The sequence below is a fragment of the Numida meleagris genome, chromosome 11, assembly GCF_002078875.1.
Source record: "Numida meleagris isolate 19003 breed g44 Domestic line chromosome 11, NumMel1.0, whole genome shotgun sequence".
Taxonomy (NCBI): domain Eukaryota; kingdom Metazoa; phylum Chordata; class Aves; order Galliformes; family Numididae; genus Numida; species Numida meleagris.
The window spans coordinates 8318093-8462271 of NC_034419.1; the positions used below are offsets into that span (position 1 = coordinate 8318093).

The 144179-nt window shown below is 38.2% G+C and overlaps 2 protein-coding genes across 9 annotated transcripts in view; both read right to left on the reverse strand.

Moving 5' to 3' along the window:
- On the reverse strand, positions 906–119174 carry ARHGEF3 (Rho guanine nucleotide exchange factor 3). 6 transcript variants are annotated; one of them, XM_021409459.1, is made up of 13 exons: positions 119052–119174; positions 107905–108000; positions 80472–80538; positions 63002–63064; positions 18685–18792; positions 12148–12318; positions 10323–10385; positions 9878–9974; positions 9700–9776; positions 7665–7922; positions 5992–6162; positions 4194–4380; positions 906–3229 (listed from the first exon to the last, which is right to left on the reverse strand). In XM_021409459.1, the coding sequence occupies exons 1-13, from the start codon at positions 119084–119086 to the stop codon at positions 2883–2885; spliced, it is 1740 nt and encodes a 579-aa protein (XP_021265134.1). In that variant the 5' UTR covers positions 119087–119174; the 3' UTR covers positions 906–2882. The 6 variants fall into 6 exon arrangements, with proteins under 6 accessions (XP_021265134.1, XP_021265140.1, XP_021265135.1 ...); XM_021409465.1 differs by lacking the exon at positions 119052–119174 and adding an exon at positions 117940–118116; XM_021409460.1 differs by lacking the exon at positions 107905–108000 and having other exon boundaries at positions 119052–119131.
- Positions 124859–144179, reverse strand: part of IL17RD (interleukin 17 receptor D) — a 65447-nt gene continuing 46126 nt past the window's right edge. For all 3 annotated transcript variants that reach the window (XM_021409140.1, XM_021409139.1, XM_021409138.1), the window contains 12 exons: positions 144103–144160; positions 141082–141207; positions 138695–138813; positions 138124–138244; positions 137197–137241; positions 136955–137106; positions 136150–136215; positions 135557–135611; positions 134608–134718; positions 132840–133024; positions 130481–131420; positions 124859–128265 (listed from right to left, as the gene is read on the reverse strand). In XM_021409140.1, the coding sequence (XP_021264815.1) occupies positions 128150–128265; positions 130481–131420; positions 132840–133024; positions 134608–134718; positions 135557–135611; positions 136150–136215; positions 136955–137106; positions 137197–137241; positions 138124–138244; positions 138695–138742 (1839 nt within the window). In that variant the 5' untranslated portion in view covers positions 138743–138813; positions 141082–141207; positions 144103–144160 and the 3' untranslated portion in view covers positions 124859–128149. The remainder of the gene's footprint in view (positions 128266–130480; positions 131421–132839; positions 133025–134607; positions 134719–135556; positions 135612–136149; positions 136216–136954; positions 137107–137196; positions 137242–138123; positions 138245–138694; positions 138814–141081; positions 141208–144102; positions 144161–144179) is intronic.

Here is a 144179-nt window from a genome sequence, read left to right on the forward strand (position 1 = left end):
AAAATGATGTGGTTTAGAAATATCTCATTAGTGAAAGCAACATACATACAACAGTGAGTGTCCTGGGAAATGAGACACAATTCTTCTCCTAAGAAACAAGCACAGGTTTACGCTTACTGAATGGCTACAGCATGAATGCTGGTTTATTTACTACTGCAACTTCTTAGACTCCGTTTTCTAACACCAGGATTGCTAACAGTAATGGTTACTGACCTTAATGCATTTACTGAAACTTTTTTCCCATACTTGTTGGAACTTTTATTGCGTGTCCATTTCCCAGTGCAGTCAAAAGTCACTCCTTCAAATACAGAGGCATTTCAAAAGTGTTTGAACCAAAACAAAAAAACCCTAACCAAATCCAGAATGATACCAGTATTCTTGAACTACAAGTTTACTCTCTTCTTTTAAAAAAACATTTACTAAGCTTTGTTAGATCAAATCAGTAAATCAAAACTGAAACACCTGTACTACAGTGTGTTGTATATGGTTGGGTTGCTAAGCAATAACAAGTACAAAAATGCACATTCATCTTAGAAGAATCATCGCCTGGTTGTTAGATTTGTGTGTCCCAACATTTATCATCTCAGTGTTTTGAAAGAACGTATATTTAGTAGAGACGTGATGCAAAATGAGTCAGGAGACATAAGACATATGGTGGGCTCTTAATTTTTTGCCCCACCTACTCACTAAATTGATGAAACAACACAAAACTTTGGGGAATGTGCTGGATTATTCAGTGCAGAGACTTGTTTAGCAGTCATTACTATTCTTTCTAGCAAATTAGATCCAAATATGTGACACTTCCCCCAGAACCAAAACACAAGTCTTGGTCATACATGTTAAGACTTACCGTGCTCACTGTTGAAATCTTTTTGTAGTTTTCTTGCACAAACAACCAAACCAAATAAAAAAATCAAAATGCTTTAATGTAATTTATTTGAAATGCTTCCAGAAAAGTTTAAGGCTATTATAAAACAAAAATATATAGAAAAGAAAAAGTCGATACACACATTCAATCTTTCCTCCTGTATTTGAACACTTTACTTGATTTTCTCTCTTTTCAAACATGTCACAGAACAATTTTTATGAAAATAGGTTACCATCTAATAAGCTTTCCTACTGCTTTTCTTCTGTAAATTTTTCCTTTCCCTTGCCTTCACTGTCAGACTCATTCAGCTCTAAAAAATGAAGCAGTTGAAATAAATTACAAAGCCTGAAACAGAAAAAAAATTAAATTTTTTTGAAAAAACTATAAATACAGAAATATGTTCTATTGGGTAAAACAGACTTTTTTGGAAAAATAAAAATACCTTGTTTTATATTGCTTATAATCTTGTCACACTGATTTCTGTAATGCACATCAGTATATATATGCAAGATAATTGACATTTACAATTTTCTGTAAACCTGTAGGACAAGAAATAAGCATTTTTGGCAATAACTTAGTTTTTCTACTTTTGATGGTATGAGTACTTTGCACGGGTTATCTTGACTAATATTAAGGATCATTTAAATTTATTGTAAGTTTCATAGCATGCCATACTATCATTCAGCACTGGCATTATGCTAAGAAGTAAAATATTACCCAGGGATTCCTGAAGAATAACAGGACATTCAACTGAATGTTTTAGACTGCATTTTTCAGTGACTCATCTGTTTCTCATCATAATGAGTAGATTAAATCTGCCACCAAAAAACACAGTGTCATTTCCAATTACAACATGAGAGTACATGCAACAAAAAAATTAAAAATTAATTTGACAAAAATATAAAGGATGGAATATATCCTAAAGGAAAATCAATTCCCTTTATGTTTGAACTTTCTCTACGTAATCCCATAGGACATTTGTAGAGCACCATTTATATAAAATTGTCACTTAGTTTAAGAAAAATATATAAAAACCAGCAATAACTACATGTAATCGTAAACAGACATTTACAGAAACTTAAATGTTTTTAACATTAGTTTAGTGGTGTTTAAAACCAACAGTGGAGGTCAGTGGAGTGCAAAATGCTGAAGAGGGCTTATTCACAAGCAAAAGCTCTTTTTCATTCTTACCCTATTTGAGATAATAGGTACAGATACATATACATATATATGGCACTGAAAGGAAACTACCAACTTATTTACAAATATCCAGTATTCTCAGCATTTCATTTAATTCAGTGCTGGCTGTGGAGGTTTGGTTTTGTTGTTTAGGTAATTATTTTTCACATGGTGTGCTTTGATATGTAAACCATAGCACAACGCTGACCGCTTCAACTTACCAGATTTTAATGTTTATCCCATCAATCAACTGATGGATCTTTGTACAGTGCTTCATTTTGAAAAATTAGTCCTCAAAAAGTCACTGATTACATGGCCCACTACAGTTCTTGTTGATTTTAAACCACAAGAGTTCAGATAGGTTACTGCAAGATGTTTCTTTTTTCCCACTGAACTGTTTTTAACTTCCAAGTCTTCGTGAAAACTAATGATCTCAATAGCCATTCCTGAAACTCAATATTAAGTCCACATCTTCAGCTGCCCTATTAAAGGGCAAATAAAGTACTTAAAAATTATGGAAGATTCTTTATGTTATGCACATATAAGCAGTAGTTTAGAGATTCTGTTTACAGCAGGACATTGAGAATAACTGGTCAAGTACCTCTTTCATCCATCTTAGATGTTTATGAAGTATAAACATGGGGCATGAGTTGCATGAGATTCCAGCTTACACAAACTGGCAGTTACAGTACTACACGCAAACAAGTACTATACAAGGACTGCATTGACATTGTCACATAAAATATTTTAAAAGTGCTTCTCCAAATGGTTCCATGTGTGGAATGCAAATACTGTACAGGTAAGACACAGGTTTTGTTCCACAAATAAGTTTGTGTCAAACATTGGTTTCTATTTGTTTTTCATTTTCACAAGGGTTTGTCTGTTCCATACGTTCACAGTCGACGCTGATCTCGCTGGTGTCCATACTACAGTCTGACTCACTGTCAGATTGGTCCATTTGCTCATGCATGGTTTCTCCCTGGGATACCCTGCTTCCATTTGGTGACAAAATAAAACACGCTTCTGAGCTCAGCACTCCAGCTTTTCCTGCACATGTAACTTTTTCTTTGGCCTGCCGGATACAATTAAGCCACTGCTGTTTGTTGAAGGAGTCATTAGCTTGCAGTGAGTGCGACTGGCTTTGGGATCCATTTTTGAAGCTGACTCTAAAGAAGTTTTTGACTGAAAGAAACAATACATATCAAAATGATGAATGCTTTGGTTGAACCGATTTTGTAACAAATGAGTATACTAAAATAAAGAATCAGCAAATCTTTGTCTCATGGTCAAAGGTTGGTGTCCTTGCCAATACCATATCAGACCAGAGAAGAGACCATGTATCTCCATGTTCTGTGGAGGCAAGAACACAGAACAATGCTAAACACTCCTAGTAATTTCTTATTGCTGGATTGAACAGTGTTGGTTCTGCCATGCATGAGCTGATTGCACAGCTTTAAGTGAATCAGCAGAATTCCTCCTGCACTTCATAGCCTCTCCTCCTACTCCCTCTGCACAGCAGATATTCAGAACCTTCATTGAATACTGTGTCATCTGGAGATTGCCTCCTCTCTTCCATTCACTTCACCAATAAAGCGAATACACAAAAAAAACTCAAAAGTTTTCACAGGATTAGTGAGATTCAAAAGGACTCTTGCAATGAAACAAGTATCTTTACAAAAGGATTACTTAGAAGGACATTAACTCTTACCTGTTGCCATTAAAAAGAGTAGCTGCAATTTTTACACTCAGCATTGTATTAATTATCTGCCAGTTGAAAGACTTAGTTATGGAGTAGCCATAAATGTTTCCATAATTATAACAGAGAGCTCATAAAGACTAAGGCTTAAGATTTCAAATTGACTTGCTTAAAATTCTCAGTCTTGCCTCTTCATTCCATTTACTTCTCTCCTTCCCAGTTCAGAACAGAAGCAGATGTAGGGAGGAATCCCACTATCTGTACAGTGGGCTTTGAGAAACAATCTAAAAGAACCAAGCTACAGCATAATAAAGCAGTTTGAAATGAGAAGCAAGATATTAGATGTAGATAATGTGAATTTTAGAGGTAACATCCTGATGTCTCATTGGCAGATGTCTTAAGGTTATAATGATTCAATATGTGCAAATAAAAATAAAGATGTTTTCATACTTCTCTCATTGTTGCTAAATGCACCGCGTATGGATCCTCCTAATCGAACCTCGCCATCTTGCAAGTCTTCTAGCACAAGATCCATCACTGGAATTGGCTGCCGGTACAGCTGGTAGCAGAGCTGCTCATTGTGGGTGATAGCTCGAGTAATCACCAAGACTTCTTGAAAGAGGAAGACATGCAGTTTCTGGTAAAAATGTATAAACAACAAATCATTATTATTATTATTAGGAACATCATTAAGCCAGATTAATTTAAACTCTACTATGTTAGAACCATGTGTTATATGTGGTTATATGTGTTTTCTAAAGTTAAAATTTATAAGGATTCCTCTTTTCCCACTTATTGGCTCAGCAACAAATAAATATATAAATCTAACAATTTTAAAACTTCTAGGATTATTTTTTTGTCCTCATTTTTCATGTCATGGTCCTAATTCATCTTTTAGTACTGAGGTCTTGAAATCTTATGAATGAAGTTTCAGAGCTTTTCCTACTATAGTACCTTCTGTTTTATGAAAACTGCAGGAGCATGTTTATGTGCGCTCTATTTTCTAACCCCCAGATTATCTTTTCTTTGCCGCCTGTGTCAATAAGAAACAGGCAACCTATTTCATCCATATACTGAAACTGAGACATATATTTTCAGTGAAAAATTATGAGCAGTCTTATTGCAGTTCACATACTGCTTACAAACTTCAGTTTGACCACATCTCTTTGAAGCTCAGAAAATCACTTTTGCTCCTAAGTGGCACAAGTCACCTGTTATTACTTTTAAATGATGTTCCTCCTCACATTTAATGATCTCTGGTGTCTTCCAGTAATAAACAAATTGCAATTTTAATGTCATTTGATATCATGCACTGAAATTAATCTTTTGTTCTCCCCTCTACTGACAAGATTTTTTCTCCACAATCATGATCAATTATTTGTTTCTAAATTTGACCACACTCTAATTATAAGCAGACATATTATTTGCAATTTTAAGAACACAACAGATCCTCAGATCTACTTCGCTTAGCGTTCTATCTTCCAGAAGCTAATGCTTTCAGAAAACTATAATAGAACAGGTAGTTATAGCATAAACCTTTCTCAATATGCCTTGAAATCTTATATTCACAAAATCCATCTTCATTCTATCTTGCTACAACATTCACATGTGTACCTCAATGTATGTACACTAACAGTTCAGTTTTCCTCTGCTTGTGCCTATCTAATTCTTTGCAGGACACAAACCTAAACTTACTGTTTGTTGTGTTTGGTTTTTGTTTTGTTTTTTACCTTTTTCCATAGTGCTGTCACCTTTTGTATACAAAGTAACTTTCTGCAGTCTGGTAAAAAAATCTATTCACTTAGTAATTCAGTTTTGCAGCTACAATAGTTACACAGGTCATGATGAAACTTTGAATACATTTGTTAAGTGACTACATTTTCACTGGAATTAAATACCACAAAAAGCAAAAGTGCGTGTGAGTAACACGTCAGATATATGAAAATACATAATCCTTCTATTTTGAATGTATAAACACGGTACCTGGGGCACTCTGAATGATGAGAAATCCGTTCACGCTTGTGCTTATTTGTTTGTTTTATAAAACTGTCATGAGCTCAATTTATGAGAAAGAATTTTTTCATTTTTTTGTTCATTCAAAATTTCATGTTGTTTCTATTTAAAATATAAAAAATACAGGAATTGCTGGTTTCTGCTTCTATTAATATTTTTACTACACTGCTCATCATGCAACATGAAGACATCTTTAAAAGCTAAAGCTATTTGTAACAAAGTACTTTTTCCTTACCACTCCTCTGTTGTTCTTCAGTTCGCCATGACAACACAGAGCACGTGAATTATCAATCAGTGAATCCCTTTGTCCTTCTTCAAGATAAATGAGTCTTTCTTTGTAGTATTGGCATTCAGACTCACCAGTCTTTATGTTGATTTCAGCCACTATACCCTGAATTATGTTAATCTACAAAAAATGAACACATGAACTTTAATTCGATAGTCTGATATGCAGAGCTAACTTGACATAACTTGAACTCGAGTGCAATTATACCATTTTAGAGCATGTTTTTTCATTAATTTTATGCATATCAGTCTGTAAAAGAACTGATATTAGCCACAGATTTAAGCAGACAATAGTGTAAAAATAGTCATTTTTGTTACTTAATTTGACAAATATACAATTTATGAAATACATCACTTCAAAGGCTAATAGTGTTCTGTTGAAACAGTATACCACAAATCTATATACGGCTATTGAAACATCCAGAAAAATGTCCTGATTATTTTTTATTAAGTAACACAAGAAAGCATTTTAAATATTATTTAAAAGATCTTATCAGACATTATGTAGAAAAATAAATCTTAGAAATAGGCTGAAAAATTCTTTAAGAAAAATTTTTATGTTTGGACTTAAAAGAACATTCATGGGGAAAAATACACTTTATAAATTGCATGTAAATGTGAATATCAAAGTTTGAATTCACACCACAGCTGTCTAGTTTTACAACAGAAGAGCTGTGCTGGGCAAGAGATTTGGGGAAAGAAGAACAACCCAGCAGCAGTCAGGTACATGTGTTTTGAAATGTGTTTTCCCAAAACAAGTAAGGATGTCATTTTGCAGCAGAAATACCACTACCTACAAATTATGCAAGCCCAGACAAATGTTATTTTTCTCCCCTCGACATATTCATAGAATATCCCAAGCTGGAAGGGACGCATAAGATCACTGAGTCCAACACAGAACCACCCAAAAAATATTAATTGCATTTAGTTGTATTTAAACACTATTCTAAAGGCTATTGGTAATATTTATTTATTCATTAATTTATAAATTCATTTCAAAGAAATCAGCAACAGTAAACTCATTTACTCCCAGATACATGTGTACACACGTTTATGTGCTACAGCATTACATCTATGTATACGTGCAAGAACAAAAATCTCAGAAACCCTTCAGAATATCTAAATCAGGTCCCACTCTATTATGAAGTTTTAAAGCCTTGGATTTCTTCTTCTGTTTTTGCTACAGACAGTGCAACACTATTCAGAATTCAAAATAAATGAAGGACAATTTCAGTAACATCCATGCAGATAGTAAGTAATGTGGATTCAGAGATTATGTAAGGACTCAGGCTAGGGAGTAAAACTCATCTCAATCACCTAAAACCTACAAAGAAATCTCTGCATTAACCAATTTAGATTAGATGGAAAATGACACTGACAGGTAAATACAAAACAGACAAGGATCAGATGAGCTGTGGACACACCACAGGACCACTACTCCCTTGTTTTCTTGATATTACTTTGCTACTGAAAAAAGATTAAATTAGGTGAAGGGAGCTAGAAGTAGCAGTTCCAGCTATTCATGTCAGCATTTCCATAATTGATATAGTTTTCATTAAATATTTAATAAGCACAAAGTGCTGTAAATCTTTTTAAAAGAAAAAAAAGTATCTAATAACTCACAGCTTCTTCAAGGTGCTGTTGATCTGGATGATCATTTGGTGTGTGTCTCAAAATCTCTCTGAGCAGTAACGGATATTTAACCAAACGGCTTCTTGGGATGTCAAGGAAATTCCAAAGGTCCAGTTTGCGACTAAAAGGCGACTCTAAGCAGCGCTGCAGGAAATCTTGCACTCTGTGATCTTGTTTCTTGTGATCCAATAAGGCCTTGGCTGCTACCTGATTGCTGCAGTAGCTATCATAGGAGTTCAAGCATGGAAGCTGAGGAAAAGAAGTAATAAATTATTCTGAACTGAACCGAAGCAGTTTGCTATGAAGAAATTTTCAAGTGATTCAAAATTTGGGAACTGATGCTGAGAGTGTCTTTCCTGGAGATTTATCCACAGTTTATTTATGATAATGTTTCCAACATGTATAGGGTCTCCAGTGGTGGTCGTCTGATCACCTTGTTCATCATTTAAATTACTCAGGAGGATTAGCTCATCCCCCTCAGTTCCTAGAGATCCCCTGCATTATTCCCAAGCATTAAGAATATCTGACTTAACAGTTGTGCACTACTTAACGCAGACAGTATTTGAACACAGAAGTCCGATTTTAATTACGAATGGAAACAAAAGCCTAGAAACGAGTACCATCAAAGCTGGCCTGTTTCAGATGAACAATACAGCAATCTGACATAGATGCTCCTTGATTAGAACTGGAAAATACGAAAATATGAAAGCATCTCTGTGCAATTAGGTTTACTCTTGAAGAGAACATAAGTTTCTTCCAGCTCCCTGCAGGACGTTTTGTGACCAAAATATAATTAACATGGGGTTGTAAACATAATGATGATTTGTACAACTCCTACAAAAACAGCAGTTACGTAGGGCAAGGAGCATTTTCCTACTAAATTACACAAGCTTAATTTGTTAAAGGAATAGAAAATTGAATATCTGATAGCTGATTGAGCTGACCTTGAAATCTTTCCTATAGTGCCCTCAAGAATCTTGACAAAATTAAGATGACAGAACTGTGTTTTTAATGTGAAAAAAAGCTAGCTTAATAATGGTTACAACAATATATCTTTCTGTGAATACTGGTGTATTTACATGCAATTATACATAAAACTTTCTCCAAAGGAAAAGTCATCTTGTGTATTTGGCTCAAAAGAAGTTCACCGGTGTTCAAAGACACCAGAAAATACATACAGCTAAAATTAATTTATGCAATGAAAACCAGAGATCATTTTTGACACTTAACAGCTTATCATTAACTATAGCAGTGATCACGTTTCTCATGTTTATAATAAAGCAGCATTTCCACATAGAGCAGCTAAATATCTATTATCACTTAATCCCTTAAAAATGTCAAGTCCCTTTTCTGTCTAAATGTAAGTACTTACATATACTTACGAATAAACCTTTCACACATCTAAATCCTTAAATAAGAGCTCCTTTTTTCATATAATGAGCAATTGTATCAACAAAACCAACAAAACCTGTTTTTCAGAGTTTATGGTACTGTATGGCAGTGAACTTTTTCTTCTGCGGGCCAGCATAAGCATCTCTCTTATAACCCTGTCTGCCTTTCAACAAACAAGCCAAGGAAATGAATCTCTCTGACACACCAACAACTATCTATCACCTTGACTGCAACAGAAAGCCATTCAGAAATGGCTTTAGGGGGCCTTCCAGCCTCATTTCTCTCAAAAATCAGAGTACAAACAGAGGCAGATCCTTAAGTGACGTACATCAGATGAACAGACTCTGACTCTTGATTTATATTTGAAGTATATTAAGAACTGCTAATTTCCTGAATAGCAAGAGTTTTTGAAATCACAACCTAATCTAAATCTTTCACAGAGAATCCCTCAAAAGGGAAAAAGTTACATCTCTAAACAGTTGTCTTTACCTTTCAAAAATACTTTGAGAATGTATTTTTGAAATGTTATGTTAGACATGGAAATTGTAAATACTTCCGTAAACTGCAAGTAAGTGTTAATAATATGCTGCAGCTCCAAACTAAGTCCCAACATTGATTTTAAAATGCGCCTTACCCAGCCCACAAGGATATGGCCAACGTGTTCTGTTGATCCATCAGATTTCCTGACTTCTTGAAGTCGCCTAAGAAGATCTAATCATGATTAAAAAAAAAAAAAAGAGGCATCACTTAATGAACCAGATGACTATAAAACTGTGCAATGATATAGCAGAAAAAGACTATTTGAGTTTTACCTTCATGTAAAGGAATTAGAGAGTCCAGCGTTCCAAAAATTTGGTTCAACTCTTGCTCTGTCATTATGGAAAGTTTAAGCATTGGGTCATGATAAGCCTGAAGATAAAAAAGGAGAGCTCTAATTAGTATATCACTGGTAGCTGAAAAAGTAATGATAGCATTTAAAGCTCACATAAGTAAAAATAAACCAACTGTGAGAACATTTAAAGTTTCATAAGCATATCTAATTTTTTTTTTTTAAATGAATGCATCATGTTTTTCAGAAAGAATAGGAAAACAAATATATTTTGAGGTTGGCTTTTTATTTACCTCTTACGGTTCTAGCAATTGTAAAAAGCAAGGATTATTTTAAAAGAGATAAACCACTGAGAAATGTTGTTCTTTTTAACTTGTCCCCTATCCACCTCCACGTACATACTCTTATTTATTTTTTTTTAAACAGACCTTCTTCGCTAACTTCAGATCTTCTATTAAGTCTTCTTCGCCCTTGGAAAGTTCAAATATAGCCTAAAAAAAGACACAAATATGAATATATTTTTAACTTAAAATAGTTTAAGAAAAAGTTGAGTCACAATATCGTACTGAATAAAGCTCCCCCATCTGGAAGCACATCTGTTGGACCAGATAGTTACAATAGGAGTAATTTATCTTAACTACTTTCGTTCAAAAAATACCATTTATACAATAACTGGTGTAAGACTGCCTTGTGTTCTGTATAATACATGCAGTAATAAAAGTTCCAGGCAGTCTAGTAGGTCAGAAGACGGATCTTAGAAAACGCTGCTTTGGTTGTGAGCACTTTCATTTTGGTATCGGTTCATGTTTTGCTGTTTTTTTTTTTGGTTGTTTTTTTTTGGTTATGAATATCAAGCTATACATAACAGCCTGCTGACGTTAGTTACCTCTCTTGAAGACTTCTGACTTTAAATCTGGCAGATTAAAAATAATCTCTATGCTTATACACTGGTTTACCAGAATAGCTTTATATTTACTTATTACATAATTTCATTCTAAACTGGAGTACGATAAAGTTAACAACACTTTGCTCAGTTAAAATTATTAATATTACAGTCAAGGCTTTAAACTCTCATAAATCATAGAATAACGTCTTCAGCTACTGCAGATTCCCTTAGCTTGATAACATGCATACATGGAAGGCTTGCCATAGTGTGAGTTAACTGACTCCTGGAAGTGGTTCAGATACTGTATTGTGGCATGCAGTGCAAGAACCAACATAAAGCAGAACCCTCATGGAAAGCTCCCATGGAAAACTCATTTATCTAAGTTCTTTGAAAGGTCCAGGCTTCTGCTTCAAGCCAGTAATGAATGTTACGCTATGCAAACAGTTTCTACAGTTTATTTTTCAATAAACTGCCTTTGAAGTTTTCAATTCTGGAAGTTATTTCTGAGAATGATTTAGCGTTAAAATCTGCAAAAGAAATGTCCGATGTTGTTGTTGTTTGATTTATGACTTCTAGTCCCTGAAATACTCTGGGAGAGATTGTTACAAACTTTGCTGATACTGCTATAAAATTTAGTTGAACTTATACAGCAACCAGACCTTGAAGTATGCCTGTGCAAACAGACCTATAGAAGCTTATGGTTCCCATTTCTTGGCTACCTCACTTGGCCACAGGGTTTCTGTCAAGACAAAGCAACTTAACCCAGTCAGTACAACATACTTCTCCTTTATTGATTTCAGTGGGAGCTTTGCCATTGGCTGTAACATGAACTATGTAGACTTTGCCTTGTGCAACACATTAAGAGCACCAATGTACTCATTTTTTTTTCTTTGCAAGATACATTTTTGATTAACATGTTATCTTTCTGATGCTGAAGATTTCCTCAAAAACAGTATTTTCCTACAGAGCAAATCATTACACTTTTCTGTGCATACATAACACCTGTATTTGAACTAGCATGCTCACACATCAGTATCAGAATAAAATAAAACACCAGACTATCAACCATCCCTACAGAAACTGTCATACAGAGCACGTACATACATGCAGCCAGAGTAACTTCATATTTATTACAGAAATATGATGAGATGGTTTTAAGAAAGACTATACCAGTTTAACAGAGGTTAAATTATAATGCTTGCGGATGGAATTCTGCTTCTTGCAGAAATGGTGGTCTTCTACTTAATTTCAAGAAAGCTTCAAGTACTATCCTAATGTCTACTAGCATTTGTCACTCCATGATTTAAAGATGACTTCTGAACATAAGACTTACAGTCAAAAAATAGTAATAATTAAAAAAATTGTACCTCTTGACGCTTGATTTCTTTAGATGTAAGCATATGATTGACACAAACATCAAAGGTCTCACTCCATAGTTTGCTGTCTCTTCGCTTCGTGTTAGCAGCGGGCGTATTTCGAGACCATGGCCGTGGACTGAACAGATCTGGGCGATTGTCACTGCGGAAACTGATAGAACGCTAGAAATACACAGACGTATAATTCCTGTTATATCAAATTCACACTGTGTGGTTTTTTTTTCAGATTGATTTACATATATAATTCAAACACTTCTGAATAGTTTTTAAAGAAACTTAATAGCAATTTTTTTTACTGGGAATGTTATTAATGTTAAAGGTTATTTTAGTAATTCCATTCCTATGTCCATCTCCTATTCTCAACATGTTTAAAACCATACAAAACTGCACAATACATTTATATACCATGTAACAAGAATGAACTACAGGGATAATGCCAGAATGATATGACACATCAATATGGCTGAATAAAATTTCAATTCAGTAAACAGACAAGAATTATTCATGCACAACACAGATCCGAGTAGACCCCTAATTCTGAAAATTATAGAATCTAATACAAATTTTAGAGACAAAAACCAGTATGAATACTTTTTGCTCATTTTGGAAGAAAGCTTCATTTGTTACCTAGAAACTCCCAAAACCTATGACAGTAAAATTTGGTATTGTTGTGTTGGCTGGTTTGTTTTCTGGAGGATGCAACTGCTCAGATGGCTGTACTGAGATCGCTGAATCACAGAACTACTCAGGTTGGAGAAGACCTTCAAGATCATCAAGTCCAATCACAACCCAACCACATTACCCTAACTCTAACAACACAACGCTAAATCATGTCCCTGAGCACCACATCCAAACGGTTTTTAAACATATTCAGGGATGATGACTCCACCACCTCCCTGGGGAGCCTGTTCCAGTGCTTAACAACCCTTTCTATACAGAAGGTTTTCCTGATCTCCAACCGAAACCTCCCCTGGCGCAACTTGAGGCCATTTCCCCTTGTCCTGTCACCAGTGAGAAGAGTCCAACCCTGCTCCCACTGCAATCACATCTAAGCTATGGGTCTTGAGGATATCAGGTAGAAATGTGCATTACATTGCACAGTAACTAATGGTTTCAGTAACTAATGGTCTCACCTGGGCAGAAGAAAGGTTCAAAGTGAGGCTGCCTTTCAAAACCTTACTATCTTGTTAATCAATTGTATTTATTTATTTATTATCAGGCTATCAGAATCATGAAAGATTCAACTGGTATTGCCATTCCAGATACATAAATACAAGCAGGATTTAAATGTCTTTGTTTTAATGCTCTATCTGACCAAAGTGGTTTTCATACATGAAGTAAGCCTTTCTACCGGTAACTTCCGGCTTTTTCAGATCATAGGAGCAAGAAACTAATTCACGTAGAAAGTTTGAAATGGTATCTGACTGAAAAGAACAAGCATTGTCTTCAAGGAAAAAGTATGCTAATAGTCAGATTTTACTGTTTATGATCAGCAACAAGTTAGATTCTTTCACATCACCTTCTTATTTCTTAGAATTTAAAGAAAACGTATTAAAAAAAATCAGCGCTCGCAAATGGAAAATTATGTATTTCTGGAGCCTTTAAACTGAGATGAAGTGTTCTAGCATCTCTGTTATGTAGTTTAGCCTTAAAGTGCAATAAAAACAAAGTCTAATTTTAAGTGAGACTTTTGAGTATTGAGGCATATTTTTCTATAGACTCCTAGAAAGAGTTCAGGCTACGGATGAGTACTTTCCACTCTCGTGGTGTTATTTTCAAATTTTTCCTTTCTTGTTTCATTAAAATTAGAGGCTTCGCTCTGAGGTCTCACCTCTAAAGTATCTCAAGTATTCCAAATTGTTCAAATACACTACATTTTTGTTGTTATTTAAAACCTGCCTTACGTAACACAGTCATCTTTCAATTGCTGTGGGTAAGAATATTCAAAACAAAATAAATTCTCTTCATTTCCAGGTTGAAAGCAGTATATACAAAGCACAATATTTGAAATTCTCCTCTGAAGACAAAAGCCCATGAAATGCTAACAATGCCTATGAACACAATGTTTTTAAACTAGAATACACCATATAAATAAAAACTACGTCTTTTTTTTTTTTTTTAAATAACAGAAGTCATTCTGAGCCCTACTTATACTTATTATAATGATGAATCACAGAGCCCGTTATTTTCACAGGCAGATGGAAAGATTAGGGAAAAAGAGCCAGACGTGTTGCATCCACAAATCACCAACCATGAGAACGTAGCCAAGCAGAACAGTTGTCATTCCATGACCCACGGTGGAATGCCCCTTTCTATGAATTCCCATATACATCCTCAAGCATACAGCTCCTTTCTTTGTAGTAGTAGTAATGTTCTTTTTAAAGGAATGTTTCGTGTTGAATGAAGAAAATACTTATGAAGAAAAGAAGCAGACAAACTGATCTTTAAAGTAAATGCCTTGATCTTGAAAGCTTTTAACAAAAGGTCATAGAACGTGTTATAAAACAACATACACCCCATAATAGCAAACAAACTCCATACAATGTGTTGAGAAAAGTAAGTTCTCACATCCACTGACAGTCACGTTTCTCTGCATTGCAGAGTGCTTGATATTATTCTCTAAAATTCCATATTGTCTTCCATTGGACAGAAGGGGCACAAAAAGGCTGACACACATTAGGAAACTGCAAATCTTTCACTTCTTCAGATAAGTTGTGGAAATTGACTTGTAAAGGCATAAATAGAAACTAATGCATCACCAGGGAAATACTATTTAATGCTAAAATTAATATTTTGTCACTTGAAAGTCACTCAGACTTGAATTTCCAATGCTGTAACAGACAAGAATAGAAATGAGAAGTAAACCCAGTATATAAGCCTAATTTTTTTTTTTAGAAGGCAAATAAAGAAATGATTTCCATAAAACACTGATAGTCTAAGACAGATGTACATCATTCTAATCATCTCAATTCTATTATTTTACCTTTTTTTTCTGAAATAAACAAAGACATACTACTTTAGTGGACTGGAGAGCTACATTTAGAAGTTTAGCCAGCAAATTTTAAAAACAAGTTAAGGTTCTGTGATGGTGCCTTGGCAGTTACCACTAGGGGAAGAAAATTAGTAGAACACTACAAGGGAACTGTAGAAATGTCAAAATATTATTTCTACATCTTCAGTCTTTTAAAAATGCTCTCTTAGTTTCTGGCCTCCTTAAAACAAAAACAAAAAACCTGCCCAAGCATGCCAGTTAAAATCCATGCCTATTAAACTCTGAAACTACTTAAATCTTCTTATAAAATCCAAAAATTAGACGAGTTGGGGAAGAACAAGACCCCAGCTCCTGGTTGTACTCACTGTATTTGTCTGACTGTGATAACATTCACTGACTGTTAACACACGGTTACCGTGAAGGGTCAATGTGTTACTGATGTTAATTCTGGCAATTAACAAACATTAATTACAGGTGCAATAAAGAAAACAGCTGTATGTATTGAGAAAAGGGGACTATAGATAGAAGTTCCAGCATTCAGACTGATGTCAGAAAGAGCTTTCTTCTTAAGAATTTTTAGAAATTTGTGATGTATCTAAGGAAGATAAAAACAATTTGGACTTCCTATTTAAATTCAAGACACACTGATGAAAACTGAAGTTGCAGAGGAAGCTAGCCAGACTTTAATTTTTCTCATCAGCATCAACTGGAGTTCTTTTTCTGGTCCTTATTTGCAGCTTTTAAGTCTAACAGCACAGCTGTGAATAACACCAAACAGAAACAAGAAGATCATCACAATCATTAGTCGTGCATGATGCAGACTGAAAATATAGCTATGAAATAAAGTATTTTTCCAGGTGGATAATCAGATAAGAATACCTGCTTAGCATTTGGTATCCTGTAGAAATACAGACAGAAAGATGCTCTGTCAGTGATGAAGTTAACAGAATTATTCAGTCAATCTACAGTGTTCTACGTGACAGAAACACAGTGACCCAGAAAGATTTCATGTATTTTGTTACTCTATATCCCAGTGGGAAGTACTGACAATAATGTGCAAAAATGATAATAAAGTTGAGAAATAAGACACAAAAACTAATCTATCCTATAACTCTATAATCAAAAAATATCCGAAACAGCAGAAGTTTTTAAGAATGCATCTTAAAAAACACTGCACAGCTCTCAGGTACAAAGGTAATTCTCTTCAACCAGCATGCAGAAAATCCACTAATACAGAATTTACATGTACAGAGGTAAGGAAAATTACACACAACTTTTTTTTTTTTAATCAAACATACTTTTCATTCAAAAAGAATTATATAAGATTTGTTTGAATTTCCATGAAATAAATGCAGAATTTTCTGATTACTTTTGCTGATACTATCAGTGTTTGTTTTTTGATCGAAATAACTTAACAATGAAGACACATGAAAATTCATCCAATGAGAAAAATTAACTTTCTTTTTGAAGTATTATTAAAAAAAAACAGAACCCTTCAGCACTTTAGGGTTCCACAAGACAGACTGGTAACTCTGTAAATACACAGTAAAATAAGAAATTAAAGCAATACATCAGCGTAGGAGGGCTATACATGCTTCCCAGAATGTTTCCAAGTAATTTCCAACTAGGCACCCAAACAAAAAGTCAACCACATTTTTCGCCCCTCTTCTACTGCTGCTGACAAAATCAGATAAGAAGTCAATTTACAGCCAGATATGAAGGTTCACTTTGAGAGCCACTACCAGCATTCACCACCTGGAAAGATTCGGATCTAGGACTTGGAGAACACAGAAGTCAGTTTCTCATTGCAGCTCTTCCAAGCTCAGTTACTTAGAAGGGGAAGTATGAACAACATCACTGCTTAATCTGCTTAGAAGCAGAAGAGTTACTTAAAATACATTATTTAAACCAAGAGGAACAGAGTAAGACAGAAATGCTCACAACAGCAGGACTTACTACTTACAAACTCACAAGAGCAGAGTTTACAAACCCACCATTTCCACGCCTACTTCTGTAAAAATTTGTCCTGAAACACATTTATGTAGCTCTCACTAGGATCTATGGAGACTGCTAGTACATGCATGAAAGCACAGTTTGTTTCAATAGCTGAAATCAGACTTGATTAAATCCCATACTGTACTGGACAAACCAATCACTATAAAATGACAGCACAGGTACTTAAATGAGGACAACAGCTGTGGAAGGCTGTGAAAAGGGAAGTGCCGTGCTCAGAAGCAGTTTAGCCAAAAATTAATTCACTTTCCACACGCCTCACAACTGGAACTAATGTAGGCCTTTCAGAGTCAGGCCAATTTTTTCCTTCAGGCAGACTGTGGAGGAGATTTATACACTCTGGGGAATACAGGCATCTCTGCTCTAGTCACGCTATAATATACCTTCTGGATCCAACCCAGACTGAAGGCAATTCAGCCATTTTGCCTCTTCTCCACCCCCTACAAATACAGTTTTTGTATGCAAATGTCTGTGCTTTCAAAATAGCAGGAATCAATCACAGGAAAATCAATGTTAAATAAATGCTCTAATATCTGTTTATGAGACAACTACCATTACAGAAGTGTTTTGCTGTTTTGTTTTTTTCTTTCCCATGACCTTCTATTTAATAGATAATATCACTTACTCTAAGCTACTTTTGATAAAGTAACATTTTAATACAACTGGATATAATTATATTTCCTCTCTTCATTGAAATTAGCATTTTTAAATAATTCTCTTTGGATTGCACATATACTTCACCACATAAACTATTTTAAAGAGGAAACAGTGCTATTTACAAAGTTTTCTAGACCAGATCCCCAGCAGTATTTCAGCTCTCAAATGCTCCTCACTCATCATAATCATTAGGAGTTGAGCACCCAAACGTTTTCAAATCACTAGGTCTGAAGGCATTAATACTTCATAAATTCAAGTTCTATTCAGGGCTATGTTAAATATTATGCATCTAACGTATAATATGGAAATTTCATCTACAAAATGATTCAATTTCTTAGTTTCATTTAAAATTTGCTGCCTTTGATTAATTTTTAGCAGCAGCTTTGGAAGATTACCTTTTTTCAATTTTTCACTACATCTTTTCTCTAGGGAAGGTCAAAGTTCATTACACAGAAGGAAACATGTCAGTCCTGTCTGACTGGCTATACCAAAAATAACATTTTCAAAGAAATCAGTCAAAGTTAACAGGAAGCACTGTCATGGAAAACCCTGTTCTTCAAAACATTTCAAAAGCAACTGTAATACTTTGCTCCAGGTGTAATAGTTTTCCTGGTAATTAATAAACATTAATTATCTGGATACTGAAGTGTTTCTTAAGGTAAGAGTTTTGAGTTTTTCAACTGAGTGATTTTGTAGTCATAAATTACCTAAGCCTGTCGTCTTACAGTGGTGTGTGCGCTTGCATCCACACATGCACGTGGATTTCACACTCCCATATTAACCTAAAAGTAAGTGTGTGTGTATCTGTGTGTGCTTTCCCCTTTTAGAAATGCAGTTTAATGCAGCAATGCATTTATTGTTATTACCTGAAGTGTCTGGCTGAACCGCTTCAATGGAGTAGCCCGTACAGGAGGAATCAGACTTGCTAGTGATGTAACTCTAGAAAGAGGCTTGACCCGCTTGTTACTGGGCTCCTGTATTAGGAAAAAGGAAAGGGAATAAAAGGGGGGGAATGTGAGCATTATTACATAAACACTGCTGCCAGTTTTGCTGATTTTCCTAAGAAAGTATTCATAAAAAACAAGTTTGCAGATATGGTATATAATTAGAGTGAGTAGTAAATAAATAGCAGTTTCAAATGCTGACAATGACAGATTACTCCTGGCTGGTACATCCCAGTCCCATCCATTTCCACTGGAAACAGTGGAAATATGTAATCGTGGAGAAGTTGGCATGGCTGGTGGCAGGGGAAGAAAGAGGGATAAAGAGACAAATATTTTATTACAAGAACTTATTCTTAAAAATAGACATTTTCAGCAGTGCTTTGCAGCTAATGTGTGCTATGATGACCTTGTCATTGAAATGAATACTTTCAAATAAAACCGAGTCTGTTTCTTTGCTTTCCTGCACAGTCAGTATGTGATTTTGTTCATTTAAATGTATTTCACTCTAGAAAATATGATTCAGATCAAACTCTAAGTGTCTATTGAGTACACGTTCTTACAGAAATACCTATGCATACTGACAAATACATTAATAACATTTTCATAATTTCTTTTTGCAAAAAAAATAAAATAAAATTCTCCCATAAAGCAGTATTTTTCTTTTCACATACACTTTTTAACAGCTCATAATATATAATAAGCACTTCAGTATAATATGTCTGTTGTCCTGCAGATTTTAAAAACAAACAAACAACAAAACTGCAAACAGAAATCAAAACACAATAAAAAAATAGTACAAATACATAAAAATAAAACAGTTACCCTTGGCTTTCTAACCTCCATCTGACATTTAATGGATCTTGAACAGCACATGCAAAAGGCAACTTTGGACAGAAAAAGAGGCAAACCTGCCAAGTGATGTTAAAAAAAAACATCCACCATCTTATTTCAAGGGCATCCTAAAGCAGTTCATCTTTCCTTTTCAGCCATGCTTACAGAGTTTGTGTAGGCTTCCTATGCCTCCTGTTTCCTAGACATATCTTTATAAAAATGAAGCATGCCTATTATGCTTTTGTTCAGAGAGGCAAATCCTGGAAATAATGCAGATTTATCATCCTTCTTGATAGGGGAAAAAAAAAAAAGCAGCAATGATCACCATCTGTACTTGAGGCAAGCAAAATTTTCTTCCATCAGAACTGCAGCAGAGGAACGGTGAGAAGCAGCAGCTATGTATTTAATTTACTTCCCAGCAGGCAGACCTGGAAGTCCACAAATGCCTGCTGAAATGAGGGACAAAGTGTTAAACCCTCTAGCAAAAATACAGTACTCCTCCACATACAAAACTCAGTATTAAAGAATTTTACCAGCCTAAACCAAGCTTCTTTATCTTCACCAATGCACTGCTAGTGATATTCCTTCCTTCCAGCAATCACGTCTTTGACACAGGTTTTTGAAGGAGTATTATTTTTACGTCATTGCAGCGTGGCTAGCATATCTACACAGCTTCCAACTCCTGAAGAAGAAAAATCTTGAGATTCTACTGTAATTCTTCTCTAACTGTTGGCTTAGCCATCAGCTGCTTCTTTCTGATGACCACTCAGAACGCCAGTCCTGCAGCACCAGTGACATCCCATGGCACAGCCCGCTCGCTGTCAGCTGTGCTGCACTGCAGTGCAAGGACACCAAGTCCCAGGCAGGCAGCTGGTGCTACTCTAGCAGCACAGCTTTTGCTAGCAGCAAGGCAGCAAGCGTTACTTCAGAGGAAGTACCACACCCCCAAAGCAGAACCTGAAAATCAAGAGTATACGGACTTCAGAGAAAATAAAACAGGACTAGGATTAAGAAGAAAAGATTTCTCCTTCTTTACTGCTGTATCACTTCTGTAATCCTACAATTCACTGCTAAGTGTATGTTCTTCGGTCCAAAGACAAAATAGATACAAAAAAATAATAGTTACATAGCTACATCATAGCTTGAAAGTTAAACGCTCCCCAAAGTCTAGCAGACCTTTTACACATGTACTGTGAAGTATAATTCCTAATTTTGCACAAATGGTCGTTCAGTTTTAACTTCTAACAAAACTATGCCTAGGAACTCTCAGATACTTTTCTGTTGAATCTACTGACAGCAGAAGAGATAACCAAGAAAGTACAACAGTACTTCACTGCATCTCTGCAACATTATTTGTGTACAATGCAAAGGCTTGAATCAATCTTTCTGAGTAGAGTTTAAAACTAAGTAAGAAATGGAAGTTAGTTAGTTCTTATTTGCCTATTTCTGCATCTGCGAGGACGACAACAGCTAAAGTTCATTAATGACACTGTATGCCCTATGGGGCACACAAACCTCAGTCAGCTGTGAAAATTGAGGCACAGCATCAAATAACCCCAGAGAAAATCAGCCTGAGTAAAAAGAAGGGAAATCATCTTCTTTCTCTTGAAGAGGGAGAGGAAGTGAAAAAAGGAAATATGACTTCCCCTTCTTCATCTCAGACAGTCCAAAGGCTGCCTGAAACCTGCGCTGTCTACTAGCCAGTGATGCCAACAGTCCCAGGGGAAATACGGTACAGCCCCTGCTTTAAAACTCCCCCGTCCGCTTCAAGGAGAAAACTGTCCAGGCAGAGACATATACATACATACATATATATACACACACATATACACACACACACATTCAAATGTATATAAAACTAATGTTATTGATGTTTGTGCTGCAAAACCTTACTGGCTACAGAAAATGATGTTAAAGATAAGAAACACCAGTTTCAATCATTATCAAAAAGCACCATGCTCTTCTGCAGGTCCCTGCTTTAAGCCACCAGATGTCAGCATCTCACCCAGCTGTCAAAGGAGAGTTAGATCATCACTGAGTGAAGTACATCTGCAAAGGGCCTCACGTTTTGTCTTCCTCATGTAGTGCACCATACGCTGATCTCACATGGAGAAATCTGATCAGAATTCAAAACAGCTAAAATTCACAGCACATATTAGGAATTCAGTGTTTCAATTATGAGAGGTCAGCGTTATTACAGGATTCTAATACAATCATTTAAGATAATGAATCAATAGTTTCTGAATTCTAAGACTTCACATTTAACAAGATATACTTTCAGAACTAATTTGTAAAGCAGGAGTTCTTTGTCATGGGGAAAGCTTTCTGTATACTTGAAGGGTGACTTTCACCCTGCATTAGAAACAGTCTGGTAGATTACGACACCCAGCTGGAAGTGAGAACTCATCCAACCTTCAGGTGTCACATCCCTCAGAGACCTCCAGCAGTGACTGCAATCCATACTGAGCCATCTCTTCTGCTGTGGAATAATAATGCTTGTATAGGAAGGTTGTGACAGCACAACGGAAACAGAACTCTACCAGAGCAATTCAAAAACTGTAGGATAATAATACTGAAACTCTTGGTCACTCTTGGCAAGGTCACAGCTTTTCTGTTGCATGGACTACATCTGTTCTGCCCTACCTCCTCCTTTACTATTCTCACGTAATCTGCAAGGTCTGTTCAAACCAGCGACTCGGAGAAGATGAACTACTGAGACCAATGACCTGTACAGGGAAAATTCCAGACAGGTGCATAAAAAAGTGGGTTTTAAACAGATGGTTGTTTTTCTAATCAAAGGCTCTGCTCTTCACAACCAACAGATCACAGGGAAAACAGAGCATGAGAGCTGTTCTGCTCTACTCAGAGATACCGACCAGAGCCTGCACTTGCACATTAGCCCAATAAGACCAGGGGGTTGCACTCCAGATGCTGCTTCCCAAACCACTTCAGCATTGTTTGTTTTGCTGTTTGTTTTTTCCTAAACTGATTGTGGTTAGGAATTCCTATTACATGTGTTCATTATTTCACTACTATATTGTATCTGAAATTATCTGGGTTTCTGGTTAACCAGGGGTCCTGCAATAAAAATATCTGTGCTATGAATCTAAGCAGACACGAACTCAGAATGGTGTGACTGCAGTGTCCATCCAGCAGGAAGCGGCCCCAGTAAGGACACACTGTTCAGGAAGAACAAACATGAGACTCCAGGTCTGGGTCTCTTGAGTGTATGCAAAGGACTTGGAGACCCCCAAAGCCATCACTCCTCCTACCCGCCCCCCCAAGGTCAGGGAACTGAGAAGCAGATGGGATTTAGCGGCTGGATCCACTGGGAACCGGGCCAGGTTAGGACAAAAAAATTCAGGAGTAACAATTCTTGCCTGACCTTTTAAAGTCAATACTGATATTAAAAAAATTCATTTCAGAGCTTTGAAATAAAACTGAACGTTAGACTACACTGTCAGTCACAAAGGCTTGCTGAAACAATATGGCAAGTTAGAAAACAAAAGATCCAGGCTACAGTTTGGCAAAGTTTCCAAAATGTGGAGCTGGTATATGTGATGTTAATCTGACAGTGCTTTAAATTTGATAAAAGGCTAAATAAAGCTGAGGGAAACATGAGTGCAGAAACTTCAAAGGCTGCACAGTCCAAATGAAGCCAAATTAATACCTGACTAGACTAGAACAAAGCGCAGCTGGCTTTCAGAGAGAACTGTATATTTGAACTCAAGATGACTTCAGTAACATCTGAATATTTGAATTCAGAAAGCAAAAAATTAGAACTGGAAATACCACGTGTATATACATCCTCAAAAGGAGCTCTTAAAACTGCACAAACTGAAAAATAAGCAAATCTGTGTCTGGATGGTTCTGGAAACCATAAAGCAGACATTTCAAGTAAATGCTATGTTCTTCTGAGAGAGCGTATTTTTATCTATTCTTTTCATGGGAAGTGACAGGAAGAAAGATTAGAGTAATCACAATGGCATAATCATCATCACAAATTTATGACAAGAAAATATCAGATAAGAAGTTGCAAAATGCCACGCCTACCATTCTTCCAATGAGGCACGAAGGACACTGCTTCATTGTTAATTCATTCTGAAGATGATTCTATCCTATAAATACACACGTTGTATTTGTAGCATCTTTTTAATATTAAACTCTAACCTAATAGACTGCTGAATAAGAAAGGAAACCTCCAGCTTTTAACATACAGCTCTCCAAATATCAGCATTCTGATAAGAGGTGCTGCTTTCTAAAACTGTAATGTGGTAATTTCAAAATGGCATAACTTTAGCAAAGGGAGAATTTCTGTATCGTTGCTTTTGTCTCCATCTAACAGAGATAAATAGCAACTGAGGAGTCCAAATCTTTGCACATAGCACCTGCTCCTGGGCAAGCGAAACATTCAACAGCCACAAAAGCATTTTACAGTACAAAGTTAGAATTAGGCACTCAAACTAACTGCAGTTGCTGACACCTACACTGATGTTATCATTTCTTCATGTGCAAAATCAGCATCTAATAATTGGATATATTGCATCTAGCAACACAGTAAGCAGATCTGAAAAGCTTTTAGAGGGGGGAACTTGAGGGAAGAAGCTAGCCCTTCTCACACTCTTCATCCACAAAGTAAAAATATTCTTTTAGTAGCGTATGTAAAGAATAGAGCTCCTCCAAAGTTCAAAGTAAGCGCCTTCCTGTCAGAGTGAGTTAAATCTATTTGATAATATTGATTAGTTTTCTATCACTGTCATTTAACAAGGCCACCCAGAGCTTAATTATCACACTTGGATGGATAGATGGCTCTAGCAAAGATTGATTTTAATCTTCTAACAAACAGAAGGAAAGGAAACAAAAAGGACTAGGCCAGATTCCCTTTGCATTGTCCTCAGAATAGCAGAGCCAATGGCCTGGATAACACATACTGCAGGGCACAGAACAGTAGTCTAGGTGCCCTATAATAGATCTTCATTTGCTTCGGTATCTCATTTCAAAATTCCTTCACTCCGTATTCCTGACCAGCGAGCAGTAAAAGCAAATGTATGATCACCGCTAGCATGATTGGTTTTCCACCTGACTCTCTTATCAGCAACTTCAACAGCAGCCTACATAGCAGGCAACTGCTGCTGGGTTTGACGAACAAGAGAAAATATTTCGCTAAGGGCTCATTACACTTCATCCTCAGCCCATGTGCAGCACCACTGTGGTTGCACTGTTGATTTTTCTGAATGTATTTGAAAACAAATAAACTCAACCAAAGGAATGTGCAGAGATTTTTTAAGTCAGCCTAGAAAACAAGTGCTACGTGGAAACTTGAACAGGAACGTATCATTTTAAAGTATTAGAACTTACTCCCTTTGCCTTCAAAGGCGAACTAACCTCCTCTCAGCCCACACACAAACCAGCTGATACCAGCAATGCTCACTAAAAGCAGCTTACTAGTGTCAGTGTTACTGGAGTTCAAGGACTTCCCGAACCAACAGGTTCTTAGATAACGACCGGAAGAAGCTGACTTGGGTTTGCTAACTTTCTTGACGTGTTATCAAAGATATGACAGGCACTTTTTTCCTTTTTAATACACTGTTTGTGAACCTAGACATACACGTATCTAAAGTATTAAGTCGGTGTTTGGGAGCACTCATTGGTGCAAAGATTTTAATAGAAATTAGTCTCAAAGGAATTAACAGTGTTTTAAATGGGAGACTCCATAAACTGAAACAGCACAGCACCCTTTGTTTCAAACATAATTCACAAGTGGTGCCAGCAAACTAAAACAGAACCACTCTGTTTCAGACTTCATATTACTGGCTGAATTTCCATACTCCTATACTTTAAAGGTTATTAGTTTTTAGTCAACTTTATAAGGGTAAGTCAACATTTGTCATGGCAGGAAGCCCAACATTATTATTTTTATTAGTCTGCTACTAGTTAAATTGGCCTAAGATTAAACGGTTCTAATAAATGCCCCCAAACCTTGGAGTTCAATTAAAAAAAACACATTCAAGCTCTGTTCCACAGGATGTTATCAATATTTAACCTTCAGCAGAATTAAAAAAATGCAAACAAAGAAGGTCAAAATAGAAAAAGCAGCCTATGTTACAAGAGAGCCTCTTACTACAGCAAACAAGCTGAAAATAAAGCACGCCATGCAACTCACGTTTTTTGTCCCCACAGACACAGGTAAATCTAAAACTAGAACAACATTGTCAGTAGCTACTGAAGCCAATTAGAGACAATACTTCTTAATGCATGAAAGCACAGAAAATTTGCTTTTGCTTCATAGTATCTTAGAAATATTCTTGAACATTCACGCTCCTGGAGTTGCATGTGATGGTCAAGAGTAACAAAGCAGGCAACCCTAAAGCAGCTCCAAGTAGGGTTACCACTGTGCAACACGGAACTAAAATCATCCACACAAACCCATCTTAAAACATGGGAGATGTTTCACGCTAATAGAACACCGGCATCACAAAAGGTTTCTAAGCAAGTAAAGTAAATAGATACATAAAGGCAACTTAACCTGCCAATAAAATCATGTGTAACAGCCCTAAAACTTTCAGTGTTTCCTCACGTTCACGCCACCTGCATTCTGATGGGATCAGGAAAAGGTTTACTCCTCTCCCGCCAGTCTCCACAAAAACAGCCAGCAAATAAAGCAAAATCCAGAGACATTTTGTTTTAATCAGTTCTACAAAGAGCATCTGAACATATAGGTCAGGTACAAGGAAAAGCCATATAAAAAAGTGATGTATTCTCAGTTGTAAGTTACAGTTTGCATCAGGCTATGCCACCACGGGCGTTATCAAGGACCAGCTCATTCCCACAGACAGGCTGCTATCATTTACCACCAGCCTAAGACCTCAGATTGCATTTGCCATACGCAAGGCAGAACCACCGAAGTGTCAGCAGCATAGGGCCAAGTTGTGTCCAGCTATTCTGACTGATAGTTCATCTGTCTGCAAAATCCAGACATCAAATGCCTACCAGCATTTAGGAAGTGAAGGCAAATTAACAGAGAAACTTCACACTGAGGTGAATTAACGTAAGTTACAGAAATCCTGGAAAACCCAGACAACTAACATCGTCTCCATTTAAAGCTGCTTGTACAGACTAAGACCTCGCTTCTGGAACAAGCAGAATACAAAGCCAGACTGGCAGTTAAGAAGCAGACATCTTACAATAAGGTACTGCATGGAACCATAAAAGCAAGCTGTTGTTTCAAACTGATGTTGAGCAGATCAGATCAGCAATTCCACATGTGGTGGTTTGATGTTTCCACGCTTAGCTCACCGCAATTATACTGCACACAAACGCGAAATATATCAAAACTCCAACTTGCTAATGTATCATTAAAAATGAAAATAGCATAGACATTTATGAAGACCAAAGAAAATTCATGCCCTGCAATTTATCTCAAAATCTTTTGGCCACCCTGGCTCCACGCCTGTTTCTGATGTTAGCAAGGTGCCACAGCTTCTTTACCTTCCTGCACTCCCCTGGACAGGTTAAACATGGTAATGAGGCCAAGGCAGCCTAGAGCTTCTACTGCACATCTCTGTACTAAGGATACTTGGGTACAACAAAAAGCAGGCTGCAGACAGCCCTAAGTCCTAGGGCTAGGATATCCACCATGTAGGAGATGGCAGTGGACAATGGATAGATTAGAACATCCTGGAGATGCAAAAGAATTCTGTGCCACCAAACACTGGTGTTTGTACAATTCTTACAACTCAAGCTTGAAGAAAGAAGAACATTTTCTAACAAAGATATGTAGCAGTACTTAGATAGCTAACACATCTGTCTCCATCCCTTGTTTGTGGTTATGAAAAACATTTGTGTTTAGATGAGAAAACTAATCCCAATCATGAACGTCTTTTCTCTGCACACATACAAGCCTCAAGGGATATGAGATTACTGCAAGTTAAGGAATCCATTTTTGAGGGATCTCCTTGTCAAAATACCGAAAGTACATCTTGAACTTCTTGAACAGCTCTTGAACCACTTCTGCTTCTCTCTAACTGTGCTTTTTTTGTCCTTAACCACAAGCAGCATTAACTTTGATGTTGTTCAAGATGCTCAAAAGCTTCCACGGCCCTACTGGGGACATGAAATTTTATCTTAACCAGACTGACCTGTCTGTACATAAACTATGCAATTCCAAGCAAATATGGTATTTCACAACTCTTCCCTGACACCCCCACCCCCCTCACCCCATTTAAATAAGTTTGTTAACTACATTAACTTTCTTTTTTAAGACATTTAGCATGTTTAACTACGGATTAGCTTAAGAATCACTGAGAAGGAATAGCACAGTACTTCCAAGGCTTCTCCCAACTCATACAGCTGGCTCTCTTGTGATCAAGAAAAGATTAAATGGAAAGAGTAAAAAATACTGAAATTGAATAATATTACAGATTTAAAATAAACAGATACATACAAGAGGATTAAGTCATTAGATAGACAAAATTCTACAGCACCCCCAGGAGCAGGCATCTTGCCTGGTTCATTTTGTTTACCTTTGCAAAGTAAAAGCTTTTGTTGTTTACAGAGGCAAATACCTTTTAAGATCAAAAAGGATAGGAAAGGAAATACAACATGCCAAACACCGATGGTCACTGAAGAACAACACAGAATTCTATTGAAAGAGAGACACTCAATAACTTTTTGTTTCTCCTAGCATTTTATAACCAAATTCAGATACATTTATTTTTGTACCTAAGCAGATCCATTAAAACAAAAAGTATTATTTAGAAACTGGACTTTAACCTGTGTAAAAATAGCCTCTGATCTTATGTTCTTAATCAAAATTACCCACAATAGTTCATTCTTTTGGTCAACATCAGCATGTTAACTTTGCCATTGTGTTGTTACATTCCTGAGTCAGAGAGTCAGCTACTAAAAACTAATGATTTTTATACAGACAGTAAAGTTACTGATAAAGCAGTAACTATAAGTAGTAACTAGAAACAAAAAAATCCATTATCCCACTAACTCGGAAACGATGGTTGTTTATGTGTCACACTGCTTACAAGTCTTGACTTCTAACATATTTTTATTTTGTAGAATCATAGAATCATTAAGGTTGGAAAAGATCATGAAGGTCATCAGAGTGCAAGCACTGACCCACCCCCACCATGCCCACTGACCACGTCCCTCAGTGCCACATCTCCATGGTTCCTGAACACCTCCAGGGACGGTGACTCCAGCACTCCCTGGGCAGCCTGTGCCAGCGCATTACCACCCTTTCTGAGAAGAAATTTTTCTTAATATCCAATCTAAGCCTCCCCCAGCAAAACGTAAGGCCATCACCTCTCCAGGAGGGGCATGAATGATAAGAGCATCATGCAGTACTACAGCTGCTACTAAACACCTCATACTATTAAGTATACTACAATTCTGTCAAATTTGGCAGGTGAGAAATAGTTCAGCTGATTCTAGTCAAAGTTTATTCATGTTTGATTAAATCCAACTTTCCACCTGTTTTGCCTTTTTCTAAAGAGATGTAGAAAGAGATGTAGAACAATTGTGAAAAGTTTCCCTTCGTCTCAAGTATTGCGTCTGTATTTGCTCAGGACATGATTTTATCAGTCTTCTCAGAGTACTCAGAATTACCAGCACATCATTCCCTTAAAATTTAATTCAACTGAATTAGACTCACTGAAGATCTAATTTTGTTTCCAGTAGTATTAGAATTCTATCGAGTAGCAGAATGATACTAGCACGTAGGAAGACGCATGATGAAAACTGGGAAATAACGTAACGTTTCTCATGCTATCTGAAGAGCTTTCCATATCGTTTGGGTATGTTACTTCACACAAACTCACAGACTTGGTCGTCCAAGTCATATAAGCCTCTAAATCTCCATTTCAAATCAGTTCCTGACTATTATACAACACATTCATTATATAAACTAGTAGGCTCCAATCTCACCATAACAAATTCTATTGCATCAAGGATACAAGGAAATCAGGTAAGATCATTCATATTAAACTATGCTTTACAGGAACTAAAAACTACAATTAGAAAATTGCACATGCATCTCACCTACAGAACATCAGCTGTACCACCATTACGCTACTGCCATCATCCCAGAAGACTGTGTTCCTATGGGACACCATTTGACTTAAAGGAATTATCTGTACTACTGTATTGGTGGGCTCCATAACATGCCTGATTTTGGTCCAACATCTGCATTGAGGCACAGTCATTCCCAAACGTGATTCCAGACTTCACATTGTGAAGAATGTGCAGATTTAAGTATTTGTTCTATAAGTTCATAGACACTAATTGGGTTGCTTCCAAGCATGACAGGCAAAATAACTGCAGCTCTCTAATTCCATTTAGCTAAAATTAAGGCAGCTCTGCTGTACTTCTCATTGGCTCTGTGCCTCAGCATGCCCGATTTACAAATTTAGTATAGGAAACCGATTAAAAGTTGTCTTTGAACACCACACTCACCATATAACGATCTCATATGACCATTCATAAACCACAGTACATTAGGCACCCAGTGGTACTGGGTATCCAGTTAACCTCACCAACATCCATGAAACTAATAAGCCATGGCACAGTTTGCAATGTCATTGAGTAGATAAGCAACAAAGCCTTGACTTTTGCCAAACTCCTCTACTTCATTAGGTTGAAACTTCTGAGAGCAGTTACTTTTTTTTTCTTCTTCCACCATTTCTTCTGAATGGAATCTATATTCAGCATCTTTTTCATTAGTAGTATGTTGTCAAAGCACATGAGAACAGGCGCACTGGTGCCTTGGAGCATTTTCCTCATGCACCACTTCTCTGATATTAAACAATAAGAAATTATTCAAAAGAAGATATAATGAAAAGCATTAGAAAGGAAATTTTATTCCCAGTTCAATGTTGCTGTTTGCCTCACACACTGAAGTACAGAGGTACACAATCAGAACTTTCAGTCTCACCCTGTAACTGTGCGTGCCACCCCCCTGCTGCCCATCCAGCACTTGGGTTTCGCTGCTGCTGAGAGGGGAGCTTGCTACAGCTGCTGAAACAGCAGACAGTACATCACAGGAAAGGATGTGGGTTTGAATTTTTATTTTTTTTTTTAAATACCTTGAAGCAAGCAAATTTCAGTTTTGTCAATTATTTACTTCTGTCTCACAAGAAAAGATGGAAAGAACTCAACATCTCTGTACCATTTACACTTAGAATTGCACTTCAGTATTTTACGTATATAAAGGCCTTATTCTATTTTCTACATTAACTCATTCCTCAGGCACTGCAGTGTTTTGCTGCACTTAAACTGTATTTAAAAAGAAATGTGATAGCTGTACTTTAATCGCAGGTACCACAGTCTTTTCTCTGATTCCAGATTTTTACTGTTCACATACGTTTCAGGCATTTTGTAAGTCATTATTTTGTGACTGTGGAACTTCTACAGAATTTATGCTGAAGAAGATAAAGTGTGGCTTAAAGAACACTGTAAGCAGGAAACCTCTGTTCTCTCTTCTGCCACTAACTCATTCCTCAGAAACATTGGTGGTTTTCCTCTGCAGCTCTACACCCAAAAGTCTAATAGAAAAGAAAAAAAAAAAAATCAATCCATTGTCAGTAAGCTTCTGCTTGCTACTCAGAGACCTTCAGCTGGAAATGTGACATTTCAATAATACTGATAAATATGCATATTTTTCACCAGTCTTAGTTAAAAATTAATGGAGTCACATTATGTACATGCCCAAGGTTTTTGCTGAATTTCACAAGAAATATTTAAAAATCATGAATTCTGACTTAAAACCAAAATGCAATAGGCACAGCAGAAAATGCATTCTATTCCACATGACAAAATGTATACACGTTAGGTTATTAACTAAATCAACCAACTTCCCACATTAATAACTAAAATGGTTTTCAAAAGGTTTTCATTAGCCAGAAATTCATAACCCACACACAGCAAGTTAGCTTGCTGGTGTAGTAACATAAATCTGTGTTAGAAGGCGCCCAATAGCTTTCTTTTCATTACTAAAGGGTGGAGAAAAAGCTTAACATTTTATTTGGAGAAGAAATGAGAATTTTTCCCAAAGTAGAAAGACTGTAAGAAAAAAAAACAGGTTGCATGCATCTATCCTTATCATTCCTTCCCCAAAGTGCATTTATTTTTGCTTCCCTAAACAAATTTTTGGAGTGGCTGATGGTGACAAACACAAGAATGTTTAAAAGTTCATTTCTCAAAACAGAAAAAGGGGGAAGTCCAACTACTCTCAGAAATCAGCCTGAAAGCACAGGTTGAATTTTCTTAATCATACAAAATACAAAATGAAAGGTTATAAGTCCAAAACAACTGTTTGCAGCCTGTAATTTTGATTGATCACATCTGTCATTAGACAATTCCTCATGCTCTAAGCTTTCACTGAGATTTTTTTATACAAAATTTGACTGCAATTAAGCTGCCCTTCCCAACTGCAAGACTCTTCACATTTGACTATTTTATTCATCCATTAAAAGAAGAAAAAAAAAGCTCATACACTGAAAGACAAAAAACATATTTCTTAAATAGTAGATAGGAAAACCAGTACCTTAAGTGAACTATTCACTGCTTACCAACCCAAGCTTTACATGCAAGCACACACACACATTCAGGGTGCTAAGTTCCAAAAACAAAGTTGACAAAATTTCAGTTTTGTTAACAGCATGAATTAGAATCCTTTATGTAAAAGTACACAGAAAAGCAAGAGTGCAGAGTCTTATTAGTTCCTGGCTTAAACAAGGGCACTTGGCTTATGTTACACTCAACTGCCGGAGGTAATTAAACTTTGATGTAGTTGTATTAAATGCACTGAATGTAGTAAGTTGTCAAGTTACTCAGCAACCAAGACTAATGAAAAAGCTGTATGCTTAAGTGAGAAAAACTTTCAGAAAGAAGTTTGCTTTCCTCCAGCACAGCTATGCAGACTCACTAAGGTCACTTTTCTTTCCACAGCAGAGCACAGAGCAGACTAAACACTAACCTAAAGTATTGAAGTCCTGCACGAACACTGCTCCATGAAAGTTTCCACCATTTATGAGAATTTTGCAAGCAAGTTGAGCTTTGGTTAATGAGTAAGTTATTTCATGTCACGTTAAAGGATTTCATTTTAAGAGAGTATAAAACCTGCTGATACGGCAGGGTTTGGTTAGCCATGCAGATGGATTAATTTCTTGATTTATTTCTGATGGGGAAAAGACAAATGAAGTGCTTTAAGACACCATTTTCCAGATTCCTCTGCTGTCAACAAAGATATAACCGGTACCTGCGTACATTTCAGGACCTGCATAGCACTACAGTAAAACACATACAAACGACTTTAAGCAACATATCTAAAATAGACATTTCACAACTAGCCTCCTAAAATAGTAACTTTATTTCCTTAAAGCGACAGATGAAAAGATCTAGATTCCTTAGTCCTTGCCTTATTCCAACGTTCAGTGCCTAGAGAAAGCAGCAAGGAAGCCAGGACAAGCCGGGACCGTGCACAGCAGCCATTCCCCAAGCACACCCATCTCCCCAAAGCAAGGCAGAGCACACTGCAAGGAAGAACAAAGTTGCAGCCGTGCCCCGGCAAACAAGTACCTCCGTCTCTTTAGCCGGGCTGCTCGCTCCCTCTACATCCAAGGCGCAATTCGCCCTCTTGACCGTCAGGTAAAAGGGGTAATCCTTGGCCACCATCGCGGCGGCGGGAGAAGCGGTTTCGGGTGTCACAGCTGATTCTGACCGAGTCCAAAACGCGAGGACGGGGCCGAGCCGAGCAGGCTGAAGCGTCCCGCCCGAGACTCCAAGCGCGTGGCCCGGGGACGGCGAGGAGCGGCAGGCAGCCGGCACGGAACTGGACGCGGGCAGCAGACGCGCACGGAAGGCAGCAGGCGGCCGCCCCTCAGCACGGCCCGCCCCGCTAGGCGGGAACGGCTCCACCGCCTCAGGGAGAGGCGGAGCTGCGCGAGCTCCCCCGCGGCACGCAGCCGCCCACCGGGGCAGGGGAGGCGGCGGACGAGGCACCCTTGTCTGTCGGCTAAGCTGTGCTCCCTCAAGGACGCAGCAGCACTCTTAACACCTATTATAAGCAGAAAATTCAACCTGGCCTTCCCGCTTGCTTGTCGTGGAGTAAATGCAGTTCAGTTACTGACCTGCTATTGTGCTTTCCTGACAGCTGAGTACCTGACAGGACTTCCTGGCAAATAACAGCTCTCCCAAGTGCCCCTGCACTCACGTCTCACAACAGTTTACATTCCTGTGGATGGCAGTGGCATCTGCATCCTGCTGACCTGAAGAGTGCTGCTCACTCAAGTTCTGCTGTGCATTTTTTCTGTTCGCCCACATTGTTGCTTCTTCCTGTCTGGCAAGCAGTAGTTTGTTCCTTGTGCTTTTAAAGTTACACTGCTATTGTTTAGTCCAAGAGCTCCCATACCCGCACCCCTCATTGTAATGAACTGAGGGAGTGGAAAACACCTCTGCCCAACACAGCACACAGGGCCTTTCTGTGCCAGTGTAGCAGGCACACTGTGTGATGCCTTCCTCAGGACAAAGGTAGTGAATCTTTCCTGAAAAAAAGAGAGGAAGGGCTAAGGGGCCCAGCCTGTAATATGGGACTGATCAAACAAAAAGAGTAAATGGGAGACAAGGAAAAGGAAACTGTGACTAGGAAGCTGGCCGGAGAAGGAGGGAAGGATATTTTCAGCCAAAGGAAGCAGCACAGCTGAGAATAACTTTACAGTCCAACAGAATTAGCCATGTTTTTAAAGGTAGAGATATGATGGATGTTGTTTTACAAGCATTTCTTTTCCCAAATGTTGTCATCAGACAGCAATGCCTTTAGAACAAGCTTATTCAAATGGCAGACTTGGTCCTTACATGGATGCTTCCTTTAACTTCAATATCCCAAGCACACAATGTCTATCATTATTTTCCCAGGCCTTTTCAAGGAGCAACCACAGTAGAGCCTGACATGGTCGCCTGTTAAACAGATCTCTCTCTATTTTGTAGTAATCTGCTCAGAAAAACAAATAAAAACCCCAAACAACCCACAGCACACACCAGTCTCCCAAGCCCCTAGCTCCTGGAAAAACAAGTCAGAAGAAAATCAGCAGAAGTTCAGTTTGTCCAGTCCTTCTACTAGTGAAATTTGAAGTGATGAGCAGTACTGCTCTCCCCATTTCCGAGGAGCCAAGGAAGGACTGGACAAGGCTCATTGGAAGCAACAGTGTTAATGTAAAACAGGGAATGATTTTTCAATACATTGAACCAAAGAAACAAAAGGAGCATCAGATTAAACCACACAGCAGCATATTTGGAGAAAAAATTGAGCCAATTCTTCATATTATGTACAGTTTTCAAGTTATATGCAGTGGACGTATTTGTTGCAAAATACTGCTGCAAAGAATGTCTCTCAGCCACAAGTTACTGGCTACTGTGACAGTATTTTAGGAAACAACCTGTCATGGTATTTTCTTTTTCATACTCCTCCCTAAGAAACTACTGTTGACCACCACTGGAGAATTGATACTAGGCTAGACTGATCATTGCTGTAGACCCATTACTCTCTATTTTTATAAGATATGAAAAGAATTTTATTTTGGTGAAGATTACTTGTCTTAGCTATGCATTTCTGAAAGCACAAACAGCTTTCATCCATATGAATGAAACTCATCTTCAGTGTGATATCCAGGGGATATTCCTCCTGTGAGCACAATCCATTGGACAGTTTCTCCTTACATTTCGAATGCATCAAAACACTAATACGCACAGGTTACTCAAAATGGCCAGAACCTCCTGAGAACACTGCAGCAGCTGTGCAGCCATTTACACCCAAGAAGTCTTGCTTTCAAATACCATCTGTGTATGCTTGTTTATGCATGTGTATGCTAAAGCCATTTTAGAAATCAGCTCCACTTAGATCAGAAGAAAAGCCTTCAGGGCATCCCCTCAAGCCTTTCTAGTCCTTGTCATATGCTTCACAGTGTAAAGAGCACTTCACACAGGACAGGAGTCTACTGGCTTGGAGGCTGAAATAATGAACATGAAAAAAACAACAAAAAACCATGTAAAGAGAGAGAGCTCATCTTTTTTTCTGATTCATCAGGCCAGTGCACTTCAGCTTAACTAAGTATTATTGAGAAATGAGAGAAAAGTCCATCTTACAAGTAATATAATCCTTTAACTACTAGAAATAGGCAGGACCAATAAATTCCAGGGTAAACTGCACCTAAAAGACTATAACTTCCATGAACACCTAAAACAGGATTCATTAGAGACTTTGGATGCTTGCCTCCTCTTCTAGTAGAGCTGGTTCAGAACTGAAATTTGGGCCTGAAGTTAATTGATGCACCTAACTCTGTAAGCATCATGTTATCTGATGGAATTACATAACAGGACAATTCAAACAATTCTCTCATAAAATCATTCAGAAAAGGGTTGTTTTTCTTTGCTTATTTTCCATTTCTTTTTCTTTTTCTTCCTCTGTTCAATACAGTTGCCCACCACCATTGACCTGGTTCAGGACTAAAGTTCACTGCTAAAATTGTTCTGTAATCATCTGGTTCACACCACTGATTTTATTTCGTTTCCTCACACAGTCAAAACTAAATACTAATGTATATATTGCAAAAGTATCTGTCTGTATGACAAAGTTGTCTGAAACATTTAAGCTTTAAAACCTTACAAATATCCTCACAATGTGGCTAGAATTCCTTTTAATCGTACGTTAATCTTCATCATATAGCTTTGATCAGAAACTTGGAAATTAAAATACTGTTGTTAAAAGATCTCAAAAAGGATACAAAATACAATGGCAAAAGAGCAAAAACAGGAAAAGAAATCCTGATTCCTTCCAAGCAGTGTTTAAGAAGCCATTTTGCTCAACAGCAATAAAAGGAACTGAAACATTTTATCTAAACATCTAAGTAAGAAAAAGCCAAATGGAGCAAAGCATCTTTATCCATGGGCATTAAGGAGTTCAATGGAACATAAAATCATCAGTCAAAGCTGAACTCAGCCTAAGGAAAAAAACACACAAATAGATTGTTTACACTTTGGGGTTGGTAATTTTGTTGTCTTGTTTAGGTTTTGTTTTAACATGATCTTTGCCAACACATTCCAACTGCCTTTGGGCAGAAATGCAGAATCCGTAATTAAACAGAAATATTTTGAAACGTCTACACCTAGATCTTGATTACCTTCTTCCTCCTCATGTGCTAATGTGACTGTTTTCCCTGTTAAGAGTCAAAATTTGTTTTGACAAGTTGTTAAAAAAAAAAATCAGTTACATGCAATCAGTTTCCGGTAAAAAATTACATGTCTGGTTGGCTATCTCTGCTTTTCTTCCCTCACCCAATTTAACATCATCCTCATTGCTGGGTTGTTTTTTTGTTTTTGTTTTTGTTTTTGCCTGCAACAATTCAGTCTAATGTATTTATTTATTTTTAATTACAACTAGAAAAGCTAAAAGAGAAAACACAGCTAACTGTATTTATCCTCTGATCCATGTTTGTGGGAGTTTTCTTTCATTCTGGATCATTTAGAAATACAAATTATGCTCCTAGACATACATTTCACAAAGAAACCATATTTGTGACAAGTTCCCAGTAATAAGACAAGAATTTAATTAAAGGTATAATGCTTTGAAAAATAAAACTTATCACTATCATCTTCAGATATGCCATATTCCCAACTGACTTTTTTAATACTATTAAAAACAATAAACAGTTCATTGCTTTGCTTTCAAAGCAGATTAATTTCTGTATGAATATCAAGTTATCCAGTTATCTCTGAATCACCTGAAATACAATAGCTTGGATGTCTTGCTTCATCACCCTGGGTTTATAGTGAAAGGCAAAGTGTGTTGCAGAGGATCAGCATCTCTATACAATTTTGGCTAGGAGTGCAGAGTACTTGTTATGTTCGCACTCCGTGGATTATTCTTAGAGCACAGGTATCTCATACAGGCACCCATCACTAGTACGTAGTTTCATCAAATTAACAAAACAAAACCCACCCCAACAGAAGCTGCTACTTCTAAGAGGCACAATTTCACTAAGAAAATTCAGATAAAATTTGCTACTATAAAATGACCAGGGAAGGTTAGGCAAGCCAATGCTGCACACGCGCACACAGTTCTGCACTGAGAATATCTGAAGCCTCTCTTCAACGCACTCCAGCATCTCTTGAAGGTGATCATTAGGAAGCTTTCATTTCAGAAAGGAAACTACGAACTCTTCCCACTCCCCTAAAAAACAATTTTAGAAGTAGTTATTTCAACAAAACTGTATAGATTTGAATCTGCTCAGGAGCTGGAATGCAGGAACTGTGATGACGTAGTAGCTAGAAAGCATATTAACTGCAAGATAAAGGATATTTATCAGGCAGCTGCACAGCTGTTCATGAAACTGCAATTTCCTCATTGCAAATACAGACTGTACATGCATCAGTGAGAGTGACAATTCACTAGGTAATAAATATAAGAAGAGGATCACTTGATTAAACACATTGGTGCTAAGAAATTCCAATAAAAATAGGATTACAGGATAAATGATTACCATTAAAAATCTAGTCTCAAAAACCACAGCTATAATTTTTCCAGGTAGAGTCATAATCCTGCAAAGATCAGCGCAGAACAAAGAAACACATCTCAGGGGAACACCTGACATTACAAAAGTGAAGCCCAATTTTCTATTCTGCCCAGACTCTCCATTTGAAGATTATCTTTCATATGACCCTTATTTGTGCAGCTTATGGAGTAACAAGGGGAGGAAGAAGTTAAACACTTACATTTCCTCACTGTTATCATGCTCGCTGCTTTGGGACTTGCAGCCAAGAAATCCTGAACTATTTCCCCTGATTTTTTTCAAATAAAATGAAAAATAGCAGGAGTCTTCTTTGTCTTCCATTGTGGATGATTCCTATTTCAAAGTACCGCCTTTATGTCGAAGTGCATTCATGTGGAACTGATGGATAGAGAGACATGATTCTCATACAGATCATCATGAACACATTACTGTATAAGCACACATCATTTATTCTGCAATCTGCAGGCTTTGAAAGTCAAACACTCATATGTTGTTGAAGCTTTTTCATGTGAGTGTGGAACAAGTCTGCACTGGGAGATAAACGTGAAAATCTGCCAATTTTTTGTGTTGTTTTGTGTGTTTTTTTTCTCATCTTCACATATCTTTCGATTACTTTCATACTGCGCAGTTAAAGGATGCCCTCTAACAATTGCATTTGCACTGAGATAGAAACAGTTCCTCAACAGAAAGAGCAATCAGCCTCAGGAAGACAGTAAGAAATCATTTTTTAAGCTGCCTCAAACTCATATCCAACTGTTATGGTGTCTGCCTCCTGCAGCTCAAGACCAACAAAGGCCCACTGAGAAAATCAGGAAGGATTCATGCTTCTCCACCCCTCTGCCACACCCAGCAATGCAAACTAATTACTAAGCATGGTGGTCCCTCTGGAGGGAATGCAGAGGGTGTGGTGAGGCTGGATGAGATGACCCTTAATGATTTATACTTGTAACAAAGCACTTGCTTGAGCTTCTCTTCCTATACTTCCCCAGGGAAGAACAACAGAGGAGGTGGAGAGCATTGTACTGATTTATCTGGGTGGATTTTGAAGAGCCACACAAGGCCTGTAGAAGTGACCTTGAATGTAAATGTTCTTTCCTTACATTGAAAGAGGCATTCTACATACAGAGAGGAAATTACTAGGAGCCACTTGTGCGTTGTTTAAACGGGATTAAATGTAATAAAATTCTTTTGCATACATTACAGGCATTGAGGGAGCAGAAATTTCTTGCCCTGCTGACTGGAGAATTAAGTAACAAATTTGTTCATAGGACACCACTGTCTCTAATAGAAAGTATTTACCAAGACATCACAGTAGTGGCATTTGCTTTGTTTTGATGAAATTATAACAACACTTATATTACATGAATAACTCCATAATACTTACTCTTAGGAAAGGGAGCATTTTATTGTATTTTGCTGTATGCATGTAAGTGTATGCTTAGGTATGGACAAGAAGAAAATGAAGAAAGGATTAACTATTAAGAATAACAGGAATTTTCCCCACTCTATAATTGATACTGGCCAAAAAACACTTACTTTGTCCCTCCAACTGCAATATGTAAAGCAAAGTTTGGGGTTAATGTAGTTTATGAGGCCAAATTCTATAATGGGGGAGGGTGGAAGGAAGCAACAGAAGAGCTTTCAGTTATATAGGTCCTTCTTCAGGTCAGAAATATAAGCAGCAAACAGACTGTGGCCTCCTCATTTTCCTTCTCATTTTCACTTACTCATCTGGTAGCACAAACTTTAAACCTTCCTCCACTGTTCATCTGTCCAGTTTGACACAAACTTTGCCACATTTACATGTTAGTATGATCCTCCCCATTCATCAGAAGTTATCTGAGAATAGTCACATTCATAAAGATTTTTATTATTTTCATGAAATTTGGAATACATTTTTGTTTCAGGAAGTGCAGTACTCAAGATGCAAAGTCCAAAAGTTCTGACGACAGTGGACATTATTTTACAGTACAACTGAGATTAATTTACTAACAATTTGCCACTTTTAAAAGAATAACCTTCACTTCCAACAACAATAACTCTCCACTCCAACAAGAAGAAATACTGGCTTTCTTTTGCGAGGTTTCTTCCACTGCTTTAGTGAGCTGAATATGTTATTGTGCCATTGGAAAAATGCTAGAACAGACCAAAGTGGAGGGAAAGTGCACAGGTACAAATAAGGACAGGACAGGGAAAAAAACTAATCTTTCTCCTCCAAATAGTGATGAACTGTTAGCTCAACATAAGTTCTTTCATGAAGTCATACACAAAGAATATTGTCAGCATTTCAGATTTTGGACCAAAGTTTTGGATAAGAAGCTTTTTATTATTATTTTTAAACAGATCCACCTACTAATTTCCATAACAACCATGTGCTGTTGCTCATCCTCTAGTCAGCTATTTTTGCCAATTTGAGTATCTTGAAATTAAGAAAACATCTGTGCCTTCCGAATAAAAATTCTGAACACAAGCCTTAAGACTGACTTCATGCTCTCCTGAGCATGATGTACCTTGCCTAGCTCACAGCCAAGGAGATACCAGCAGCATTTCTACACTCAAAGTCTGGCAACTTAAAATTTGCTGGTACAGATTACAAGACAGGCAAGAGAAAGGAATAATGACAATCACACAAAACAGTGAGACTACTGAGTGCTTTACAAACAGTAAAAACTGTCTAATATCTCAGCTACGATAGAGCAATCCATAGCATGCCTTCTTGCCTGGTGTAATACTCAATGACAACCCAGTGCAAAAAGCCTCCATATTTGGTCCTGGATAGGTTTTGCAGATCCCACAGTGTCTTAGAATTGAAATTATCACAGTGATTAACAAAACAAAACAAACAAACAAAAAAAATTAAGTCATCCATTTCTCATCCTTTCCCTGTGAGGGAGGAGCAAAAATATGATATAACTTCAAAAAGAAGAGTCCTCCCAAAAACTGATAATGCACCAACAAGCGACAGAACCTGCCTACTCCCAGTACCAAGTGTTGTACAGCTGTATGACCTTACAGGGCCACTAGCAACAATGTGACTAATGTTTAGAAGACGCTTGAAATGGGGCATAACATCTTCAAACAGCAATAACTCACATCAGGCCAGAACTTCTTTGTTCACACCCCTTGACCCGGAATCAGGGCATCAAGAAGCCATTTTCAGGAATGTTTTACTTTGGGTTACAAGCGGGTTTCTCGTAAGGTTACAAAGTACTATCTTCCCAAGGGAAAATATGATGAAGTAATCCATGCTGCACAGAAGTTACTGTAACAAGTTTTAATTGAAACATAAAAATAGAAATAAGACAAATAGTTTTCCTGCATACCTCATTCTTAGTTCAAGAACGCTATTTATAATTTCTGAAGGCTGTCCCCTCTCTGATTAACTTGTTATAAATTAGTTATCAACTCATTTTGCAATCTGGCAAAAGACTGAGTGCATCCTACTTTTACGTTAGCTCCGATGTCAAATCTGCAACCACGTTCCACCATAAGGCGCATCGCTTCCCAGCAGAGATGAATTTTAGACAAGTCCCTAACTACCATAGTCAACTTTGTTCCCAAAGTAGCAGACAGAGTCAACACTTCGAAATGGAAAGGAAATATTGGAAAGTAATTCTATCCACCACCAATAAAATAATAGCTAGATAAGGATGAGAGCTGGCATTCTAGCCCAGACAGGAACAAGAGTGAGCCACTTCAGTGGCAGAATAATTTGTAGGATTGTGATAAATAATTCATCTATCCTTTCAAAAGCCTCTGCAGTTTCTGCTTTGGTGCAAAAGAGAAGTCCCCACAGCAACGCAAGGGGAAGCACAGAAGGATCAAAGCCATCCCCTAGGAAAATGACTTTCGTAGTAACATTTAGAAGTATATGTAGAAGGCAAAACTGTTTTTAGTAAAGACAGGAAAAAATGTTGCAATAATCAGAATGCAACATAGGAAGAACTTGAAGGAGAATTTTAGCTTTGTAAATAACAAAAGCCAGAAACTAATGATGAGATAGAAATCAAATGCAAGGTTAGACACACGGCAGATAAAAGGACCTTCTTCTGAGTTCAGTACAGAGTTATTTCCATTCAAGAACACAGCAAAAGAAATTTAAAAGAGATGTACGTTAAAATGTAAATTTTGTGTGATATGCTCAGCAACTGATGGGTTAAACAAAACTTATTTTGAAGGCTATGCATTAAGAATATTCCATTAGGAAACCATACACAAAATGGAATTCCCAGGGACGTTCTTTCTACTTTAGTTGAATCTTCCATTTTGCACAAAAGCAGCAGTCTAAGACACATGTGATCTTGAAATAAGATATTTTAGGAGGAACTTAGTAAGCCTCCATGTATGAGTTCCAGACTACTACAGAATACAACAAGACTATGTAACATCTCTTGCTAACTTCATTTGCTGTCCTTATCGAAGCTTGAAAGCACAGTAACAAAGAACTGTTTTCTTGTTTTTGTTACCTTGAAGGACAGTATAAACAAAGTATTTTTACGTCCAGACAAGAGAAAAAAGTATGTTTTGATTTTGTTACATATTTTACATCTGAAAGAGAGGGGCAAACAGTGAAGAGAAATCTCACCCACACCGATATTCGAGAAAATACTCCCAGAACTCCAAGCAGGCTACAGATCACTCCTATCAGAAAAACACCACATGCGTACACTTGAAAGTAATCTGAATAGGATCAAACTATACTAACTCAGAGATATTAACACTAGAAGAACATATCCATGGAAGCTATTTTACTGACTTAGGAATGAACCAAATTTCTGTTAGAAAAAGAAGTGAATTTAAAAAAGAAAAAATTACTGTAAGGGAGGGAAAAAACCACCTTGTAAACACCTAGAAATTCTAATGTAGGATAAAGCAAAAATATTCTGCGACATACAAAACCTGAAAGAGTAAAAGGGAAATAAAATATATTGGAGAGGTCAAAAACATGTTTCTCCTGATTGCATGATACAGGACCTTTATTTATATTTACAATGATTCTTATCAATTAGAAGCATGATATTCCGGTACCCACATACTTTCCTTATTCCAAATATGATAATTAAATAATGAAAAGTTTAATTGCGGTACCAAACAATCTGGAGAGGAAACAAAAGCAAACAGTGCTGCCATGCCAACATATTGCAGTGAAGTAGTGGAAAAATTGCTAATCCCATCGCTCGACTTCAAGCACAGTGTCTGGTACAGGTGTTCTCAGTGTGCTCTGTGAACTATCCTGCACTGCCTTATTCCTCCTTAAATTGAGGAGAGCACAGATGGGTATTCAACAGAGTTACAATGAAAATCCACAACAAAATACTAGAGGTTTAAGCCATAAGAAATGTCCAGCCATTGCACCGATGACTCAAAATGGAAAGGCTGAAAGGCCAGCTTCATAAAAGCATAGCTGTACAATAAAGATTGGAATGCACTTCATATCTGGAATAGAAAAGCAGGTATGTTATTACGTACTGTTCTCTGGAATTTGATGTGTTTGTTTTTGCACAAACATTTAGAGACTACCTGCCTCTGTTGTTTCTGTTCCTAATTGCTTCCTCTAAACCTGGAATTTGTATTAAAATAAAGGATATCTATCCTCCTCAAATGGCTGCCATTTTACCACAGTAAGAATCTATCTATTTTGTTAGATCAGGAAGTTACATTTCTTTTAGTACATGCTATCTAACAGCAGATGTGCATTTCAATGTGTCGCTGCAGGATATATAAACCACATCACAGGAAGAAGCCAAGCAGCTGAAATAAGAAGCTACAAAGACCTTTTTGAACATGAGCAGTCTCCCTGATCTCTATGAAACTAAATCACCTATCTGATATTACTTGCACATATGGGAAAGATACAGTAATCAGGCAGCACTTCTAGTCTCATGCCTTAAAACAGTACACTTGTTTCACAACTGCTACCTCTTCTACTAAGCTTATTCTTCCTTTTTTTTTTTTTCTTCTCAAAAGAGTTGCACATTTAAAAATCTACAGTATATACACTGAATACAATTGTGATTCCAATATATCCTAAGATACAACAGGTATTAAGGTACACTCAGTGACAAGACAGTAGGGAATCTATTTACAGTTATGGGAGAGTTGTGGCTTTTTTCATCATTGCCTGCTCTCTCTTTTTTTTCAGTAACCGCAACATTTGAGCTGCAAAATGCTCTCACTCAGATTCTCAGCTAACAGTGCAGTCAGTATTGCAATGTCCCTGAATCCTCTAGAAGGGGCAATGCAATCAATCAATCAATCAATCACATTTTAGCCTATTTTTACATTTCTATCCAGACAGTTAGAAAGCAGTTGATTGTGATATTGCCATTTTTCCAAAATAATGGTAACAGAGATACCAAACTAAAAAAATTACTACCAAAAGACCTATTTCTAGCAAAAAGAAAATGCAGAAAGAAGGAAACATTTAGCTCTGAAGAATCTTTCCTGGTTCCATTTCTGGTGGTTAGAGATGGAAGCTTTCGTCAGGATTTTACGTTCAACTCAGCACGAAAATGTTGCCAAACAGCATGTCGGAAAATGACACTGAAAACACTGTCATGTTTCTCATCTTTCATCTAACCTTACAGGATTACACAGCAAAAATCCAGTTCCGCCTTTTGACCATGACATACACATGCTTGTACATCTATCTCAAAGTATATTTTGCTAGCAACTGGGCTCAAAAGTCAGATATTCTTTGGAAAAAAAAAAGCTACAGATATTTTACACCGGTAATCTCCAAACTTCATGTATCATGGACAACAACGTTAAGCGAATGGCATGCTTACTGGCAACTGCAGGCTTGACAGCTTCACTTTTATTTTTTCCTACATTTGCTCTATCCACAGGCAGCATTAAGGCAACTTCAAAGACAATGTTGTCTACCATCCACAATCTCAGGACCACTCTTACAGATATTTTTCCTCTAGTAATTACTAACAGCTGTGCTTCTGACGTGACCAGTCTAGCAAAGGTAATCAACTAGTTCATTTGGCATTGGTGGGGGAAGGGGGTGTGAAGGAAAAAAAGATTAACATCAAGGTTAAGAAACTCCTACGCTATTTACCAGTGGCTCTGGTGGGGGAAATATGTGCTGAGAGTCAAGACTCCAATTGGAGTATTTTGTTAAATATTTGTATCCATATGTGAAACACTTCTGAATGTTTAAGACAACCATTTCTATTATACTCCGTTCAGTTCTTATAGGATGAGAACTATGTTTTGTTTATGAAACTAGGTGGAAATTTTTAACAGTGCTTTTCAGGAAGCATGCATCTGTTTTTTAAACCTGTTCCTTCCTAAACTTGCTAAAGTTGGCCCCAAAAATATATCAGGAAATAACTGGAGGATGAGGGGGGTGGGGGAAGAAACTTTAAAGACACCTTGTCTTAATTAAATCTAAAAGTGTTACTTCTTCCTGTTCAACTGAGTCACGTATGGCTCCAGCATATCACACCTGATGGGGGAAGGGAATATGTCAGCACAGAAAGGTTCAGTTTTCAGCTGCTGCCTGTAATTGGAAGCCTGGAATTAATTAATGAAGTGGAACCAGCACAAACTTGAATGCAGCATGAAACTGAACATGGCAAGCAGCATAGAAAATAAATGCTGCTTAATATTCCCTTATTGCTACAAAACATAGAAAGGTAAAACAGTAGAGCCAAGTGCAAACCCAGTGAACAGATGAGCACTGTCTGTAGCAATCATTTTTATCTTTTGGGGCCTTCAACCAGTTACAGTAAGAATAGTTACCCAACCTAATAAAGAGTAGCTTTCAAAATTTTTAGTCTTTTTGGTCTTAGAATTGTTTTAAATGAACTGTCAAAAGCCAGGTTCATGTGGCTGCTACAAGCAGTCTCAGCTGGAACCTCTCAGTGCACAGCAGCACACTGCTACCACTAATTCAGCCGGAAAGCCAGGGGCAGGAGCTCTGCCATCACCGAGTGCTGACAGGAACAGCATTTCTGTCACCCTTCTCCCTGAGCAGCTCTTAGCGCTCAGCACAAGCCACCTTTTCACAGGCAAGGCCAGATATTTACCCGCTGCGTTTTGGAGAGCAGTCTTTAGAGAAGTGTAGACTAAAATTCATTCTATTTTTGGAGCATTTTCTTCTATTGCTGTTTGTTCTAAATAACAGCAGATTTTATAAGAATATTTCTAGTATCCTGGAAACAATCTCAATGCTTCCCCACATGCACCTACACACTCCTCTGTTTTGTTTTTTTTTTTCCTCTTAATTCAATAGATGTCAGAAAATCTCTGCTGTAGATTTTAGGCTGTTTCTCTGGATTTAACTCCCTTCAGAACAATTCTCTGGGCCTGGCCATGCAGCCAGCACTGTACCCAGCAAACAGCACACCCCTCCTGGCCCTCAGCAGCTTTCCTCCTACAGAAGGCCATGGGAAACAGTATCAAATGCTTTGCTAAAGTCTCAGTAAACAACATTCCCAGCTTTCCCCTCACCATGTCACCTTGTTATAGAAGACTGGGTCAGGCAGGACCAGCATTGGTGAACCACCCAACTATCATGTGCTGTGTCATGGCACTGGGGGCTATTGGCTCCATGGCCTTCCCGGCACTGAGGCCAGACTGACAGGCCTCTGCAGTTGCCCAGATCTTCATTTCAAGTCATTTAAATATTAATTCTCTTAAGGAGAAATAAGCCATTCAAGTATTTTTCAGGTTATGCCACTCAAAAATCACAAGTGCAAGGTTGGCTGGCTCAACCTCCTTTCTGTATTAGGAAATGACAGAAAACCGAGAACAAATGGTTCCTTCACGAGCTTAACAGTCCCCAAGACCTAGTTTTGCCACATTGAAAATTCCACATGGAAGAGCTATAAACATTTTAGCTTTCCTGACAGACCTTTAACAGTAGAAAGATTAGTGTTGTCATTAATGATTTCTTCACACTTCCATTTCCTATTTCTTTACCCAAGGGAAATTTTAACTCGCTTTTTCTGAGTTACTTTTAACAACTGGGTAGCTATGCAAGTTATAATAAAACATAGCTTTGCTTCATTACCTGTGCAGCTACCTACGGGTACACAGGAACTGCTGCACAAAGGCTCTGTCAGTGCTCTCCTTCTCACTTACATAGCAGTTTGCATTTTGGTATGACCTCGTACACCAGACTAAAAGAAAAAGCTAAACGCTGCTGAATGCACCTATTTTTTTCTTCTTAAACTATGGTCACTCAGAGGAAACTACATGATGAGAGGTTTACCAGTAAATCCACCAGCACTTGTATATTTAAACTTTTGTGGTCTGCTTAATGCTAAGAGCTGCTTTTTAAGATGTCTTCATTCCCATCTCTCACTTGTAGAAGTGTTATAGCCTACTTAAAGCAGTGAATATCACAGAGAGAAAACTATTTTGAAGAATACAAGAAGTGAAAATGTGAGCAAAAGATACATCACTGCTTCACTGACAGATGAAAAATTATTAATAAAAGTATTTGAACTATTTGTGTTTTCTGTTAATGTAAATAAAGAACTCTAGAAGACAGATGATGACAGTAAAACTCAGAATATAGCTATACTATTTGCTACTGAAGAAATCATTTACGAAACAAGTCATTTAATTTTGTCAAAGGGAACATTCCTTCCTATTCCCAGAGACAGAAAAAAGAAATGTCTCCCTCCCAGGAAGATACGGGGAATGTTATTTTTACTGAGACACATCATCTTCACTTATGAGAAGTCAGGCAAACGCTGCCAGTTGTGCACCTTATTCCACTTATGACCCAAGTTGCAGGTGGTATCCTACTTAATTGGTCTTTTTATTTCTTTTACCATTAGAAAAATTACTCAATTTAAACACCATACCTGAAAGAATCTGCATTAACAAGCAGTTAAAACCACGACTATCATTTAAAGAATGTTTTTAAATACCTATAATTAGTACAACTATACAGATTATGTGAAATTACCTGGTATTTGGCAGTTATAGCACATGTATAACTTCTACACATACACTACGTTACCCATGATCTCAAATAGGAAGGCAGATCAGCAAGCCCAACTACACAGCAGGCCACTGACATTTTTGACTCTCTACTTAATAGTCAGTGAGGCAGAAGAAAAACATTTCTCTCTGGGCTAATTTAAATATTGTTTATTTTCCTGACATAACAGGAAAGGTAGATCTATCATTGCAAATTAATCATTATTAAATACAGCCAGCGAAGTCACATAAGAATGAACAAGGTTAGCAAGCTGAGATCAATCCTCTGCAAAAATTATTAATATCTTTAAAAAAAAAGTCAAGATTATTTACAGGACAGAAAGAGATGTTGACAAACTAAAGGCTCCTGATTTTGCGAACACTGCCGCAAAATTGATGCCACTTTTTGGTAAAGAATTGCAGCAATTCACTTCTATCTCAGCTATGCTGCATGGCTCTTACCCATCATTTTCTTTACTATATAACAGAACACAATTGCTTTAACTTCATGCAGTGAACTGGTTTCAACAAACTAAAACCACAGTACTTCCTGGCATTGGGTTTAATTGCTTCTTTCACAGCTACACATCTTACACCAAAAGACTGTCTCAACCACAGCAGGTCCTCTAATTGTGCAAGCAAAACAAGCTCAGTCCCAATCACACAGTAAGTAATGATGTCCATTTTAATAACGTTTTATGCTGTCCTTTCAATTCAAGAATTTTCTTAGTATCACTACAGAGAAGTATCTCATCCACATTCTTTAACCAGTGAAAACAAGCCACAGAATGGGTGTGATAAGTCAAGTTCATACAAGAAATGTCTCAATTCCAGATAGACACAAACTCATCTCCTACGTCAGTTCTTTGCCCAACTCCACAAAGACATGGTCAGCAAATTCATTATTTATAAGCTGTTAGCAAGTTCATGTGGACAGAAAAGAGCATAAATAGATGTTTTTCCTGGTAAGAGCATCTAATCTAATACAAAACTGGCTTCAAACATCAAATTACACAGGCTGTCTGAATACAGAGCACGTTTCACACAGTGCACAGGAAGTCATTGTGTTATTCTAAGAAGTCATGGTATCAAAAAAAGAAGTCACACAAGGAGCATAATTAACATGTTTCAGATGTAAGAAACAACAGAATATGAGAACAATAACTCTAACAAAAGTAACACAATGCACACAGTAGATAACATCATGCACACAATGCTCAAAGAACTCAGCTTTGTCCCAGAGTTAACCCACGTGCCTCAATTAAGAAGCAACTACGAAACTTGCCTAAAAGACATAAGAAAACCATCATCCAACTAATTTGTCTTACTTACAAATACTTTCAGAAATTAACTGTACTGCACATTTAATTAGTAACTTATTTGTTATGACAAAAATTAGTTCATACTTTCAGAGAATGCTTCCACTTTCATAAAAATCCTGCCCCTTCCCAGGTTCCTCTGTTCACCTCCCATCATGAACACATTGCTGACCACCTTTTAAAACCAAGAGGCAAAAACAGAACAAAAAAATGTGATATAGATAGCGACAGATTTGATACCAAGAGACCTGCAAATAATTAAGAGCGTATGCCTAAAACTCTCAATTTGTTCTTGCTAATATTTTCACACAATCAGGGCCCCCATTCTTCAAATGAAATTAAGTGTTTCTCAAAGAAATTCCATTAACTTCACAGGAAGAAGAAATTTACTGCCAGCTTTTTCCCCCCAAGCTAAAGGGCCTGTATTTGTTTTGTTAATTGTTGCACTTCTGGCAGTCTGTAATTAATTTCATGTACCTTCAAAGCTCTTCACTAATGTTTACATCAGTGATGTTTAAAGTTACAACTATACAGGGAATACCAACACTCTATACCAAAGTTAAACATTTAAGCTACAACTATCATACGTTTCCATTTGCATATGTTTGAATTATTCAAGTAATTATAATTCAAAACTAACAAAGTGAAGTGAATGAGACCTACTGAAAGAGAACATATCCAAAAAAGGCCCAAAAGAACACAGCCAGTTTTTACATTTCACTGAAGAGCAGAAGAGGAAAACCAAAATTGTGCCATTAAATGGAATTTAAACAGACAAACTGTAATTCTAGTGACATTATAGATACTCTTTGTAGTTATTAGGGTATCTGCCTACTTTACAGTTATATCTACTTTAGATACAGTTTATATTTACTTCACAGCAACACGTTCCGATTTTGTTAAATAATTGGTATTAAATAAACAGTTACTTATCCAAATAATAACAGAAGTAAATGATTATAAAAGACCTCAGCTTTTCAGTAATCGGCAGCTGGTATAGTGTAAACTCCATGTTCAAAACAACACCCTACTGCTTTGCTCTACTTAACCAGGTAGATAAATTAAGTCTCATATACTGTATTATGGCCTGAGCCCTACATTCACTAAAATCAAGTTCCAAACATAAAAAAGGATAAATTTACATTTCTTTCAAATACAGTATAGTAAGGTAGTGTGGAATGGAAAGTTCACAAATTGTAATAGTTCTACAAGGAAACACTCAAAAAATTCATTAAGCATGCTTAAGAAAGAAGTATAGTGGAATATTGCCTCCTGAGTGCCAGACACTGAATATTGTTTTCTGAATTACATTTTTAGAAAATCAAATCAGAATTCAATTACATTCTCACAGCGAGTAAAAATGGAGCAGAACCACTAAGCCTACAGAAGGAGATATTTAAATATATTAAGTAATCTACAGTCCCGTTTGGAAATTTAATGCTTCAGCAACCCTGCAGATCATATGCAGACATATGCATCCATTGGTACCTAAGCATCTTGAAAAAACTGGCACACAGTTCTAAACAGTGCCCAGCAATACCTTTGACAGCTAACCTGCCGGCAGTTCAGGGAGGAAATCTTTAAAAAGACTGCAATTCAGTTTCAAATTCTACTGGCTGGTCACTAAAAAAGACAGATCTGGGATAAATCAGATGAATCTCTCCTTCAGGAGGGGAGTAAGCTACAAAGTGGTAAATAAATCTCAAAGGGCAATGCCCAACACCAGTGTGAAGGCAAATGCATGCAGTTTAAAAAATGCGTGCAACGTACAAAAGTAGCAGCTGCCTTAGCATTTTATAAGACAAAGTCAAATCCTTGCAGGCTTGGTTTGCTTGAGAACAGCGGTCAAAAATATCAGCTCGGTTCTTACATCACAACTGCATTCAGAATTAACAAAGCAACTGAAAGTACAGGCCTTTTAAGCCAACTAATGACTGACTTAGCAGATAAGATAGGAGAAAGTGTAAAGGAAGTAAATGAAACAATATTCCAACATAGGAGCAGGTCAGGATTTGACCTTGCAAATTTTGAACTGAGTGAAACGAGACCCCTCGTATGAACCTTGCAGGTTCATATTAAAGTTACTGTATTTACCATTGACTTATCATACAATCATAGAATATCCTGAGTTGGAAGGGACCCATAAGGGTCACCAAGTCGAACCCCTGGCTACACAAAAGACCACCTAAAAGCAAATGCTCCTTCAGCTGCAGCAGCAGGGCTGTGCTCACTGCCCTGGGCAGCCTGTTCCATGCCCACCGCCCTCTGGTGCATGCCCTTTCCCTAGCCCCCCCCAATCCTCCCCTGTCACAGCTCCATGCCGTTCCCTCAGGCCCTGTCACTGTCACCACAGAGCAGAGCTCAGTGCTGCGCTCTGCTCCCTGTGAGGAGCTGCAGTCAGCATGAGGCCTCCTCAGCCTGCTCTGTTCTGGACTGAGCAAACCCAGGGACCTCAGCATCTCCTCACACACTTTGCCCTCAGATCCTTCCCCATCTTTGTAGCCCTCCTTTGGACACTCTCCAGCAGTATCTTATTTATGTTGTGGCACTGAAACTTGCACTGAGTGCTGGAAGTAAGGCCACACAGCACAGAGCAGAGTGGGACAATTCCTTCCCTTGCCCGGTAGTTCTGGACCTGATGCACCCCAGGGTACAGTTGGCCCTCCTGGCTGCCAGGGCGCACTGCTGGCTCAGATTCAAGTTGCCATCAACTAGAATGCCCAGACCTCTTCTTGTGGGGCTGCTCTCCAGCCCCTCGCCCCCCAGCCTGTACATACAGCCAGGGCTGCCCCATCCCAGGTGCAGAACCCAGCACTTGCTCTTCTTCATGCAGACGGTGACCGTCCTCGAATATGTCCAGATCTCAGTGCAAGACCTCTCCACCCTTAAGGGAGTCAACACTCCTCCCAGTTTAGCATTATCCATGAATTCACTTAATATAACTTCCAGATCTTTACTGGAATCAACAGTGAAAACATTAAAGAGTACTGACCCTAAAATTGAGCCCCGCAGAATCCCAGTTGTGACAAGTAGGGCAACTCTCAGGCCATAGTCTCCCCTCGCCCAACACAGCCATGTTTTAGGTTATCATGGGACATTCGTAGGGTAACATCACCATGGCCCTATGATGTCACAAGATACCTCCCTGACAACTGCTATAAATACAGGGACCCTAACAACAGAACAGCAGTCACTGACTGACTTGTGTTTGGGAAGGACACACTTGCGACTAATTGCTCCTCAGATAGATCCTTCCCTCCCATTGTGGGAACTTTCATAGAGGAGGATGGATCCTCCTCCACCAAAGAAGTGTTGGCTTCTAGAGAGCAACAGCAAGCCTGAGCCAATGGATGTAGACCCAATGGAGAGCGATGTCGAGACCATGGAGGTGGGCCTACCTCCAGAGCATGAACTGATGGAGGTGGATTCACCTCCATCAGGCGTGGGCAAGCACTATAACATCATGCTTGCCTGGAGACGTTGCTATATCCATTGGCGGTGCAGCAGGGGCTCTTGATTTCCATCTCGGCATTGAAGAGTCACCGTCCACCAGAGAGCCCCTGGGCCAGCTGCTGCTCTCTAGAACCCCTTCTTCCCCATCCCCCATCCTCATCCTTCCCCAAGACCTCTCACCTCTTCTTTCCAAAGCTCTGAGGAAAAGGGAAGGACTGGGACTGGTGTCCTCCATGCTTCTGCACCGGGACAACAGTAGTCCAGCAAATGGCCCCAAGCTCCCTGCGGCCTCCAGGCAGCATCAGAGAAGGTACAGAGACAGTTTTCCATTGGAGAAGCAAAAGACTTTGGTTTGGACAGGAAGAAGGACTCAAGATCAGCATGAAGGTCCTTCCAGTTGCTCCATTAGGACTTTTGTTTCAAAACTGGACAATAAACAACTTAAAAGAACAATACAAAATCATAATGATGACTAAAACCTGAAGTTTCCTTTCTAAAGCAAAACCAGTAAGCCACTCTCCATTTTTGGTATTTAGAGTCTGCCCTGGGCCTCCTGGTCCCCTCTGCTCACCCCAGATGGAACAGCTCTACCCCACAGGTCAAAGTACCCTGCAGGACTTCTTAAAATCTGATTTATTATTTTTTATGCAGACTTGCAAAATCCTAAAATATCACGTGCATGACAGGTTCACCACATGTTAAGTCTTAAAGCAACCCAATTATCTCACTCAGCCTCCTGTATGTCAGTGGTTGTAGCTCAACCATCAACAGCACTGCTTTGTGTGTGTACACGTATGTATATATGTACACATAGTGTTTTCTTTTTTTTTTTTTTTTTTTGCATTCATCACTGGGGTTGACACACTAAGATTTGACTGACAAACATTCACACACTTGTAAACAATCACCTTAATTTTTGTTAAATACTCTTGGAGTATTTCAAAATACTTGCTGGGCTTCTACTTGCTGGGAGCTTTTCCCCCTCCTTGCTGCTTCCACCGTGAAGCTAAGTAAACATGGTTCAGTTTCATAACGATGTGAGTCAGCAGCTGTGAGCAGATATCTTTCAGCTGTCCAGATTACATAACTGCAATAATAATGGAATGGGAGAAGTAATAAAAAAAAATTTTTCTAGGAGATAAGGGAACCTAAGGGCTACCAAATGAATTTGGAAATTGCGGCTATGTAGAGATAATATTCTAAGATTCCTAAGACACTGAAGAATGCCCCCAGAGAAAAATAGTGAAATTTTATGAAAAAGCACGTTACACTTCAACAATAAACTTTGAGATTCACCTGCTTATGCCTTCTGACATGATCCTGCACTGAAGTGACCTTTGGGTGATAGCTTGCACTGATACATTCCTTTTTCCAACTGGAAAAAGCTTCCTGTCTGAGATCTTAAAATTTGTTTGACATTAGTGTTGGCAAAGGGCTTAAAGGGTTAATAAATCACAGAATCATCGCATAGCTTGGGCTGGAAGAGACCTCAAAGATCATTTAGTCCCAACCCTCCTGCCACAGGCAGGGATGCCAGCTACTCAGTGAGGCACTGGATCAGGCTGCCCAGGGCCTCATCCAGCCTGGCCCTCAGCACCTCCAGGGATGGGGCACCCACAGCTTTCCAGGCAGCTGTGCCACTGCCTCACCACCCTCTCAGTGAAAAATTTCTGCCCAACATCTAATCTAAACCTCCCCTTTTAGTTTAAAACTCTTCCTCCTTGTCCTACAAAAGAACATAAACGAATACTGGAATTAACATTTCAGTAAATATTTCAAACCTTTCTTGCATTTCAGGCTGTTTTTTAACCAGGACCTTTGTTTGATCTATTAATCTTAATGTACTGCTGGCAACATGGATGGTATCATGTAAGCATACCAGGGCTGTTACTAGCAATGGTTTATACAGTTCTGCAGTGATGGATCTGTGATTATAATGGATAAGCTGAACAAACACTAAAAACATTATTTGTGTGGGAAGTGCATTTATCATACCCAATATATACAGGACTATAGCTTAAGTGACAAAATTATCCCAACACTAGGAGCACATAGTTGTAACTGAGCATTCAAGACTGAGCAGTGGAGTTGGGAAAGCCACTGAATGCAGAAACACTCAGCAAGGCTGGGGATGAGGAAGGAAGCGAGGCTGCTGGGCAGCGGATGAGGAACTGAGGTGGGGAGAAGGGATTTTCAGCCTTCAAGTACAGAAAAGTTTTTCCTTTCTAACAACACTAGATGACTAACAGACACACAATACACTGGTTATACAGAGCCTTCCTTTTTCTTAAAAACTTTGTCTGCGTGGTCGATATGATATGTTTGGTATAAAATCGCTACCAAGGATGATGTATAAAATTAAATTTTTTTAAATATCTTGGATTATATTTATTACTATGGAAGTAACACCAGTTTTAATTTTGACCTCTAAGTAAACCAGCCATCAAACTACAGTATCTCTGGTTTGTTGGTTCAATTTTGTTATGAAAATGTATGAAAATGTAACTTCACCTCTGCAAAGCTGCATACAAGCAGTGTATGTTGATGCCTATCTTCATAGCTGTCAATAATATCTGGCTAATCTCGGCTCACAAATGTCCCTGATTTTACCATGTTGAAAATATTCATACATCAGGTCTGGTCCTGTAACCTGCAAGCAATTTAAATTGAATTCAAACTTCAATTGCCTGCTTTCATTACAGAGGAATATCATAAAAGAAAATAGCATCATTCAAGAAAATAACAATCAATTTAACAAATTAGTACACTGCAATGAAATATGAACAGTACTGAAAAATTCTGCCCTGCTAACCACAATCTGTCTGTATAGTCACTGTTCAGAAAGCAACGTGGGATATAACAGATGTTAAAGGCAATTAATCAAAAACTCACTTTCTGCCTACCGTATACCGAATAAATGCTGTAGCTCAGAAGTGCTAGGCTGCAGCTTATGTAGGTATGGCCAAAAGGGCCTGTAAGCATCAGCCACCGTGTGATATGCAAGCTCAGAGCAAAGGACCAACTGCAATGCTCAGTTAGGATCCTCAGTTAATAATGGGGCGGCCCACCTGAATGGAATCTGACCTGTATTACTACTGCTATCCACACTATTTTCCATCTTTCTACTTCCAATTGAATCAGAGATATAAATAGGGTGTTATTTTCAGATTTCAAAAACTAATCTTCAGGGAGTACAAATAAATGATTAAGTCCTTTTTAGTCTCACACATTTTTCAGGGAGGTAATTTTCTGCAGTTCAGAGTAAAGCACACAGACTGAATGGATGTTTTCAATGAAACACTTCTGGTTTGGGGGTAAAACCTTACTTCATTTTCCTCTTTTCTCTTTATAGTCAACAGAGGAAAAAAATTGTGACCATAGTTGATCTCAACAAAAAAACACTAAAACTAAGAACTAGTATAAGCTCTTTTCAGTTTCATACCACAATTACTCTACAGCTCCCAAGACTCAATGATAATTTAAGCTTTGATCAGCAATTGAAATAGATGGCAAAAGCAATAGCTTTGCAATATCTGAAAGGCATCCTTGGATGCCTCTCTCCTTTAAAGGATTTCGCCATTCCTGTCTTCTACTCCACAGTTATGTATATTTTCAGCTTATGAAGTCAAGTACTCAGCACACCTCTTCATGATATAAGAAGAAAAGAAACATCGCTTTCTAGAAACCAACAATTTCCCCACAAAATCTTTATTTTCCTCTCAAAGATTTCATTGTATGTCCAATTTGAATGCTAATACTGCACAATAATGAAGAATCTCAAAGCATCTTTATGCACACATCAGTCACCTTCAGCTCTGGAATTTCTGTTACCATTTTTCCCCTGCTGTTACATGTCCCAACAACAACAACTTCTTTAGTCTAGCTCTGCCTTTTTAGACAAGTTCATAAAGAGCAAGCATGCTTCCTTTTGTTCCAATTTAGAGATACATCACTTAATAATACGTCTTCTAATCTTTCAAAGATTTTGCCCTTGGAGTTCGGCAGTTGAAAATGTTTTCTGGTATCAGCTTCATAAACAAAAAAGGGAAATATATTTGCTATGACAGTGCAGAGATATCTTGGGTTTAAATTCTACAGATTAATCATATTGTTCTTCATTTTTATTATCATTTTTGAACTTACTGTTATAAATGCAACATAACAAGCGTTTATTCACGCACACTAATGAAAGTCCACTAGCATTTATTTTCCTAAAACACTATTAGTTTGCCAGAGACAAGATGACTGCAGTCTACCACAATGAATTGCTCTTTGTATCTCTGATCCCCACTTTTCAGCCATTTCTCAATTATATATCCCACCTACAAAGCAGATATTCCTTTTTCAGATATCCGTCTTTCATCTGTAAACAGGCCTCATCTTGTTTGAAAAACATAGCATGTTTAACACCACACATCACTAAAGAAACAACTTTTGGAACCTTTAAAACAAACAGGATGATTGAATAGTCTTGCATTAGGGTTGTGCTGAACTAGGGCAGAGTCGTACTGAATTTGCAAAATATTTTCATTAGCCAAAGCATTTTTTCTTCCTGATCTATTTCATTAAAAGAGAAAGAGAACAATTTCCCCAGGGTCGGTGGGGACAATTACCCCAGTGGGGTCTCTGCACTGTAGTTTGTTGTGTTCAAAGCAGGTCTTGTACATAAATATAAACAGAGGTAGGCAAATAGATGTTAGTAAGCTGCAGTAAAATACTGTTACAGTTTGAGGAAAACCTTAAAGAAAGGTAGTCTTAATTTAATTTAAGATAAATATAGGTCAGCTTTAATTTCTAGAATCTAGATGAACTGGTACAAGAGATCATTTCCTTGCTTTACCAGTTAGTAACACAAGTGTGCCTAAAAACAGTTAGGCCAATGTTTGCAAAGTGTTTGGCACACTGTATAGATAGATCAGCGTTGAAGCTGTCCGGCTTCTTCACACATTTGTTATCTTCACCAGAACTATCTGCAACGCTTGCAAGACTTACGGGAACAGTTAGCCATATTCTGAAAAGTTGTGCACGTCAGTAAAGAGTAACAGTATTGCAACACTACACAGGAAATCTGAGATCATTACAACATTGGAGGGCAAGAATGCAGCATAACTGGCATTTTATACTTTTTTTTAAACAAAGCGCTCATGGGCCTTGTTTAATAAGAAATAAAAAGATAACAAAACAAAGCCTTAAAAAATGACATTATAATACTTCAAATAATACCAATAGCAGACAGTGTCTAGCCTATACCAATCACATGATGGATTAATAATGGATTAAGAACAGTCCCTTTATTATGAAGTCAGAATCCAGATGGAGCACTGACCGCCTATGCAATAGAGCAAAAGTAATAAGCCATGCATAATTCAAGCATATTGTATACATCTTACTGGACAAGCTGAATGACTTTTATACTATGAACACACAACACAGCAGAGTTCAACGGAAACAAAAAGACCCAGATACAATATATATTTTAATTATCTCAACATTGATAAGATGTTGCAGATGTAATCCCCTCTAAGCTTTCAAAGCTACCTCTCCATACCTCAGCAATCAAATATTATTGAGTTTATAATTAAGTTTAATTAGGTCAAAGAATGTTTCAGTTACACTGACTCTCAAATACATAACAAATGTTCACTCAGCACTAAAAGCAATCAAAATTAATGAACTCTGATCTAGTGTATATTCATCTTGCTTAGGTCTGGGTATGTTTTTGTTCATAGTTTACATTGGAGCACATTTTATTAACTTGCAAGTTGATAGATGAGCCTTAAGATTTCTCCAGTTCAGAAAACACTAATAAGTTATCATTTGGAAGAGTTTTATTTTCAGTAATAATTTATATATAACGTAAATTAATAACTCTTCTGAGGCTCTGCACATGAAATTTTACCTACTTTACAAAAATGTTTTACTTATTTAGTTCATCATGCATCTGTTGTATAGTTCTTCTTAATATTACAAGAGAAGAGAAGCAATGTCCATGACCTAACATCAAATTCTGCATGCAGTTGATAGTAGAGAAGAACTTCACAACATTGCCCTTTTTCTTCGCCTGAACAGGATTTTGGTTAAATACATATTAGTTTAGTCTGAAAATTCAAGTGCTGCATTAGGTTTTTATGAGCTTATTGCTCTGGATACCTTCCAAGTTACTTGTGTTTTTATAGAGTTGAGACTCGTGAGAAACGTGGCATCATCTATCATCATTACAAGATTGTGACTACTTTGTAGTTACCCTCTTTGCAATAGCAATTAAAAATATATTGCTTTTAATCATCTTGCTAAGTGCTTTACACAAACCTCCAGATAAGAGGTTCCATCCATCAGCGCTTTCCTTAGCATAATATATCAACTACATCTAACAGTCCACAATTTTCTCAAAGAGCATTCATCTGCAGAAAGTAAAGAGTCACACAGTTTCCAAGAAAGATGCAAAGCATAGCAAAGTCTGGCTACCTGATCCTGATCCCTGTGCTCCTCCAACAACAGACCTGTCTCAGAAGAGGACTGCACAGATTGAAGACCTGTATTTCAAAGTCTGGGTTTCAGAAAAGAACAAAAGTGGCAGCAGCAAAAAAGGTGAAAGCACAAAGAGAAAAATCTGTAAATTTAATCTCAAAATTTAAGCAAAGAGAAACATTCTACCTGTGCACAGAGAAACAAAGAATTGTAGAGCTGTAGTAGAGTGTTTTAAAGATTAAAAAATACTTAGCCCTGTATGACCTTGAAAACTGTCTCAGTCTCTCCATACCCATTCTCCAAGCTATGACAGGTCATCTATACAATCCAAAGTTCGCATACGCCATTCTAATAATATGTCTGTGAATGAATCAGCATATGCAAATCACTCTAGAACTTAACACCATTTTAACAGCACAGCATGAAACACTACAAGTTACCTGTACAGACCGAATGCAAAGCAAGGCTTTCCACGGAAGACTACATGTACAAAGCCATGTAAAAATAATACGTACCTTTTCCTTTAAAAGCAAACTTCAATTTGCCCTACGTTCATATATTCATGCACTCATCAGCCCTCAGCCTGCTGGATACATCTGTCACAAGTTATCACTAACTGTTTGACATTGAGGGGATTTACAAATTCATTGCTTTAAGCTGGCAATAACATGAGCCAAGACCAACTAGTCAGCTTAATAAGCCAGCTTATCAACTCCTGAAGCATCAATACCAGTCCGGGTCACTAAACAAATACAAAGATCATTTAACATGCTTAGGTTACCAGTCCTTATCCCGAGTCAGCAAAGCTCCAACCAGCATTTCCTGTGAAAGAAAACTGTCATGAATGATTCCACTTGAAAAGACAGGTGTGTCTGTCCACGGTCAGTCATAAAAAGATATGTCTATTTTTATAAAAGGCTTGTAGGCAAACGATGAGGTAAATTGTCAGGAGATCCAGATACCTGAATAAGTATATTGTTTTCCAAGGCCCAAAGCAACTCCTGTCTCCAAATGGTTAAAACCCTCTCTCTTTCCTATCACCCACTCTCCTGACAAAGGTGCTGAACAAACACATCTACTCACTTGGACTGAGCTAAAGATTGCCAGAACTTTCCACTAGCTACTGCCAAAGGCAAGCACAGGAGAAGAAACAAACACCACTACCAACACCACAAGGCATATCCTTTAGGTGATGCCCTGAAGCCCCCACTGCAGTAACTGCTCCATGCAGCTGACAGCACGTCCTCACATCGACAACTCCATGAGTTGGAGGGATCAAATGGGAGGCATTCACCTAACCTTGTACACCAGGAAGTGTGCTGTGCAGCAGTTAGATACATTTACTTGTTAAATACATGCTATTTCATTTGTTTTGTTTCGAGTTGCTTTGCTGTTCTGGTTTGTTTGTTTGTTTTTGAGAGAGAAAGATTTTAATACCAAGTCTGAGAGATTTACTAGCTTTACTGCTTGAAAACTTCAGTAATACATAATGACTCCTGTTAGAATCTTACATTCTTAAAAGGGAACGCATGCATTCCATTTTGGTACCTTTCACCATTGCTCCGCAAGAAAAATGCTTTCATTGAGAACACGCACAAATTATTTGGCCCATCTTTTCAAAGATACAGAAGAGCTGCCAGATAAAGGAGCCTGAACATTTCTGTATGTACATTATGCTACAGTCCAAAGGCTCCGAGGTATAAGGTCATCAATGTGTCATCTTGAAATTGTTGCTGTTTGAAAGAAAAAGATAGCAGATTGAGCCAATAAAAGTAATTTCAGAATGGCAACACTGCCTAAAGCTGGATCTCTGAAGCCCCTACCACGTCTCCAGCAGTAGTGCAAAGCAGATTTCCAGGAAAGTGAGTGAAAGCAGAGTAAAAACCTAGTGATACCATGTAGTTTACTCTCCCAGAACCCAGAAGTAAGCAAGTTCAAGGATTTTTCTGATGGAGGATTTTACTCAGTCTGTCTTTATAGATTTTTTTTCCATGAATTTGTCCAATCTGACTTCTGAACTCCAGCAAACTTTTTGCATCCAGAACACCCTGTGCCGGAATTCTACCACTATGTACTAGGTGAAGTAACCTTTCAGGCTTAGTGTGAATGTGCCCCAAATCAGAAGAGCATGAACAGTCTTACAAGGATCATATCTTGTAGAACTTTAAAAAAAAATCACTCACTTTTTTTTTTTCCTTCCAGAAGTTCCAAGTATATTTGACTGTATCTTATACAGAAAGTGCCACAAACATTTGATCTTTCTCATTATTATATTTTCCTTCTTCTGCTGCTGCTTCCTTGGGCATAAGTTACCTTGTATGTGAATAGTGTAGAGCTATAAATGGAGCCACATAACCACAGCAGTGAACCACTAGCCCAACACAACCTCTAGCACACTAATTCAGGTCAGGCTGTCATGAGTCTGTGATGTCCAAAATGGCCCAGGATTCTACCCAGTCAACTTGAGGCGCCTACAGGAGTATGCACGTCAGCGCACTCCCATGTAGATGAACCTTTAAATGTATTTGCTCCTTCAAAGAACATTTATACTAAACAAAAACCAAATTTGATTGCTAAAGAAACCACAGCAGTAGGTATGACGCTTGCTAGTATGTAAAGATTTGCCAAAGCTTTTATTCTCTATTTTTTATCTTACTTTTCTCTCTGTACTGCATGAAAGCTCTACAGAAAGGGAAAACTGCCTCAACAGCTGACTGTGGAAAGAAACACCACTAAAAACAGTAATAAAAACACCAGAGGGAATGGTAAATTCATCTATATTTCTTTTAATTCCATAGATTTAAACTACCGAATGCTAAATGCTAAAACTCACAGCTTTACATGGGAAACAGCACACAACATGGTGTGTTCCGTCACTTTACACACACATACTTTGACTCAACATCCACCAAATTAAGGGAACCATTTTAGTGCCTATAGATCATTCTTCAAGTAATCAGACTTTGGACAGTGAAATGTTGCCTTTTAAAAATAATAATAATAATAATAACATCAGTTTTTACCAGCTCAGAGTAGTCAGTGTTTCACTTTTACATACAGAAACAACTAAGAAATACTCAACAGTTCAGAAAGAGTAAATAAATTTAAAAAAACATATGCACCTTAAAACCATGCAATTTGTAAAACTTTTTTTTTTTAATTTTTTATTTTCTATTGGCTTCTTCACATCTGAAGTATGATAGAAAATCATAGCTGTGTTTCAGTGGACCACTTCAAAAATGATGCACCTAGGTCACATAACTGTAGTAATATCACATTACACATCTTCACAACACCAGCAGTATCCATCACTGACATAACTGAAATAAAATCTCTCACGTGGCCACATAATAGGATAAAAGGTCTGTTTTTAAGTCCTGTATTCACAATGCTTGTTTGTCCTGATAATTGTTTACTAATAAGAGATTCACTGCTTTACAACAAACTGTCATTCTAACTTCTAGCTTTTCTCTTTAAAAATACCACTACAGAAAAAATGAAAAGCAGTAACATCTTTTCTTTCAAATAAGCAGAGCAAATTATCCATGCTATGCATGAGAACAATACAGCTAAAAAGACAAATAGGTTTGTTTCAGAATAACATCCAGATTTTAGAAGGAGTGGGAAAAGGAAAACAAAGAAATCACTCACACTTGTATCCAGGCTGCAGATACTGATTGTATCTTCATCTTGAGTACTCTGTTTTCGTTTCTTCTATAAAACAAAATGAAAAGAAAAGCTCAGTTTTCATGAATATTACCAACTACTAACAGCCTGATCCTGAAATGGGTACACATAGTGAAGTCTCACACACACATATAGGCAGTACTTTCAACTTCACCGGTCATTACAATTACCACATAGGTGAATTTAAGCTCTATTTTTACATGTTCAAACCTTATCAACAAAAGTAAATTAAATGTTTTCTTTTTGTGCTGTGAGTTAGGTTCACTAAAACTAATACACTTTTATTTCTAACTAGAATTGCGAGTAATTACTGCATGTTGTAAACTGCACTTCAGCACTCCATACAGCAATTTTTGCAGCTAATGAAACTGTCTGGAAAGAAACTTTGTTGTTGTTGAAAGCCAGTATTTACATTTTTGAAAACATACATTCAGTGATCAAGACAAGTAGTTCTCAGACAAGCAATGAAGAGGCTAGGTGAAATGTACTGCAGGAATTGAATCAACGTAGATTGGATTTCAACATCCTCATCAGTGACTGGGTTCTGCTCTCCATGCAGCTTTTGTTTTGAAAAAATGACAACTCCTCCTTGATGCCATTTCACAGGTTCATCACAAGATTGATCTTCCTGCCCTTTGAATAAGAGGTATGAAATTTCATTTAACAGAGTTCTGCATTTCTAACAGACCAGGAAGATTTAGGAAACAAGAGAAGTCACAGAATATATGATCCTTATTTATCCAGCTGTGTTGTCTTCCGCTGTCAAGTAGAGATAAGCATTCACAATAGCTGGGATTTAGTTCCCAGTCTACAGAAGTCAAAAGAAGAGCATTAAAAAAAAAAAAAAAAAAAAAAGCACCCCACACAGATGCCATACCAAACTCCCCCATTTTGAGATAACCAAAGCTCAGCTAAAAGTCAGGATCTTCATGTTGTGCAGGTAGAGGTGGCCACTTCTATTTTTGGAATCTCACAGAAGTATTAAACACATCTTAAAGTCAAGAAAGGCAATAAAATAGGAAATACAGATGGACTGCATGTACACACATTATACCTGTGACTCTTCAGGCTACAGTAAGTTCAGGAATATTTATTATAAAATCCAGCAGCTCTTATTTCATGTTATTTAAAAATGAAAATAGAGGTGTTGGAAGTTTTTATATTTACCAACTAGTTTTGAGCAGATCTTTGACTTGCACTGTATTTGATTAATATTTTGCTGTCCTTTTCAGGAAATTTAACCTGTTTCTTTTTTTTTTTTCCCCCTGGCAATGGTGATTCTAAAATCAATGAGCAGCTGTGTTTTGACACTGCTTTTATTATTACATTTAGAAACAGAAACTGGATTATGAGTTCACCAACCACATTACACAATTAAAGGTGTTTTATAAAAGTAAATCTCAGACCTCAGACTGTGCACAATCAAATCCCTCTTACAGTACAGTTCTTGGGTGGATATGCACTGATGGACCTGATACAACTGTAATGACGGCTTGGGTTGGGATCCGATAAAGTCATAGAAGAATAAAAATGGTACAAAATTAAGCCATTATGCCTCACTCCACAAAAATTGTAGTTAAATCCAAAAGAATCGATATAAAACAACAAAAGATGGTCAATCCATCATTCAAAGAAAGATAAAGGCATTTTATTCTGCAAACAGAACCAAAAAGACATCAGAAGACATCACTGAGATGCTCAAGTATGTGTTCCCAACACAGTATAGCCAACAAAAAACATGAAATTGTTGTCTTTTTTTAAAACAAATCCTATGTATTCTGGAACTATAACAAATGTCTCCGGTAATGGAACAGATGTAATTTCACTGTTAATGAGGAGGAACAAGAACACACACAAGTGGACAGTAGCTTTGTTAAATAACTGACTCAAAGGCTCACTCACTGGCAGCCACACAGCTCCTGTTCAACAAAGCATGTGGCAGCTCCAATATAGCACAGCTCTGACGAGAGCCAGTGCCAACTGCAAGAGGTGCAGGCACTCCAGGAAGGCTGCAGGGTTAAAGGGAACACAGAGGAAATAGCATCCTGTGGTTGTAGCCGTGAAGTTATCCAACAGCAACTATGTAGTAAGCTTTGGACCAGTGCATTTAAACGGAGTACATGGGTTTAAAACACAGAGCTACAGTTCACAAAGTAGCATCTATGGAGGATAAGTGTCCAAGGCAAAGCTGCTGAGGAAAAGCACAGCATAAAACAGTTAACACATGAATACGGACTTACATCCCACAAATTATATAACTAAATCTCAGTACGCTCAGTAGAAACAAACTTGTGTCAGCTGTGATGTACAGACCAAGAGAGATGAAAGCAGAGGGGAGCTGTAAGGAAAGCAGCGACCCTGAGTGAGCCAGGACAGCATGCATGGGTAGGTGAAGGTTGCCTGGCCTTGATCCTAGCGGATCACTTTCCCTGCTGTATTTCAGCTTTTCTACTTCCTGAAAAGTAACAAACCAAACAAACAGAAGCAAACAAAAAATACTACCTATCTTATCTGAAAGTTTGTCCCAGTGACTTTGTTAGCCAAGTCATTTCATATAGAAATTGACAAATATCATCAACCTCTGTTAATGTTTTAATTTTCTAAGAATTTCAAAGGTTATTATCAGAGTATAAGGTGGGGGGAAAAAACCAAAGTGGCAAAACTTATTACAGTAATTGAGCCACCAGATACAGTTCTTTGCCCATAATAAGTGGATTAGAAGCGAAGTCTGCAGTCGATATTGCTCATTAAATTAATCCCTGCTCTCTGCGAGCATCTTTTACCCAAAGGAGTTACAACTCCAGGCTCAGTTGCCATAGTGCAAGGCAGCTGACCTCTTTATCTCTCATGTGCCAGAAAATTAGTTCTTAAGTATTGCTCTCTATTGTATGTTTAAGGTCATATCATTTTATCTCAATAATTTGGAGTGCATTCCTTTCACAAAAGATGCTAGAAGTACAGAAGTACAGAGAAGTAGCTTTAGGCAGAACCCGGAAGGATTCTGTGAGTAAGTGCTGTATGCATTGCACACACTTAGAGCAGAGTAAGGCTTCCCTGCAAAGCTGAGGGTCAGACAATGAAACTAATGTATAACCCAAAAACGGAAATCAGCCAAGCAGCACGTTAAGGAACAAGCTGAACTTCCTAAGCAGGGCTCACAATGGGCTTAAACACCTATTTCACACATTGATATATTTATTTGTCATTTGGGCAAACAAATTCTAATCACAACATATCACATGATGCTAGATTTACCATGCCAGTTTATATCATTACACAATACTGTGTTAAACCAAAAACGACAACATGAATCTTTACTCAACACATCACCTGTACTGGTCCACGCACAGCACAGGAGAGATTGACTGATTTTCTAATTCTGTTTCATTACCTAGCATACAAAGTATCCCAAGTTCTTATTAATACTGCCTACAATCATCTACGGCCGTGACAGTCACCAGTTCTAATAAGAGTTATTTTTTTGGACAGCGTGGCCTGAAGAGATATGTGCAGTAGGGAGAAGACAAATGACACAGCCAAGATGTAAGAAATTAAAAAAATATATATTTTAGATAAACAGTTTGGTCGCTGTAACGCAAGAAGAGATTCTGACTAAATGCTTCAACCTTTCTCTCACTGCAGTTACCAGTCAGTAACAACATATGCCTTGAATCCAACTTATATTGGGTATAAAATTACTAGGAAAAATATTAATGGCCTTCTATCTTAAGGCTAGTTGAATAATGCCTAATTTAACATTTCCTGCCACAGGTGGTGGGATATAACCTCACATGGCAGACTTCAGAATGCAACTACAAGAGGCAGCAGCAGTGTCACCTTACTCAGCTTAAAGCCAGAACACTCGTGATACTGGAACAAGAGCAAGCCCCACAAAGGATTGTTTTCCATGCTATCACATTCCTGTTGCGCTGACATTCAAGTTTCTAAGATGAAATAAAGGCACAGATGCTTTAAAAACAAAATGACATGGTACAATGTAAAGTTCTTGAAGCAAGTCTGTATAGTGGGAGACCATAGCACATTAATCACACGAGCATCTGTGCAATAGCAGCTAGGCTCCTCTGGATTTCCTGTTGAATAGAGTCTTCCTGATAAATTTAGTTCAGAGTTAACGCATGAGAAATTCACAGCGCTGCTCATTCATTCATTCCTGGTTTAAGCTTCAAGACAAATTAATCTCCTGTCATCTTTCAAGACCAGCTCTTTTTAGCTTAGCACAGCCTACCGCTCACCTGTGTGGCAGCACCAGCTGACTTCCTCGGCCACACGCTGACAGCCCCAGCAGCCTGGAGGCACAGGACCAGCACTGCCCGCCTTCCAGCTGACCTGCACACCACACACACCTCCTTGGGCTGTAACTTCAGAGTACTGATTGCTAACACGAACTTTTACAAAGGAGAAGAACTATTTACCCTACATTCCAGTATCAGTGTTTTATGTTAACTTGGCAAAAAGAACTTGCTTCAACTGTAAAGAGAACCAAAAATTCCTTGCAATTTTATAATAAAATTTACTTCCATATATATATTTCCGCTGCCCTCTACTGATTTGAATATGAGACATTACAGATGTATTTTTCTTGATACAAAACCTAAGCAAAAGCTTAATTCCTACTGAAGGAGATGGCCTGGTTGCCCACAGGTCTGGGGGTGCCATGTCCCGCCCCGCACACATTCAGCTGGTGGGCTGTATGAGTACCAGAAGTAGTAACAGAACTTGCTTGTTCTTGGTGTCCCAAGCAAAAAAAAAAACAACAAAAATGACAGGCCCTAAATCTGTTACAGCATAGCAGAAAATTCCTAAGATAGTCATTTAAGACAGTCACCGAACCTTGGGTAGCTAAGTCGCTCACATCTCTGCCTGGCAGAATGGCAGCTCCTTTTCACCTCTCCCTGAGCAAAAAATTAAGTTTTATTTCTTCAATTCTGTCACAATGGATTCGAGATTTTCCAGTCCATGTAATATGAAATGAACACCGAAGTGAACAATGAAATCAAAATTACATTCAATGTGTTTAACACAAACAACAGGAAATGGGTGTGCATGTACGGGATGCTGTAAGGACAAGGATCAGCAGAGCTTTGTTTGAGGACTGATAGTTATTCTATCTTAATTTAAACCTTCTTCCCTCCCCTTTTCACAAGACAGGGAGAATATCAGTCAGTGAAATCTAGCAGAGAGCTGAACATGCTGCTACTTCTTCAGTATGCTATCAGGTAAGTGAAATTCAGATAAATGAATTAAATATATTTTTACTTCTTTCTCCTTGAGAATTCCTTGCTATATGAGTCCTCAGCAATCATTATTACATGACTTGACTGACTCAGAACTTCAAGACAGACTTGAATACTGCCACATTAATTATGCTTTTAACTAAGACTTATAATCAATATCCAGGGATTCTAAATTTGCCCACATAGAAACAAAAATTAAGTGGCAATTTAAAAGACTCCATACGCTATCTAGATTCACCTGCACTTCCCACAAACCCTTTGAGCTGCAATCTTTTACATCCAGTTCTTTGTGCCCCGAGTGATAATAGAAGTCTGTGCACAAACAGTGCCAGCATCCCCAACACGCTGACCTGATGAGGGTGAGCTTCCTCACCGTGTAAGTTTATGCTGAGTTTATTATAGATCCAGTTGTAAAATTGAGAATAAAGCAAAATTAGAGTCTAAATTTACCCTGAAAAGCATTGTGCTCCTGACGGCCTGAGACTTTCCTTGTCTGGGCAGCACTGAGCTGCACCAGCTTCAGCTGAACATGAAATCACAGCTGTCACCCACCACTTCTGCTTCCAAACCCGCATCACCTGCGTGCGGCTTTTGTGGAATGAAAAATCACAATGAAACTTTCTCACTTGAAAAACAGGTTTGTTCTAGTAATGTTTTTTCCTTATTTTTCTTGTTTAACAACTTCATGAGTCTCATGGAGCTTTTCACTGTAATAAAATAACTCACTTTGCTCTTTCTGTGCACTGCACCAGAACCACATATAGCAGAAGGAAAATTTCCATAAGCTAGGTCTCCATGTGGCTTTTAATGGCTTGCGTTTGCATAAACTGCAGTCATCCCTTACTGCTCTAACACTGTTAGGTTCCTGTACGGCGTTGGATTCCAGTGCCTCAAGTGCTGCTCCTCAGCATCACAGATCAGATAAAATGGCTGCGCCCAAAATGGATTTTTCAGCGTAGATAAAAATGATAATGCTTTCACTAAAATCACATGTTGCTATTTCTGTTTCTGTCTTTCACATATATCGAACCCGAACACAAATACACTTCAGCTCAGTTTCTCAGGAAACAAGGCTCACGTAATGTTGGTGGATATCCGCATGACTCCCGATTCTGGAATTATTTTTCTTTTAAAGTTTTTGTTTTGTGTTTTTTACCCGGTTTCAATCAAAATTGACAAAGGGCTGAAGTTTTCAGTGATTTTGGAAGATGCATATAGCCAAGGAGTCAGAATATGCACCCAACTTGAAAGATTTCAGCACGAGCTCTGTAATACACCAGAGAATTCACGTGATCCTACATCACTGGCAGACATGCATCCCCCCAGCATTCCATGACAACCATAGCATTCATTAGATTTCTTCTGCTGTACATTTTTGAGTAAGCAACAACCAAAATACGTACCCACAGCAAACATGAATATTAAGTACACGCAAAAACACTACATCAGTTTTACAGCACAGCAGTTAGCAATCAGCAGCCTCACTCTTTATTAAATAGCTTAACACTGAGAAATCAAATGCACAACATTTATTAAAGCGAGTTTCACAAGCTGAATGACTCTTCATTTCTCAGACTCTCTGGATAAACTTCCTGAGCCTGCTGCAATTTTGATCTACCTCTCAAACACAGTTTAAGTCGGAACCACACAAAGCATTCCACCTAAAATCTTAAAAACATTCAGAGCAATACATTTGTCATAAACCATCTCCCTTGCTACTGAAAATTCTGTTAAAGGGAATATAAAACACAATATATTCAATTAACAATTTAGTTTTAAGCTTCAGTGTACTTAAGCCACAGCATTCTCCGCAGCAAACACAAGAGCTTGCAGGCCACTGAACAGAGCCCTGACTTACTTGCCTCACATTCCAGTTTCTCACCTTTATCACAATTCTAAGAAATTCAGAGTAGGGTTTTATTCAACATATGCACAAATGTTTTGAAACAACTTCACTTCCCAACTAAGAGGCTGTCCAGCCAGTGGCAGGATGATTTGGTCTGGGATTAGAGCTGCAAAGTTAGAAATCAGATTTGTCCAGCTGGGATGCTGATGTGCTACTCTTATTCGTAATCAATAGCCCAACATGAAAATCCCACACAAGTTACTTAGTTAAGAATTCAATGCTAACCCTTTCCTATATTTATTATCAGTCTTTCTGCTTTCCAAGATGCAAAGTCTAAAAGTGCAGACAATTTTCCCGGTGATACCTCACACACATGCAAGCACAGCACAGTACTTATGCTCTGTAAATACATTATATACAGGATCTGTTACAGCTTTCACTTTGGCAATGCATAAACTTATCCGTATAGTTTAAAATGTTCCCATTTGAACTTGGGCATCAGAACAAATGATTGGTTTTACACTAGCAGAGACAGATAAATGTATGTATTTATGGTAATACAGAAAAATGAAAAACAAAAAAAAAAAATCCAGCGAACCCCGACTGTCCCACAACGATAAAATTCCAACACACAGAGAAAACTAAACCACCACCTATCCCACTGGGAATAGCAGAGTATATTTATCTACATTTTTAAAAAAATCTTTCTTACAGAAGGGAACACTCCTGCTATGCACCATTTTTTTCATCGACACATAATTTTAAATCCTGCCATGCTTGGAAGCATTATCTGTGCAATTTCAACTTACTGCAATGCCATGCAAGCAAACAATGAAAAGTCACGCGATCCTGAGTGTACACTTACCTGATGATGCACAAAGAAACAACACCACACCATGAGGCACTTCGTATTGTACTCAGATTTAGGAGGCTTCCTAAGCTTTAGCCTGACAGTGAAAACTCTTTGCTGCAAAGAAGTCCCTATGTTTCTCCTTCAGTTTTCGGCAGGAACTCCTCCCCACGCGGCCACATAGCTTGCTCTCGCTTCCTGTCATGCAGCGTACTAGCACTATCATCAGCTGAGTGACACATACCGTCACGTCTCTCTCTGCTTTGCTTGTTTTTTCCCCACAGACTGCTCTGAACAATATTTTTTGAAGATAAAAGTGTTTTAAAAATTGCTAGCAAGTATAAAGAGAATGGCAGCAGTACGGCAAAGGTAAAGGCAACACTGACGTGTTTCAAGTAATAGGTAGGTGCCTGAGGGAGCTTTGGGATTCAATAACTGAAACACAGTCCGCCTCCTACATGCTCAGTTCTCAAATAATGGCAACGGCCTTTAACTCAAAAGAGCATAACTGTCTCTAAATATAGATGCCTCAGTCAGAAAATAAAACATCTGGTATATACTAGGTGAAGCTTTCAAACACATAGTTCACAGAAAAATTCAGTATTCCAGAAGATAAGGGTTCTGCTAAACAGTTCTTAAACTATCAGAGGCATAAGGACAAGAGCTCAGCAAAGAGTGTTTTAGAATCAGCCCAGAATCCATGCCCAAAGATGAGGTTGGCAGAGGGCCCAAATTTTTCATTTGAGGACACGTCAAGGAAGTGCAACATCTGATTTTATCTGTGGGAGTTCTCTACAAGTGAAGAGCTCACCCCATCACAGGAAACCCTAATCCTTTGCCATCAGAATTTGGTAATCCCTCACCCAGGCTTGAAAAATAAATACTGTGAAAAAGCTCTGGGCAAGATCCAGAACACAGGATTAAACGTTAGATGCTGAAGTTCAGAACTGCAACCCAAAAGTTTTGCCTCAGCAGTTGTGCAAGTCAAAACTCTACAGGCAGCTCACCTTTTTCTCTCACGTGTGCCCAAATTCCTGATCACACTTATAATGACAATGATCTCAGCTCCAGCCATGCTGAGCTTTCACCATTTCATACATAATTCCAGCTACGATTCAGAAACTAGGGAGATTCTCACAAGTCTTAAGAAAAGGTGCAACAAGTGCCAGATCCTGGAGCCCGCAGGATGTTGGTGCCCACTCCTACAAAACGGAGCGTTCCCCAAGATGCCTGAGACCTCAAACTTTCTACGGAGGCAGCCCCGAATCAAAATGATTTTATTATTATTTCTTTATGATAAAGATGGAAGGTCTCCTGTCTTCTTCCTTCAGTCGTGCTGTCCAAACTAATCTTCCTAGGACTGGTCCATGACTGCCTTCATTTTACAGCTGTTTCACAAGGCTGTCAGTCTGCCTTGGATGAAGAAGACACAGTTGAAACTTAGATCACTTTTGTGAGAATACTTAAGCTGTGAATTGCTGAAAATTTGAAACAGTATTTGGAAAAGTAAAAAGCTTTCCAAAGTCAGTGTAGGCACAGACTGAAGCTGTTTTCTAACTGCATTACGTGGTTGAGGGATGCTAAAGTTAACTCCCCCAAAAATTTTACAATTAATCACAACCTAGTGACTGCACCTCTGTATACTTTTTTAATCAAAGGCAATGTAACCAATGTTTTTAAACGTGCCTTTCAGAGTTTTAAAATGTTACCTCAAATCACATTAGGTTCCTGTTATATGCAGTGCTTCATACATCTCGAATAAATTTAATAAGACATGAAAAGAACACCATCACTTTGCTCTTACTAGGCATGAGCCACATTTTAAAGATGGCCTTATTTATGAACTGCTCTGTGCTTACTGAACACAGAAAATAGCATTAGTTGTCAATAAGAATCTTGTTCTTATGTTTATTTTATACATAACTAGGACTCATTCTAAGACTGGGATGCCGTAGAGCAAACCCAGCTGTGAAAGCACTTCAATGCTTAGGAAGAACAGCAGTCTTCACACAGAGTACCAGAAAACCCACTCAGAACGCTTCTTCCAATCGAAAACATCAGAAGAAACTCCACTTCCTTCCCTGCCATCAGCTCCCAGGTTCTTACAAGCTCTTCCAGTTCTTCCTCAGGCTTTCCTTCTCCTTCACTCATTAGAGGACTTTGAAGAGATTTCTGCCACAGGTACAAGTTGACAACCTGTATCAGAACCTGTGGAACCGCAGGCAGACAGGCAGGTAACTGAATAAAGCCTCTACTACAGCACTGAGAATTTCCCAGCTGTTTCAGGAAATAATGGTTTTGGAACCATCTACAAATGTGTATGCCATTTATTTACTTTTAATTTAAAACTAATCCAAGCACTGACAAACTGGAAGTTTTTACAACACATTCACACCGATCAGTGACCATTTTTACCCTTAAGAGCACTGGGAAACCAAATAACAGACCTTCACAATGATTTGGTTAAAAACCAAACAGGTTGCAATGACATCAAGTTCTACTGGATGCATCATAACTAGTACAACCATTACGTCCAATATTTATTTTAAATTAAAACTGCTATTCTGAAACAGTGTAACAATTAAAATGCCAACGTATACTTCAAATTTGTTTCTAAAAGGTTGTTTTCTCAGACAAAATGGTATCAAGTTCAGCTGGAAAACAGCATCATACTGTTAACCATTACAATGAAAGTTTCTGAAACAAAGTCATAGGAAATACTGATTTCACATCACGTGTTCTCAAAAAGCAGTCACTGCTGGGGTGGGGGGAAACAAATACAAAGACATGGGCAGAGTTTGGTGTGAGTTAAATTGAGCACAGGTCAAGTTCATCTGCTGCTGAACAAAGAAAAGAACAGTAAATGACAGCAGGAGTACAAGGTAACACCCAAACTATGATTAAAGGCAGGAAATCTGCTATATAACAGAACATCAAACTAGGCCTAAGAGAATGACAGTTGGACCTATCTGCTTTATCACACGTGGCTTCTAGCTCAGAATTGTTTGTATGTGTAAAAGAGCTGGTGCAACAGGTTTACAGCACACACAGAATACTTCTACTATAAATAACAAATCACACCCAGAACAAAAATAAACTTGCTGCAAAACACTTAAGAGAGACCCATAAAACAAAGTCCTACAGTGTTAATAAAGTGACTGCATACTGCATATTTCTAGAAAATATCTATTCTGTGAAAATACAATATGAAATTATAAGAGAACTTTAGAAAAGAGAGATATATTATTTTTTGTTATCATAAAAAAATGACAATATTAATCTGAATGAATCCAAGATACAATAAATGTAATGCATATCTTTTACAATACAAGTGATAGAAAAGTCTGCAGATGTAAAAGCCTATCAGTGTCTTCATTTCAGGAACACGTTTAACCAAGTGCTCCATAAGCATGCCCCAAAATTATTGCCACAAAAACAACTAAAGTATATTTTATATAACTAGCACGTAATTAACTTGAAAGTAGCCTTGTAGATTAGGCTATGTACTTAACTCAAAGATGACTTTGATGTAAAAGCTAATCATAATAAAACAGCTACTGAATTTAATTTAGGAAAACACTGCTAACTCCTAGGCATCACAGAATTCTCTAGACAGCATGAGCAGTAACAGCTCATAGTGTGCTTTGTGAAAGCATGTGAAAGAAAACGTTTTTTGCACCTGAATCCCAAATGATGAGAAACCTGGCAAAGTCGAAAGAACAGGCTGCCTCATTCATCTCATCCAAGCACACAGAAATACAACTCGAAAAACAACAACAAAACTGCAGTGAGCATAGTCATGATGTTTTCTCCTTCCTCTTCTTTACAATACACTTTATGAAAGTAAAGCGTCCATGCCTGAGCACAGCATGTGTCAGTGGTGGGAAGTAAGGGTTAACAACTCCTCTCTATGAACAACTCATAGATATCTCTCCAGCACGTGCCCAAGACTTTTGCAGCACTGCTGTATGAGAAGAACCTTGTCACGTACACAACCCAGTGATCCTTCAAAAGGATAAAGCCATTTAGCACAGGTCTAAGAACCCATTTACAAATCAGGTTTTGCTGGAATAAAACACTCTGACTTTCTGACATAACTATGCCCATCATATATTGTGGATAAAACCTGATTATTGTGGTAATTAAACTGTGCATCAGATTGGAATAATACACTCTTACATTCTTTAAAACTTTTAAATTCAGTGTATACATTAAGAACACCATAATTCCGATGTGTGTTTTGGAACTACGGATGGACTTGACTATGATCCAGTTACGCAAAAGCCACACAATGAATTTCTGATAGCATCTCTATTTTTTTGCCAACATAAACCTTGCTGTTCCAAGAAAAATTAGCCTTGTGACTAATCAACAACAGTTCCAATGGTTTGCTCAAAAACAAAACCAATAATAAAATATTTAAAGCTCCACCCATAGGTTAAGCAGGGAAGACATCAAAGCCAGCTCTCCTAAAAGTGAAAAACAGCATCCAGGCTGCACACTTGCACCAATTTATGAGCTGTGGTCTTCTGAACTAGAAATAGTGCATCAAGGACAGAAATTTCTAGCGCTCTTACTGTCTCCTATGTTGCTGCTGTCAACAGTTTAAAGTTTCCCCACCCCTGCAATGCTACAAAGTATGAACTGCAAGACTACAGAGGAAATCAGCTTCTACTGAACCTGTTACGCAGGCGTGATGTTTACAGTATCCATCTTCTAAGACAATTAGGCAGAAAGACTTACAGAATTGCTTCTTACCACTGCTAATAGCAGATATCAGGGGCATTCTGGCCAGAACGTTGACAGAAGCACAACAGCCCCTCCACAAAAGCAGGATAAAAGAAATTCTGAACCAAGACTAAAGGAGGAGGAAGTGCTGGGGCAATTAAGCTCAGAAGCGGAGGAGTCTGCAACCCCACTGAAAGAAGAAAGAGGGAGAGCTCTAAAAGGAGCAAGTAGAGCACAAGTATACGTCATCTCTTAGAAAGGAGAAAAAGTGGGGAATTTTCTTTTCAAAGAGGGGTGAGACGGATCAGAGATCAAGAATCCACCTACTATTTCCTTAGCAAGCTGCAAGATGCTAGGGGGAAATCAGAGGACTGTCCACAGAGGGAAATGCACGAGCACACAGTGAGAGCAGGCACAGGGAGCGGGGACACCGACAGCACTGCCCCCGGCAGAGCAGCCCCCTCCTGCTGCACGGGATGGCATTATGCACAGAAACCTTCTTCTTACTCCAAGGAGGAAACTACTGAAATTGTGCCTACAAAATGCAAGTGCATTAAAAAGAAAAAAAACATAATTGTGCTTTTTAATGTATATAATAAGATGTCTTAAAAAATTACATTGGTCTTATTTCGTTCATACTCCACAATAAGATAATGGTATTGAAGCACATTTAATCTATAGACATTAGCTCATAAGTTTTCTTCAACAAGTACAACTAAAGGCCTGTTTGGTACCAGAGCAGCATCTGTTACGGGTAACTTCATTGCTGAAGCAGTGCCTGTATCCATTGGTACTCAATTAAATAGAACCAGCCAGAATCCAGAAGCAAAAGGTGTTTTCTGCAGTGGTACATGATCATGTAATTTACTTAATCAAGTTAAAGCCAGGAGAAAAAGAACTTCTCTCTTAGCAACCTGTACCTTGTTTAGTCATGCACCCTCGAGGGCATAAATGAAGTCTGCCAGCCTGCACAAAACACATGTGCTGTTTTGCAAATACTGTCTGAAAAGTGAGGAATTCTTCACGTTTGGCATGAAATACATCTTCTCTCCCCACACACACATACCTGAAATAAAATTAGCAAGGAAACCACTTACAAACTTAAAACTGACCTTCAGCAAGTTTAACACTTTTTTTTATGTCAAGCTTCTCATAAAATAGATCAGCCTTCCTCCCAGATGACCACATCTGCAGTTTGGTTAGATGCTTTTGCAAAACCAAAAAGGAAACAGAAAACAAGGAAATATGAAGAAGAACAGTTGCAGTAAATTATCTTCAATCTTTAGGCAACTGCACACCAAACATCTCAAAATGTCTCAAGTAGAAAATGTTGGTTTAGATTTTGCTATTGATTTATTTTTAGCACTAAAGTTAGTGTAGGAGAAATAAAAGAGAAACAGTCATAATGGTTCAGACGTCTGTTTAAAATATGCAGGAAGTGATGCTAGCTATTTGTGGAACAGTATAGAGAAAAATCAATGATAAGCACAGACAAAAGCAGCATCCTCTTCAGCTACACCTCCAAGCCTGGCACTCCACATTAACCAGGTAACTACTTTTCTTTTGACTGCAGTTTCTTTACAGCCACCTGCAGTGTCGTATCAGCAGGGCTGCTATGGACCATTCTTGTAAATACATCTAAATACATCATTAGGAAAAACTAAATCACTTAAAGGCTTTTAGTAGCATGAGCCTATCACTCATGTAATTAAGGCACTCTAGAAAATCATCCTGCTGGTGAAAACAGAAGCAGTGATTTTGAGGAAGCAGGAGGGGAGATAGACAAAGAAGTTAAAATCTGAGATTCCTCAGGAGAGATTCCTAGACTACTTGAATTCAGATATTACTTACAAATAAGCTTGGCTATACTTAGTATGGATGAAATAGCACACAGGCATGTAACTCAAGGCTGTCTCATAACTCACAAAGGAGCAAAGAAGCTTTAATTCTCACATCTTCCACCGATAGGTGCATGATTGTACAAATACTGGATGCTTTTGGTTTTTGTTTGTTTTTGTTTCCATGCCTATGTATCTGCTTTCACACACTCCAGCTTTCCTCCATATCCCTCTCCACTCTCTCACACTATCACTACATCTTTCACTGCTTTCTCCATCATGATTCTCTCTCCTCCAAGTTAGGCTTCCCTCTCTTTTCCTCTCCAGTGCTACACCCAGCATCCTCCTCTCCTTTATTTCTCTTATACTTCAAGTACCACATCCACCACCTAAGCTCCTGTGTTCTGGTTTTCAAGTTATACTTGTGCCCTGTTTGTGATATTCTTATCTCCCTCCACAGGTTCAGTGTTTCAGTGTTTCTTCCTCTCTGAAACTACAATTCTCTCCAAAGATACCATCCCACTAAAACACTGTTTGTTGGGCATGTGACTGTGCAATCTTTTCAGAGGACAAATTAATCAGATGCATTATGAGTATATGCAGGAGCAGCATATACCAGAGAGATTGCACTGCTTGGTACATTTAAGCCTAAATTTCATTGAAACAGGAATTTTGCCAGACTTTTTTTTTTTTTCCTTTTTTTAAACCAAAAATCAGCTCTCCGTTGACACACAGAATATTGCTTAACCTTCTGGAAATAATTGTTACTGTTATCTAGAACAGCATCGGCAGAAACATAAACAGTATCATCTTGATATGGAAATTCCTATGGAGAAAAACCATGAGATTCAAAAGAACACCTCAAAATGGAAAAAAGCTTCTTCTGATAAAATACGTTGAAGCACAGTGAGGAAGACAGAAGTGCAGAGGAGTTTCCCCTTGGTAAGAGTTAAGCATCTGGTCTCTCTTATCTGTCTCTGAGGTTTGCGTTGGTGTTTGCTCGCTGATGCTTTAACAAGCCCACTTGATCAGCATGAGATACAGACATGCTAAACCAGTGATCTGATCTGACTGCGAAGTGAGGACAGGTAAACTCATAAAACATCATCATTTTATGCTTAACAACTTTCTTCTGCTTTATTGTTTGTCACTGATGAAATGACCTCACATTACAGTTTGCAGTATAGAAACAGCACAGGTGTTTTTTAAAAAGCATAGCTATGAATAAGTCACCCCCACAGTTTTCTCTGTTTCACTCAAGAATGGCACTGATCCACTGTCAACATTAACATAGTTCATTTACCCAACAAGTTTTCATACTTGCTTAAGAAAAGATATCAAAAATACTCTTTTATCATTAACTGTCTGTGCCAAAACTTTTGTGACCTGAAGCCTGCTCACTGAGTTTTCCATAACACACTTTTTCCACCCTTCAAAACAAAGCTGATGCTGACACACTACAGAAGTCAGCAGAGATTGAGCTCTCTGGTCCAGCACTCAGCTGCCTTGGCTTCAGCATCCAAACAGATCTAGTGAACAACTGCTACAGCTTCTTCCCCAGATGCAGTTTATTTCAGATAATTCTCTTCTACTGCCAATTACTATGCATTTTATGAAATATTAAAGCTATGGAACTGGAAGTCTGTGCTAGTGTCCCATAAGTCTACTTAGAAATAAGAGGGCAGACAACTCCACAAATCCTCATTTCTACGCATGAAGGAAGCAGTCAGGAGATCCTTTTCACAACAAGCAATAGTGGGTGCTCTACTCAAAAATATCAAATTAGAGTACAAAAGTCAGTATCAGATATTGTGAAAAATATTTCTAGTTTTAACAACTCTTATCATATCATGACCACCATAGATCAGTATATCTATAAATGTCATTTATTCTTTCAACAACACATTTAAGTAAAATCTTCTTACTTAAATGCTTTGTTGAAGAAGCTCAAAGAAAGCATACTTACATGCTCTCCTGAAGAGAAACTAAACTTGTTAGGTTCAGTGCAAGTCACTTCTCACTACATATAGCGGTAATTTATTATTACAGAAAATGAATTTTACAAGGCAGAAAAATTCTTCCATTGACCTAAAGATTACAGAAACACTGCTCCTCAGATGCAACACACAGTGACTACTGGACTGTATCCCAAGCTACAGCGCTTACATACACAGCAAACGCTCTTGCCATTTGAACACCACCACCTTAGGCTTTTCAATAAATCATGGAGAAGGCTCTGTCTCAAGAGAGACATTTTGAAATAATTAACCTGCGCAAGTAGCACACCTCAAACCTGAAACAGACATGGAAAAAATTGTCTGACAGTGCAAAAAAAAAAATTGAAGTTCTCAGTTTCATTTGCTTTGCTTTTTCACATCTCTTTTCGTTCTGCTGCTGTGGGAGTGCACATGTGTGCAGATGTCCTTGCTCAGCCAACCAACAAATTAGAAATAAAATCTATTCCCTCCCACCTTGTAAGAAATCTAGGTAATTTTTTGCTACCATTCTCCATCTGTACTTCTACAAAGTTAAGATATACATGTTTCCAATAACTCTACAAACATCTACATTATAGTACCAAAAAAACCTAAAAAAAATTATTAAAAATAGTGTCTGTCATTTCAGTCTTGCTGATTAATTTTCAAATATGAAAACAAATCAAGTTTACTTCACATTTTAATATCAGGCTGTTAAATCAGTTACACTAAATTATCTCCTTGATTCTTCATAGTAAGTTAGCCAACCACATGAACAAAACCTGCTTTTTTTAGAAAGTATTTTAGAAGGTCACAAAATGAAAAAAAAATTATTCTACTGTTTTGCCACGATTTCAGCAGTCACAGATCATACTTTAACCACAAAGTCACACTGCAATAGGATGAAGCAGGAAAAAATATTAAAACAACATCAGACTTACCCCTCTGAAATTCCAGCCTTTAGTAGAAGGAAACAAGGAAAAATTGTTCTGTTGCTGTTGTTTTGGCCTGCAGGATGAAACAAGGAAAACCATTTACCAATTACATTTTCAGCTGTCATGTTTCCTACATCAATAACGGGGTGACAACAGAGGAGAAAAGAAAAACACAGACTTCAGCTCCTAAGACACCTTAGATTTCCTTGGCCGTACTCCTGACAGGCTTCTCTCTTCAGTTCAGAAAAACACTTTAATTTAGATAGCGAGCTAAGGGACATGGCAGCCTTACAAGCCTTCAGAGACGCACCGGCTTGATGTCTGGCAAGAACTTGGCATCACTCTGCGAAGCCCTGACCCTGCGTGTCACTGAAGCCACAGTTGCACCAGGTGACGCAAGCTGTGCACGCGCAGCTGGGCTAGGCCGCCACCAAAGGGCCCTCGGCCCTGACAGCGAGGCTCCGCCAAGCACCGCGTAAAGCGAGCTGGCCGTAGCCGTGTGTGATGTGAACAGCTAGAGCTGACTGCAGGTTTTACTCATTCAAAACCTTCTTCCCACCCTATAATTATCACTGCACAATTATTTCTGAAAAGTAACCATAATATTATCCGCTTCACTCTTAATGAGCGTTTTTCACTCATTAAGATCCTGAAGTAAGATCTTAAATGACTCTGCTAAGGTAGGCAAACATTGCTGAGACTTTACACATGAAGTCAGATCAAAGCTCGACTGACCCGCTGAAGCTGACCAAACCAACACACAGTTCGGTGGCAGGGCTTAAGTGCCGAGCACTCTGCAACTCAAACCATGCAATTATTTAGATTACAGGAATACAGACACCTGGTTAAAAAACAACAAATTAAATGGCTGCCTGTCAAACCTTCTCTCCATCCAACAATAACAGGGCAGATGTTTCTGCACTTCAAGCACTAGACTAACATGAAAGATCTGGGAGCAGCTCCTCCTCTTCTGAGTTCCTGAAGGACTTCAACACACTGTGCCCCAACTCCTGTATTGTCAGGACAGCAGTAATTATCCCTGCCTTAGTTTTCTGTCTTCTCTATTTCAGTGTAAAGTACTTGGTATAAAGTAATACATGCAGTATTTTCGTATTATGAGCTGAGGTAACAGTAGACATTTTTAGATATCAACATAATGCTAATAATGAGATATAATCACAACAATTGAGATGCAACTAAAACCTTGGTGTTAATATTCTCAGGTTTCGCTCCAGGAGCCAGCCAGCCATAAACAACATCAATATTTCAAGCACACTGCAGATACGTCACAGATTTATGATGACTGCCCAGCTAAGAATTTATCCTACTACATCTTTCCAGGTTAAAATATTAAGAAATTCAATTTCTAACCCAAGATCCTCAGTGGAACTCTAACTGCATTATGAGAAGAAAAGAATGTGACCAACAAGATGTTGTTACGCAGATTATCGATTGTCCTGACAGTGGTTCGCATCCATTTTGTTCAGCGGCATACACAAATGATCTCAGACTAGAACCAGACTCGGATTTTCCAAGATGCATTGTGTGCTTTTAATAATTTTCTTCATCTTTAAAGCTATCACTATTACACTATTACACTATTACAGAGCCCTAAATGCCTAGGAAACAAGTCAGTTTTAACAAAAAGTGTGCTTAATTAACAAGGTAGTAAAACTTATCTGTTACTGAGGGTGCTTCCAAGACTTACTGGCCCGATACCTATAGGATGTATCAAAACTTGCTGCTAACTGCTTTTTCATTCTAGGTGTACAGCTCTCTTCTGAACAGAAGAAATTAGACTTAAGAGTTATACTCATTTACCACCTAACAGGTCACCTTAAATCATTTCTTCAAAAACTTTCACTTATATACATCTGACTGGTCTGTTACTTCCCTACTTTGTATTCCATCCAAAATTCAATCAACAATATGACGCCCATAAATGATACAAAGAAACCATTTTCAAATAAAAAGAAAGCAGTAAAGTTAGTTTTGTACTTATGACAGCCTTTAATCAAGCTGTGTATCATGACAGAGAGCCTTTCACAATGCAGGATGGCGTGTGAGTTTCAGAAACAGTTGCTCCCTTGGGCCTCAACACTGGCCCAGGAAAACTTCACTGAGTATTCAAAGTCTAAGCGTGGGCAGAAGAGTGAAAACATCAAGTCTAATTTCCTATCACAACCATTTCATATAGCCTACCTTAAGCTTATTGAGACCTTAATATTACAGAAGTATCTCTTTATCTTACTGAAAGACTGTTCTAGAAGTCTCACCCCTCCCACAGCTAGAAACCACCTAAGCTAATTGTATTCACGTGTCATGGCCAGCGTTCTGAGCCAGCACTTTTCAGTTGAACACACCCTTAAATCAAAGTCAGGTACAGCACCACTTCTAGTTCTCACATATACCTCAAGTAATAAAATATAGTTCTAGCAAAAACAAGACCTTGGTCCTTCACTATCCTAAAATTATTTTGATCTGTCCTCCCAACACATCTATCACAATAAGTGAGAACTATACTGGAAAAGAATTGGACAATTGCAGATTTTGTAAAATACCCTTTTTTCTACAGTGCACTACTTCAAAGAATATTCTGTTTATTGGATAACTCCTCACTGAATTGCGACAGTGTATAAGCTAATTAAAGAAACACTCCATCTGTCTTATAAAGACTCTACTGAATTACTAATTAATTGACACTTTAAACACAAAGACAGAGCTACCAAAAGAATTCCATTTTTGGAATAACCATCAAATTGTATGTGTTGGTAATAGGAATGCTGCATCAGCAAGTGTACTAAAGGCCCTATGCTGACTTCTGTCTGCTAGCTTCCTAGGATTCTGCTGTACAATAAGGATAATTTGAAATCTTACTGGACAAAGTATTTATGGCAGCAGAATATTTTGACACTGGTAATGATCTCTAAGCTGTGGTTCTGTCCTTAACCAAAATGCTTCTAAAAACTATTTTGTAGGCTCTGATGTGCAAAAGGCTGGAGAGAAAGACCCACTGAATTTAACATACAGTAAACACACTGAGTTAAACACAGGGACTGTAGGGACACGGGAGTCAATTTCTATAGTTCAGGAGGCTAATTATAATCAATCAAAATACTGCTTTCTTTCCCAAAACAAAGTATATACTAGAGAAGTTTGGATACAGTAGAAACAAGATGCTGCCATAAATTCTGATAAAGTATTAAACAGGGTTAAGGGTGTCGGTGTTCAGTAGGGAACACTGTTTTAAAAATAAAGATGCATTGCCATCAGACCAAAGTAAATATTATTTGGCTTACAAGCTGATCATAAGCACTTGTCCGGAAACAAAACCTTGATCTTTCTTTAAATGGCTTTGCAAAAACTGATTGCTTTATTTGTTTGTTTATTGAGTATATATCTAGCAAATCTGACTTGGAACTTAAAGTGAAACTTCATTTTTTTTTCTTCTCACCTATCACCATTAGCAATAACATTCACAGAGCAGATCAGTGTAAAAGCTGAGTACGATCCATAACTATTCCTGCCACATAAAACTCAGGACAGAACCCAGCCACATACCCCAAACATTTTGTTGACAATGGTTAAAAAAGAATGAAGTCACAAAATAATGTTTTTGTCCTTAAGGCACGCAGGATTTGCTGTTCAGGTTCCCACACTCAGATACTACAAAGAGACATAATAAAAAGTTGGACAAAGATATCCTTACTGAAAGTTGTGGACAGACACCTCATGAGCGTGGCTCCCAGAACAATCACTGTGTTTTGAGCGCAGCCTGTACCGTGCTGGAGGTTAGTGACATAACTACAATAAGCACATAGACATAAAGGAATCTGAAGACTAAGATATCCACTGAATGTTGTAAGAAGGAAAGAAAAAGAAAAAAATTAAACACGACTATCTATCTTGAGTCATGATGAGATAAAATGAAGGATTTATATTAGTTTATGTTAAGCTCATGGAACTTGCATCTTCATCTGATCCTGCAGTCTCTCTGCACACACAGCACTGACTACCACAGCTTTCAGATACAAACATCCAAATTGGGTGTTTATAATACTCAGCTGCTGCCTCTGCTTCGTGATAAAAGTGTATTTCACAAATCCAAATGAATACTCAGCTAAAAAAAATGAAAGCTCAAAGCACTTAAAGAAAAACTGTGCTAAGTAAAAATTATTCTCAAACTGCAAAAATAAAGGTCGTTACAACAGATGTGAATATTTTACCAACATACAGTTAAATAACAAATCGTACTTAGTGTTCAGAACTGCTCTTTGTACTATCATTAGCTCAACCTACAAAAAGTATTCAACAATACACTGCTTACAGAAGCATATTTATTTTAACATACTGGGGTATATTCATGATAATGAGTTGTAAAGGTTTCCAAGCAGTTCATCTGATGAAGCCCAAGATTTGCAAGATCACTTCTCGCTCTGAACAACACCTTTGAGCAACACTGATTTTCTCAGATATTTTAAGTTACAGACAGCATTAAACTCAAATACCTCTGGCATCGATTTTAAAAGCAGAGCAAAAACATGGTTTCACCTTCTTAATAAAAAGAATGAGATTGTGTAAGATTTCTTTTGTTCTCCGAAAGGCAAAAACAAATCTAATACAGCAGAATTTGACTGGGAAAAGTTTTAAGTTCTTACTGGAGACTTCAATTGATACTCTCCTTCCTAAAGGCAACATCTCCTAATGATTGTGCTTATGTTCGATTTATCAAGGATTGATTCTGCAGACATGAGCTCTTCAAGCATCCAACCAACTTGCCAGATAACTGGAAATAGCTATCCACTTAGATAAGCAAGATTAGACAGTTAATATCTTCAGGGAAACAAAAATATCCACTAAGGAAAAAAGCAGATGAAGGATTTTCAGTAGCTGTGCTGACTTTCTGAATGCTGACATAATCCTCTACTCTCCTACTATCATGAACTGAGTGTCATAAGTATTAAGAAACAAAAACAGCCCCAGTGAATCTGGGTACACACAGATGAAGGCCTGCATCACTGAAGCAGGTACCAGTGAGTTGTCCCACACCTACTCTTTTCCCATGCTTTCTTCAGAACATGTTTGTTTATAGAATGAATCAATGCACAGCACTGCAAAATATCCCATCACTACTAAAACACAAAGAAGCTACATAACATCTTTCCATTTCTGCATTTATTTGTATTTCTTGTCAAGACTGATGTAATGAAGAAGAAAAAAACATCTGATGACCAAGTTAGGTATTTTGATTTAAAAATCAGATTCCTAACGACCTAATATTTCAGCTTCTAAAGAAGCACATGCTTGATGTCAAGCTGTTAACATCATTCATTCATTCATTTTTTTTTACTGAAGGTTAATGCAATAAATTACATTTGAGATACACCACAGCAGAATCATCCCCTTGACATAAATGAACTCTACTCACAGCTGAAATAGAAGTAGGGCCTGGCTACCAGCCAACAGAAGGACACAGGTGTTTTGGCTGTTTGACTCAGTATAGCTGCATTAATGCTGGGACAAGGGCACCTTGTCTTGTGTTTCTTTAAGAAAATATCTGTGTTTCATGAATATTGTAAAACGTAAGATTAGAAAGATTACTCACTGGCTGGCTTTGAATGAGCAGCCTAAAATTATTCCTATAGTATTTCAGTAATAGCTGGAAGAAGAAATGTCAATAACACATTTATTAATTTTTAGACATTACACCGTCCCACCGTATCACAGATATATGCTGAGTTCTTTGCAAAGAGAACAACTCATTAAAGAGAAATGTTTGCTCATCTCCACCCAGCTGCATAGATAAGATCCTCTGGTCCATGGGAAATAAAATCTCAAGTGGTAATGCCTGAATGGCCCCTGTCATGAGAATGCCAGAAAAATCAACCCTCCAGGCACCAACTCACAACGTTCATGTTCAAGGAAATAGAAGTCTATTCTATCTTGTTTTCAAAACAGAAGTAAGTTCTCATCAAGCACCAGATGTTGCGAAATCCACTTAATTTAGCAAGATTGGGCACTTACTGGTTAGATAGAAACAAAAATATTTGTCAAGAGAAAGCAGACAAAGGATTTTCAGCAGTTTGTAAACAGCATTCTCCCTCCTAGCCTACACAGAAGCTACTAACATCCTCAAAATGATCATCCAAGTGCTATCACACCATGTTCTTGATAACGAACAAGAATGGAAAGCCCTTATTGTTTGGATTCCTACCATCTGGCTCCCTTTCTGAAGGTAAACATGAACTCCTGCAAAGCTGTGGTTCACTAGCAGGCAGTTAGAGAGATCAGAGGAATGAATACAGAGGGCAATGCTATTTAAAACAACATTCGGATGCAAGGCAATCTGATACCAGATTGTAGAACTCTGTTTCCTTATGCTCTCATTTGCACCTTTGTTTTCTGCACTGTAGCTTGTATTTCAACTAAAAATGACCCCCAAAAAATTCATTTCTAACAAGAATGTCAAATCAAGTTGTTATGCTTTTAAGCCTGTAGTCAACTCAGAGGTTCTTCTGCATTGACTCCATTGTTAAGTGAAAAAAACTCCTGTCCACCTTCCAAAGAGCACCGTGTGATGGTCTGTCAGCACGCCTGCCTCTCACAGACGTGGCATGAAGCCAGCGAGTCAAGGAAGGAAACCTGCTTTTATTAAATGCCATCAATTACTGAGAGCAACTGAAAGTTACTGGCTGTAACTTTCAGATGGTTGTTTTACCGAGAAAGATTATTGTTTCATGAAGAAGCGTTTTAAAATGAGTGACAAGAACCACTCCTGTAACTTCAATGCAAAGACAGGCCTGACTATCTTATCTTGAGACTGTAACATGCATGTCGCCACTGGAGCTAATAAACTAACTTTTCCAAGGGCATGAAACCATGCCCATGATTCAGCTTCAGTGTGCTACTGCAACTCACCAAAAAAAGTGGAATTACACCATGTATTTCATGTTTACATTAATTGTCTGTTACGTTACCTAAGCATTTGTAAGAGCAACTCTCACCGCCTGGGCTTAGGAAACTTCTTTCTCCTCATATTTAACAAAATGATCTTTGCAATTCTTATTCCATTGCTTGTTGTAACACAGTAAGTCTTCCTTGTTACCATACATTCTCAGAGCTCCACATGCGTTTTGTCTTAGTCCATGATACAAAACACCGCATGAAGCCCTAAAATGCTTTCAAACTAAGTGGTTTATTCCAATCACAAACACTGGATTGCTGCCCCTTTTGTTCAGAATGGAAGTGAAATAAACACAAACAAGGCAACTATTTGCACAAAGGCCAGTTTACATGTACAAGGAGAACTAGATTTAATAACAACCAGCTTCAACAAATATTGCATCCTGTGATGTTAAGATATTCCATTTAATACAAACGCTGACAAATTCATTGCTGCAAAAAAACAAGTAATGTTCTAGAGGGGATTTATAAATAGATACTGAAGGCTACAAAAACTAACCTCTACCACGTGACCTTTTTGATCTTGATCTTCATTGCACAGTGTGGTCAGAAAACTACCAAGAGTACTTCAAGAAGTTACAATGACCAGTTACAATGGAAGTTACAATTTCTGACTAAGTATTCAGTATTGGAAGTTTCTTTCAACTTGAAACAGTTGAAGCCAGTGCAAATTTTACACCCAATGTTTCAAGCATTCTCCATTGTTCTCAGGATGATACTTCAGCAGTAGATTGTGTGTTTACTCTGAAACCACAAATACTTCTCCATTTAGAAGAGAAGCAGAACGTATCAACTAAGCAAAAAAGAGATTTGCACTATTTCCACGATGTCTGAAGGGCTATTTAACCTGAGATGAAAAAGCAAAATGTTTTCAGTTGTTCATTATTATTCACAGCTGGGTTCCTATGGGAACATTTTTTGCATCAGTGTTACTATAGAAACCCCTGAAGGCAGTGGAGGAAGACCTGTTCAACCTATGAATCCATGAAAGCTCCATTCAAAATATCAATTCAGGACGGAAGATGTTCGGAGATCTCTACTTGTACCAGGACAATGAAGTTATTTTCTATAGTCTTTAGTACATAAATACAGCAACTGCAAGGCAGTAATTTCACCCCCAGCACTACCTTATAAGACTGTACAGAAAATTTTGAGAAAATAATCTTGTCAGAAATATATAACCATATAGTTCATAATTAAATTAGTATCAGTAATTACAATGAGAATGTATATATTTTGTTTTGTCCAGGTCAACATATATACATTAAAGTGCATTTTATGAGATGGAGAGATTTGGACTCAATTCTAATTTTCCATTATATGTATATGCACATGTATGAATTTATCTATATTTACCTCTATTTGGATAAATGCACCTATTTTTTACCGTCCAAATAAATGGAATTCCTACAAAAACAGGAATTAACATGTGAAATGAAAACAGTGGATCAGGCAGGAAATAGGATTATGCTGCCAAGTAAACCTGTGATTGATTTGTCAATGGAGGACATTTTCTCATGCCTTTCAAGAAAAGGTTGTCTGCTCACGTCTGTAAGCAAGGCAGCCTTATACCCTTCTTATTTGATCTTATTAAAGGTAATTGATAACAAATCTCATAATTAATAAAAGGATTTAGTAGCTTTGTATCTGCAGTCTCTGCCTGAAGTACAATGTCTGGGCAGCAAGGTCAAGAATTAACTGTTATTTTGTGTGCATTCTCAGGATCTGTTTCAAATTAATTACAGTATATTGTTATAGACAGAAGACCAAGTCAAATGACAGTTTCCGGCCTATGGCTCCAGATTATGGGTTTAAAATGCCTCACAAAATAAATGCAATGAAAGTACTTAAGGGTCAAAGGGCAGCAATGTCTGAAGGCTGCAAGCTGAGAAATCTTGAAAGAAACATCACTTCTACACTCGTTCAAGGGAAAATTATTGCCAATACTCAATGTCCAATGCTCCTTTTACGTTACTTTTAAGATTATTTTTGCTGTCAGAAAAAAATAAAGAGCCCAAATAATGAATTATTTCAGTATATGATTATCTAGATCACACTGCTATAACCTGTTCTTCAAAAAAACATGCGAAAAAAAACATTTGTGCTATGTGTTCATATCATACATACCAAAACATTCCTACACAAGGTCCAATGAAATTAATTTCTATAGGAAATGTTGAAGTTTTTGCAGTTACCTATGAAATCTTTATGAATAACACAGCTTACACCAGTAAACCATATCAGAAAAATCTGCAAAGAGTTTGCCAGAGATTATTTGCCTTCAAAGCAAATATTTTTCAGCTATTTTGCCTTGTACATATGGACATATTATCATCTTACATACTAAAACAGTATCTTTTTTTTTTTCCATCAAAATACTTCATAATTTGTAACAACGTCTCCACCTGAATTCTGGGGGGTTTATTCTGCTCCCCGTCCCAGCCTTCCAGGTCAGGGGGTAGAGTACCCCAGGGATAACTGGTCTGACTATTAAAGACAGATGTAAAGAAGGCACTGATAACCTCAGCCTTTTTGTTTATCCTCCATGGTCACATTCCCTGGTGACCAGCCTTCCTGGACCCCTCTGCCCTTCAGGACAGACAGGACAGACCAAGGGACCCTCCCTACCAGTGTCCTGAACAGTTCATAGTCTGCCCTCAGAAGTCCAAGGCAGCAGTTTTGCTGACCTCCCTCCTGACTTCACCAAGAATAGAGAACTCTACCATTCTGTAGAAGCCCCCAGCAGCTCTCGACCACCACATCTCCCACCACTCCTCTGTTTGTGAACAGCAGGTCTAGCGAGGCATCTCCCTTGGTAGGCTCTCTTACCAGATGCGTCAGAAGCTATCTTAGACACACTCTAGAAACCTCCTAGACTGCTTCCTCTGTGCTGTGTTACATTTCCACCATATATCAGGGAAGTTGAAGTTCCCCATGAGAACAAAGATTAGATGTGAGGAAGAAATGTTTTACTCAAAGAGTGGTGAGACACTGGCACAGCTGCCCAGAGAGGCTGTCAATGCCCATCTCTGGAGGCATTCAAGGCCAGGCTGGATGAGACCCTAGGCACCCTGATCTGGTGGCTGGCAACCCTGCTCCCCTGCCCAGGGGTGTTGGAACTAGATGATCTTTAAGGTTCCCTCCAACCTAAGCCACTCTATGACTCTATAAAATTAAGGTATATTTATATTTCCTCTCGTACACTTGTTGATAGCTAATATAACTGGGTTTCGAAGTGACATATATTAATGGGGTTTAGGAAGAAGACACACATTGCTGTATTTCATTTTAAAAAGTAAAAACTTTTTAAATCAAAAGCCTAGTCAACAGTCTTGCAATCTGAATACAGGAAGGACCAAAACACAAGGACAATATACTTACTTCCTGTAGCAGCTGAAGAGTCTTAAGCCACAAGGAAAGAAATCAAACAGATGTTAATTTGATCAATGATTATGGAAAATCATTATTTACAGTTTCCCTTCTGGTCATTGATACCAGAACTACTGCTGGCAGCCATGTGAGTGACAAGAAAACAAGGCAGTGCTCCTACTTACTGTGAATACATTGACTGTTCTGAAATTTATTTTATTGTAAAATATGTTTTTGTAGCCAAACTGCTGGATTTTTTCCAATCATTTATACTTTACTCTTGATTGATAAAATAGAATTTTTCTTTCTGTACTGCAATTTTCCAAACAAAGCAAAAACCGATACAAAAAGATTAACTTCATCCAGTACTCTCCTCACCTCCAAATATAGCGCTCCTTTGCATTAAACAATTGAATGATGCTGCAAGATTCCTTAGCCATGTTATCTGTCTGATATCTCTACATAGAGGTCTTCCCATCTTGTCAGCTTCAAACCAAAACAGAGTAGGTACAGAGTGATTTGATGAGTCAATCTATTGAGATAAGCAGTGTAGCAATGACAACCTCGCCAATCCGAAGCTGCAGTATGCACTCTTTGCAAAGGATAAATGCCAAGAACCTGTTTTCTCATTCCTAAGAGGGGAAGATGGTAATGAAATCAAGTGAAGCAGCAGGCCCTACTCTATGCATTGCATGTGATTTTTATGGCCTGAATTGGATCATAAAGAACAGATACAGCTCTGAGCACACACGATGACAGCGGAGGTATCACCTTTTTGCAAGCAGACACCGCCTCATAGCCACATGCACACACCCAAAGAGACTCTGCAAGGGACAGAGCAGACGATGACTGGTTTCCTGTAGAAGCAGGCCCTGTGCTCCATCCCACACCTCTGAGCACACTGCATCTTTTGTCACCTCTGTGAGGCCCTTGCCATGAAAAGGCTGCGGTTAGTTCAGAGCAACACACATACTGCTGGTCTCCTGCCAAGAGAACACAAAGTGGCCATGCTATGGCAGCCCTTCTTGCAGACACTGTGCTCATTTGTCTCACCTCTATCCATACATGATTATGATAAAACTTGAGTTTATCCGTAATATGCCGTGTATTTTTTGAACCTTCTTTTTAAATGGACAGTAAGTAGTAAAGTTACTAGCAAGACCCAGACAGCACAGTCATGTACCATTTCCTGCGGAAACTATGCATTCTTTAAACCACACCTGTACGCCTTCCTGCAAATCTGACTTTCCTAGGTGCTTTGAAAAGCAAAGTAATTGGTTTCATATCTTCCAACTCCTACTCCCTCTTATGTCCTACTGAGAAAGATTAATTAAAAAGTGCAACGGTTTTTTCCGAGTTCGCAAAGTAACAAGCTTGTTCTCAAGAGAGAAAAGTTTTAAATTACTAGTAAGTGAAAAATATTAAGCATTAAATCTAAAACAAAGGAAAGGCATTAACACTGTGTCTGATATGGATGAAGGATACATGATGCAGAATAGAAGAGTTCAGCTGTAAGGGACCCTCAAAGATCACTGAGCGCAACTGCCTGACCACTTCAGCACCAGCTGAAAGTTAAACCATGGTACTAAGGGCATTATCCCAATGCCTCGTGAAGAGAATCAGTAAACAAAGAACTTTAAGATGCTCATTCCAAATTTGATTGCACTGTGAAAACAAAATGTAGAACATTACAGTATTTTCAAATCATCTTTAGAAGGAAACCTGATCAATCCTTTCCAATCTTACAGAAGTTTCAAAGTGTGCCAGTCACCATGTAAAGAACCTGAAATTCCAGATACTTGACTTTGAAATAAATAGAGGTACATTAAGTAAGTGAGCTTGCCTTCCTACACAAATTAACACTGGCAGCAAAGAAAATTAGCGTGCTTTGTTAAAATTCTCCATTTCACGAATTTTGTAACAAAGCAAGATAACGAGTGCCTACAGTGATCTCAGTTTAGCTCTGTACTACACAAGCTTTGTTTATCTGATCAATTTCTAAATTGCTAGATCAGGCTGAGAAAAAGAGTTAGCAGCTTTCTCAGGGGAAATACAGCTTGTCATCTCCCCAGACTATCTTCATCCGTTCACTTAGCAGTTGCTAAATCCTAAACCAACTGTTAACTGATGATGAATGAAATGTCTTCTGGGACTACCAATACCTTGGCAGAAGACACAGTCACAGACTACTCACTGGGCAAAAAATATTTCTTGGATCACTAAAATAGCTCGAGTTGAAATGGACAAGGAACTAACACTCAAGATCTTTCACAGAGCTTGATTACTCAAATTCACTTCCTGTAAATACGGACACCAGAGATTTAGAGTCCAAAGCAGGAATGTGGAAAGGGAAAAAAAAACTGACCGCAATGGTACGGGTTCTGGTCATTACAAAAAAACAAAGCACAAGAACATTTAAGGACACCAGCCTTCCGGGAGGCAGGGACAGCTGCTCCAGTAGCATGAAGCTGCCACGTTAACAGAGTAATACACAGAATCATAGAATGGTTGGGTTGGAAGGTACCTTACAGCCCACCCATCCCCATCCCCTGCCATGGGCTGGATGCCCCCCACCAGCTCAGGGTGCCCAGGGCCCCACCCAGCCTGGCCTTGAGCACCTGCAGGGATGGGGCACCCACAGCTCTGGGCAACTGTGCCAGCACCTCATCACTCTCTCAATGAAAAAACTTCCCCTGGCATCTAATCTAAATCTGCCCTCTTTTAGTCTCAAACCATCCCCCTTCGTCCTATCAACACGAGAGAACTGTTCTGTTTATGACAACAAACTTACTGCATGCAGTTTTGTCAAGTGTAGTGCACAGAGTTGTCTTGTTGTAAACAGGCTATTTGGGAGCTGTAAAACAGGAATGAGATACAATAGTGGTGCTCAGGTTGTCAGGAGAAAATTATGTGCAGGACGAACACAGACCAGAAGGATATGGCAAGTCAAAGACCCCTGTCTTACGTGCACACCTTAAACACACACCATGAGCAAAACTGCAGAGAAACAACCTTCAAAGTGGAAAGGAAGAACATCTTGATGCAGGTACCATAAAAAGCTACCATGAAATCAAGTACTGTACTACTAAGTCCTCCAAACCAACGGACAAACATCAGTAAATGAAAGAAGTCTGGCTAAGCCTGAGATGAAACTAAAAGATGATTCACTCACGGTCCCCACAGGAAAACAAAGCAGTAGACGTCTATTCATGTGCCGTTGCAGATTAAACAAAAAAACATTAAGGAGGGAAAATTTTTACATCATATAACATAAAGACCATGACAAATAAATACTGTCTTATCTCTGGATTCACCACACGATGACCAACAACTGTTAGATACCTTTATCTCCCCCAGGAATTGATCAGGAAGATGATATTGTGCAGGCAGCACAGCTGATTAGCCACGGGACTGCTCCAGAAGTAATGCCTGCTATTTTATTAGGTGAGGGAAATAGGTCTATGGAGGCTCAATTCTGCCTCAGCAAATCTTTTGAATTCTGTTGTAGTAATAAATAATACAATATAAGGTTTCAGATGTGAATGTATCTAATGGAACTGCAGCAAAAATTTGTTATAACAGTGTATTTAAAAGATTCTCATTTTTTTTTAATTGGGGTGCTATTTATTTTAAATCATCTGGTCACACACAACTTGTATCTTGATCTGTGAAATATAAAGCTATGACACAGTTTTCAAATTAGAGCCATCTTTATCTTCCTGTTTAGTGGGGAAGACAGCAAGAAAGAAAAATTGAGAGCACCCACTTGATAACATAATTTCCCAGGGTAAATGAGAGCCTCAGTGAAACAGTTTCCTCCACAAAAAAGTACAGTAGTAATTAAATCTCCTTTTTTAAACATAGTTACAGAAATCATTTTTTAAATGAAGGCATATCTAAGCAGACAGCTAGTGAAACACAACTAGCTTCTCACCTTCACCACAGAGTGCTAAGCGCAGCAGATTGCTACAACAGCACATGGCTCCTACTTTCCTAATCAGGTTAATTTGCCTCTACTTTAATTTATGCATCATACAATGCTATTTAAATTCAAATTCAGAAGGAAAACAGCATGTGTTCTTAATGTTCAACATGCTAGACTATTGTTTTTTAAGAAGTTTCTGTATTGAAAGGTAAACTGAAGCCAGTTATTTACCTATTTAGTGTCAGAAACACAAAATAAAATCTACCAAGAAAGCAGTACAATCACATCTCACCACTTCCTGTGCATCCCTAAACTGTTACCTATCATCAGCACCCCAGAATTTGGAAGCCTACATCCATATATGGGTGTGTATGAAAGTATTTACATATACACGTCCAAAAAGTATTAGCGGATATTCTGAAACATTTGCAGGTGTTCAATACCTCTCAACGTTCTTGTTTTATTCATGCATTACTATTAAGACTCTGTTCATAATTACCTTAACATGAACCATTACTGTTAGTCCATGTTTTCTTTTCCACATCAAAAGAAACAAATCTATAGATTTAGTTAGGGATCTCCTTGTGTAGTTCTAAGGCAATACAATGACTCTTTACAACAGCAAAGCTATCTTTTGAATATAAGAGATTTGCAGATGACCAAAGATATCCACTTTGAAAGCAATGTATTCAAATGATCCTCTCTTACAACACTTATCTCTAGAAATGTTCAGGATCCATAGGAAAATTCAGCCCATTTAACCAACTCATACTCTCCAGCCTTTTCTCATCACACAAAAAGGAAAGATTAAATTAAAGTGACTTTTGTTTCTGATCTTTTGTTTCCTAACGCTGCAGTGTTCAGATATTACCACAGAAACATCACGTGTGTTTTAGTTGCAGACTTTATCACCAGCTCCCTCTACAGTCAAAGAGCTAACAAAAAATGTATAATCACCTGAAAAAAAATGGTTGCCTTATTAACAGTGCAAGAGTATTCACCAGATGTTCTACCATATTCCACATTGAACAAGTATATGAACTAATGGAGACTGCTTATATGAACGGAGTCTTAGAGAAAAGGAAATCGTGAACAAGGACAAGAAGCTTTAAGAGAGAAGCAGGGTGACATGAAGCAGATGGTTAGCAGCAGTGGATCACTGGGATTTTCTTTTTACATTTTAAAACACATCACAGATACTGACACTCCCTACAGGCATGTGCACTGCACACCCACTCAGAACCCAGTGGCTCCAAAATAGTTAACAGAAACTCGCACTATTCTACACGTGATGTGTAGAAACTCAATCAAATGCCAACTTTTGACTTCACAGACAACTTCTTTACCCTCAGTTAAAGAAATGACAGAAAATCCCCATGGTCAAGAATGTAATATAGGTATAACTTGTAGGATACACAATCACTACAAAAGCCTGGAAAACATTATATGTTATCAGAGAAACTGTGTGTTTTGAAACACACTGGCACACTTCACTGTAGAAAGTGCTAAGTAACTGCTCACAGTGAGTAAAGGTCCACAGAGGGCTAATTATTCCTGAAGTATTAATAGCAGTTAGTTGAGATGGGGCAGATCAGCAGCAGAGGCATACTCCAGAAAGAACTATCAACTTCATACATGTCTGATGAGGTCTTCCATGAGTACCACCAGCGCCATCTGTTTCATATCACACCCTGCAGCCTCTCAACAGAGCTAGGAAAACGTTGCCTCGTTCCTCCATTAGCTCAGATGTAATATTACAAACAGTATTTACAGATTGTGTACGTTTTTTCTACAACATACATAGTACGTGCATCAAATAAGGTGACATGCTAAAGCACGTAGCGATGGGTTTAGGGGATGGTTTTGTGGAACACTGATAATGAAAAGCCCACCATCTCAGTTATCTATTCTACTACAACAAGTAGTATTTTCTATATATATTAAACATCTTTACCTTATAGTTCAAGTATCACATCATCACATCTAATTTAGCCATAATTAAACATTTCTGGGGAGAGAAATTGAAATTAAGTGCATTAAGACAACCTAAAAACATTACAACTATCATCACTGTTGATTTGCTATTAAAACAAGTTATTTTTAACGTTAATGAAATGTTATGAAGGAGAGGGGGAAAATCTTTTTTTCTCTACTTTGCTTAACACGTCTCACATATTGCAAAAGCTGATGGCAAATTTCATCTTTGGTATAAACTATGCAAATTAATTTATTTTATGTTTGCAAGACTGCACTGAAGGCGTTCACATCTGCTACAACCACAACTTCAGACTGCAAGTGACCAAAACATTGCCCAGAGATGCTGAGGCCTCCTTCCACAATGATGTTTATCAGTTATTTACACTGGCAGTCCAAGTCTAATGACCATGCCTGTGTGTTATTTGTCACCTGTCAGCACGCACTCTGCTCATCCACAGAGGAAAAAAGAAAAAAAAAATCACAACATGCCAAGATGAGACACCTCAGTTCCTTAGTTAAAACCATACAGATTCAGCTTCTCAGTTGCAGTGATTGCTGTACCAACCAAAAGAGTGACTGACACAGAAAGCCCAGTGACTCCCATTTTTATTACATACTTTCTTCTAGATTATACGGATATGCCCCATCATTAAGGTGTGAAGAAGAAACTAGTGGGCTGATCCTTCTTTTTTTACTCCTTCCATAAATCCAAGTAATCAAAATTTAGTTTTGCGATATTCTTCAGCTCTAAAAACGAGCCATACTTCAGTCTCTTGAGGTACTGTTTGTGAACATTCCATTTACTTGTATGTCAGAGCATAAAAGCTATGTCATTAGTCTACTCACTAATATGCATTTATAAACAAAATACCACCAAGGGCAGCCCAAAGATGGCATTACCTTTCACTTGACATTGAATTGGAACCAACGTGGGATTTCAGAAATGTTTGTTCTAACTCCCAAAGCAGCTACACAAAGAAGAGTGACGTAGCAATGAAAATATAACACAATCGTAATTGAGCATGTAGCAAATGTTTCAAGAGATGTAAAAGCAGACACAATTTAAAGTATGACCTAGAAACAAAAGAACCACACATACATAAAGCAAATGGTAGTTTTCCTCAGGAATCTGGTTCTTTTTTGGTGAATGAAGATCACAAATAAAGCCTCTGCAAAGAAAAAAAGCACTAAATATTACCTACAAACAACGGCATTCGCTACATCCCAGTGAAACTGCACCTCTGCTTTTATCTTTTTTCCAGTCCTAGAATAAAACTGGGCAGTTAGACGTGGGACACAATAGCACAAACCACAATCTGGTGAGTTCCCAGCACAGAGAGTTACTTGTTCCTCTGTCCCGTAGCAAAAACAGCCTCTCTCATCACTTTCAGATCAAGCCTGCCATCTTGTGGGATTCAGGTTCAGGCCAGCATGCAAGTGTAACCTTTCTTAAGACTGCAGTCAAGATTTTTCTATCCCATCCACGATGAGGAAATACAATCCATGGTAAGTTTTTTTGCTGTGTTGTTGTTTGTCTGTTAAGACATGATGACTGAGTATATGTTTAAATTTGCATTTCCCTCTGGGAAATATTTTCTTCCATTACAAAGCCCATTTCATGTCTGCATGAGACTTAAGTCAGCAGCTGGCAACTACTCTTCCCTTAACCATTTCAGCACTTCTCATCTCTCACCATTTCTGTGTGTGCTACAGATGCTGATATGGCTCATTCTCTCAGTGCTCCCCTGGATAAAGATTCAATTCCTTTAAGGAACTGGCTCTCAAACTGCAAGTCCCAGTGCAAGTTATTCCTTCATAATAATTTTCAATTCTACTACTCCTTTTATGGGAAGAAAATGACATTAAATAAACTAGAAAATTTCAGTTAGAAAGCAGTAATCTAAAAGAATTACTAAAACCAATGAAATGTGCTGAAAAATATTGGTCTGCTTTACTAAAATAGCCTGGCATCATAGATTATGTTAACTATCCTGAATACTCTTGTATTTTCCAAAAAAGTATTCCCTGTCTATGCAGTGAGATATTACTAGATATCAGCTGACTCAGGGTCTCTCAAAATAAGATCAGTTTTAACTACCTAAAGCGTTAATCTGCAATTTGTGGGGCTTCCTTTTTGAAAACAGTGTAACCTTGTATTCTCCAAACATGTATGTGCCTCTTGTAATCATTACCATCTGCAGCTGAACTGCACTTGACTACAGCCATTTTAATTCCGTTCTTCAGGATGACTCATTTGCTCTGACAGAACAAAGATACAGGAGAAACAGTGAAAGTTGTTAAGCTTGTTTCTGCTCCTCGCTCTAATTCCAGACATAATTCTTCCTTCATCAGTTAGCAGCTGGCAAAAGCTGCAGCAGAATTATGATGATGTATGTCATTAAACCTTACTTCCCACACAAGCTACAAGTCAGCTTGAGTACCTGACTTTCTTTAAGCTATAGTACACAGTAATTTAGCTAGACTATCTGATCTTCATTAAGGGTGATGTGATAGAAACCATAAGCACTGAGGTAAGTACCTAACGCACGGTATTTACATACTATCTCATTATGAAAATGTAGATTTTCAGCTGCTCACCCGTGTCTTCCTATCTTACTTCTATTTATATTGCAAGTCATCAACATGTTGGTTCAAATGCCTTTTTAATCTCTGTTGACTCTTATTTCTATTTTGTTTTAAAACGGATGATTTTTTAAGAAGTACTATGCTTCAAATATGGTTTCTACACTACCTCAGAGTAACCACTTCTTCCGTATCAAAGAGCTTCCAAATTTTAAAGCTCCAGATAAAACAATAATCAGCAAACATTAACATAACCCATATGTTCCTGCAGCGATCTGATATCTAGCCTCTGGGCAGAGCTTCACTGTAGAACCAATTCTCGTAATTAAATAAAATCACATTAAAAGCTAGCTGTGTAATTGTAAACCTGGTGGTCCTAAATAAATCAATGATTAAAAATAGATTTAGCTCAGCAACAGCTGTTAAGAACCTAGAGTTACAGAAGTGAGAAAAAGTGCTTGGCAACTGATATCGGAGCTCAACCACAGAAGGTGAAACCACATGGATGGATGGAGTGGACTGCACTGCAACAGAGATACCCAACAAAAATTTGCCTTCCTTTCCCCTCCTCCCACCCTGCACACTTTTCTGTTTTAAATGCTAACCTGTATTTCTGGTCTTTAGCCACTGAGTATTTCCTTTATTTTCTCCATGCTTTCGTATTTCTATTTCCATCATCTCTGACATAAAACAAGGCCACCTTCCCTAAGAAAACACGCTGTGTGAGCTAGGACAATCAACTTCTTGGCTTTCAGCACTCTAGTCTTTTTCTCAGTGGCAAAGCTTTTAAGTTTCACTTGTCTTAAAAATTCACTCAAGTTAGTTTCGCAGTGAATTAGTCTTAGTGAAGTCAACAGAACTGCACAGCATTCACACTACTAAACAAAGTAGGTATTTTCACTATATCCATTCCACTTTTTTTGTGACACAGTGTATACAACACTTAAGAGCTGACAACAACAATTCAATTCTAAGAAAAAAAACGTCTTTGAAGTAGGCGTACATCATCCTTGGGCTGGCTTTATAAATTCTTATAGATTCATGCTGCTCCATCCATTGAAGTCAAATTTGGATAACAAACCCAAGCCTACCTCTTTCTTTTGATCACATAGCTACACACTGCATGTATATTTTTCAAGCCAGAAATCTTTTTCTACTCTTTCAAAATAGTAATGCTTACCTACAAAGCTCTTACAAATCCTAGAAAGCAAGCATACCAGGATACAGGTATGAACCAGCACTGAAAATAAAGATCAGAAGGATGGTTTTATCCACTGAGCTCACAGTTGTTTTTTTGTTATGATGATTAATTACAGAAGTATGAAAGCCAGTCAATTTCTTTGAGGTTTCTCTTTCCACAGAAGTTCTCTATTTATCTGTTTCAGCAGAAAATCAATCAGCTTTGGCAAGAAGCCCCAGAAAAGTGACCAAACACTGTGATTCCCCACTTCCCTGATCACTATATGCCCTACCCCCCAGTTACTGCAGTTTTTTACCCTCTGTGCCAAAAAACTACTTGCAGGGCTGTGCTACACAAAAACTGTCTTTCCCAAAAGGATATTTACTTTAACCAAAATTGTTTCCACTTAATTCACAGAACAGCTCAATATGCTGTTGGCACAACAGAGGTGATGGCAAATAATGGCATTATTCAGTATTTTTCCAAAGTACACCACATCCCTTGCCGAGAGAAAGGGACAGTCAAGCACCAAACAACACATGAGGCTTCAGCAAACTCTGCAAAGAGCCAAAAACCAAGAAGAACATTACTATCTTCAGCAATCATTTCTAACGGTAAGAAATATCATTTTTCTTTGCCGACAAAAGTTTGCATTTGCTTTAAGTTACACAAGCTTTTCCAGGTAACTACCACTGTTAAAAAATCATTACTAATTACTCAGACAAAAACCTCAAAATTACAAAGTGCGTAAGGAACTGGGTCCCATTAAAGTAATTTTTAGAAGGTTTGGATTGTCAAGATGGAGAATGAGAATCTGGACTAAAATGACTATTTTTTTTTTTTTACTGATGGGATATCTGGCAGGCCTAAGTGATTGCTTCAAAAATTCATCCCGATAGTCAAACATGAAAATGATCATACTTTCATATGTAGATCCCACATTCTGGATGACCACACTAGTTTAAAATAACACGACTCGAGAGAATAAGAAACAAGTAAATTCTTGGACAACCTTCACACTTCAAGAATTTGTAGCCTTGGATGACTTACCCAAAATCACAGACAGAAGGCCATTGCTGGTTTTGATTTGTTTTGTTTTCCTTTTTACAAAGAAAACACAGGAGAACTGAGTAAGAACTCAGACCACTGAAAAAGGAAATGGAAAACACCCAAAATACTTCTGTTCTGTGTTCCAGAAAGAGAACACAACATTTTCCTTGCCTAATACTTGTTCCTGGCAAATGCTGATGGCTTTATTGTCAAATGCAAAGCACATGGTTAACTAAAGGAGCAAATTATATAGATGAGATTTGACTGGGAACAAGGCATAGACCTCCTGCTGCATACAGCACTCCTCCATTTAGAGCAGGCCTAGTTTTAAGAACTGTAGAAGCCAGGTGAATAAGAAAAAGCAGGCAGCTCATAAATCCCTGAGCCTCTGGACTTTCATGATGCACTTCTTTCTTTCTGGCCTTGAGAACTCAACCACCCTGAATGGATAAAATTTGAATATCCCAAAAACAGCCCCATGAAAAATGATCATTTTCCCTCTCCATGTCCTTTTTCTCTCCTTCCTTAAATAGCAGTGCAATGTGTTGTAACAGTATCTAACCCTCAGGCAGACAGTGATGAGCTGGAAGGACTGCTCTGTCCGTAACTGTGACTTCAGCATGAATACATGGCCACGCATAGTGCAGACAGCCGGCCCCACTGCCCAGCAGGGCTGCGCATCTACTGCGTGACACGAAGCAGTGACATGCACCGCATCAGCCGCTGTGAGAGAAGGGTGCAGTGCATACTGCTTAAGACAGTAGGCTTTTCCCTTTCAACTGATGCAATTATGGAGCTGGTTTTACCATCAGTTTTTGTACTACCCAAGTTCAGTGCGTAGGTTTGTCTTCCTTCTAGAATACAGACTAGACTTTTAATAGCTGTTTGTCCAAGAGTCACCAAAAATAATAGTTACAAATTGTCATGAATTTCTCTACAGTTAACTTATCAGAAAGCAAATTATTCTTCTATACAAGTTTGAAGACAACACATGACTGTAATTCAAACCCCTGATGAAACACACCCCGCTTCAGAAAAGACAGAGATTCCAAATTCAAGTTTGCACACAAAATATTTAGTACTTATTTGCACGCCAGTAGTATCTCAGCCAAGACTAGCACCAGCACCCAACATGTCTTTATAGACTACGAAAACAATTCCCAGCATTCAGAAGGAAATCTGAAACAAAGAGAACCTAGGCGTTACCAAAGAAAACCAACAACAGCAAAACAAACAAAAACCAACCAAAAGTCCTAAACTCAGTTAAAGTCAATTCATCAATACAAAGACTGCCTAAATGCACCAGAGGCCACATATAACAACGGCAGCTTAGTCAGGTTTCAAACTCATAGATTCATTTCTTCAAAGGTTCGTGAAAAAGGTCATTTTCAGAGAGATTTGCTCTAGAAATGATGGTAGCCGTCAGAGAAAAAGACGCGTTGCCTACTCAGCAAGCAACATGGCAGTGTATTTGGAGATAGAAATGGAAAAACAAGACACCTCAAACTCTCCTTCTCTGGGAGAGATCCAGAAACCCACATTTCAGTTATTAATTTTAAACAGCTGAAATACTTCCTGACTTATTCCTATGTAAATAGATACAGAATTGACTAGCAAAATTTCTTCCAGACTAGAGGAAGCACATTATAAATCCACACACAATAACAAACACTGGAAATCTTCCAATTCCCCTGCACATTTGTTTTGAAAACAACATGCCAGCCAGCTAGTTTCGTACTAAGCAACATTAATTGACACAGTTCCCACTTGCTGTCTTATCTTTAGTTCCTTTCTTGCAATTTTCAACACGAAGAATCTGAGAATCTGCCAAATTGGTAGCTTCTAAAATTTCAAGGCTCTCAAGTCTTTATTTGTTCAAATATTGCTCATACTAGCTCACATAACAAACGATCATAACATAAATAGCATCAGCTGGATTTCTCAGCATTTTTGCTTACCAAGAATTGCTGAATTTGGTTTACGCATGAACTCTGCTGTTGTGCCCTCTGGTTATCAGACATTCACAGCAGTCACACTGTTCCTGCTAACACCATTTTTTTGCTGCTGTAATCTTGATTACATTTGTTAGGGGGGAAGAAAGCCACAGAAGCAAATGAAGCATTGCAAGCTTGAGAATCCAATGACTCTTTATCTTGCAGAGGTACCAAACAAAGCACATGCAAAACACTGATGAAATGCAGTTGCAGAATTTATGAAGGACTATACAACATAAAGGGGAAGAGAGATCTTTGCAAAAAATAATCATGATGATTTAAGGTGTTATTACCACCCACTCTCATGTAACTTTAACGTGCCACAATGCATCAGCCTTGATAGTTCAAACTGCTGCTAAAGGCTGTTCTGGTTAACCTCAACGACTTCGAAACAAAAGAGGTAACATTTCCATCACTTGCTCTCTTTCGCACTTGGCAGTGATAACTGCAGAAAAATATAACACTTATGCTAATAAAATGTAACCTTGTAGTCCTTCTGCAATCAGAATGTGTTATTTCTACTCAATGAGATTCTAATCCAAAGTTCTGAAGAAAGAGAAATATAACTTACATTTTCCTTGAAACAAAAGCAGGCAATCAAACTACCAATTGTGAAAAAAAAAATCCAGGTTCTTCTATGGATTTCCCCTCCACCCTGTATCAGCCTTAAACAAAACACCACTCAGGTGTCAGGTACAGGTGGCATTTTCAGAAGTTAGTTTTGTGGTTCAGCGTCATGCCAACAAACTGCACCTAACCAGCTGTAAATCCAAGAGATTTATGTTCACCGCAAAAAGTTCAGAAGTGAGAACCTGCTAAGTTTTAAGTGGGAGCCGCTTTCTCATACGTTTCTATAAACCCCTCCTCACAAAAAAGACAGCACTTGAAAATTCTACCTTTTGTTATCTTACAATTGCCACAAGAAAAGCATCAAGGATTATAATGAAGTGTTAAAGTGACAAAAAGTTCCAAGTCAGCAGTCATGTCAAGGAAAGTTCTGTCCTCTGGAATATGGGACAGAACTCCATTATGAGAAGCAAAGACCAGAAGTAAGGGCTCAGCCACCCGAAGGCTGCAAAAAGAAATGAAATCAGCCCTGGGGGATTGCTAGCTGAAGGAAAGAGGCTACGCTCAACTCTCACTCCTACTGGCAAGTATCTTTTATTTGGCACAACAGGGAAAGGTGGAGGACTAAAGAGAACTTTGAGTTGAGACACCACCAGAAGCAAGAATATGGAATGGACTGAAAACTGGGCTGGGCTCTCACTGCTTCACAGCACTAAGGGCAGCAGGCTATGGTGGGCAAGGAGAACACCTCCAATGGCCGGAGTGCCTCTTCTTCACCAGAAGGAAAACCAGAATGTTTGTCTTTTTCACCTTCTTCTCTCCCTCCCCACAACGATGAACTATTTAATGCATCCTTTTAAACTCCTAATAAGAATTCAGTTTAATCCATATAGATTATTCTTACTTTCATATAGATATTTTTAGTTAGAACATGCAAATCTACAAGCAGATACTTCTTGAATTCAAATGTCCCACAGTAACCAAATTTCTTACAACTTTGATTGTTTATTTTTCAGAGACTTTTCCATCATTTATCAGATTATATTCTTTTCTGGCATCAGCTCTAGGGAAAGTAAGCAGATAAGGTTTCAGATGCATTCTTTACAGTCAGTAAAGTACTCAAACTAAAGAATTCTCAACATTTATTATTATTCTTTGTGAGACTGAAGGTAAGAGTTGCTCTTTCTTGCACTCCTTTCCAAGAACTGAAAATTCTAGCTAGCTAGTACCAATTATACTTCATCTTCTATTGTTTTACTACCCTCTATAAAAGGGGAGAAAGCCATTTTATAAACTGTTATTTCCATTTTATAATTTATCCTTTAATCTATCTCCAGCATAAAAATGTCATGCTGAAAGTATTTATGGTAGCTTTATTTAAAACAGGATACCATGCAGTAGGTAACTTAGGAGAATAAAATGCTCACTGGTAGTCATTAAAATATCACTTCTGATTTATAAACAAAGCACAAATATATGAGAGATCCCAACCTTAGGGAATGCAACAAAATAAAATCAATTTACACCTACCACCTGAACAAATGCTTTTAGTGAGCAAACTACATAATAAAATCCACACAACTTACATATGTTTGGTTACAGCACTTAAGAAAATTTCACAGTATTCTAAGTTTTATTGATAGCTCTGCCACAAATTTGTTGCACATTGTTTGTGTCCTCGAGATTAAGAGTATCTGCCTACAGGTCACATTTAAAAAATAAAATAGTGTTAAGTTTCTCACATTTTAGTAATAATTTATTTGACAAAAGCAGACCTTTGTCTTCTGGCTGTGAGTGAAAATCAGTCAGCCAATTACTTCCTCTCTCCTTTGTTTCTAAGGCTCCTGAATATAAGCTCTTACCCAAGATCAAAGCCTATTACATGCATCACAAGTCAGGTTTAAATGCTAGAAGAGGCCTTTCTTGGGGCTTTTGCACTGCAAAGACTTTTGATTGGATTGAATAATTTCGACCATTTGAAGAATCAGAAAATGACAAAATAATAAATGCATGATGCAGTGATGACACAAAACTTCTCTTCATTGGGTTGGTGAAAATAGCATTTATTCAGCTTTAATAGTCAAAAATCCCCACAGTAAAAAAGTAAAAAATCTTACATGTTCACTTTTTTAAGAGCTTCAAATGTGTTCCACACAGGCATACATGAAATTTTCACCATTATGCTTACTGCAAACAAATGGCTGAGACACAGAGAGTAAAGGACTCAAGTCAGAGACATCCCACATTCCGTTATACCAGGCACGCTGACTGACTGCTATTCAGCTTCCCAAGTTAAAGGCCTAACTAAACAAAATCCACAGATTGCAGACATGTTATTTTAACTAATAGGATTTTTCTTTACACAGTGAGAAAGTACAAATAGCATTGCTGGCTCATACAGAGGTTGAGAAATCTTTTTTAAAGATATGAACCACACCTAAAGTTGGTTTTAACATTCTAAGCTCCTTGTAAATCACCAAGGGCCCCACAATTTACACTAGGTGATAACCCAGCTCTTTATACCACTCACATAACCTAACAGACATTTACATTCTGCTATTTTGCACCACTTTATTTACGGTCAATTACACATTTAACGAGTCATAGCATTCAATCATTCAAGATACTCTAATACTTGGTAACATAAATTGTACTCTCCTGCTCTTTTAGTCAGCATTACTAAGAACTGCCATGAAGCATTACAAGGAAATGCTGTGATGAAAATGACATCGTATTGCTCAATACCACAAGTAGAATAGAAAACAATATGAGATAACAAAGGAACAGTATGTATCAAGCCTCCACTCCCAGCAGCACGGGGAAAAACTCTCAAGTTTTCCATATCTTCTCCTACATTTGAAGATTGTTTCTAACTCTGAGGATGTCCCAGGAACAATAGTAAAAACAGGAAAAGTTCTAAAAATTGAAATTACTTTCCAAGAGCCATGACACTTACTTGAGTACTACATCAAACAAACAAACAAGATTCTGCATTATTTCCTGAAAGGCATCCAGTATGAAATATAACATTAATTTGCTGGCATTTCTTTGCTTTGTTAACAGAAAGAGCTTTTAATGAGTATTTCTCAGAATGGAAAAATATATGGGTGCCATGCTTTTTGTGGTATGAGTTTGCTGTCTACAAGGTAAATAAGCAGTGTAACAAAATCCTATCTCAGACCAACAACAGCAAGTAAAATCAGCAGGCTCCCAATAAAGGGTTCCCAGTAACACAGCGAAAATAGCCCCAGTGCCTCCCCAGCACAGCTCTCTTCATGAAGACACCAAACAAGGTGCTAAAAATTGCACAGTCAGTGGCAGTTTTCACAAAGAAATTGCCCTGAAGTGTAAGAATTTACCACACGTACCACTGAACTTCATTGTTTTTCCTTCAGTAGAAGTCTTTTTGATCAACAGTAGAAACCATTGACATTTTAATGCCTCCTAGGGCACAATCTCTGGAAACCACAAGCCTGATTTCTGAACTGTACAGCACTTTGAGGTCTACTACTAATAGCAGAACATAAGCATAGCAGCAGCATTGGGAGATTAAGACATGTGCCATATGTGATAGATTCCACAAGCACAACTGGCGCGCTGTTGAAGTGAACAGGAGTTTTTCCACTGCCCATCCCCCTGACAGTCCTACGGTCATCTGCTAAGAATTCAAAAACAATTAGAGCTTCTTCCTCTTTTTCCTTCTATTGTTAAATAATGGAAAATAATTAATGTAAACATTTATAACACAAACAATTCTTATTTCTTAAAACTAAGTCCTTCAATATTACCATCTACTGACCTCTCCGAAAATTAGAAGTAAAACTTCCTTACCAAACTTTTTCTTCTTCCACTCCTCCTCTGGCACATTGGTTTATTAAGGCAGGACTACTCATGGTAAGTGCAGAGCTTTCAGAATTCATTTTTTTTCTGCAAAAGTACAACAACAACAACCACCACCATTATTAAAGCCTTAATGCAAGTATAGAATGTGCATTTACTAATTCACTAGAAAACCCCAACCTTAGTACAAGCACTTTTAAGACCAAATACAGTACATTTTACTCACTTAAGCAAATTTCCTAAATCAAGGGGATTAATTGGATGAATACACTGAGAAGGATTTGGCAGTTTTGTGAACTTGCTAGTTACGCCAAACTCAACACTGATTGTCTTTTGTTTACTTTTCTGAACAGAGGCCAGCAGAGTTGATGTCAGCAAGCCCCTACCCAGGGCTATGCATAGTGTCAGTTATGTTAATTGAGAGCAGCAGTCAGAGCTAGTGCTGTTGTAGAAGGATCCACACAACATCAGGGAGAAAAAATGGATTTTGGATATTTAAAGATCCTTTTAGCATATTTTAATAACTTAAAATCCACATTTTAGTAGCTTAAGATCATACCTCAGCTGATTTGCAGAAAATTACAATTCACTCATGGCTGAAGTGGAAAAAGCAGCACGGATATTCAAATGCTGGCAACAGCAATTCCCAATCTACAGTTCTCATAAGAGGTCTATATGGCCAAACGTGCTTTGATTAAATGACTCGCATGATAAAAACCAACAGATCTCTGGACAAACCAAGTTAATTTCACACTGAAACACTGCTATGTTTTGGTAACAGGATCCACAGCCTTAACAGAAATTCTTACACCTATCTTCGGGATTTTTTTTTGCTTTTAAAACAAAGAAAAGACAGCTTTCTTGAATTTGAGACTCCTGAATTTGAATTTGACTTCACACCTGGTTCTCATTACAATCAAAACGAAAACTTCATAGATGAACAGACAATGAGTTAAACTGTATATTAATTAATCTATTAGAACATAACCAGAAAACATGCTGTGTTTGCTAAGATAGTAGAACCTTTGCAAGAAGGTATAAAGAAATATTAGAAAGCTCTTCCAAGCTGCATGGAAACAGGGTCCGCATCCACAGCCAGCAAGAGATAACTACAGCACATGGCCCATCACCGGCACACAGGTTAGGCCAGTCTTCACAAAACACACACTTGGAAGAGAATGCCAGCCTTTGTTTCAAAATTCTGCTCAAGCAGAGGTATACAAGAGCCCCAGCAAGGACACTTCTTGGAAAGAAGTCCTCAAATCAGCGACCTAAATTCAGCCCTGACTGAAATATTAAATTCCTTGCCTCTTTAGTCTGCAGTAACGCAGGAAGAAGGAAATTGTTCTTATAGATATTCTGAAGGAACAATGCAGGAGTCCAGACTTAAGCATCTTCTGCAAAGTTCCTCTCTTTTAGGGAGCAATTTCAGGCCAGTTATGCAGCAAGAGCATCATCTTTTCTTGTGATCACTCAAACCAATAAGATCCAAGGTTCAGAGGAAGATTAAAAGTAGTCCACTCATTTGCAAACTTGGAAGCTGAAAGAATCATTACAAAACCACAAGGTTGCCATTCCAGAACTATAAAAAATAAAAAATCCCATACTGTCACCGGTGAGCTAGCAGCGTACTAGAAGTACAAGTGTTTAATCTATGACTAAGAAAGTATATTCATCACTCCCTTCTCCACCCTTGGAAGGGAATGCTCCATACACAGCTCTGCACTGAGACTTCAGTGCTGGAACTAGAGTAACAGCAGAGGACAGGAAGAATGATACAACTTACTATGACACCAACTTCTCTCAGAATAACTGATAACAAATGTTGACACACATCAAAGAGAAAATAAATGATACACAGCAAAAACCCAGTTTGTTCCCCCACGTTCCACAAGGAAAATAAGGTAAAGTAACACAGAGAAGAATAGATCTTTCCAAACTTCTCATGTCCCTCATGTTCCCAGTCCAACATCTGAAATTGTCAGTACCATCGTACTCCTCCACGTCTACAGCCCCGAGATCTTACAGAAAACACTACAAGCAGATTTTTGTAACATAAGAGGAGGGCATCAAGAGGCCAGCATCTGTTCACGTGAACAGCAGATCTCACCCACCACCTCCAGAGAGCCCCCCGTGTGCTGGAGAAACCAGCAGGCTTTTTGACAAACTGGATACCGAGGATCGTGTTCTTTCAAGTCACACAGCCCACGCTCCTGCAGCCTCCACTGCTCAGTTTCCAATAACAGGAGAGGTCTGCAGGTCACCTAGTGAAGTGCTGAACAAACTCACTCCTCAGTTAAACACGTGGAGGAGAGGCCCAGCAGCCAGCTGGTACCAGGGCAGACGGGCAACCTTCTTTGGCTGTCACCAGCAGGATAGGAAATGTCTCTGCACCCAGCGGCCCCTCCCGCCCCAGGCAGCAAGCAGCCAGGCACTGCCCCCAGCGTGGGAGCAGGCAGCACAGAGCATCCCAGCACGCTCCCACTCACAGCAGAGAACAAACGCTCCAGCAGCACCCACCACACAACCCCTGCCCGCTGCAGCAGGAACTCCCAGCATCCTCAGCTCCTTCTGCCCCCACCAGCCAGCTCTTGCAAACCATGCTTTCCTCCCCACCACCGTGGGAGCTGGAAGAGCTGGATACAGCCTTGGGACCGGGTGCCTGCTGCCACTGCCATGCAGCAGCACTTCTCCTTCACACTTCAGAGGTCGGGCAGCCATGAGTCAGACCGGCTTCTGGAAAATAATCAGGGATTCTTCTTGCTACGCTGAAACAGGCCCGCACAGGTCCTAGTTCAGCCTTTACCCAGGAGCAACAGGTAATTAAACAGCTGATCCCCACATCCCTGACAAGTTTTATGGCCACGTCAAATACCAGAAGTTTTTTAGGTTCTAAGACAAATAGAAAACTACCATTTATCTATCATTTCCAAGGCCATAGGCATCAAATATCACCACTACTTCTCTGTCATTTCCATGAAGGATTCTCAGCCTGCAGGTTCTATCCTGACTCGTTGTTGTGCCAGACACTGCTCTTAGATTCTCTTGAGAATAAATATTTTTAAAATAAAAACCCAAACTTTCCATTATAAAATATATCTGCTTCTGTGTCCTATAAAGCATCAAGAATATTTAAATTTGAACCACACAAAATAAAAGCTAAAACTGGCAAAATAAAATTTTGTTTGGAATATACTGTTTTATTATTCAGTCAGAGTGTTAAAAGTAAACCCAGAAATGAACCTCCACTAATAACAACCCAAAAATTTAAACTCAATTCAAGAAGCAAAGGAACAATGTTCAGAAATATATATATATATATATATACACATGCTGTTCATAGGTGCTTCTTTCTGTATCACCATCCAACTCTTGTTTGGACTTGAACTTTATGGCACAGGCACTACACATGATGAAACTTGAAGGAGGAAAATAAATCTATCATCCTCCCTCTTCATAACGTGAAGCCAGATGCCAAGGCAAGTCAGTAAATATCAGTTTAAGAAACTCTGCTAAAGACGCGTTCTGTTTCTCTGTTTGCACACTGAGCCTTGACTGTTGCAGATAAGCCACATGCACTTTAATTAAGTGTTGTCCTGGAGATGGTGCTCTGCTTTAATAGGAGGAAGTGGGAAAAAGGCAATTCCAGAACAAAAACATAGGAAAACAATGTCAAAGACTTTATTTATAGCAGCTATGTTTAACAGCACTGTCACTGTCTTACTGAGGGAACAGCCTTGAAGAAACATCCACCCTGCCTGTCAAGAGATACCACAAATTTAGCATACCTACTGTAGGACCATACCAGAACACCCTGCAAGAAGCGCGCAACCCCAAATTCTCCTAGGAGTTATCCCCACAAAGAAAAGCATTTATCTTTCATGAAAAATCACCCAACTCGGAATGCCTGATGCATTAGCAGTCCATCTGCCTTACAGTGGATTCTTATGACACATATTCACAGAGAAAAGGCTTAGCAGTGGTAAGCCACTGGCTCAAGAGTTGAAAAGCATTAAATTTAAATATACTTTCACATTTATATTTAGATTTTATTCTGGAAATTCTGCAATTTCCCTTAAATGGCCAAATATAAGGCGCAAAAGAAAAAAGGATCTGGTATAACACAACACACAAGCTCTCAGTCCAAACTCCTGCACAAATCAGGACTTCAGGATCATTTGAGCAGTAAAGATGAGAAGGTTCAAGAGCATTGATGCCAAAACACTTCTTGCATTCAAACCAGCCTGCAATGGGAGAAATAGTAGTTAATCTGTCTAATCACATCCCCCTACACAAAACTCATTTTCCTTTTTTGCTTTTGTTATGAAGCAAATCGTTGACCCACAGGTTAAAAGCCTTCTCTGCACTCCCTGTTTGTATCTCTGGGCAAGTAAGACACAGCGTGGCAGTTAAAAATTAAAGTGTCATTCAACTGCTATTCGCTATAGTTGAACTAACAAACATCTTCCAATAAAACCTGTTCCCACAGCTCCTTGCCTCCACCAGAATACTTTCCTTGTTGATGTAGTAGCTTGTTATACTTGGTTGATAAAGTCTCCCTAAAAAGTTTCACTGAACCCTAAGGCTTCTGAGTGCAGAAACAGTGAGTGCTCCCTTTGAGGAGAAAGGTGACAGCAGCAGCAGCACAGTAATGTGCATCTACGGCAAAGAGGAGCTCCGAGTGTTACTGGCACTCTCTCAAGCAGCTGTCTTGAACAAGAGTACTAATTAGCAAGTGTGCATCATAGCATCTTGAATTTTAAAGAGATGATGTTCCAGTCCCATAGAAAGCGGCACAGAAGTTTCATTTCCAGTAACAAGTGCATTTACTCCTCTATTGTTTGCTGCAGTCACATCTCCATGCACACAGTGTCACACCTCGATAGCACTCAGCTGCTAACCAGGAGATTGCCTTCGGCAAACAGCTCGTTGAAGGGCTGACTGCAACTTTAAAATGAACTTCATTATTTAACTGCATAACAGCAAGTACCAAAAACAACACTCTATCCAAATGGTTTTTCCAATGTTTTCAGATACTGCAGTTGCCAAGAACTTGGTATCTCTGAAGCATACTTCAGTAAAACCAGAGTGAGAACTCAAGAAGCACGTGAGCAGTGTTTCTCCTGACTACAGCTGGGAGCAGCAGGCAGCGCTGAGAAGCTTCCTATTGCAGAACCACTCCAACCCGAGCCTAGCATACCGTCAGCTAGAGCATACACGCGCTGTGCTTATTTCATGTACGTTTTGACCTCAACAAACACATCACGTGCCATTACTTAGCTTTAAGACTTTAAAAACACATGCGATTCACTAAAGAATGAGGTCTGGGAGGACTTTTTTAAAATCACATTTTTTAGAAGGCTTTTATTCCTCTCCCTGTGGCATCTCATTAAATGCCATCCACTACTGTTCCCTTCAGAATAGGAGCTAAGTTTTATACACGAACATATATACAAAGGTATTTGGAGGATTTTATGCAGTGGAAGTAGCTCAGAGAACTACACGCACTGCACGTAACTCTTCACTCTGTATCCGGTGGTTCCATTAAAACTCTCCAAGATGATAGAGAAGAAGTTCTAACATAACGTAATTCTTCCCTGACTCACAGCAAGCACCGAGTGCGGCTCCCTCCCCCCCCCCCCACACACACACACTTGCTATAGGCAGGGAGACAGCCTGTTCAGTCTTACATAAAAGATAACGTTTACTTTTGAAATAGCATGAATGTTGTATTTCTTCTCAGCACTAAGTAGACTGAAAGGCTAAAGACAACAGTAATAAAAACACAAATTCACACCAGGCTGAAGCCAGAACACAGATACAGACAGCGTTCTACGCTGGGGAAATAAAACCTACCGCAAGGTGCTGTTCTCAACAGGACCAGTCCCTTATCTTACTGAGGTTTCATTCTTTTCCCCCAAAAAAGCCAAAAGAAAAGGAAGACATTTACAACTCATCTCAGATCACCTTCAAAGAAACTGCATGGAGAAATTTACCAGCACTGAAGACAGAATGTTGTTACAACACAGATGTCTTTCAGAACTGTTAGAATATGTTGATATATTGAGACGCCAACACCAGGAAAACCAGGATCAGGTACGCGCACACCGAGTTTTATTCCCAAAATACAAACACAGATTCTCCTGAGCTGGTTATTGCTGTGAAAAATAAAGTTATGGAGGAATTCAGACTGCTGGTTTAATCTATTCGTGTAGCAGCACATTTTGCTAACAATGTCTATCAGTTAGCAGCACACAAGTAAACCTCTCTTATCTGATTAGGTAAAAACTCCAACATGAAGAAATGCTCACAAAGATTTGAACAGAACATTTTCAACTGAAGGTACACATAAAATCAAGAATCACAGAATCAGTAAGGATTGGAAAGGCCACTGAGATCACCTGGTCCAACCACCGACCCTCCACAAACACACCTCGCTCAGCGCAGCTCCCTGTCTGGAACACCCCGGGCAGCCTGTGCCAGCGCATCATCGCTCTTTCTGAGAAGAAACTTTTCTTCACATTATTTAGCAGAATTCACAGAACACTAAGGGCTGTATTCTAGTCAACACAGACAGGTATCAAAGAATTTCATGTCACTGCTGTCATAATTACATATGTCATAGTGAAAGAAGCTTGTTTCTCTGCAGACCAAAAGATCCAGATGTTCCCAACATTTCAAGTACCTGGCTTCAGCATCAGGCACTGAACAAAACATCCTATCCGTTCCACCAGCGTGCAAGAAGAATTCCCTACCACTATTTCTCTACCTGTTTCCCCTTTCCAAGTTTTTTATTTCCCTCTTTCCCCTTCCCAAGCTTTTTTTTATTTCTTGTCAACGAAGCAAGCAAACAAAGCACAACATCATCACTGCTGCAGATTTATTGCTAGCCTGTTTACAAAGAAAAAAAGAGGCAAAAACTTGCACTGATTTCGTTCATACACTACGATTCCAAACGTGAATCCAACTACTTTCATGCTAAACTTTCTGCTTTATGTTTTGCAGTTGACACTATGCAGCAAAACAAAGTTGAAAAGTTCTTTCCAAAGATGAGGAGTATTTCTGTTCCCAATTCAGTGACTCATGCAGCGAGTGATTCCCGAGATGAATTTAACTCTATCCACCTCGAACGTCTGAATCTGAGAGCAAACACAAAGTTCTTACTCAAAAGTCACAACAATGACAAAGATTTTATCTATGACAATTTTATCTATTTTTTATCTGTGGAAAAGCTATTCCCAGAAATAACTACATGGTGTTCCTGTAAAGAATACTAAAAGTTACAAAGCCATACAGATAGCAAAACTATTTGTTTAGCTAGAAACAAAGCTAAATAAATTTAAGGGACAATTATTAAACAAAAAAGAGGAATTTTCTGAAACTTGCATCGAAGGAAAGTATTTTTTCTCATTGTAACAGCAGACTGAGAAAAAAAAAGAAAGAACGCATTCAGTGTGCAGTGGCCCAGCGTCAAAGCAGCACAACTGCTGCCACATGTTCTCATGTTCTTCTCCTTTCAAAATATTACAGCTTCAGTCATAGCAAAACGGTCTGTTCTCAATTTTTTTAAAATGGAGAATAATAACTAAGAAAAGTAGTACCAGAGTTGATATAAGCACAACTTCTTCTCTCTCTAATCAGAGCAATTGTTTCCAGGGAACTGAAGGGTGTTCCGTTTTTATCTGCCTGGAAGAGTGTCAGGTATTCTCCTTAACATTAAAATTATTACCATCCTATCAGCCTATTATCTTAATAATCATGACTGTTCAATTCAAGATTGCTACACAGTTCCATGTCATTGAAGTTTGTCGATTTGCTTTTTTTTTTTTTTTTTTTACTGTTTAGTAAATTTATTAATGTCAGACAAAAGCTGTACTGCTCTAAAATTACCTTTCCAGTCTCTAGAGTTTTTCACCTATGTTGGTAAACATGCTTCACACACAAACCTACATGGGAGAGCTTGCAAGATCATCTCTCCACACAGTAATCCACTTGCTTGAGGGGATTTGTTCTAGGATATTAATTATTTATCTGTGGAGCATCAACAAGAAGCTCATTTTGATAGCAGCTATTAATGCAGGCACACTATTTCAAGGCTTAGACTCAGACGAGAACTTTGCTATCTACAGGGCAATACCAGGTTTAGGATGCACCCATCAGAGGCTGATGGCTCTAAGTGCTGGACTGTGTGCAATCCACACATGCCTCTCACCTCTCCCCGCTATGGGGCTGGATCCTTCAGTTAAGGCCATGTACAGCTGAGGCTGTCAGCCACCCCTAACGCAAACAATTGGTCTTTGTCATCTTCAGAACAAAGGCGACAGTCAAGATAGAACCTTCTGGGACAATACTAACTGGACACATTGAAATACTTGAAACACAATCAGTGGAATTCCTGATACACCAGAGATGAGCACAATGGGCATGCTCTTCTCCTGGTTGTTGTTGTTTTTTTTCCTGAAAATTTATTGTAGACAAATGCTGAAGCGCAAAAAGTAAATAGATGTACAAGTAGAATGCCTGAGAGATGATACCAGCACAGCAGCTGCTCTTGCTCTGCAGAAACCACGCAAGTCCTGATACAGACTGCCAGCCTTCCAAGCTTCTGCAAGCTTCAGTGGCACAAAAGCCAGTAAACCTTCATGAAGGCAAGTCATACCACACAATGACTACACCTGCAGAGTTACAAAAGAATGCCATGGCTGTAAGGACAGTTAATCCCATGCAGAAAGAAGAATCAATAACAGCATAGGGCACCTTTCTATGCACATAAAGTTACTATTTCTGCTTGTATATGTAACAGTTGCACGTGAAAAGCGAAAACCACTCCTAATGGAAAGAACATAAAGCTTCTTATCCAGTTGAATGATTCGGGAGGAGATAGCTGGATGGCACTACTGGCCATGCCTTTAAGTGCCCTCTTCAGCAGCAGCCTGTATGAGGCACGAACCACCCGGAGGTAACCCAGACCTACTGCAGCATACTCACTCAGGTTTGGAGCCCCAAGGCTACCCGTCACGCGTGTGACTGGGATAGAAATTGGGACAGACTAAAGAAATCTGCATGGAGTGGTGTTTAGATGTTGACAGCCCGACCCACCAGCATGCTGAGCCCGCAGTGTTCACAGTCGGGTTCAGCACAGGCTTGAGCATCTGTGTCAACAGCCGTTTACATTCCCACAGCGTATCACTTCATGTTGTTTACAGTTGTTTTATTTACAGTTCCACAGTGTACCACTTCAAGTTCAGCCCTGGTTGACGCTAGATGGGGAAACACTTGGCGTTCTTCTTTACATCCTCTCTGTTATATTCCGGCTATCACAGCTACATGCTATATAGCTATTCCACTCAGAATTCCAGCTATTCAATTTAAAAATACATATATATATTTTAAAGTGCACTACCATAGTAGTGATCATCTGCCATAGATTACTACAGTATACTTCACAAATCCTTTATTTTCCAGTCACGTACACGACCACGCTACAAAGCTCTCCGTGTTCTGACAGACTTGCAGAAGGCCGTGGCCGTTTTTTCATTCCTGACTTGGACAGCTGGAAGCACAGCACGCCTCACAACTCCAGAGGTACAGCTGACTGAAGAGCCTTGCAGGACCTAGAGCCATGGAGACAACCTTTTTCCGGCCAATAAGCACAGATGCAAACATCAAAATGTCAACACTTCTCTTCATGCAGCAAATTCAAGTATTTTTGTCTGTTTCAACCTTCTATTCCTACACAGTTCTGCTTGCTCTGAATTTCCCAAGTTGTTAAGGACCAGAGCAATTTCTCAAAGTACGCAAGCTGTCTATCACACTTGGGGATGTAAGCACTGAAAGCTCACCTAAGATATAATAAATAACTAAATAAATTAAACGAAGAGACTGAAAACAAACAGAAATAAATTTGACAAGTCAACAGCACTCAACACCCTGAGCCTTGCAGCTCTCCATTACGCATACCTATAACTTAAAAGGGAATAAAGTGGCAAATCTGAAATTATTTCTCAATTTGCGCATCACCTTTACCTGGGTACAAGGCGTCGGTGGAACGATGCACACATACAAAGCGCTGCAACCAGATTCTGAATGCATCTATTATTTCCACACAACACTCGTGTTTCTTCAGAGGAATTGCTCAAAAACTGACACTGTACAAATGTAACTCTAGCAAATCCAGAATTTAAGAGGTTAACTGGCTTAAATATCTAAGCAAAAAGATTTAACACGTGGAAAGAAAGTTCCTGTATCGATATTAGTAACGAGTGCTGAGTTCAGACGGACTGAGCAGAAGCAGGTAGCTCTGGTGCCAGCTCGCGCACGGCCAAACAAAGCAGACTGCTGTCTGAGGACAGGCGTTGTGACGCCGACCGCTGCGCGCCCCGCACCGCGCGCGTTCCCCCGCAGCTCGGGGCGGCGCCGGAACAGCCGCCCGCCGGGAGCGGGGCCGCGGTGCGCGGGGCACGGCGCGGGGCGGGGGTCACGAGCCCGGGCACCCTGCGCAGCGGCGCGCGCGGCTGTGACGGGAAACTGAAAGAGAGTTCTGTTCGGAACAATAAAGCGTTTTGTTTGGTAGAATCGGGTAATAAATGCTGACTGAAAACAGCGCGTCGGACGGGTTTATAAACATTTTAGAAGTTAACTGCCGGAGGCAGCGGAGCGGTGACAAAGCACAGGCACGGCCACGCGCTCCCGGGCAGCGGTTCCGCGCGCCGCTCACCTCCCCGCTCCGAAACCTGCAGCGCTGCAATAGATATTTTAACTCCATCTGCTTGCAAACCCCGCGGCTCCTCCTACGCCAAATGCAAGTTCTGCACGGACACGGCACCCGCCTGGCGACCCGCTGCGGCGGCGGAGCTCTGACACGGCGCAGACCGATCCTCCAAGAGCCGGAGGATGAAGGAGCGTCCTCTGCCCTTTGACAAGCGGGGCACGCAGTACCAGACCCCACGGCCGCCAGGAGCAGCCTCACCGCGCCTCCACCCACACGGCCCCGCACCACCGCCCCCCTCGGGGCCCCGCGTCCCGCCCTCACGGCGGCCTCGGCGGGAGAGGGACCCCCGTGCCGCCCCCACGAAGCACAACGCAACCGCCGCGCGCAGCCCCCAGGTGCCTCTCCCGCTCTGACAGAGGCACCTTACCGTGCACCCTCCAGCTCTTCCTCGGCTCCCGGCATGCGGCTCGCGGAGCTGACAGCCCGGCCGGGACTCGGTGCCAACTCGGGCCGCAGCCGGCGCCGTGAGGAGCGGGCGGGGCGCGGAGCCGTTAGGGCGGCGCTGGGAGGAGACGCGCGAGCCGCCCCCGCCCGCTGCCCCCAGAGCCCGCCCCGCTCCGCCGCTCCCCGCCTCCCGCAGGGATTGACAGCGACAGAGAGGGTCCCGGTAGAGTTAAAGCCTGGCGGAAACTCCGAGGCAGTAACGGGGTTGCCTGCTTTGGCAGAAAGAATCACGGAATGTGTAAGGTTGGAAAAGACCACAAAGATCATCCAGTCCAAACGCCAACCCATCCCCGCCAGTACTGCCCACTGACCGCGTCCCTCTGTGCCACACCTCTCGAGCACCACAGCTCCCCGAGCAGCCTGTGCCAAGAGTACCAAGACGTACCGGGAGCAGGGTTTATCGTACACTGATAAACTTGCATTCAGTAACAAGTCTATGGGCACTACTCCAGTGCAGCAACGACCACTGAACACAAATGCAAACTCAAATGACATAAAGATGCTCGGTCTTTTTCAGCAGTAGAACTGCCAACATAAAGCAGCCGATGGAAAAAGAATGATGAAGGACAAAAAAACAGCTAACTGCGTTTTGTAGCCCAGAGGCACCAGAAATATTTTACAATAGAATAATTATTCGGGTCCCACTATGGTTAGGTTTTCCATTTCAAGCCCAGCATCGTGCAGTGAGATTTAATCATCCAGTTGTTTCAAAGAGTTGAGTCTAAAAACGTGGCATGGACACAGGACATCAGACCTAGTTTAAGTAAATGTCTTAAATTCCATTTGCTTTCTTCAGATTGACTTAAAGTCACATTTAAAGAAGTTGGTACTTGTGGTGCCCTGAAACGCTCTTTTTAAACTACAGACTGGAAATCAGCCACCTGGATCCCACAGTATTCTTGAACAAAACATTACTCCGGCAAATATTTTGGTACTTAGCACAGTCTGTTTTGATACTTAGCTATTTGAAATAAAGATTGAAGAAATTTGGTATGTTTACTAAAAAAAAATGACCAAACTTAATTTCTCCTTTACATTTAGTTGGGGTAACATTCCTACAGCCACTATGAGATAAGTTACACATAGTGAGATAAGATACACATAGCTCATCCATTGGCTTAGCCTTGTAAGAGCACCTCGTGTCAGAGCTATACCTATTTTCTGTTTTTTTCTGTGCTACCAGAAACCAGTTAAAAGTGATTGTTCTCTGCATTTTCCTTTTTTCCATCCTTCCTAAAGCAGCAATTCACATGAACTAATCAGGTGCGTGGGGGCTTGGCACTTCTCTAGCCCTGTGGCAAAGTTACCTCCCCAGGGAATTACCATGTTATGAGCAAAATCTGGCTCACAGCTGGCAGAATGCAGCAACCTCTGGGGCTGCTTAGGTCTGGTGGTCTGTGATGGATTCCTGAAACCCCGAGTCTTCACCATGGCAGCTGCCAGAAGTAGAGAGCAAACATCCTGCTCCCTGCTCCAGGGTGCCACTGAAGCACCGGTCACAAAGGCAGCACCACGATGGGCAGCACGTGCCTGCCCATTTCTCATTCAGGACTTACCATGGCTGCAGAGGAAAATGTCCATTTTGGAGCTTTATTTGGTATTTGTTATCAGGAAATGGGAAGAGATGCTTTGTTTAGAGACTACTAGCTTCTGTCTGTTCTGTGTGTCCTCAACATTTCCGCTTACACAATGAATGATTAGCTAATGCAAATAATATAATGTAATGGATCTCAGCCAGACCAGCTAAAAATGCTGTCCAGGCAGACATAATGCTTCTTCACTTTTTAGTAGTTATTAATTTGTAACTCCATTTTTGAAAATGATGAACTCTATGACACAACGTCCAATTGTTGTTTTTTAGCCTTTTAAAATACTGAGTACAAAATATTACTTATTAAGCAAAATACAGACTGTGTTAAATGAACTATTACTTCAGCCCTAAAGCTTGTCCTAAAATACAACAGCATTTGAGAGTTATACTTAAAAATAATAATAATAATCTTTGTTGTTAAAGAAGCCAACTTATGGTGAGGGCAGCAATTTTCAAATGCATGCATTTTGCAGGTATGAAGGCAGCCTAAGCAGAGGGTCAAGTTCAGCACTGAGAACCCTGCCCTGTTTTCCTGATCCCCCATAACTATTATTCTCACTCCACCCTCAGCAGCTGTGCGTTGTCCAACTGTTGTCCTGCAAAGAGATGGTGGTTTCCTTCCTAACACCGAAGTCACACCTTGGCATATTTGCAAAAGCTACAACAGAGCAGGCAGTTTCCTTTCTGCTGATGACTAACAACTTTTACGGGAACATTCCCTGCATCAGACATTTAAAGACAAGCAAGCTTAACGCTATTCTCACTTCTAATTATTCTGAAATAGGTATGATGTAACTGGCAGTAATGAAATCACTCCTGACTTTCATCAAAATGATAAAGTAGTGATTCTTGCAAACCAGGCTCGCATCAAGCAATATACTTTCTCTGGAAGTGGGGCTTGAAATAGGCCCCTGTCAAATCTGTGTAAGGTCACAAGGTGGCCCTAACTCACCCTTCCGTCCCCTACTGCAAAGGAAGCAAAATCCATTGCTTACATCTGCCCCAAACCTGTCTCCTGCACCTTCTGCTGCACAGCCTTCTGCTTCCCACCGCGCTCCAGCCGCAGATGCTTGCTGCTCACCTGTCACAGATCTTGGCTGGGGCATAGAACAGTGCCCTGGTGACTGTTCCACCATGTAGATTATTGCAGTCTCTAACTAAACATGCTGACTGGCTACAGGCTGTTGAAAGAAGCACCAGTATGGCTCAAGACTAAGACACAAATCCCTGTGTTCCCTCATCTGTCATCAGCCTCACCTCTGCTCTGAAGTGGATCTATTTCCTGTTTAGTTCCTATCAATTTCTCATGTAAAATGAGGATAATGACACTTTGATTTGGCATTTGCATGTCTAGTTGTGCGCTCGTGAGTTAAAAAAAATCTTGTGAAACACCGAACAACTCCGATGCGTCTCACTCCCACCGCCAGTATCTGGTTTCATAATCAGCCCCATTGAAACTGGCTGAATCACCTGAGAAATACAGCATTGCTAACAAGGGGTGCGGACACAGCAGTCATAAAAGACTCAGAAAATGCTACTGAAAAAGATGCTTATATTGTGATTATTGTTTAGCAAATTGCACCGTACATTACGTTCACCAGGCAGTATTGAGCTGCAGTGAAATGTAGCCTCAAAAACTGCTTTTTTCCAAGATGGGATAAACACTGAATTGGTCTCCAAGACTCTTTGAATAATCTTGTTTTCTACTCATATTAGAATATATTCTCTAAGAAATTATGATTATTGATAGTCAAATATTTTTCAGTCAAGTAAAACCTCATCATAAAGGGCTGGCTACTGCAGAAGCTAAATGCAAGTTCAATGTTGATTTGCAGACAAATGGTAGAACAGGATTTGCACAGGGAGAGTGCACGTGTTCTACCATTTACAAGTAAGTGATTCCACAGGTGCATACTTCCCCCGTGGAGAAGAAATATCAATGACATAATTATTATGCAATATATTTACCTGACTCGTGTAATCAACAAGACTGTCCCTCTTAAATTGATCTTTTTTTTGTAGGGACTAAATAGTTAGAATTCCAGGTAAATCAGCAGCCCAACAGAACGACATTCCACATGCTCACTCTTGCTGGTTCAACCTTCCACGTGTTGTCAAGGCCCACGAACCAGTTGTCTGGAAAGAAAGGTAGTTGGATTCCTATGGTAAATCACTCTTGAATGTTACAGCTCCGCATCCATTACAAACGAATTCTTTACTTTAATTGATGAAGGAAATTCTCCAGATGATAATCTACTTCTACTTTTGTTTATAATCAGAGATAAACTATTATATGTAATTATATATATTATTTTTCAGCATCTCTCATATTCACTGCAACGTTTTCAAGCTCCCAGCTGTCCCCAGATGTCTGCATTGAAGTAAAATACCCAAATCTTGAACAACTGTGCCTCTAGCACTGAGGTAGATATGGGCAAGCATTCATTTCCTGGTCATCTAGTTAATGTTTGATAATGAGGAAAGAACATTGCCTTCTCCTTGATTTTTTGAGAGCAATATGGCCAATTCCTGCTATTTCTGTAGACTGCTACAAATACAAAATCCTCGTCAACAGTGCACCTGCCCATGAAAGTGAAACTTACAGGTAAATCAGACTTTATTAAATCAGATCTAGCAGAATAAAAAAATTGCATCCTGCTTTAAAAGATATAATCTGACAATTGCTCTGGTTTTTATGAGTCTGGGAAACAGCAACAGATAATGATAGCAAGTAAAATAATTTATTGCAGAATGAGAGAAAAATTCCTTCCACTCATCTATAGTACAGCCTTTAACTTCTGACCTTTTAGAAATAATTCAGGTCTGATCATTTGGAGTTTGAATACACATATTGTGTGCAATGCACGTTTTATCACTATAACTCAAATACAAAGTTCTAGGGGTGGGTTTTTTCTGTGGGGGAAACACTTCAGTAGCAAGTCACCACAGTATTTAAATGTAAGATAAGGAAAAATAAGAGCTTACTTTTCAAAGGTTTCTTGAGATGTATAATCCATGTGCACATCCCCATATCAATGCATGAGTTTCCACATCCTCAAAGTAGAAGAATTTTGGCCAACAGTTCCCAAACATCAGGAAAACATTCTGAGGGTTCTCATATTTTAAACCAAAAGTATAAAAACTAGAGCAGTACCTCCTTTCCACTTTCTTTCAGCCACAGAGTCCCTTGTGTTTAGGACTCCAAGCAGAGCACATGAAGAACAGGACTGCAGAACATCCTTATGGATAATACACCTTGAAGAAGCCCGGTTCAGATAAGTAACTTTAAATTTTCTCTTGAATTATAAATGCAATTATTAACACACTTAATGACACTTCAGAGTGTCTCTGATTTATGTAGCGATATGAACAGAATTAGGAATTGGGGGATAGAGACCCAGAAAATACGGCAGCTATAAAAATTTTAAACAGCATCCTGTAAAGTCAAAATATAAACCAATTCAACACAGCTAACGTATATGCAAACAAAGCACGAAGTATGGAGTTCAATTCTTCAATAATAACAGTTTTAGAGTCTCATTACAGATTTTTCTTCTCTTTAAGTTCAATTGTGCCATTCTGAGTGAGTTATAAAAGCCTGCATTTACCTGAGCATACAAGTGGTTCTAAGACTTGAGAACACAGTCTGGAGGATTCCTTGAGTGGAACAGTTCTTTGAAATTCATTCAGATTTAAAAAAAAAATTGTAAAGGCATATAAATGTTAGATAATTATTGCATCTTTGACAAAACGCATCCAGTGCAGTTCATTGTAGCTTCATGTGGACAGATTTCACTCGACATGTAAACTACATCATGCTAAGAGACCGTCCATGAGGATGCATGGAAAATAATTTTATAAAATCATATTAAGGCAGTTTTATTAAAGGAAATATCAGACCCAGTCTTTCCAGTACAGAACTTTCAGACAACTGTAGTTTCTTACAGTAGCTCGACTATATTAAACACACATCAAAATATCTGTCTCCTTTCTAGATGTGGAGTGTGAATAGCAGTTCAAGTCTGATTATTCATGTGGTGTGAGTAATTGCATAAACTGGATAATTGCAAAATTGGATAAAACAACTGGACTCGAGCTAAGTCTTTCTATACTACTAAGAAAAGCCAAACAAAACCAACTCAACAAAAATGTTTTATTCCAATGCTTAACTTGTAACTTAAAGTATCATAAAATTTTATTTCTGCAAATATCAGCCGCATTCTATTTTCAACAGTTGTTGTGTTTATGTTCTGGTACAATTATGGCAACAATGCTTATCAAAATGTTGGTCATAGAGCTATATCTTGAACCTTTGGCTTTCCAATGTTTTTTCCATCCTCCCAAAAAATGTATTTTAAAACATCCAATGTCCACACAGTTGCGTCTAGTAGTAACAGTAATTAAGGGGATTCTTTCACCATTAATTTTATTTAGAGTTTACTAATGCTTGAAAATAGTAGTAAGCTAACCTCTAATGTGTGTATTTACATATTTGTTTTTAAAATATTTTTACAAGGATTTTTGCTGTTGCTTTTATTGGAGGAAAAATACAGAACTTTTGCAAACTCAACACTATTTCCTTCTAGTATGTCAATATACATATCCTTTTTCTAATTTTATGAATTACTGTGCTTTTGTAAAAAATTATGTCTAAATTTGATCAAGCTTCATTTTCTTCAAATCTGTGTGTATATATATATATATATACACATATATCTTGAAGTGTGGGTTTGTTCTATTATACATTTTCCATTAAGTATATTTTCTTTCTTCCAAGGTCATGCAATATACTGTTTCCACTTTCTGCTACGAAGGAATGAAGGAATTCTTTGCTTGTTTGTGTTTTCCCACCTATAAAAGATTTGACTGGCATCCACATAGACCTTTCAAAATTACAAAACAATTAAGATTTGCAGGATTATACAGCAAATTTTGAAGAAATCAAAGTAAAAACATGAAAAAAAAAACTAGCAACCTCTTTTCTCCATTTTCAAAACAGAGCTTTCTTAGACCTCAAAATGAAAACTTACTTCCTTAAAGTAACACTGAATTTAACAGAACCACAGAATCTTCCCAGTCTTTAGCCTAGCATAAAATAGCAGTATGTGTACTAGGACTTTCCCTGGAGGAAAGCAGAGTTACCTTCATCTTCCAATTGCTAAGAAATTGCCTCTTCCTTATGATTGTAGCTTTGGTACTTCTATGCACAGCAGCTCTTCAGCACACTACTTCTGCAACTTTTCTCCCTGTATTTTATCAATCCAACCACTTTCACTACTAAAGCTAGCAAAAAAATGCACTAAATCAAGAACTTGCATGGTTAGATTTAGAGAAGGAGCATTTACACCTCTAGATTATTCTGCCTAGTTTGCCCCAGGTACTTTTAAACACAAAGGAATGGGAAAAAATGAAGTACTTTGCTTTTGTTACAGCATGCAAAAAAATCAGTGAAGGTGCAGATAATCCACTCTGTACTCAGCTTATTTAGATACTGTGAGTTTAAGATTTTTCAGTTAGTGCTCTTTCAAATTCAGAAAAAAGGTACAGTAGGATTAATGGACATTACATTAACAGACAAGAACCTCCAAATCTGACACATACATATGTCATCACATTATAATTCCATATTAAAACTGCAAAGCATGCTAAGGTTCTGCCATCAATTGGTAAGTTCAAATAATTGTTACACTTCACCATTTACAGCACCTTTCTTACTGTATTTGTGACAGCAATTTCAAGAGTCTTCTGTTTGGATCTTCAAATGATTACATATAAACCAATGCAAAAACAAACAAACAAATCTAAAACTTCAAAGCTGCTCAGCCAAAATCATCACTGCTTTAATGGTTCTATTTCATACTATTAAAATGGATAATATAATGTAACAATTAGCAAAGCCTAATTCTCATCTATTAAAACAGTGAGAACATTTGAGGAGTTGGAGTTCTCCCTCCACACATTCCTAAAGTAGCCTCCTGGTCATAGAAAATGAAGACAGATGAATTGAGTCAGAGTTTGACTCCATGAGCTAAACTAGCAAAGGCACACTGAGATGTTGTCCTTTACTATTTGCTGTTACCATTCTGGTGCCTAGAACTGTAGTTAGTTACACAGCTGGATTTTACTTGAAAAGTTTCTCTTTGGTAATAGCAGCAACACTTGGAAAAGGGTGTACCACCTGGCCAGTGCAGAACAGAAGACTCACATGCCCCATGCCCTTAGATAAACATGACCAGTTGTATTTTTTGCTTTTTTTTCCCTGTTTGTTAATATAAGACTAATAATAGAACACTATCTTAATCACTAAGTAATGATAAGTACTGTGAACTTCAAAACAACTCCAAGGCTTCTCTTTAGTTGCTCGGGGACATGATTTAGTGGTGGGTTATTAGAGTTAGAGTAGTATGGTTAGGCTGTGGTTGGACTTGATGATCTTTAAGGTCTTTTCCAACCTGAGCAATTCTATGATTCTATGAAAGCAAAGTATTCATGTCTCTTAACTGTCTTAATTTGTTTTACCTCTGGTTATTCTGTAGCAGCATCTCCTTGAGTATGACATTCCCCATACAGCATACGTAGGTTATGGCTGAACAGAGCCAGAATTATGTCTTAAATACTAATTTTGGACTTTCTTCCCCTGTCTCTTTAAAGTATTCTTTATATTAGCACGTCTAGGAAGAAAACAGGAAACTTAGTTTACATAGTATCAGTCAGTATATGTAGAATTCATGTCTATTAGAAAAATGATACTTCACACTCAATACCGTGTTACTTGTGAGTCATCACAGCCAGATTGTGGAGAAAAGAGAGGAGAATCATACAGAACAAGGAGACATGTTTATCTGAAATTGAATACTGAGACACATTAACATTTGGGAAAAAGAAAAAACCACGAAGATAGGAACCAAAATATTTCTAGAAGAAAATAATTTTTCCTGATTAATAATTTCTTGATCTCACCTTTGATTTTTTGTCTTCCTTCTTAAAAATATCCTGCTCTAATTTACTACAACACTCCTACCATCAAACATGTCAGCATTCAATGCTAGAGTCTGGAATACAAAACAGTAATTACTCAGACTCAGTATTCTGAACAATTTTATGTCCAGTTGCAACATTAAGTCTAGTAAAAAAGGTCACTTTTTATTACGACATCTATAAACAGTATAACATCATGAAACTTAAATTAGTAATAGGAATAATACTGAAATGTTTTCTCATCTGTTCTTCCATGCTGCATTTTTCAAATCATGAAAGACTGTATTAAGCCCAATAAGATCAAGCCTACTGGCCATAAAAATCCCTTGTGAATAGCAGGTCATCTTCAGGTGGTATTTGTTCCTTCAAGTAGATTTAGAGCTGGAATAGCGTGGTGGTTAAAGCACAGAGGCTGCTGATAAAGTGGCAATGCATAAGAATGTATTGATGTATTACAAAGGAGCAATTGCCTGCAGTTCATCAGTATGGATATGACAATGAAGTTCTGCTTTACATATTCCAGGCACTAAGAACTTTGTGGAAGTGATTACAGGAGGTTCTTCTTCCCCTAGTAAAAAAAAATAAAATAAAAATAAATAGGTGGTTCATTACTCCAAATACTGAAATTGTATTAGTTCAACATTTTAGAAGCAGTGCAAAGAAAACTTATGAAAACCATCCAGATTATAATGCCTCGCTGAACTACCATGCTCAGTAATTCCTTATCTAAAGAAAAGATACTTTTCTCTCCAGGTAGGGCTTAATGGAGAAGACTCTAGGTTCATTCACTAAATTGACCTATTAAAGGCCTAGCTGTTGGGATTTCTGCCACATTATTTCGGTCTGAACTTCAGTAGGTCATGCCTAATGTGATGATCCTTTTGAGAATCTCCTTTTTGCAGTGATGTACGTATCTACTTCACTGTCTATTGTCTGTACGTGAATTGCACTGAAAGTGTTAGAAATTGTGTGATTTATGAATTCAAAAGATTGAATAAAACTGTCTACTAAAGAAGAAAGGAGATCTATCATGAGGTGTGTATACTCACTTCTAAATGGCAGAGCTATTCAATTATGTTGTGACAAAGAAATGGATAAAAAACAGGTAGCCAGAACAGAAATGGTACTGTGAATTCAGAGTCATAATTGGGACTTGTCCAACTATTAGAACGTGAATACGAGCAACACAATTCTATTTACTCTTCTCATTACTAGGCATATAAATATTAGTGCTATAAATATTTTCTATGTCTGTGAGAGTAAAAAGGTGTAATGAGTTGCAAACTATTTAATAGGCAGGTGGCACAAGTTCTAGATAGTTCTTTGTACTGAATGAAGACCATGGTTTCAGTGAGGGGAACTCTGAGCGAGAGTCACGGTGGTACTTTTGGACAGGGACAATGAATGAGAAAACATCAGAAGTTATTCTGGTTTCCCTGGCTGTTGGAACATCAGTGTTAAGATTCATCCTTATCAGCTAGTGCTAAAACATTCAAAGTCTGCAGCCGAAACATGCAAACAAGTATGTATGTGACTTGAGATTTAATTACTGGGAAGACTGTCTCTTTCTTTCAGAGACCACTTGGCAGCTGAGATCTCAGCTGAGAGCTCTGTGATGGAGAGGAATACTGGTAAGGCATTCACACAGAGAGGCATTAATCTACCTTCATAGACACTGTCTGTAAATCTTCCCAACATATGTGAAAAAAGCTGACTTAGAAGATGACAGGAAATTAAAGAATATAATATGAAATTTGAAACAATAACTAGGTATTTATGTCTTATACAATTAAATCAATAAATATGTATTTTTTCCACAAAGTTTTCATTTTTTTATAATTTGTTTTTTAGAGACTATAGAACCTATAGATAGAGATGCTGTATCCATCAATGAATATCTGTATGTTCCCTTCCTAACAAAATTATGGCATCAAAGATGGCTTATGAATTATCTGAATAATGAAAAAAATGCATTTAGGTAAGACAAAAGTCTATCAAGTTAGCTCATTGCCAACACTCAATCAAGAAAGCAGAACAGCATATCAGCATCAAAATGCAATATTCACCTGCTGTAGCTGCTTAAGAAAGATCTCAAATCTTCTTATCCTAAAAATAAAATTGCTGGAACATTTCATATTGATGTAGTTGTGATGCCAATTCAATGTGTTCAAACTGGTATGGTGAGATCAGCTTTTCACATGGCTTGTGGCAATATTTATGCCATCTAACTGCAGGCAATTACATCTTTGAATCTCTTTTTGAGAGTCTGCTGAGCATATAAGTTCCTCCTGTGAAACCCTTTAGTTCATTCCTCTCAGCTCCATATCCAATGAGCCCAACGCAAACCTGAAGCTTGAGTTAACCACAGTATAGAGCATAACCCTAAAGATTGTGCTATGTATTGGAGCAAAATAGGACATCAGTTTAGACGTACGGCCTTTCTTCAAGTAGGCTTCACCACAGTACCCTCCTGATTAAACCACACAGCTGTCAGCTTAGTACGCCAGCTGCCAAGGAGTCTCTGGAAGAAAGATGCAATCTTTCTGGTAATTAGGTCAATTAATGAAAAGTGGCTTACTAATATGAACTTTATGAGATCTTACTTAGCTAAGGATCCCCTCCTCACAATAAGATTAATTTTTCTAAAGTTACTTAGAACCTATCTTTTTTGACCAGCTGTACGTAATACTTATCTTCCTCTGCAGTTTTCTATGTTCCTTATATAGTATCTTTAGTATTTGAAGATGTATCAATGTATTTTTTAAAACATCATTGTATCTTACCTAAACCTGATGATGAAGAAACACTTCCTGTGATGGAAGAAGTTTCAGTTTGATCTGTCAGTAGTCCTTCCATTAAAGGTAAAGATAATTCAGATGAAGGAACAGACGAATCATAGATTCCAGAATCTCGAGGCATATCTTTAAGATTCGAAGCTTTAACAGCATGTAACAATGGTCGAAGAACAGAGCTGCCACCACCTTGAATGTCCTGAGTTTCTATATCTTCTCCAAGATTTAAGTGCTGAATTATACAGTGAGAGTCTGAATTTCCAGCTGAAATATTATTTACATCTGTTTTCAGGTAAAAATCGTCATCCATCGCCTGTTTATTCACTAAGTCATTTAAAACCAAGCCTGAGTCAAATTTTTCCATGACAGGCTCCGAGTAATGTAAAGGATGTGGAAGGAAGGGAATAAATTGTTTCTCAAACCAGTCTGGTTCCTGATCAATGAACTGATGCATATTACAAATGGCAACATAAAGAGACCTACCAGATTTGCTCCTGAAATAATTCCTTTTACTGACGTTAACGGGAAACACCTCTGAATCCTGCATGCTAAGGTCTCTGGAATGTAAATGTGAATAAAGCTGAGGCAGATTGTCCATGAGTTTATATTTTGTACTTAGATCCAAAATACCAGGAATGTCTCCTTCACAGGAGTAATCAAAGTAGACTGCAATGAACTTGCAGAGGTCATTTGAATTCTGCTTTGCCTGACGAAGCTTCTCTGCAACAGTCAACACAGCAAACAGAAATAGTTCTCCTTTCCCTGTGTCTTTGGTTACTCCTCTGTGTTTCCAATTCTTTTTTTCAACGAAGTATTTCATTCCTTTGGAACACACAATGATGATAAACTGAGACTCGTTTATTTTTTTAATGAGCCATTCTTTCTGACTTTCTTTACAGATTTTCAGATCTTCCCACAAATCTAGAGCCACCTAGAAAAAGCAAAGAACATTCCACTTGATATTTTTATTACATACATTTAATAATAAAATTTAAATAATGTATTGTATTTATCCAAGAATTGAGAATTACAAGTTTAACTATCTCTTGTTCCTGATGCAAATGCAAGCTGTTTAAAAAGCGAAATAAGTGATAATTAATACAGCATCGGTAGAGGACAAACTAGAACCAGCAGTACTACTTCAGTAATTATTCACCAGTCTAAACATTGCCTGTGGGCTAAATATGTCACTGGGCTGAGGAAATAAGTGAGCTGCTAAGGTAAAAAACAAACAAACAAAAAACCAGTCACAATTCAAAACCAAAACCACTTACTAAGTCTTCTCTCAAGCTTTTTTTTTTTTTTACTGAGAAATACCTATTTTTGCTCTGCTATCTTACCTACATCAGAATAGAAAACTTTGTCTCATCAGAAGACAGAGTAAGTGGATGCCCAGAACACCAAGCCTCATGAAGACTGCTACCTCAGTCAACTACAGGAAGAAAGCGATCATGTATGAGGAGAGAAGTCACTTGGGACTGCTTGGAAATGCGCTGATAAAGGCACAGTGTGGTGGTTTTGCTTTTGCGTTTCTTTTTATTTCTATTCTTCAGGAAAATGTCTGATTTTCCATCTGTGAGAAAGGACTTTTAGTATTGTCATGTTATGATTTTAAAGGGGTCTCAAATGCCATTTTGTTTTGTTCTTTATGAGACAACATTCTTGTTTCACATAAAACAAAATTGTAAAACTGTTCTGTTATACACTGAGCAATAATGTTATAATTAAACCCCACAGATTTAATAACAATACAGATTACTTCTGGACATAGATGCTATCAATATTTTACTTATATAGTTTACTAATCTGAAATGATGCCTGATGTCATATGTTGCAGGGTACAGTTAGAGTGCTAGCAGCTCAACTCCATGCTATTCCACAGACTTATGGTGTATTAGTACTAAATACTAATCTAAAATGTACTAATCTCAAATAGGGATTCCAATTTGTTATTGTTAGAACACCTGATCCAAACCATTTTCAGCGTATGAATGAACTGTGAACATCTACTACAATGAGGCATCAATTATTTTCATGTGCTTGGCCACCAGAGGTCAGACTTGCTGCAGGGCTGAAAAATCATTTCCCATTCATAGATGTAGAATCACAGTGGCAGGATTAAAATTGAACAAAAATAAACCAGTAACTGTCTCGCTTTCCACAATTCTGTCTTCTGTGCAGACTAGGATCTGTTCCTTTCCTTAAGTGAAGAAAATTTATGTAATACATAGAAAAATAATGGATGTGTGTCCAAAGGAGATGTTGAAACACCCTGCTTCTATCATTACGAGTTTTGCAAGTACTCTTTTAATTAAAGTAATTCTGTTAACAGAAGAAATGTTGAGCTTACCTCACAACCACAAAAGTCCTGAAGAAAATAAGCAAAGCATTGGATGACATTAATGTGTTTCTGGCAGTCTTTACTGGAATAGCAGATGAATACTTTTGGCCGGGGGCGAAGACTTTCCACAGGGAGACCTGCACCATAAGCTGAAGATTCTGAGCTCTCCTCATCTAGATGAGAATATATATTCTCTAAATTGGAAAAAAAGAAAGGGAATTCATACTATAAAGGTGTTCTTTTGTTTATTTGAACTTTCTAGACTTTCAACTAAAGCATATAGAAAAGATTTTTTTTCAAATTCATTTCCAGCCTGAAAAGGTTGCATACCCTCAATTCATCAGCTTCTGAGCTGTTACATATGTGGAACATACTTGGAAAAGGAAATATGAAATTGTATTGCTGCACAGCTCAGGAAACTCAAGATTTGGTTTGTAAGAATGAAAGTAGAAAAAGTAGCATGAAGTTGTTTCACCTCACTGTGAAAAAAACCTTTAAGACATACCGTCATGAAGAGCTTCCTGCATAACTAAGTCCTTTTGAATATTAAACTCCAGGAGTAGAGATCCTTTCAGAATATCATACAGCATCTCTCTGGTACGTCATGTTTTTGAAAACTAATTTGGCATTCATTTGAATTAAGATAAAATTAACTTAGTTCAAAACAGCTATTAGTGTTTCCTTCCTTGGATGGATGCATTTAGACTGGAACATGGGTGTGTTATACCAGACTAATTCAATCTAGTTCTACAGTTGATTAAACTAATTTTGAATAAAACATGCCTATTTCAAGATATAAACTTTGACCTAGGGATTTGTTTTAGAACAATTCACCATGAATAACTACTCTGGAACAACTCTCCGTGTAGACAAATCCTCAGTGATTTGTCTTTTTGTTGGAACTGTGCTAGTTGTGAGCAAAGGAACAGTCACAGAAGAGCAGAAGGTAAAAGGATTTAACCCAAATGGCATATAGCACTTGCAGCATATCTCATTTCCAAAATTCAGATGGATAACACAGATATGTGAGGCTTAGGGAATGTAATCACTTTTTCCATATTCATGAAACAGCACGATTCCCTAGGTTCTACGAAAAAATGCCAACTGATTTTTAACATCTCAATGTAACAAGCACAGCTTGCCAGCTCCTGCACACAGAGCAGAGAGAAATCAGTGAATAGGGATGGAATCTAATATACAGAAACATCTGCAACTAAGTTTTAGGAAGAGTAAATTTAGGGAGACGGCTTAGGATGAAGTGTAAAGGCAACTTCCAGGAAAGTGAGCAATCTGGAATAATAGATACAAGTAGTATTCCAGACAGTGCTGAGAATTATACTCCTGTCACACGGCTTTACATCCCTTCTGGCTTAGAATAAATATCAGTTAGATACTTTTGAATGAAATCGGGCAATATTTAAAATATGTCCATTTACAGTTACGTTTGTATTCTACACAGGCCATGCATTACTTTCAGAAGTAAACAGAAACCCTAATCAAAAAATAATTTCCATCAATTCTTCAGTTCTCTTCTTTCTACACTGAAGCCTAGACTTGCGATGTAATACTTCTTTTGGAAACAAATCACCATGATGCACTGGACTAAGAATTTGCCACACGTTTCAACAACTTTCAAAGTTGTTGAAAGGAAAGAGGAAGAGGTAAAAAAGGAAGTTCTTCAGATAAAGGTATTTATAGAATAAAGCTACCAGATAGGGCCCTTTTAGTTGCAAATGTGCATCTTTATATGAACTCTGTACTGAGTAAACCCTCTTACCTTGCTGCTTTTTGCGGCACATCACCGTGAAAAGTGTTGCAAATGCTGAGATGACAACTAAAGGCACTGTAATGGCAATAGCTCTTATTGGTCCAGCCCACGGAGAATGTACTTGGAAGAACAAAGCAGAATGAGGCATGTGCTTGTTAGAACAATTTAATCAAATCTTTACACTGGGAATGTAAAAAAACAACATGATCTGCTTCATTTAAAAGAGGTTTTATGCTAACTGCCCCAATGACCACAGCATTAGAGCAACTAACATAAGTAACAAGTGCTTTACGCATAGTGCCCCCCCCCATAATGGGGGCTTTACATGAGTTATATTTTTAACAAGATTCACAAGAGTCATTTGAACTACTGGATTTTCATTCCAGAGTGCTCAAATAGTGGCTTCCTACAAAGACTACTTTTGTACCAATCCATTGTGTCTATTGCCTTCATCCATGGCTATGCTTTGGGTCTGCAGCTATATTGTGAAATCCTCACTTCATCTCTTAAGGACAGGCCAAGCGTTCAACTGACAAATTTTCCAGACTGCTTAATTTCATTTCAGGGCTGAAGTGCATGGTCAGGTTATGTGTTTAGGCTGCTCTCATAGTTTCATTACATTACATTATTTCCACACTACTGTATGCATTGTTTGTTTGCAATTAAGGTATAGATTATGAATTTTCATATCCATATGTATAACAAAAGTTAATGTACCCACAACTACTTCCAATTATATCTTGATCTAAACTGTACTAAATATAAATGTATAGAAATGCAGATGTGTATACACAAGCATGCTCTCTTCTCATTCGGTCAAAAGATCACAGCACATTTGCATCAGCAGTCTTCATTACAGCAAACAGATATATCAAATCAACATTTATTACCAATATAATCAAAACAATCTAAATTAGTAAGGTAAATATGACATACTGTTTAAAAAAACTATTCGTACCTGGTTTTAGTGCATAGTGCATTGTTTTCCTTGTTGTATTAGTGTCATCAACCAGCTTTGGAAAGTAAAAATTGAATTTTATTTTGTGGAAATTTCATTTCATTTTCTGCAATATTGAAACAACTATAACAGCTTCCACAACCTGATGAGAAACTTCCTGTTCAAAAAGTTACAGTTAAAGAGCACCAAAGAGTACTAACTAATGAAATCATCTGTCTTTGATAGTACGTAGCTTATTCTCCCGATACTAACTTTTAGAGTTCATGTACCGTCATCATAAAAAGAGACATAATTTACAAGTATAGTAGAAATTGACCAAACTTTATAATTCCAATGAAGAACCAAAATCCAAGAATCATTCAGGCTCACAATTTTACTTGAAGGCACAACTGAAAGTACTATGTGCTTAGAGAAGCGCAACTATGGAAAGGTCAAGAATAATCTACCTAAAACCTTTACTTTGCCAAGGTACCTCAGTAAGAATGCCCAAAGTCTAGTTTTACCAAAGACTTTGACTTGAGATACTTTAGTTTCAGTTAATTCCTCCATGAATGTATTCATTCTGCTGCAGTACAAATGACTGTAAATATTACCTCAATTATATAATCTCCTGGAGTTACGTTCTGAAGAGTACAACTTGTAGTATCTGTGTTTTGCTCCTACATCAAAAAAAGAAAATACTCTGCATGACACTCACATACTTTTAAAATATAATGTAAAATACATTCATATTGATTTAGAAATGTAGGATGCTCTTCTATATTAGGATATCTTAAACCAGCTCAGCTGAGTCTCTACTCAAATATGCAAGGACTACAATCCTCTGCCTGCAGAACTTGAATATGATCAGTTAACCAAAGGGAAAAAAAATGGTTTTCAAAAGTTGTCCACTGAGATCAAATTTGCCATTGAATAATAACCTAAGTTAAGGAAAACAATACAGCAAATTGCAGCACCCGTTGAAAGACTTACACACAGTTGTACAAAGTCATAGAGAACCTAGTTCTACACACCAGTGAAATGAGCGCTACTTTGTGACACCATCTTGAATAGGTAATCTGTTCAGTGGTAAAATTTGGTGTAGAGATCAAATCACGTAATTGGAAGGAACATTTAACAAATGCAATAAGATGCAGTTTGAAGTACTCATCAGTTGTATGGCCTTCAAGACAGAACAGCCTCTTCTCATTTGCTTATAGTATTCACCACCACTGGAGCACTCAAGTGTTGTTTTAACCGATGAGTGCTATCACAATACAACAGATATTTACAGAAATAGCACCAAGTAGTCTAAAATTTTTAAAGTGATCAAATTCCGTATTATGTTTCCATAAAACCTTAGAACATCCACGTGAATGGGTCCTCTGCCTTTGAGAGTTGCAAAACACAGTGACGTACCTGTTTGCAGGTCTTTTGCTTGAATGGCCCTTCATGCTTCAGTTTGTAGTGAAGAAAGTAATACCTAAATCCAAAGTTGTGGGGAGCATGATCAAAAGACACTTGCATGTTAAAACCCTGCTGGGTAACATTCAGATTTCGTGGCTTCCAGTCTGTCAGAAAAAATATTCATAAACCGGCAAGTGACTCTTCAAGGACAGTAACTTTTTATAAGTATATAGAAAGCAATACGTTTTACTTACAAGGTTTGCAGATGAGATTTTCTGGCTGTAGCAACAATTCACATGCTAAAAATACAGGTAAAAGTTATTAATGATAGAGCATCTACATGCTATGCTATGTGAGTATAAAAACAAAGTGCAAAAGAAGGGAGTTACTTCAGCATTTTGAAGTCAGTACTCTCATTCCTTTTCCAATCTGTAATGTGCTCAGAGTAAACATATTCTGCAAATTCAGCTTCTATGTTATGATTCAAGTGCTTCCTCATCTTTAAATGAGATATATAGGTTCAGTAATTTGAAAATAGTAGTCCTTAGTGGGACAAATACCAACATTTTACCCAAAATGGCGCTTACACTTAGATTCTATTTAATTCTATTTAGGCACTGATGAGTTTATTCAAGTTTTTTCTCATTAGGCTGCAATAGGAATTGCTAATTGCTAAGTAATTTTGAGAAATTCAACCTGATTTGTTGCTAACTCATTTCATATGCATTCATCTTTACCTACCTCTACATACTCATTTTTGAAACTGATCTCAAAAGCAAAAACAGTTTGAGCTTTTTCTCAGTGTCCAGTGAAGGGAAGAAAAGGAATGAACCATCTTCATGAGTCAAATGGTCTTGAGAACGAGGACAGTAATCCTGCTGCAGGCAGATCTCAGGCAATTACAGGCCTTCCTGAGACCTTCCCTCTGGTCAGTGGCTAACATGAATTATGCATTACAGATTTATCACTGGAATTCAAATTCTTTCCACTTAACACCCAGATCTTCTTTCAAAGTCTACGTCAATAACTATCTTAACCTAGACTCCTCTGACATCACCATGTTTTACACGAAAAGCTATTCTTTTACATCAGAAAAGCTATTTCTGAAAACAACAACAACAAAAAAAAACGGAGGGGAAAGGAATGCTATTATGCAATACTATATTGCATGAAATACTTACGTCGAGTTCGGAAAAAAAATGGGTGATAATTACTTTCATTTTTAATGGAAGGAAAAGGCACAATCTTTACAAAGTAATCTGTTTCAAACTTCAGATTTGCAAAGGGATTGGATTCCATTCCCTACACAAAAAACACAAAATTGAAAAAAGTTTAACTAAAGACATTTTCTTTCAGTATAAGCCCACAGATCTGCAAACATGAGGATTAATTAATACATTAAGAAACTTTTATCTCTCCCTCCATTACAACATTGACATGAGGAAGCTTCACACAGAGTTAGGATGTGGACTTGTTACAGATGTGCCACCTGTACCCCACAGTCACCCCAAACAATTTTGTGACAGTTTCCAGCCTCAGGAAAGCTTCTTAAGAAGGGGAGTAGATCTATCTCCAGGTCAACAACTGTTCACTAAAGAACAACAACGTTAGGAAGCAATCTACACCCTAAAAAACAGCACATTAATTATACATCTATATAAATATATACACAAATTTATAAACAGCACATAAGCATGTTCAGCACTACACACACAAGCAACAGTGAAGCATTTCTTGAATGAAAGCACTTACTGTTCTTTTAAAACTTGGGCTCAACTGCTTTGGATCTCTTAAAACCATCTGCTGACATTGTCTTCCCTCTGATTTTAACTCTTCAAGTATTACTCGGAATCCTCTCAGGTATTCAATCCCTGCAAACAGCAGAGCATTTAAAACAGACTAATATTTCAAAATGCAGTCAGTGATATCTTATGTTACATGAAGATAGTTCATTTCTCTTTACAGCTAAATCCTAGCCCTCATATGAAATACATTTGTGTTTTAATACTTGTTGTCACATTAGTTCTTCCCACATCTTCTATCTTGCCTATTTAGAATTCAGACTCTGGCAAAGGCTGTAATTACTACACATCTGTGTAATACTTAGAGCAGAGCAATTCCCACTCCAGCTGGGGCTTCCAAATTATCACTGCAATATAAATTATCTTCATCAGCAATACACTACATAGTAACTTTGTATTGCCATTATTTGCAATACAATGCAACAGTTTGCTAGCAAATTATGGAAATATGTCTTTATAACACATTCTTATAATTTTTCAACTGTCAGATTAAAGGGATAGCAGCTATTACAATTTTTTTGTTTCTAGTATAGTACAGCTTAACAGAAAGCTTGACTTAGAAGGAATGGAATCTATTCCAGTGTGTGCACACGTCCAGTTATTTATAAGTAATGCCAGAACTACACTCATAGTTTTCAAGCTACTCTAACACAACCAACTCTCAGCACAGTCTTTGCATTTCTTTGCAGTGTTCTCATCATGGAATTACTTAATTACATGACTAAACTGAGTCACAGTCATAAAAACGTCACAGGACAATATCAGTGTTACGCTGTGATAGTTTTGTGGCTCAGGTGTCAAAGTCACCGTGCAGTTCTTCAAAACAAATTGCCATTGCTTCATCTAATTCCATCTATTCAACAGCATTGCATATGGCAGAATACACATTTATCTGAGGCACAGACAGCGTTTTTGTAAGGTAAATGCTACAAGAATCAACACAGATTAACCTGGCTCTATACTATGCTTGCCAAAAAAAAAAAAAAAAAAGACCAAGAGAGAGCTTCCTCTGTTCCAATAGATTTTTTTTTAAATGTTTTATAATCTTGATAATCTTGTGTAAGAGAAAGACCATGCCCAATGTGTTCTTAATGCTCCATGGAACAAAAGCACTGTTTGTGCTTACGTGAAGGCCATGAAAGAGAAAGCGTCCAGTCTCCGTGTTACCCAAGATTTTTCAACAGCAGTTCTGGCTTCACGCTTCGCAGAGGATTAACCTCTGATCAGACAACAGAGAACGCCAGACTTGGTTTCCCATACAGCTGCGATTCACCCAGTCTGCAGCTGAAGATTACCAACTGGTTTCAACTGCACGCTTTTGCAGAATTCAGTGTATTTTCCAAATACTCCTTAAGCTCCAGTAATTAATCATTATTTGCTGTTACAGATTTAAAATGTTATCAAACAAACTCCAAAAGTACGATTTCATACTGGGAGGTCACAAAGAAAATCTGACAAGTTTTCTCATCTAAAATGTTTGATTTAATAAGTGCAGGTCTATGCTAAAAAATGCATGTCAAATTCAATAAAGACACATTTTCAGCTGCCATACCTCAACACTTTGGGTGCAATCTTACCACATAAATAAAACTTCTAATCTTATCCAATTGCAAGAAAAAAAAAAATTAAACTTTTTGAGGAAGTATGAACATATCAAGTTTAGAGACTGCTGTATGAGTAAATGAATAATAAACAAATGTTTTAATTTCAAAAAATATACTATGCATAATTCTAACTTTAATACCTGATACTGAAAAGCACCAGTGCAATTGAAATTCTTTTTTTTTTCCCTTTCTTTTTTTTTTTTTTTTTTGTAGATGAGACATTGGCATTGTTTTCATCAATAAAATTACACAATGATGCAAACATCCCCAAACTACCATTTTCAAAAAAGAGCACGAAATCCTTTCCAAAAGCAGCTACCTCCTCTCTCACTGTTAAAGCATCACCTTTACCCTGACAGGACACATTGAGTATGTTTATGTTTTTGAAAATGTCTGCTAGGTGGCATCCTGCTGACAGCCAGATGTCAGCACAGAAAAGGTCAGCAGATTTTGGACATTTGTCTGCTTGTGAAAGAAGAAAGCTTAACTCAAAGATATGAGTTCAACAACTCCTTTAAGCACTTTGCAACAAAAAAAAGACAGTGAACTCCTGTGTGGTACAAAAGATTTTCATGGTTACTCCCAGCAGTTCTGCAAAGTTGTCCAGAATTTCTTTCTTAAGCAGTTTTCTTCAATACTTCTGAGTATAATTTAGTTATTTTAACTGATACTGATCAGAAATAATTCATTACCAAAGACATGACGAATTAGTCCATTTTCCTCTACTACTCACCAATGGCATTTGCTGTCCAAAGTATTGTGACTGCGACCTGTTCATAACATGCATACTGGCTGATTGTTATATTCTGCACATCTCCAATCACATGTTTTCCCACTGAATTCAGGTAAGGAGTGCAGTCTGAAAATACAGAGAAATACATGCTTTAAGAGAAACATACGAGTTCATAGAATCCTTAGAGTTGGAAGGGACCTTCATCTAGTCCATTCCCTGCGATGAACAGGGACATCCACAGCTGAATCAGGTTGCTCAGAGCCTGGTCCAGCCTGGCCTTGAATGTCTCCAGGGTTAGGGTTTCCACCACATCTCTGGGCAACCTAATTCAATCTAATTCTTGAGCCATACCAGAGAAGAATCTTGAAGATTATTCAGTTTCCAGCAAGGCCCACATTATTCCATGTGAATAAAGAATTAAGTTAATTCTCTAACATTTCTTCAAGGCTGAGCAGTTACGCACACTATTTATTTTTTAAAATAAATAGATACCGTACAGTAAATCAACATGAAGCTTTTGTCTTAGAACAATGAAGAACAGTTCAAAACTTCAGAAATCATTGAGCACAACCACTTTGACCAGCTGCCAAAGCCTCATTTGCAGGACTCCAAAGAAGATAACCATTTTGTAATGCCAGAGCAGCCTGTATCACAGGATGCAAAAATGACACATTCTGGAACTCGCTAAAGAGCATTTTTTTCTCACTAATTATTCAAAACGTAAGGACTGTCATTTAACTTGTGCATGCACAGTGCACAGAGCAAGAGAATGCTGATCAGTGACCAGGCACCTATATCAACAAGGACAAAGTTTTAGAACTGGTGTCCAAGAAGTGCTTTTAAGTACAGATATTGCTTGACTTTGACTACAAAGACTCAACTGCTTAAATACATCCTTCTCTGTCATTTGCTCAGTAACCTCAGTCCTGTAAGACCACGCTTCTGCCACTGGACTCAGTCAGAACTGCTCCTATCTCATCATCTTATGGTCAGCCTCACAAAACTTGGTGTATTTCACAGAGTTACAGCTCTGTGAACATGGGATAGCAAATCCCACCTTTCATCAAGAAAGCAAACTACTAGAACAGCTTTCTTGGCTTTGCTGGTGAGTTTGACCAACACTTTATGCATTCAAAACAAGAAAAGACGCACCACCAGATTTTATTACTTGTAAAGCCTTACAGTGCTTCGGCTCATATTTTGTGACTAGAAGAGAAGCAGTGGCGAGGGAGTATAACGCACATGAAGATGTGAATGTGAGAACAAACGTTCTGCTTTTGTACTACTGAAGCCAACAGAACCCAGAAACAGTTGATTGGTGACATAAATTACTGACTGATGACAAACGCTAAAATCCAGACATAATCTATATGGTTTGCATTTGCATATACAGAGTTTGTAAAAATAAAAAAAATCAAGTGCTATAATAAACCAATGCAAGAAATTAGAATTTAATTCAGATGCGTGCTCCTTAAACAAGGAAAAAAATAGCTAAGTAAAAAGTAGCTTTAGAAAATGGCTTTTTTGCTACAAACAATGGTAAGCGGTCTTTTATGTAACTGCCCCACAATTAAAAACAGAACAGTTTGTACAACATTGCTCTTTCCACAAGCTGGGCAATTGGTATTTACTCTGCTGTTTGTAGAATTCTGTTGCTACGAGTGAATGGAATGACAGCATGAACTTCCTCTTCAGAGAATAGAGTATCTCTTTCAATGGAAACTTTGAAGTAACAGCTTTTGCTAGGTCTGGAATTAATTAATGGCAAGCCCATGATTTTGGATCCTGGTTACTAAAATTTTATGGTCAAATGATAATTTGCCAAAATGGATTATAGCATAAATGTCTGAGGGTTGACTGAGAGTCACTGATTTACATTTTCAAAGAACAACAGATTTAGGAAGAAAACAACAAGGAAAAAGCGCACAATTTTTCAGGAAAACACTTATTTTACTTGAATGCAGTTGAAATACTAAAACGTACAAACATTTGTTTTTCACCTGAATAAATAATCTAACCAACTAATAGAAGAACATAAAACTGAGTTCATTGGAGTTGCTGTGTGGCAAACTAAAAGCATTTAAATCTCAGCTAGCAAGCCACATTCTGCCTCATACTGGCTTACTCAATTTAAGAATCTATTTCCACCTTATATGAACACTTTAGCCTTGATAACAGGGACCCGTTTCCCTGGTACTGCATAACTCAAATAATGCCTTTGTTCAGGAAGCATGCAGTGCCAGCAGAACTTTGAATTAGCACTTGCCATTGGTTAATTACAGTTCCTGGTGCCAGAATTAATGGAAAAAATGTGACAGATACTGGGACTTAAACAGACTCCATTGTGTGAAATAAATGCAGGGATCTCTGCTCCAACTGATATTTTTTACTGTTGTTCTTTGTGCAGATAACAAACGGTAACTTGTATGCAGTTGTCTCCTGTACAATCTGAAGTGCTTAAATTTAGCTCATTTTCTTTAAGAAGATAAGATAAAAAATGAATTCACACTGAAAGATTCCAAATTCAGAAGTTAGCACAAAAATGAGGAATGTAAGGATGATGAGAATGAATTATTTGAGTAGACAAAAAAAGGGGGGGAGGGATGGATGGAACTTGCACTGGCATTAATACAAACATTGCTACTGTAAATTGGAACCATCTCTTGTCTGCACATTGAGCTTATACTGATGATGGCCACTTACAAATTTCTGTGTAAAATTTTCAATGACTGCATTATTCAACAGAATAAAAACACTCTTTATAATTCTTCAATCAATACTGGGTAAATGATCTGATAGTGAAACTACTACAAATGATTAGACCAGCTTATTCTGATTAGTGAAATACAGGAAAGAAGATTCACCAGACTCAGCAGAAAAAAAACCTAGATTTGAAAGTTGTTTCAAAACTGAAGAGCTCATGTTACTCTTAGAGCCATTTCTCAGAGAGGTGTTGCTATATACTGACAACTGAGACTGAGTACTGGATTTTTGTGAATAAAGTACAGATTTTCAACTTACTGTCATATTTAAAGGTGATATTGAGAAGCCCATTGTTCTTGGTGACAGATGTCAGGCCCTGTAGAAAAATATTAAGA

Bases quoted from the DNA above. Each gene is read 5' to 3' on its own strand.
- ARHGEF3 (XM_021409459.1), bottom strand. From the start codon at position 119,086: ATGCCGGGAGCCGAGGAAGAGCTGGAGGGTGCACG. The intron at 12,319-18,684 runs GTAATAACAATA...GTGTATTTCTAG, and splicing joins GGTTCAGCCAGACACTTCAG to CGTTCTATCAGTTTCCGCAG. The intron at 9,975-10,322 runs GTCTGTTTAAAA...TTTTATCTTCAG, and splicing joins ATCTGAAGTTAGCGAAGAAG to GCTTATCATGACCCAATGCT.